We start from the raw sequence: 144179 nt of genomic DNA, 5'->3' as shown, positions 1-144179 counted from the left end.
ATGCCAAGCAACACTACAGTAATGATACCACTGAGAAAATAAATGAACTTGTGGTGATTTATGTCAAAAAGTTCATCCTGGACTTGGTTTTAAGAATGGTGAGTGCTTTACAACAACACCAAATACCGATCCCATGCAACAAACAAACTTCTAGTGAGCTGATAACCAACAAATTTGAGAGTTTGATTCCTGGTAGCTGTAAACAAAATGGTAAAACTTTAGTTTAGGGGCCAGTTATCACTATTAATTAGTTGCTTATTAGCATGCATATTACCTGTAGTAACACACTCTCCTCTAAGTGCACTAGACACTTGTCACACACACTGCTGTGTGTACATAATTCCACATAAGACTCAATAACATGCATATATTTACATGCTCATGCATTACAAATCATCTTGCACTGCTCACCAGCCAGCTGCTTGACTTTCCATTTGCACATGAAAAGTATTTATGTGAAGCATTTGTACAGTTTGTAGTCTCTATTTTATGTATAGGTATATATAGTATATAGAAGGTTATTTGTGTTTAGGTTGATACTGTTTTACTTGTTCTATGTTTATGCTTTATTCTGCATGAACATATATTAGATCCCTTAATCCAGCCCATACCTAAACTTAACAACTACCTTATTAAAGGGATAGTTCACTTTCAAACTAAATTTCGTAAGTACACATTGATGACCTAAGACACGAAACTAACGGTCTGTTTAAGAAAACGAACAGTATTTATATTGTTTTTACCTCTTACCACAACCACGTCCAAGTGATCTGAGGGCGCGCATGCTTCCTGTTGTGTTGTGAATTTTTTTCACAACCATATTTATTTGAACCAGTATACACAGATCAAGAACTGAGTTTTCTCTTCTGTTGAGTCGCAGCGTTTTGCACGTTGTGTTTTGTTTGCCATGTATAACTTGGAGGCGACGTCCAATGCCAGAGGGACCCAATGGCACGCTGTCAATAGAGTGAGTAATTTGTTGTGTTTATTATAATCGCAACGATTAGAGGGTGCATTATAAACCAATTAATTCATTACAATTACTGCATTATATTTCAGACAGTGCAGATTGTTGGTGTATCGTGTGGTAAACAGTAAACAATCAGTAACATACACGCGCGAGAGATCATTTACGGCTCTTTCCGCGCTTGCGCAGAGCACGCACACGTCACATCAGGAAGCACACGTGCCCTCAAATCAGTTGGACGTGATTGTGTATAAGAGGTAAAAATGATATAAATACTGTTCGTTTTCTTACACAAACCGCTCGTTTCGTGTCTTAGGTCATCAATGTGTACTTACGATGGGGAATTGTTTAATTTGGACTCCTCTGTGCATGCTCTTTGAGGTGGAGACCATAGACCTGCATTATATGAGTCACAGACAAGAACGGTTTGACCTAAAAATATAAAAATGGAAACTACTGCAAAAACAGTCTCTCTCTCTCTCTCTCTCTCTCTCTCTCTCTCTCTGAACATGTTAAACAAGATAAATGCTATATGCTTAATGTGTTGATTATTCAAACAAAAAAAGTTGTGATTAATCCATATACATTTTTTTACATTAACTCATCAAAACCAATTGAGCAATTTATTTCAACTTTGCATAAGTTATATGTTGGTTTAATGCAATTGAAATGATTTGTACAACCAAGTTGATTAAACTTAAAGAGCCACACAGATGGGAAATCAAAAATTACCTGTATTACAGTGTATGATGTAGCTGTCCATCAGTGTAAACAATGTGCAAAGTAATTCAAGCAAAAAGTACACGATTTATAAAGTTATTGGCTTCTAAAGTAAGGAGTCGACTCTGAATCGCTGAAACGAGTCGTTATAGATTTCAAATCTTTTGCCCATCTCTATGTACGTCACTAGGAACACTTTGCATAATAATCTCCGCCTACTGTCTTGGGAGAAACGAAGCTCTGACCTAACCCCCCACCCCCACCCCGCCCACAGATGCTCTGGTTGGTGTGAGAGCATCATGTCGAGGAGACGGTGTGTTTTTAATTGTAAAGGCAAGTTTGTTTTATTTTCACTGCCAAAGAATGAAGATCAGAAGAACCAATGGCTAAAATTCAGTTTCACCACAATACCAGAGCAGTACAACAAATCCCTTTTGTTGTGTTCACAACATTTCACTGATGACTGCTTTTCTAATCTCGGTGAGTACAGCGGGATTTTCAAAGGGTTTGGCCATAAAAGAGGGTTCATTACCAACTTTATTTAGAACAACGAGCATCTCCGAATCACAACGCGAAGTATGATTATGAAGTTATGTGTTTGTTTTCTCCCGAGCGTCTTATCAGTATGTGTGCTGTCTGCAGCCTGTCTGCGCTGATCGTCATGTACAAACACGTCATTAAAATGAAGTGTAACTCCGTGAATACTCAACGAAGAGACATGAGAGAGATATTTATAGAAAGCTTGACATGTCTACTTTTAAACTAAACAAGTGCTGCTAACAGATAATCTTGTTATAAAGTAATCCATATGAAAACAACGCGATGTCTGTTTTTCATGTCTCCCTTCATTATATCTAATGTGACCATGCCCCCGCGCTGAACACAGCTTGAATACACCCACACAGAAGAAAAAGTAGCGAGACTTTTCAGGTTTTTTATTTTACTGTTTGCTTCGCGATGAGAGGAATAAGACATAATTCACCCCAAAAAGATGCTAACGCATTGTTTACCGTGAAGTTGTGTGCGGAACAACCAATCAAAACTGACTATGTTAGTTGACCAATCAGAACACAGTATGCTACCGAAAGGTGGGGTTTAAGGAAACTGAATCTTTTGAACAGCTTCACGCGAACCGTTTGGGGATCTCTGAGAATTGAGGTAATTTTAAAATGATATTTTTACAAAATGACAATGTTTTTTTTTAACCTGGGATGGATTTAAACCTAATGTACAGGACTTATAAACAGTGATAGGAATCTTAGAGTTTTCATCTTACTGGCTCTTTAATAATGTAAGGCAGCAAGTGAACTTCAGTTTTTAAGATGAAATAGGTGGACCTTTTTTTCTTCAGTGTAAAGTATTCTTTGTTAGTACTGTTAGCACTTGTTAGAATGAACTAATCAAAGGTTTTTTTTTTTTCAAAGACATTTGAAATAAGAGTAACAAAGATAATAGATAAGAGTTTTTGAAGCACTTACTGTAGCAGCAAGCATACTACATTGTCATGAGCAGAATTATATATTGACTGTCTTCTGTGTAGGAAATAATCTGCACTTATTAAGTTTGGATGGATAGCAATTCTGTGGATGTAATTGGAAGGGAAGTAATGAAGGTGTTTTCTAAACAGGATATTCAGGAGGAATAACAGGAAACTGCATTTGGCTGCTTCATGTGTCAGTCAGACAGTCTCTTCCTGTACCAGTGGGCAGTTTTGACCAACCTAAACTGTGAAGTAAACCAGATTTTATGCTTCATGAAAGGTTGTAACCATGAAGTGTAGCGTGTAATGACTGTTCTTTGTAGTGCATTGATGTGAAATGCATCTGCCAAGATAAAAATACACAGACATTTATCATATTTGTTGTGGGACTAGTGACAAGTTGACTACTGGCCTTACTGAGAGCATCTTGTTAAGGGTCTTATTTAGAATAAAAGTGAATAGCTTTATCATAATTAATAAAAAATAATATTAATGAGATACCAAAGACCTAAAACGTCTGTTCTATTCTGTGGCGCTCGCATTAGAAACTACCAGATGGTAGAGTAATGTGCACTTTTATTTGAAACCTCAGTGATGTCATCAAAGAGTGGCCTAATTTTGAATAACCCATTTAATACGGCTGGGTAAAAAAATGCTATATATCTCGTTTCACAGTTATTTGTGTGAACTGGCTTCCTTGCAACAGTGAGTTTGTAATTAAAACAAAGCCTAATAAAAGAAAGAAGTAAAAAAAAAAAACCTTAAAATTTTGAAGTATACAGAAGTAGGCCTATGAGTTTGTAACATTTGTCTCTGCTATTAAAATTATCTTTACCAAGCAAATACACAAAACTGCATCTTCATCCTAGTTTATTTTTTTACAAATAATAAAAAAATGAATCTGTTGAAGGGCAAGTGCATTTTGTGTATGGATTAATATCGTAAATAATATGAAGAGTCTCTCTGGTTGTTAAAGTGACTGAAATGAAGTGACTGCACAAACACCTGAAGATATCTGCTGGAATTCAGCATGGAAGAAAAGCTGCCACATAAACCTTTTCCAGCAAGGCTGCCAAAGTCATGACCGACTGCAAAAGCTGAATGTATCAATTACAGTAAAATAATCAAGAACAAAATCTTCTTGGCACCTAACTGTGAAACTGACAGATTATACTGAAATGTTAGATGAAGATGAGATGTTTATAAAAATGCTTGAGATGCTTAATATATTAATATTTTTAACAGTATAGCTATATCTAATTAAACTGTGCATTAAGGATGTCAGTGCATAAACATTATTAAATACATACTACATGCTGAATACTTTCATTCCCCTCCTGATGATAATGCAAGATTAATCCAATCATTTCCTGAATGTCAGTGATGTGTTCATGACACTAGAGAAATAGCATGGATTTACAAATTGTGTCTCATAAAATACGATCCTTATGATGTCATAAATCCTATACTTCCTGCTCTTCATGGTGAGGTTGAAGTCATTGAATTTAGCCAGTAAACTCATACCACGTTCGGTTTTTACGTCGCTTGGCATTTTGGCAACCATAAACAGGCTACAGTATATAAACTCTTACTTGTTGGACGAAATTCTGGGGCTGTACAGAAACATCATCAGAATCATATTTGTTTAGTTAACATAGGCTAATAATTTAAATTAGGAAACAGAACTTTTTTTCAAATCTTAAATCAATTAAGATGTAAAGTTTCCCTGATTATTATGAATAATTGTTCTACTTTTCATATAGGCTACAGTGTATTTGATCATGTTGCTTCCCGTAGTGCGTAAGAACACGCTTACTATGCCGTAATAAAAGAAAACAATTACGTTTTTGTGAGCATTTGTGAAGAAAAGAAATTGGAATCTGTATTTCCTTAATTCATATTTTGTTTCGTTTTGTGCCAGAAACAATTCATTAGAATCCTTAAGAAATGTTCTAAATTATCTTAAAATTCGAAATTGGTGTTCTGGACACATTTCTAAATGCATTCCATTTTTAACTAGAACTGAGAGCTGAGTTCAGCCGAGGTTTGATCGTGTTTTATGTGCGGGTTAGAAGGCTACTGTACCTGCACGATAAGCCGTGGCTGAACGGAGAGTGTCGGGAAGTTTCCTCGGCCGTGGATCGGGACACATTCTCCCAGGATGGAGTCCAGACGCTGCACCTGCTCCCAGGACAGAACACAACAGCGCCGGCTCTGCTCCGACTCCCCCGCGGAGGACATGACGAACCCGTCCGCTCGCTGGATGGCAGCTGGGTGCCCCGACTATATATACAATGTCAACTCGGGATCAAATCGTGGATTTTAAAAGCTATTTTAACAGCGCAAGAGAATCCATATAAGTGAACGGACTTCAGTTCCTCAGTCGTGCTACTCGCTCCAGTCCAGCGTTCATTCACTGAGTCTGAGATAAGCCTACAGATACATTTAAACCTGCCATATTTACATACGCTGCTCAATTGGTCAGCTTTATGAATAATTAAAAGCGAAGCACACGTGCACGCCCACCTCGCCTACGTCACAATCCCCGCTTCGCTCATTGGTTGTAGGAGGAGCGTGCGGTTGCGTGGGAGCATGTGTTCGGATTTTGGTAAACACAGGGTTCTCAAAGCTAGTTGAATAATTGAATATGCACTGTTTAGTTTTACATATCTTGAGAACCCAGCTTCTTCAAAAGGAAGTGAAACTGAAGAAAGAAAATATTTGTTCACGTATGCTGGAAATCAGATATCTTTTTTTGTGACGTTGGTGCAGTGCTCTGGGCGGTTTCAAGCAGTCTAAACTGGAAGTTCTCCAGTATAATTTGTATAAGCAAAACAAATATTACAACAGAGTACCGCAGAGCATAATTTTATGAAGGACGCATGTAGTACAGGAAGGCAATTTACAGATCAACACATAGACATCAACTGAACAGAGCAATAACATGAACTCGAGTCCGGACTCGAGACATTTTTCTGTCGTCTCGGACTTGTCTCGGACTCGTTGAATTTGCACTCGGACTTGTCTCGGACTTGGCCATTGGACTCGCCAAGTCTTCTAGTTGGTCTCGACCGAGTCCAGCAAAAAAAATAAAATAAAAAATGTCTCCTTCAAAACAAAACCACATTTGCATGATGTCGCGACTGAAACTGTGTGGAAAACGCTAGGTGCGCCGCTCTCCTTATTTCCAAAGCACTCTGTAATCTGCGCTCGCGCTCCAGTGGCGTCTGCTGTTGCTGGGCAACCATGACCCGCTCTTCATGATGACGCAGAAGTTTCAGCAAAGAATAAATGGAATTCCAACACTTAAAATCACTTGCAGTAGCTCTGCTAATAGATTCATTTAAAAAATGACTATCCTTGTACAACTATGATCATCTGTTTCTCCATCTTGCCTTAGCTTTCAGTATTGTTCCGGGAAAGGATGTGCATGACCAGTGGTGCACTTACTGCGACCTGAAATGTTTAGATGTTTCTAATTTAATTTTCTACCTGTTAGATTGTTTTATTTACGTCTACACCTAGATAGCCTTTTTTTTTAAATCAATAAACGCGTATTAATGTATAGCCTTATGCAACAATTAAATATGTAAATTTTAAAAACTTTATATATGACATTACATATTTACATTTTCATGTAACAGCCAGTATTTGTATCTGTAACAATCACAAAATTTTTCCTATCTGCATTCGGATACAACATCGTAGCCTACAGTTACTTGATAAGACTGTTATGACTTTTTATATATTTTTTCGTAGTTATCACTGAACAAGTATGTCGTGTTAAACTGAATTAATTATTAATTTCTAAAATAATATTTATCATGCAAGCAGAGAGATGTCATGACAAACGTGTCATAGTGATCATTTGAACACGACTGAATCCATTCAATGCACACATTCTCATTACGCAGAACACTTTGAGCGAGTCTTAATGTTAATGAACTTCACTAAACAGATGCGTGTGTGCCGCGCAAACCAGCAAAAGGTAAAGATGCAAACATGTAGGACAAGTAGACAATGGATCCGTATCGAAGCTGATTATTAGCCTACTCTTGAGAGAGAACTGATTTGGTTTTTGAGAGACTGAGACGTGCAGCGCATCTGTTTGATTGGTGAGCGCGCTGTGCTTATTCCATTCATTCGTATCATGGTAGCCTAAGCTTTCAATATTTGCCTTTTAAATATATACAAATAATATAACGTGTAGCTATGATGTATTATTATAGGTAAAATTACTCTTGCAACGCTCTGATTTCTGAGAGATGCACAGAGAGGCGACAACAATGCGGTGTTTGATTTGCGCTCTTTTCACTCATAAAGTTTACATTCATTCACTTCTGGCGCTGATGCCCTGGCTCACCTGTTATCTAGCAAACACCAGACTGTGTCAGCTTCAGCCGAGTATTCAGGCAGAATTATTACTTGTGCGTTATTCGTTTTTTAAGCCATTATCCGTGCCATTCCGAATAAGGTATTCGGCTTCAGGCACAACCCTAATTATTACATTACATAGGCCTATTTTATTTTTACATGCAACATAGATAAGGTCATATAGTAATAGCTCCACGCAATATTGTAATTCTAAAATTCGCGTCGTACTTGCAAACACTTTGTATGCATTATGGTTAATACATGCTGGAGTAGTCGATTGTTTCCGACAGAGCTCGACTAGTCTATGCAAGCCCTAGTACAGTATGACAAAAATTTCGCTGTATTTATGTGCGCATGTCCAGTAGAGCCAAACGTATCCATTCTAGCCTTGCTGCGTGCATTTGTCATATCCCGAGCTTTGCGTGTGTCTGTGCACTGTGCCAAGGCATCTGTCATATACATTTTTGACCACAGATATAATGTCAACAAAAAATAAAGTACATAAAAATTATTTGACCTTACAGTTCCAAACTTTGTTTGTTTATCCAAGTTTAGCTCCCAGGGTCGGACTGGGGGTAAAACCAGTACTCATTAGCAAGGCCCCAAAGGAAGAGAGGGCCCTTGAAAAGTATGAATCTGAAATATATTTTATTTTACCTGGATATTTTCATGGGTGGGGGGCATGGGGGCCCATCAGGACTGCCTATGCATAGGGCTCGGGATCTTGTTTAACGCCCCTGTTAGCTTTAACCCTAATTATACACACTTGAACCTAATCAAGCTCTTACTAGACACACTAATCTTCCAGGTGTTTTAAGGCCAGTTGGAGCTAAACTTTTCAGGACATTGGCCATCCAGGATGTAGTTTGGAGACCCCTGTCCTACAGAGTTGTTACTTTGCACATGCTTTTTGATCATTACAAATAATAATGTAAAATGATTTTCTTAGAATAGGAGATATGCTTTCTCTCGCATCACAAACATTATCAGTAGTTAAGTATGTGGTCTTGAATAGGACCCTTTTTTCACTCATTTGGACTCGGTCTTGGACTTGGACTCGAAACTTTTGGACTTGGATTTGACTTGGACTCGAACCTCTTTGGACTCGGTCTTGACTCGGTCTCGACTAGTCCTGGACTTGGACTTGACTTGGACTCGACAAAGCCGGACTTGACTACAGCTCTAGTATTTTGTTAGGTAACATAAGTGTTCAGTGTGGTGAGATGCAAATTAAATGGTTTTATGGAGAAAAAAAAATTATTTATTATTATAAAATTATATATATATATATATATATATATTATGACTGTATCAAAAGCAAAACTAAACACCAATGAAAGTAATTTCATATTTGATAAGTCTCACAGGAAGTTTAGGCGTTTTATATCCTGATCAAACAGTAAGGCCCTAAACTCTGCAAACATCCTTTATTTTCCCAGGCTTCATATAACAAACAGAGAATGTTCTCAGCTCCAAACGCTGCTTGTATATGACTTTCATCCTGCTTCTATCCCATCATAGAAATGTGATCTATAACTGCTTGGCATTTAAAAGACGTCATCAAGTCGTCCAGCCTGTTAAATGTAAAGTATTCTGTGAATGAGCAGAAACGAAACTCTGGCAGATGATACAGAAGAAAGGCCTTTTAGATTGCTATCATTGTGATGATCTCTGAGTGCTCATGAGGAACAGGTGAAGGAGAAGAACACATACTGGTAAAAAATATATCTATATCTAATATAGATATATAAAAATCATGCAATTTTAACTTTTTTATTATTATTAAATAAAGCACATACAGAGTTATGTTTATGGAAGTAAAAAATACTTGCCATAACCTTAACAATACAGTGCAAATCACTGGATTATAAAAACCAACTGTCTCTTAAAAAACCAAGAACAGTTTTTATTTGATGCTAGACTTTTTATTAGAACTAACTTCACTTTTTCTGGACTGGTGTCACAGTAGTTTTTAGTGTGACACCAGTTCAGAAAAAGTGAAGTTAGTTCTGATAAAAAGTCTAGCATCAATAATCACTTCTGTGTTTTCCTGGTTTACATTATACGTAAAATATAATACAGTGGGTATAGAATATTCTGTACACAAAAGGTGGTTCAACAAAATACTGCCACAAGGTGATCCTTTTTCCAGCTCAGTGATTCAGTTTATTTATTTATTATTATTATAATTATTTTTTGACGTTATATCTTTCACTTGATGTTTTAAGTAACACTGAGTGAAAAGAGCCAAAAAAAAAAAAAAAACTGTGTCTGACTTTATATCAAAATGTGAGTTTTTGAATAGGTTGATTCTTTTCTGTACCCACTGTATTTTTTTTTTTTTTTTTTGAGATTTCAGTGTTCAGATATTTTGCAGTCACTTTATGTTGTCTGTTAAAGGATTAGTTCACCCAAAATTTGTTTATGAAAAAAAAAAATTATCATTTACTCACATCTAAACATTAAACAACACCAATAGAACTCATTAAATATGGTAAACGAAAGCTCAAACATTCTTTCTTGATGCGCAGAAATGACTGACATTTGTTCTCTCTTGTCACACAAAGCAAGGTTGACCATATTTTTTTTCAGAAGCCCAATTAAACTGCTTAATTCATATGGATTACTTTTACCATGTCTTTATGAAATTTTCAAAGACAAAACCACACACTGTTGCATTAAATTCCACTGAATGACAGCTCTGTAAGATGGAAATTGACAGCAGTCTATTTTAGAAGGTACAATATATAAATATAAAGTGTTATACAATAGAAAATGGCACTTATTCACAGCTTACTTATTTACATGATACTTATTTATCATTTAACTCCAAAACATTGATCATTTCCCCCTCTGCACTTCCTTCTTGTGCTCACGTTGTGTGAGTGTCATTTCAGTGATGAGTGGACACATTCAACAAGTTCACAATGACATCAAACACTACACCTGTCAGATCTGTTGATCACTTAACAACGAGAATGCGACCCAGACAGGTTCATGAGGCAGCTGTCTTATTTTTAGACAATACTCTTGGTAGAGAAAACAGGTTTGGTGGGGCAAGTTGGAGCTAAACTCTGCAGGTCACGGCCCTCGAGGAGCAGGACTGGACGCCCCTGGTATAAACTTTATGTAACTCTGCCCCTGCTCAGCACTGTGCTCGTTGTTTGTATTTCCACAACATGAAGATAAGGTCGTACGAATTTATGAATGAACCCCTCATCTTAAAATCTTCCCGGTCTACTGACATTTGTTATGACGTCCACTTTGAACATTACAATGTACATGCTAACTTTATTAAACTCTACAAAAAGTAAATCGACTTCACCAGCTGATTACTCTTCAACAGTGATGTAGATCTACTGCAAAAACATAAGTTAAAATTGACTATTCTAAAGATGGCTGTGCACTTGCCTCTCTCATGCATTAAAGTCTTTAAATGTGAAAAAGGTTTTTCCTTGAAAAATCAAATGCAGACTTCAGATTTGCCAAGATACAGAAAACGTACCTGTTAGGGCAAGACTCCTGAGCCCGGGGTAGAGCTCATGGCTTGGAATCAGGAATAGATTCCTTTAAGGGGATATGACCAAGAGCCTAGCATCATACTAAGTCTTGGCCTGTCACACTGCTTACTCTACATGAGTTTACTGAAGGAACTGTCTCTACAGATCCCTAGTAGCATCACCCTGTTAAAGTAGGTATCTAGAGGATCATAGCTGGAGTAGCCCTTGCCATACAGGATATTTTGAACTTACTACAATGTGGATTTTAGAAAGTGTACAAAGACTACATGTGCACTGTTACATCCATAAATATTCCTGTGAGTGCCTGCTCTCTCTCTCGCTCTTTTCCTCCTTGGCTGTCAATCTCTTAGGCGCCTCCCTAGTCTGCTGATTGGCTCTTGAAGCTGTCCGTCTTCATTAATCAATGTGACACCGACCTATCCAGTGCCAGTTAAGTTTCCACCATCAGATAAAAGGACGTGCAAGGAAGTGAACCGGAGGCCTTTTTGCTTCCTGGGATTTTTGCTGTTATGTTGCTCGTTTCTTAATTTGATTTGTTTCTTTGTTTATGCCAGATTTCAATTAGTTTTTGACATTTTTCTTTTTACCTTACCTCTTTTTGATTTGCTATTTTGTTTGTTTATTTGTCACTTTGTGACTTGGATGGCGTTGCTCTTTGAGCTTTGCTGAGCTTAGGCTCTAAGACGTTTACTCCTTACCCAAGAGGAAGGTGGATAGGAAAGATGTCGTGCGACTTCCATTGTGCAACATTTAGGTAACTCGATCTGTTTAGACACCCTAGGTAAGAGGTGAATGCCACCCCCTGTATGTTTGGTTTTTATTAGTTGAGAATAGGGAAGTTTATGGCGCCTGGCGCTGAAGATTTGTTTTCTTTTCTTTAGTTAGGTTAGAGGTTTAAAATAAGTTAGAAGTGCTTTTGTTTTGTTTCTTTCTTTCTTTTGGCGTCACTAGCGTCCTTTTTCTCTTGGGTTTATTTGTATTCTTTCTGTTTGTTTTCTGAGTTGTAAATATTTGTGTATATATTGGTTGTCTCTTTAATGATTTATATTCTTTTTGGTAGTTATTTGGATTTTCACGTTGTACAATAAATAACATTTGTTGGCAATTAGTGTCTCTGCATTGTCTCTTGCTGCCTCCATCAGTTTTACCACAAAAGTTTTGAATGTTACTCCTTTTACCCCTAGACCATTTTAATAGTTACTTACCATGACTTATTTTAAAGATAGTGTTCTAAGGGGCTCTCGTGGCACTCTGAAAGAGCAGCCTATAGATGGAAATGGTCCATCCCAAGATAATATATCTGAGAAGTCATGAACTCAATATATTTTATAATGCTGGATAGGCTAGCAATAAAATGGATAGCTAAGGGAGCAGCACACCCAGCTCTCAGTTGAGGGGGGGCTCGACCTACAGCATGATCTTTAGAGATCAGAAGGAAAGCGTACTGCAAGTTTAGCCAAAAAAAAAACTCATCAGGGACTCAGTAAGGGACTTTTTCACCTAATGCTGCTGGTTCCAGTTGCTCTGGGAAAAAAGAGAATTTAACTTAGAACTTATATTTCCCGCTCTATTCCTCAGCAAGAGGGGATAACCTGGTGACCGGAAAGCCCCTCAGAGTGACCTAGTTATGGTTTACCAGACAGGGCAGCCTGAAAGCATAAGCCCAACCCGGAAATTTTGCAATGCTTTGCCGGAAGCCTGTGATCTGGCCATGTGATCCTGGAAGCATGAAGCTGGAACCAGGGCTATCATACTGACTGTATACAACATCAATAAATGAGGTATCACTGCAAGTCTGTTTCTGAATCCAACAAGGGGGGACGCTCACCGAGGTCCTACCCTAGAAAAGAAAAGAAACACACGTCCCAGAAAACAGTGCAAAGAAAGCTGGCAGATGGAATACACACAACCATCAGAGTATTAAATACATAGTTTTATCAAATTGGATCATTCTCACCCACCATGGTTCCCAATTTAAGAAGCAACTGAAGAAGCCTCTAGACCAGACCATCAGTAATGTGGTTACTATGAAGCCATAGAACCAACCAAACCATCATAGGTCCATCATACGTAGGTGACTGTAATGCAAGAAGTTCTTACCTAACCTCGGTCAGGTGGAGAGATGGAGGTTTACTGGGGAAGTAGGAAGGGGAAGATAAAGGCAGATGTTAGACCCCGTGAGGGAAATGAGTGGATACTCAAGTATCACTCTGATTCGGACGATAGTGTTGAGGCCTGCAAGTTTATGAAGCATCATCAAAACACCCCAGTGTTTTCAGAACTCTCAGACTGTTTGCACTGTATCATTATTTGGCAGTTTGGGACTGATTCATATGTGACCTCTTCAACTATGATTGAAATCATGCGTTCCTGCATGGGCCCCACACTTGAGCTCAACACGCATGTTGGTGACTCACAAATGCCTAGAAGTGCTGGCCCTATGGAGGAACAATAGCAGCATCAGATGATATAAGGAGGTCATTTGTGACTTAACGAGGCTAGTCTCTGTGCTGTGAGCAGAGCAGAAAACTCACTGGAATTTTTCAAAGAGGTTATTATGTTTCAGGTGGTCCTGAAGATGGGTGGCAACTGATTTCTCAAGTACTTTTGATATGAAGGAGAGATTGGAGATGGGCCTATAGTTGGACAGGACTTCCAGATCAAGAGTGGGTTTTTTGAGCAGTTGTGTAATGATGGCATTTTTTAAGACAGTGAGAACATGACCAGTTTTGAGGGAATGGTTTATAACAGTAGTGATCAGGGGACTTAGGACAGTGATATGATTTTTTACCAGTGCGGTTGGGAGAGGGTCCAGGGGACAGATGGAGGTGCTTTGTGGGTTGATACGATCTTTGAGGTGGGGGGGGGCATGTCCATGGATGCATTGATGTGTTAAAAGGGAAACCTTGTACTCAATCCCGGTGGAGATAGGAAACCAGTGGAGTGAGTGGAGAATGGAGGTAATGTGCTCATGTTTCCGCAGTCTCTTCAGGATCCTAGCTGCAGAGTTTTGGATTTACTGAAGCCTCTGCAGAATCTTTATAGTGATCCCAATGAGAAGTCCATTGCAGTAGTCCAGTCTGGAAGAGACAAAGGCATGAACCAGATTTTCTAAATCTGAGAGGGTGAGAATGGGGCGGAGTTTAGAGATGTTACTGAGGTGGTAGAAAGAGGTCTTGCATAGGTGATTTATATGAGCTTCAAAAGTGAGTTGGGAGTCCATTTTTACACCAAGATTTGTGACTGTTGAGGGGAATGTTGATGCCAGAAGAAGGTTATTCTGGTTATGGATGATGATTTGATCTGGTGAGACGTTCCAACCAGGATGGCTTCGGTTGTGCTCCATCCATATCTTTATCTCCTCCAGACAGTTGCAGAGTTTTGATGGGGATGACTGTGAGGGTGTGGTTTCAGCTGTGCTATGTACATAGAGCTGTATGTCATCGGCATAGCAGTGAAATTAAATTTTGTGGTGGCTGATGATTTGGCCAAGGGGAGTGAGGTAGAGAATGAAGAGGATGGGGCCAAGGACTGACCCCTGGGGAACACAGAAAGTAACTGTGTGTGGATTTGATTTGGATTGGCCCTGGGATATGTATTCTGTCCGCTTTGTGAGGTATGACCTGAACCAACTGAGGGCAATGTCATTTAGTCCAGTAATGAGGTGGTTCCGGTTTAAAAGAATGCCATTGTCGACAGTATCAAATGCAGCAGAAAGGTCCAGGAGGATGAGGAGATAGGGAGAGCCAGCATCAGATGATATAAGAAGGTTGTTTGTGACTCTAACAAGGGCAGTTTCTTTGCTGTGAGCAGAACAGAAACCTGACTGGAATTTTTCAAAGAGGTTATTATGTTTGAGGTGTTCCTGAATATGGGTGGCAACTGCTTTCTCAAGTACTTTTGGTATGAAGGGGAAATTGGAGATGGGCCTATAGTTGGATAGGACTTCCAGATCAAGAGTGGTGCACCTCTTCTGATGAAACCTCAGGAAAGCAGTTTAGGGGTTTGGAGATGGTATATGTTTGGCTGGTAGGACCAGAAAGGTCAGAGCAAATATGTGCAATTTTTGACGTGAAGAAATCACTGCTCTTCTTTAGTGGCAGTAAGTAAATTTTAGACAGAAACTAGGTTCAAAGGAACAAAACTAAACAGAAGGGCAGGGGGGTATTCATAAAGAGCAGGTTATGTGACATAACCAGGTATGTCTGAGGATAAGCGAGCTGCTTATTCAAGTGATTCCAGTGGCTTGTGTTAAATCCTTTCTCTCATCAGCACAGACTTGTGTTCTGTGTGGAGTGTGTGGGATCTAGTGATGAAGTGAACCTCTCAAACGCTTTTACCTTCGACATCAGGTACACAGAGTTAAAGACTCCATGTGTGTCAGAGAAGACAGCTGTCTATACCCTCACCAGTCAGTATACTTAGTAACACTACAAAGTGTTCAACGCCTGTTATGGATTATGTGTAAACGCATGAATAAATCATTTACAAAGCTTTCTGCATCCCCTAATCTAAAGTGTAAACTATTCATCACTTCTAAATCTACTTCTACATATCACTTGCAGATCTTCCTGTTTCATGATCCATCTCATTCCATCACTTTACCCAAGCTTGAACTTATTTTTTTAATATATATAAATAAATTAACACTCTGCCACCATTTAATCAGCACTCAAGTTAATTATTTTTTATTTTGTTTCCCATGCCACAGCTGCTCACCATAACATGAAAATGCACCATGAACGTAGTCCATTATTTTGTGCATTTTATTCAAAATCTTCATAAGACGTACAATACCATCATATGAGAAAAATTTTGTTTTCTGTAATATAATCATTATACATTAATAACAGTACATAGCTGCCATCTCATCTGTTAAAACTTTCAAAATTGGCGCTTCAACACAACGATACTGGTTTGCGGCATAGACATCAAACCTCGCTCCTTATTGGCCATCACTTGCAATTTACGACCACCATGGATTGTTTGCGACATGCCAAATTGTGTTGAGTGAGATGCAGCGCGACGCTTTGAAGGATGGAAATGCAGATCAGGAAAATGTTTGCAGCGATTAAACACTTTAGTTTCATTCTGTAAAACACAAAATTGTTTTGCTGTCAGAACAATGGTAATGTAGCACACGCGTCGTTTTATCTGTTTTTTATACTGCTTTTTGTAAGGTTTTTACTTGTACTTGTAACTGAGAGCTCTCGGACTAAATCTAAAATATCTTAAACTGTGTTCCAAAGATAAACGGAGGTCTTACGGGTTTGAAACAACATGAGGGTAAGTTATTAATTACATCAATTTGCTATCTGGGTGAACTAACCCTTTAATTTGACCGCCAAAGCACCTCCATTCAAGCGGTTCAAATTTGAATCGATCACTTCATTCTGTGACGATGTGTGTTTAGGGAAAACACAAGGAGAGGGTAGATCCAATTGCAAGTATGAATTTTAATAACAAAAAGGGTAATACAAAATAAACAGTCTTGGGAGACAAACAAAACAAAAGAGGAAACCGGATGAAACTGAATATAAAACTCGGAGGAACGAGAAGGCAGGGGTAAGTCTCGGGAGATGAGAACATATCACACAAAGGGTAAGGACTCCATACAAACAACAGAGAAGGACACCTCCTCGTGGTCGAGGCCGGAGATCCCCAGGGCAGAGCGGAAGACCACCACGTCCCCACGGTCGACGCCGGAGTCCCCCAGGGCGGAGCGGAAGACCACGACGTCCCCACGGTGGAAGTCAGAGTCCCCCAGGGCGGAGTGGAAGACCAACACGTCCCCACGGTCGAAGCCGGTGTAGCAGAAATGAGTCAAATCAGACAAATCAAAGAGTCTATCAGAGCTGTGTGCACTGAAACATGAGCTGAATTCCTCAGGAAGTCATAAATCAGTTCTAGTGCCACAGGAATCAAGCAAGATAACCAACCAACCAACTTGTTCACACAACAGCTTTCAACATTAACACCAATAGAACAATTATTAACAATTTTAATTCGAAGAAGAGATTGTCAAATTTATTGTTTGTGATTGAAATGCAACGCTGGACATCACATGTAAACCCAGGAGATCAAGTTAAATACTTGCATTGACTTCCCCCCCCCCCCCCAGCCAGTGAAACCAGACTGAAATTCCTAAGGGGGAAGGGCTTTGAACCTTTGTCTTCACAGAAAAGTCCTTTGCCAGAGAATGGCAAAGAAACCCTTTTTATCCATTATATATGGACCAGAATGAACTAAAAAAAAAGACTTATGAATGAATCATTCCATTGCTTAACTCCATATTCATTTACGTGTAACCCACACATTTGACTATCATGTATAATCACTTATTGTGTATGTCTTTTGATAACTATAGGATACCTAGTCATGTCTAGTATTGAAATAATCGCATTTTCTTGCTTGATATTGTCCTGACAATCATTTATTTGTAAAATATATCATAATCATGTTATAGGAATCATGTCCAAAATTAGACCCTGTGAGGCAAGGACCACATGCTTGGTAAGATAAACAAATGATTTATGATACCCACCCCAAGAACATATCTGATTGGTCAAGGCAACATTTGAGGGGTGGCCAACAGGAAAGTTTAAATACTTTGGACACGATTAAATCTTGCTTTTAGTTCTAGTCTGCCTGCTGCTATTAGCCATGTCGGCTTTTAGTCTGCTTTTAGTTCCAGCCTTGCTCGTGCTATCAGTCATGCCTGCTCTTAGCTTGTAGCTTTGCTACCTAGCTTTAGCTTGTAGCATCTAGCCATTAGGTTAGTCATCATGGTTCTTCGAGCGCGGTTCCAGCGTGCCTGCCTGCTGCTACTTATGCCACAATGAGAAGGAACACAACCTAGTCTCGTCAAACTTTATTTCTTTTCTTTTCCGTTTGAGAGTTTCGTGTTCTGAGTTAAGTTTTGTAACGTCGACCTCGTCTGCGCGTTTGAACTCCGACCAGCCACACAACTCCAGCTTCAGCCAACGCCCAAGCACGGGCTCCCCAAGACGTCACTTCAGCCAACTGAACTTCCAGCCAATCAGCGACACCGGGATACCCCTTTCAACGGGAGTCCCTTTCACAGGAAACTAAGGCAACGTATCCCCAGATATTTGTTGTGCTGGTGTATCTAATATAATTTTAGTCACATTGAGGAACTCAATGCAAGGGCTAATTACGTGATTGATGGTTGTTCATGTCTATGCAATTTAACGTATTGCTGTAAACTTGGGATTCCATATTTCCATTCTCTTAAACTCATCTTTCCCTAACTTTCGATATTCCTGCAACTTGTGTGAATGTGTGTGTGCGTGCGTTTATGTGTTAGATTAGTTTATATGTCTTAGATTTATCTAATAAAGCCTTATTCATATTGAAAAGAGAAGTATCTTGTGTTTTGTGCTTACAAGTTAATGTCTTAAGCTGCCGATCTTGTTACTGTGCTAATTGATAGTGTTTCACTATAGTTTGGATATTAGTATCCAGCGCAGATTTGATGTTAAACGGCTCGTTCACTGAACCGCAGGCGCGTCTCCGTGACCAGCCGTGAAACAGTGATTCTGTTCAAATTCCCTTTAAAATCTTAAATGATTCCCTTTGAGCTAAATTGACCTGTTTCCCTTACATTTATAATGGTGGAGAAAATGCGGGCAGTTTAATCTAAATTGTGAGCATAAACCAAGTTATTTAATCTTTGATTTTGCTAAAGGAATGAAAGCTGAGAAGCTTGCGAGACTGGAGTGTGTGTTTGTGTTTGCGTGACGTAAGCAGCGCGCGCCCTCCCGCTTGAATGAAAGGAGCTAGAGGAGACTTTAACTCGAGTCCGTCTCCCCTTTGTTAACAGCAGTAAGTGAACTTAAAAGTAAACATCTGAGATCGTACAAAAGGGTAGAAATTGAGCGTGTTCCTCATTTGTGTAATGCCTTGTTTTATAGCGGATTTGATTTCACTGCGTGTTCCAGTGTCTCAAACGCTTTCTCAGTCACTGTTTGCTGAACGGAGCTAAACTGTTAGTGTTTCAAAAGGGATATAAATCGGTGAATAAAGAATAGTTTTGAGCGGGTTCCTCAAACTATTTATCAAAGTCCCCGTATTCATATTTCATATAGTTTGATTGCCAGTGCGTGTTCCACTGCCGAATCAAATTTGATATTCGACTCCCCTAAGTTAACGTTAAACATTAGAGAACAATGTTTGCCCATTTGTATCCGTTCACAAAGTGAATGCAATCTCGCGTAACACGGCGTGTGTCCGAGAGTAATTTGAATGGGAGTGTTTTAAAAGCTTGATCAAGTAAATTTTAACTGTGTACCAACAGCGAAGGAAAACTTTTATGTTTGTGTCCAGAAAAACTGGCACGGAGATTCAAATTGCTGAGATTGATATAACTGTGTTCCCTTAACTACAGCAGGAAGCTGCTATATCTGAATTAAGATAAATTTAACTCTATACAAACTGAGAGTTTAAGTGCCACATCGCAAAACCAACTGAAAGGTGGTGTTGTTATTTGTACAGTGTTGAAATGAGCCAAAATTTCATGTAACATGCTTAACTGTATTTGCAACAATGCAACGATTCATGTGCTAATCCACTAGAATGTGTTTTGGTTGCCATAGTGACGACCGTGACCCGGAAGCCTAACGTACTTCCGGAGCAACTCTGAACTGTGCACGCACAGCGCACAAACTCCGCGGCGCTAAGCTAACGAAACCATTGCATTTACATTGAAGTCTATACTAAAGCCACTAGCCTCAAAGATTAGCCGTTAGCATTACCATCCAGTGGTAGAATAATGTGTGTTTGGGCAACGCTGACGTGATTTAACCATTTTAAACATCTTAACTAACACTTGTTAGTCCCTTTCTTTTTATCGCTCTCTTTTCTCACTAGACCACTTATTTTCATTTTACTAGAAAGGGAAATACTGACTCACAATTATTAATTGTCAAATTGAAATTTAATTGAAACATTAAATTTATTTTAATCATTTAAAATTTCCCTCTCAGATCATTTCATATGATCTTTTATTTCTAGTATTCTCTTTTGGGTCTAATTATTTTAGGAATGAATAAGCCTTGAACTTTGGAAGTTAAAGTAAACTTATTCTTCCTAATTTATTTATTACCCATCTGAATATATGCTATTCAGACCTTTACTTATTTGAATGCGTTTTACCCCTCTTCCTGTTTTGGTTATACACTTAACCACTATTGTTTTACGTATTGATTTCCTCTTTTTAATTTCATTTTTGCATAGTTTGCCCATTTATTAATTTTTTTAATTTTCCTATTTCTTACCATTTCTTTTGTGTATCCTAGCCTGGGAACGACAAACCTGAGATCTAAAAGGAGACATTGTTATCCCTCACTACGAGTTCAAATAAATTAGAAAGACAACTCTCTTTCACTTAAAGTTTATTTTGTTTGATAAGTTGTGCAGCAACTAACACAACGCTCTCCTTGTAGTTCAGATAACCGCTACTGAGACTTACCATCTCCGTCCTCTCTCTCCTTTACTTTCCTCTTCTCTTTTTACATTTGTAGGACATGTAAGAACCATCAATTAATTCTAAGTGAAGTAAATACCGTGCCAAAGACGACGAATCATCCTTATGAATTTGATTGTAATCATCCTCTCATTTGTTCTTCCTAACCTCCCTACATTTGGAAACGCAATCCAAGTTTTAGCATCTCATCCAACGTTGAGATCGATTTAATAGAGATACGTGCTGAGCAACTGTCGCCTTCGCTGACTCCCTGGTGAGCCGTCCAACTGAAAGGTGTACGGTGTCAATCGTGTCAGACTAAGAAAAGAGATATCAGAATTATTATTGTATTCTTTTGTCCAAAGCAAGAAATATAATAATATTGTTTATGTTTTTGATAACATTTAATTGGAAAAAATTATTTTCCTCATTTGAAAAACAGAAATTGTGCTTGTCATTTGAATTTGTTTTTCACCTCTGTCTCTCTCTTCCTCTTCCTCATTAGAGTGACAAAGTCTTCGCATCTCTGGTCTACTTAGACACCCTGAGACCAACACAGTCATCACCACATTTCACTAGTGGTTCACAATCACTGATACAACACTTAGTTGTCCCACCACACATAGGCTTTTACTCCACACAGATCTGTGTCAGTCTCTCTTCTCCCCAGCTTGCCAACATGCCGCAGACTGCAGACCCCATTTCCCATGGGGAAGATGTGAACATTTGGCTGAAAGGCATAACAGACAGCCTCACTCCAAAGACATTTGAACTGTTATTATTTTTAATAATAATCCTAATCCTGAGAAGATTCCTGACACAAGATTCAAGCCAGAACAACAACCACGAGGAGCTTGTCAAGATCACGAGCTCACTAAGCTATGCCTTCACCACCCAGCTGAAACTGAGCGACAAGCACTTCACCCACCTTCAAGAGGAGCTGACACGTGCTCAACGTCGCATAGACAAGCTGGAAGTGAAAGTTCAAAATCAACTCAAAGCACCCAGCGAGAGGGAGCAGGATACAACAGAACAAGTTATGAAGCTCCAAGCAGCCCTGGCAGCAGCTCAGCTCGACCAGCAACATGCAACGGCTGCTCAGAAAGACCTGGTAAACAGACTCCAGTATGCCGAACAGCTACTAGAGAAAGCCAAGATAGACATCAGAAACAAGAATTCTGAAAATGGTGCTTTGAAAGACCACCTTGAAAGGTACAGAACTGAAACGGACAATCTGACCCAACAACTAGATGATACCAACGATGAGCTCTACATGGTCAGAAAAGAACTCCAAAATGCTTACAAGCACAAACTAGAGCCAAGAAAAGAGAAACATCTCTTAGCCTCATCACTGCTGAGCAGAGCAGAGTCCCACGTCCAAGAACTGGCATATGACGAAAGGAGCGAAGGGCCACAACCCAAAACCTCACCTGCCTTCGCCACACAACCCTTTTCTGCCAACGAAAGAAAAACTCCCGTCCAAGGCCTTGAAGCTGCACACGGGATGAACATCAAAGACCTCAACAAGCTGTCTAAAAACATCAGCAGGTTCAACCCGAACTCCACAGAGAGCCCCGACATCCAAGCTTATCTGCGAGATATCGAATTTCACCTGGAAGTGAGACCTCATGTGAATGACAGAGACTGGTTATACCTCCTTAGAGCCACGTCCAGTCCCGAGGTACGAAACTTTCTAGATCGACAGCCCAGTCAAACCAAGTCAAACTACCAGCGACTTCGTGAGGTCCTGATTAAAGAGTTTACAGACCCAGAGTCTGAACATGGACTGTTAACTGCCTTGGAAACCAAACAAGGTCGTCAAGAGACTCCACAAGCTTACTACAACCGACTCCGACAATCCTACTTTGGTGCACACAACAACTCTGACCTTGAAGAGGATGTGAACTTCAAAACCCTCTTCCTAAAGAATCTGCACCCTGGAGTCAGTCACCATCTAGGTGTCATGGCCTGTCCGAACTCCATGACCATCCAACAGTTGCGTGACCTAACACAGAAGGCCTATAACAAGCAGAAGTTGGCCTCAAAGAAAGGTAACAAAACCTCCACACTCTTGAACTCTGTCAACAAAGACTCAAGCCTTGCACTGGACGACACCCAGTGGCATCACAACACCAGAGTCTTCCATCAAGAGCACAGAGAACGTGACGCCCATATCCACGACCGCTTTCAGCCCAACTGCTGGAAAAATCCATGGGACCAGCCACGCTTCTCAAGAAACCAAAAGGATAACATCTGGAAACCTAACCAGAGATCCAAAGGTAATCACCTGACTCATCCAAAAGCAACTCGTGTGGGTAAGCGACAACAAAACCCACCTCAGCACCACTCAGACATGCACAGTGCTGAGTATGCACAAGAACATAACCGCTTACCATTAGAAGACACAGAACAAGTCATGGAACAACTAAGAGAGTTCCTTCAAGACAATTTACATGCATATGACCACAAAGTTGAGTCATGCTCGCTGTGACCAGCGACAGAACGGAAGGCCGGTGATCACCTGGTGCACCACATCAGAGATGACAAGCACCTGTTCAACAACAACCCAGAATGAACAAGTCTTTAACGGCCAACTGTTGATGAAAAATCTGAGGTACTAAAGGACATCACCTCAGACACCTAACACAGTCACTAACAAACTGTCAAATGAACTCCAACTCCAAGTTCCAAATTCCCTGTCTGTGCAACAGCAACCACCAGAGCACAGAAGGTCAGAAAGTCTGCTACAGCCAGAAGGCATCACAAGAAGAATGCAACATAGGAGACAAGTTTTGCAACTCAGCTTCACACAGCCATGCCAAACTGCCTCCGACTGTCTGCTAAAGAACTTCCTGCCTTGCTGGACTGACCCCTCATTAGACCATGGACACGCCCTCATCCAAGCCAAGGATGCTGAGAGCCAGTCTTCAGTGACATGCTAGAAAAAGGGGGAGACAACACAGATTTGAACAGATCTGACCACACATGCACTACACCAGTAACACACAACATTACCTACACCCAGAGGTAAACACATCTACTGATAACACAGTCAACAAACATATTCTTCCCACAGGTAGAATATCCAACTTTTAGCATAACCAAGTTACACATACCATCCATGAAGAAACGTGCAGCCATCCTCACAATAGGTAGAACACCTGACACTAAGTTAAGGTTCAAGACACACTAGCTGCACCTGACATCCTAGCTCAATAGTAGTTGTAACACATGCTAGGAAAACCCACAGCAACCTTGTTTTGTTTTGTTCTTCTTTTACCTATCCTTCTCCTTCCCCTCTTTCCTGAGTAGGTGAAACGCCTAGACACCCTGCGAGGGTCGAAGGTCTGATATTAGGATTGACTCGTAACACCTAATATCCGCCAGCCACTCTAAACTGAATGGAAGCCAGAGAGCTCCATGCATGATAGGTCAATTCATTGAATTGAAAATGAAATTACTAGAAAACTAATGGTAAACATGTAAAGTAAGACAACCTAGAAGAACCAAACAAAGTTAACCACAAATTTGATTGATGAATCAAAATAAAAACAATTTCCAAGACGATCTAAACTATCCTCAATGTGCTAAACTACATTGACTAATTGAACTTAACCATGTGTACCTAAATAACCTGATGCCTGCACCAGTACAGTAACTGTCATGGAGGTGTTGTCTTGCTGTTTGCTGTGTTTGTCTGCTTCTTCTGCCTTTGTTTCTCCAGCGATCGACGATGTCTTCACCTAAACACCTCGCCGATCGAAAGGGGGATATATGTAGCAGAAATGAGTCAAATCAGACAAATCAAAGAGTCTATCAGAGCTGTGTGCACTGAAACATGAGCTGAATTCCTCAGGAAGTCATAAATCAGTTCTAGTGCCACAGGAATCAAGCAAGATAACCAACCAACCAACTTGTTCACACAACAGCTTTCAACATTAACACCAATAGAACAATTATTAACAATTTTAATTCGAAGAAGAGATTGTCAAATTTATTGTTCGTGATTGAAATGCAACGCTGGACATCACATGTAAACCCAGGAGATCAAGTTAAATACTTGCATTGACTTCCCCCCCCCCCCCCAGCCAGTGAAACCAGACTGAAATTCCTAAGGGGGAAGGGCTTTGAACCTTTGTCTTCACAGAAAAGTCCTTTGCCAGAGAATGGTAAAGAAACCCTTTTTATCCATTATATATGGACCAGAATGAACTCAAAAAAAAGACTTATGAATGAATCATTCCATTGCTTAACTCCATATTCATTTACGTGTAACCCACACATTTGACTATCATGTATAATCACTTATTGTGTATGTCTTTTGATAACTATAGGATACCTAGTCATGTCTAGTATTGAAATAATCGCATTTTCTTGCTTGATATTGTCCTGACAATCATTTATTTGTAAAATATATCATAATCATGTTATAGGAATCATGTCCAAAATTAGACCCTGTGAGGCAAGGACCACATGCTTGGTAAGATAAACAAATGATTTATGATACCCACCCCAAGAACATATCTGATTGGTCAAGGCAACATTTGAGGGGTGGCCAACAGGAAAATTTAAATACTTTGGACACGATTAAATCTTGCTTTTAGTTCTAGTCTGCCTGCTGCTATTAGCCATGTCGGCTTTTAGTCTGCTTTTAGTTCCAGCCTTGCTCGTGCTATCAGTCATGCCTGCTCTTAGCTTGTAGCTTTGCTACCTAGCTTTAGCTTGTAGCATCTAGCCATTAGGTTAGTCATCATGGTTCTTCGAGCGCGGTTCCAGCGTGCCTGCCTGCTGCTACTTATGCCACAATGAGAAGGCACACAACCTAGTCTCGTCAAACTTTATTTCTTTTCTTTTCCGTTTGAGAGTTTCGTGTTCTGAGTTAAGTTTTGTAACGTCGACCTCGTCTGCGCGTTTGAACTCCGACCAGCCACACAACTCCAGCTTCAGCCAACGCCCAAGCACGGGCTCCCCAAGACGTCACTTCAGCCAACTGAACTTCCAGCCAATCAGCGACACCGGGATACCCCTTTCAACGGGAGTCCCTTTCACAGGAAACTAAGGCAACGTATCCCCAGATATTTGTTGTGCTGGTGTATCTAATATAATTTTAGTCACATTGAGGAACTCAATGCAAGGGCTAATTACGTGATTGATGGTTGTTCATGTCTATGCAATTTAACGTATTGCTGTAAACTTGGGATTCCATATTTCCATTCTCTTAAACTCATCTTTCCCTAACTTTCGATATTCCTGCAACTTGTGTGAATGTGTGTGTGCGTGCGTTTATGTGTTAGATTAGTTTATATGTCTTAGATTTATCTAATAAAGCCTTATTCATATTGAAAAGAGAAGTATCTTGTGTTTTGTGCTTACAAGTTAATGTCTTAAGCTGCCGATCTTGTTACTGTGCTAATTGATAGTGTTTCACTATAGTTTGGATATTAGTATCCAGCGCAGATTTGATGTTAAACGGCTCGTTCACTGAACCGCAGGCGCGTCTCCGTGACCAGCCGTGAAACAGTGATTCTGTTCAAATTCCCTTTAAAATCTTAAATGATTCCCTTTGAGCTAAATTGACCTGTTTCCCTTACACCGGAGTCCCCCAGGGCAGAGCGGAAGACCACCACGTCCCCACGGTTGACGTCAGAGTCCCCCAGGGTGGAGCGGAAGACCACCACATCCTTGTGGTCGGCCCAACGGGAGGACGAAGATCACCGGTGACTTGACTTAGTCCTTGAGAATCCCCGGTGACTAGCCTTGTCTCTGGAAAGTACATGGTACCTTGTCCTGACTCTGGAAGGTCATCAGTGACTAGCCCTGACTCTGGAGGGTCAACGGTGACTAACCCTGACTCTGGAAGGTCGACGGTGACTAACCCTGACTCTGGAAGGTCGACGGTGACTAACCCTGACTCTGGACAGTCCATTACCATCTGACTCAACTCTGGAGGGTCAACCGGAAACTGACTCAACTCTGGAAAGTCGACGGGCACCTGACTCGACCCGAGAAGGTCAACAGGAATCTGACTTGATTCTGGACAGTCCACTGGATTTGCCTTCCTCTGCAGAGGCTCCGGGCTGGCGGCCATCTTGTGCAGTGGTGTTGGCTCCGCAGACGTGACGTGACCAGTCTTGGGAATCTCTAGGATTCTTGACAGCCTGGCGAAATAATCCAGAAATGTCACCGCTGCCATCTTGGGCATAGGTGCGGAGCTGGCGGCCATATTGCACTGTGGCACTGGACTGGTGGCACCTTTGTGCTGTGGCGCTATGCTAGCATCCGTCCTTCCTCCTGGCGCAGGGTTGGCAGCCATATTGTGCTGTGGCGCTGGACTGGTGGCCATCTTGGGCGTAGGCGCTGAGCTGGCGGCCATCCTGCATGGTGGCGCTGGACTGGTGGCCACTTTGTGCTTTGGCGCTGTGCTGGCATCCATCTTGTGTGTTGGCGCTGAGCTGTCGGCCATCCTGCACTGTGGCACTGGACTGGTGGCCACTTTGTGCTTTGGCGCTGTGCTGGCGGCCATCTTGCCTCGTGGTGTTGGGTTTGCGGCCATGCCGCGCAGCGGTGCTGGGTTGGCGGCCATTTTGTGCAGCAGCACAGGACTGGCGGCCATCTTGTACAGCAGCGCTGGTTCGGCCGATTTGTGTCTCCACTCTCCTCTCTGGTCATACTGTGGAAATAGCGGCTCCCAACCGAACCCCGGGTCAATGGGAGCCCACAGTGGAGATCACTGCCGGACCTCTTCTCGACAGCTTGTGTGTCCCCTGGAACACCACTAGGCGAGAGCCCTGAAAAACAATTTTTCTCCTGCTTGCTGGCTGGGGATGAAATGGTAGCAGGCATACTTCTGGATCTTGGGTTGCTGGAGTCCTTCTGTGACGATGTGTGTTTAGAGAAAACACAAGGAGAGGGTAGATCCAATTGAAAGTATGAATTTTAATAACAAAAAGGGTAATACAAAATAAACAGTCTTGGAATACAAAACTCGGAGGAACGAGAAGGCAGGGGTAAGTCTCAGGAGATGAGAACATATCACACAAAGGGTAAGGACTCCATACAAACAACAGAGAAGGACAGCTATTTATAAGGAGGCTAACGACAAAGGATTGGCTGCACCTGTGCGATTAATTGGAGTGCAATTACTGTGAAGACAGGACCAGACTAGAGGAATTAAAGTGCGTATGGTGAAGTGCCTAAGGAGAAGTGAGCTCACTAGGGAACACCCAGGAAAACAGAGACTGACAGCGTGACACATACTAGTTACAGCATGAAATATCTCAACCGTGTAAAGACTTCATTACAGTAGTTTGATTCTACTGACATTATTTTAAAAGTGGCAAATTCAGCATGATGACTGGTCAGCTGCACAAATCCACGTTCATTATCACCATTGATTTGCACAGCTTGTTAGTTAACAACATCTCCCTGTAATAACAGCTGCTCTATGATAAATCACGCACCAGATGGTATTTACTGCTGATTTGATAACCTGCTTTACTGACTAGATGCGCATTATTCATCGGCCGATATATATCGGTGCACCCCTACACTGATCGGTATGGTATTCGCGTCACGGCAGATGCCGTTAGAAGTCCTGGTTGTTATAGAAACAGTCAGCGTACTGATACAAGCGATACAAAACTTGCCACTATGAAGTTTGCTACTTTTGTAAACACAGACATCGTTGACTTTGTCTTAAAGACAGTTCACCCAAAAATTTAATTTTGCTGTTAATTTTTTCATCCTCAGGCCATCCAAGATTTTTTCTTCAGTAAACAATAAAGAAGTTTCATCGGTTTCCTCAGTTCAGTGACTGATGGAGGAACTGGACCCTGAATGAGTTCATTCATCAAAGGATCATAAAAGCCAGTAATTTGGCTCATTTCAAGTCAGAGTGACTTTCAGTCTGTCTGATCACAATAATGTCAGATTGTTTCGTTTCATAAGACCTCAATATATGTATATACTTTTGTCCTCAAATTCAGGCAGCCACTGACACTGACTGACACTGTGTTTTATGAATCATCAAGGATCACTATTTCAGCTAAAAATCTTCTTTGCTGTTTACTAAAGAGAAAAAGTCACCTACATCTTGGATGGATATTTTTGGGTGAACTATCTCTTTAAGAACTGAACCAACTAGCAATGAGCCAAGCAGCAGTGATGCATTTACATTTACATTTACATTTACATTTACATTTAGCAGATGCTTTTATCCAAAGCAAATAACAAATGAGAACAATAGAAGCAGTCAGGCCAACAAGAGAACAACAACAGTATACAAGTGCAATGACAATCTCAGTTAGTCTAGTACAGAACAAATAGCCAGATGAGTCTTTAGATGTTTCTTGAAAATGAGTATAGACTCAGCTGTATGAATTGAGATTGGGAGGTCATTCCACCAGCTGGGCTCAGTCCAGGAAAAGGTCCGTGAGAGTGATTTTGAACTTCTTTGGGATGGCACCACAAGGCGTCGGTCACTTGCAGAGCGCAAACTTCTGTAGGGCACATAAGATTTAACCAGTTAGTTTAGGTATGTTGGTGCCATGCCAGCGGTCGCCTTGTAGGCAAGCATCAATACCTTGAATTTGATGCGAGCTGCTACTGATAGCCAGTGTAACCTGATGAGGAGAGGAGTAACATGAGCTTCTTTTGGCTCATTGAAGACGACCCTCGCTGCTGCATTCTGGATCATTTGCAGAGGCTTGACAGTACATGCAGGAAGGCCCACCAGGAGAGCATTACAATAGTCCAGTCTGGAGAGAACAAGAGATTGGACAAGAAGTTGGGTTGCTTGCTCTGACAGGAAGGGTCTAATCTTCCTAATGTCGTATAAGGCAAATCTGCAGGACTGGGTCATTGTAGTAATGTGGTCTGTGAAGCTTAACTGATGATCCATCACAACTCCTAGGTTTCTGGCTGTCCTCGAAGGAGTTATGGTTGATGAACCCAGCGTTATAGAGAAGTTGTGATGAAGCAATGGGTTAGCTGGAATCACCAGGAGTTCTGTCTTCGTATGGTTCGTAAGGTGATGGTCATTCATCCAGCTATAAATGTCACTCAGACAGGCTTAAATGTGAGCAGCTATGCATCTGAATGACAGATCCTAATGACGCTATGTAGATGGAGAAGAGAAGTGGTCCAAGTACTGAGCCTTGAGGAACCCCAGTAGCCAGATGTTGTGACTTAGAAACATCACCCCTCCAAGACACGCTGAAGGATCTATCTGAGAGGTAGGACTTAACCCACAGGAGCATGGTTATAGAGATGCCCATCTTTCTGATGGTGGACAGGAGAATCTGGCGATTAACAGTGTCAAAAGCAGCAGACAGGTCCAGTAAGATGAGTACGGAGGATTTTGAAGCTGCTCTTGCTAGTTGCAGGGCTTTTGTAACCGAGAGCAGAGCAGTCTCAGTTGAGTGGCCACTTTTGAAGCCAGATTGGTTGCTGTCCAGGAGGTTGTTCTGTTCAAGGAACATAGAAAGCTGGTTGAACACAGCTTGCTCAAGTGTCTTTGCAATGAATGGAAGTAGTGATACTGGTCTGTAGTTTTCAAGAAGCGCTGGATCTAGAGATGGTTTCTTCAGCAGTGGGCTTACCCGATCCTGCTGGAATGATGAAGGAAATGTTCCAGAGTGAAGAGAGGAGTTGATAATGTGAATAAGTAAAGGTATGATTGAAGAAGAGATCGCTTGAAGGAGGTGAGTGGGGATCGGATCAAGTGGACAAGTAGTAGGATGATTGGACAAGAGAAGTTTGGAAACATACATCTCTGAGAGTGGGGAGAAGGAGGATAAAGAGTGTGCGTCGGTCATTGTGAAGTTGTCCTCAGTCTCCTGTGTAGAATTGATCACTGATGGTTCTTGTCTTATTTGTGAAGAAAACTGCAAAGTCGTCCGCTGTAAAAGTCGATGGAGGAGGTGGTGGAGGCAGATTAAGAAGAGAAGAGAAGAGAAAGTTTTGAAGAGTGTCCGAGCTTCACAACAGCTGTTAATTTTGTTGTGGTAGTAGGATGTTTTAGCAGTGAAGACATTTGCAGAGAAGGAAGAGAGGAGTGACTGATACACAGTGAGGTCGGTAGAGTTTCTTGATTTCTGCCATTTCCACTCTGCAGCCCTGAGTTTAGAGCGATGTTCACGGAGAACCTCGGACAGCCAGGGGGCAGATGGGGCGGTGGGTGCTGGTCTAGACAGCAGTAGGCAAAAGTTGTCCAAGCAAGATGTTAAAGTGGAGCAAAGAGTGTCTGTAGCACTGTTCGTGTCCAGAGCTGAAAACTGAGAGAGTGCAGGAAGCGAGGATGAAACCACAGAAGATAGGCGAGATGGAGAGAGTGAGCATAGGTCACTTGGCTTAGCCTTAGTTCTTAAGTTACTGCCTTCTACTTGCAGATATTATTTGCCTTTATGTAGGACCTATAGATTTAGCAATTATTTTATACCAGCTGCCGTTGTTTTTTGTAAATTACAAATAATGATGTATATTAGTAATGGAAGTCATTGTTTTTGTCTGTGTTTTGTGGTGCTTGTTTGTTGTTTGCATATTGTTTGCTGCTGGCTGTGAAACAAATTGCCCTTGGGGGATAATAAAGTTGACATTGACCTTGCGTACAGCACAATTACCGTAATGTTATGATGAAGATTTATGGTGTTTCTTTAAGATGTTATAAATACAGAATATAAACTATAAAGCTTTTATCCTAGGTATAGAAAAACATCCACTTGCGTCAAAAACAGAAGCAGATACTGTATTGAGTTTTAAGGGGAAGTTGCTGCAGGCTACCGCTCCACATCAGGCCCTTTTCCTCTGCTGGACCGTTAACCGCAGCACGGACCCCTGCCTGACACCCTTCAGGAGAACAAAGCCTGCTGCACACTTATAGATGCTATGCTAGAAATCTAGCACAGATGTCAAACAGTTTATGAGAAGGCCAAAATCCTCTTTTATGGCCACATAAATTTATTACGACCCATGTGTTTGAAGTAATGGCGAGAAGTATGTGCGTTGTATTGCCGACATACGCCTGCACTTTGAAGCTGATCTGGGATGATCCTGATATTTTTAAAAGCATATCCGATGACATCAGTGACTTGATTTATGCACCAAAAGTTTGTGTTTCTCCACAGAATGAAGACGCTGATCCGAACTGATATGAGATTCGACTAATGTCTGGAGCTGGTTAGTGGGGTTCACTCGGCCAAGCATCACTATTAAAACTTGAGGATAATATTCATATAATAAAGTTACAGCTAAGTGTACTTAAAGTGCACTATATTACTATTTCTAAACACACTTAGGTACAAATAACTTAATGTTTTATGCTTTAATAATGTGTTTTAAATTTAATATGTTGTTTAATACTCTTTTGTGATGCTCTAAGGAAGTAAACTTATTTTAATGTGTTGACAAACAAAATAAAACACTATTGTTATTGAATATTACATTTAAATGGAAAATATTTTAAATGTACTTAATTGCAGCTTCGTCATTACAAATATTGCAAATACATCTGAATAACAAGTTTCAATATAAATTACATTAGAGTATATTTTAGCTTATCATAAATGCTTGTCAATGCATTCAGACAATAAAAGTAATTATGAAATTGCAAATGGAGATATACTAAAGTCCTATTTAAGTGAGTCAAAAATCACTCTAAAGTTCAGCTAACTGTATTTTTTTTTACTTTGCATTTAATTGTAATTAATTTGCAACTAAGTGTCAAAAATTTTTTTAATTGAAAGTATACTATTTCTGTAATAAGTATTCTCTTTTTAAAAGTATGCTAAAGTGTATATATTTTAGGTGTATTTCTCTCTGCTAAAGGGCTTAGCAGCAACCTAGAATAAATTGTATCTTGTTTGAAATGTAAAAATCTAGCTGCATAGAAATATAGACAAACTATAATAGATATAATTTTAAAGGATACTGAACACACAGAAAACCCCCCCACACACACACACACACATTATATATATATATATATATATATATATATATATATATATATATATATATATATATATATATATACTATATATATATATATATAGTGTGTGTGTGTGTTTATTTATTTATTGTATTTTTTGGAAATTGCACCCAGTAACAATGATGAGCCTTAAACTTAAATAACAACATAAAATACAGGCTGAAACCTTAAGTTAGACAGTTTAATGCCTCTTGGCATTGAGTTTTGTAATTACAATATAAGCACCGGCATAAATCTCATTAATGTGCTGAAATTTAAACGGAGACTGTGGTTTGTCGAGGGTGGTCTCGCCCCTGCAGGGGGACACTTTCACATTAAAGGCCTCTAATCTCTGCTACACTCCTTTGAGTTCCTCATTCATCATCTCTACCTGCCAGCACACATCAAAACGCCATGAGGATGGCAACAACATGCTTTTATTCCTAAATCATAGCAGGGCTGTGGAGGTCATTACTTTCATCTCTCAGAGCGATGCCGCAGTGGCTTGGTTAATGTTGCATGCAGGACTTGTGTTGGGCTGTGTGATACATTGAACAGCCCAGAACGTTTGCATTACAGTTGACATTTGTTCCCATGAATTAATATGTACGAAGTGGATTGTCTCTATAGTTATATATTTACTGTACATAAAGTTTGGACTCTTTTCATTAATCTCTGAACATCACTTCAAAAGAAAAATTCAAATAACAATTTTCTAAATAAGTTTATGGTGCTTCTTCTGTGGGAGCTGGATGTATAGATTACCATATACTTTCAATCTTTGGTAACCATTTCCAGAGCAAAGTGATTGAAGAGACGTGGAAGTAGTGTAGGTATGTTTCCATGCAGTGAAATATCTAGTTTCAAAAAAATACACAATGGTTCAACTGACTAATCTTAATCATGTATTCCAGAGATCCATAGATTTGCATCTCAAAATTTGTTATTAACCCTCATGTTGTGTTCTGGTCATCATGACTGGCAAAGAATTTAGTTCTAGTTTAGTTCTAGATTTTTAGTAATTTAGATATAGATATTTAGTGATACATTTCTTGTTATGCTATATTATTACAAAATATTGGGTTGTTTATTCATTTATTTGTATTTTTTTCCTCCATTAGCACAAAGCAGGGTTTGGATTTGGATACATGTTTAGATATTAGCAATGATTACTGCTCATCTTTATCTGTTTTTGTTTCATTGTTTTTTGTTTGATTTAAAGTGTCAGTTTTAGCTAGGTCATTTTCAACCATAAATTTCTACTCAGTCCCTCTAAAATATAATTTTTTTTTTGATTATTTATATAAACTGTTAAAAAATTCATGTTCACCTCAGAAACAGAGGACAAGGTGTGTGTTTATTGATATATTGTTATAATATCTATATCTGTGCCGTTCTTTGTCATAAATAAATCTACTGTAAAGTTTTCAATGTTTCCTCCAGCAAAAATGTAGCCCTTAACATATTTTAAAACGAAATACTTTATAAAACTATTATGTTTCTATTTTTAATGGAAAATGTAACTTTCAGTATAAAACAGTGATAAGTGAAGATTTGTGTTTTGCTTATTCATTACTCAAATGTTTTACCCAAGGACCACCCAAGAGGAATATGACTGACACGTAAAGCACCCAATCAGATTTTGTTTTGTACCGCTCTCTTCTAACATGAGGGGGTTTGGCATCATGGCATCTTTGTTTCCAGGTGGAACGTTAACGAACGTGAAACGCACGTCTCCCATAAATGTATAATTCAAACAATCTGATGACGACTACAAAACTCGTGAAGGGTTTCCAATTTTTGGAGCTATATGCATCGGACGACTAGTCGACTGTCCATGGGCCTGATGTCTGAGGCTGAGACTACCTCCTGTTGGTCACGCTCTAGACGACTGCATAGTGTGCCCATGCCTTGAAACAGACCTGAGCACAGCTTTTGCATTTCTTTTTGGAGCTGATTGATCATATGCCTCATTGATCTGATATCATGCATGTAATCTTTTGAGTGAATATTGCCAAAATTACCCTCTAAATCACTGAGGTGGATAAGGCCTACAATCAACCCGTTCCAAAAAGAAATAGAAAACCTGTGCAAAATTTAAATGAAATAAACTGACAAAAATAATAATACTCCAAGATTTGGTGAAAATATAACAAAAAAGAAAATTACAGCAGTTTTTAAAAGGCTGTCCATTTGACCAGGAACAATAAATTAGGTAGAAGGATTTTCAGCACAAGAGATAAAAACTATTTAAGATAGAAAACAGTACAACACTACATAGGAAATCAGTATGCATTACAACTAAATATTTTACTGAATGCCAATCTGTGTATACGAAATATGTATTTACTGTGTTTTGGTGCTAACAGCATTAAAGACTTGGTAAATGTTTACACAATTATTCAAGATGAAGCTCTTCCATGCGCCCTTTAATTGAACACAAATATTATGATAATGCAAAAGACAGCAATGCTTCTGTTTTAGTATTAGGAACCATATTGAGCAACAAACAAAAATGTATTGAGACAGAAAGTAATATCTGAAACATAACACTTTGTCAAATGTTTGACAAATCTATGTTTATTTTTTTTTAAATATCCTATTGCGTGATCAGACTCTGGAAACAGTTGCTAACAGTTCACTGACAGATGAAAAGTGATGTTTTGACCAGCGGTTAACCACATTCTTACCACCACCATAACTTGCCACAGTTATAACGACCTTGCTCGCAAAGCTGATTCAGAGGTTTTCCATGCAGATTTGTTGGCGTCCCCCCTCTCTGGGCTTCCCTCGGGGCACAAGGACCTTCTCTGGAGCTTGTGGGAGAGAAGGAGCTTTATGTGCCTCATGGTGAGTCATTTGAGTGTAAAACCTTCCACTGCTGGAGACCACAGTCTGCTGACAGCTCACTTTTCAGTCTGCATTGAACCCACTTTCTCCACACAAGTAGACCGTAAGCTTGAAGGAAAAGTTCTCCCAAAAATGAAGACTGTCATGTTATTCCAAACCTGTCTTAATTTTTTTTCCCCATCTGGGGAGTAACACAGAAATGTTCTGAAGAATGTTTACTGCTCTTTTCCAAACAGACAGTGACCAGAGTTTTCGACATTTAAAAAGGTATTATAAAAATACCACAAAGAAATCTTTGTGCTACTGAATATTTCCTGAATCCTATTGTTCTCTGTATGGAGGTCCTAAAAGGCCATGGTTTATTAATATTTTGCTTTCTTGTTTTCTTGTGATCATGATTTTATCTCATGATCTTCACATAATGTGTAGTTTTTTCATAAAGTAGTTTTTTTGTGATCAGAACTTACATTTCTTCTGATCTCAACATTACATAAGTTGTTTTTGTTTGTTGTTTTTTGTTTGTTTAATGAAATATTGTAATGGATTACTTTTAAAAGTTACTTTCCCCAACACTGGTTGCAGTTCAGTTTGACCCACAGTGGTTTCTTTACAGTTTTGCCATGAAAGACACTAATGATTCAAGTAAAAGCAGAAAACCTCTATTGTAGCTTGGCAGAGACTAAATCAATATATATGTGTGTGTGTGTGTGTGTGTGTGTGTGTGTGAGAGAAATGTAATAATTCCCATGTATTTCTCCTGCTATTTCTGTTGTGTTAGGGGTCAATTAAAAAAAAATTTAATTATCATAATATTATTTCCTTTGTTTTGTTACGTCTGGTTCTCAATCCCTTGTGAGGGTAAAATTGGTTTCTGACACTTTTATTTCAGTTCTACAGTCTACTAATAATTGAGATAAAAATAAAATAAAACATAACATAAAAAACTATCTTTGACAAATTTTTGAACGTAAAGTAATTTCCTTGGATGATTCAGAAGTTGAGTCTTCAAATTTATGTTAAGATCTACGCCCCACTTACAAACCTATCGAAACTTTATTTAGATGAAGCTCAGTTGGATCGATTGAGGTGTTTACTTGAAAGCTTTTCAGTTTGACTAAGGATCAGTCTTAAGTAGAAATTGATTATATGAGTGAATGTAAACATAGCTACTGTCCTCTTTATGTGTGCTCATACTAGCACATGGTTTAAGTCTGGGCCGGTGTTAGTGGGGTGAAAGGTGGTGACAGTTATAGGAGCCCCCACTGCCCAGGGGACCCACCAAATCCAGTAGTTATGCTATATATTCCCCTACTCTTGTATGAATCATTTTAGTATATTCACAGTATATATTACAAGGTCAAAAATGGCATCAGATGTGGTCCTCAATGCCCATATCTTACACTGTATGAATTGAGTAGAGGGCAATAAGGGCTCACATCAATATTTTTATCAGGGGACCCAGAATTCCCTTGCTACAGCCCTGGTTTTAGCCCTCGTTCTTTTCCATCTTCATATTTTCAGTGTGAACTCACACAAGAATGACTGAACAATAGCAGGTGATATAAGAAGCCACATTTCACAGCGACTGAAACTTTAGTTCCCATTGGGCAGTGCACACAACAAAGGAAAACATTCTGGATCACTTCAGTGGATGTTATCGAGTAAGACTATAGACAGAGGATCAAATGAAACCTCTGTCAGAAAGCAGTGACCCAGCAAACCTGCGAAGCCTGAAGAGCAGGCAGGATTTCCCTGGAGAGCATTAACCTCAGACACTCGGTGACGTCACATACATCCTTCAGGAACACACTGATACTAATGAACAGGCCATCAAATAGGTCAGTGGACTACATTAAAGTTTCATTTCTCTTCACCAAATTATCTGAACTTCAAAGAGCTCTGAAGCCAAGACAATCACAGTTATTAAAGTTATTATGATTAGGTTAAATATTTTCCTAGATATACAATTTAGAGATTAATATCAAAGACTATAGAATACCCAAGACATGTCACTCGTATAGTTTTGAATGGGGAAAAATGCAATGCTCAATATGGCCACTCAATTGCAGGAAGCCCCGCCTTCTGAATGAAAGAGCCAATCGCTAATCGGTAAAGTTAGTGCGGTCACTGCAGCTGCCGTTAGAAGTCCCGGTTGCAATAGAAACATTCAGCGCTCTGAGACGTGCTTGACTGCGCATGCACACTGGCTGAGCCTGAGAAATAAGCTTTTTATATAACGCTGTTTGAGCATAAAGAAACAACATTTATGACACGGTTGTTGTCAGATTTTTTGGTGGTTTCAAATTTGAAAATAAATCCAAAATTTAACAAACAGTTTTGTAGAATTTGATGTTTCCCCATTCAAAGAAATCGGAGCTACACTTGGATGCAGGACACTTGGATTTTTTTTACTTTCATTGAATGTAGTGTTGCTGGAAGGTAGAATAAGCTGGTTGGCCAAATAGTCCCTTGAGGGCTAAGACACTTGTTAATTTCCCTGAATTAATGAAATATAAACTGTTATACTTATAACCATTTATACACACACTCCATAAAGCCCCTATTTTACAAATAATGATGCAGTCAGTAGATGGTGTGATGCAATGAGTGGTTTCCACATTTTTCCACCTGTACACTAAATAATCTAACCCTCAAACTTACATAACAACAGCAGTCTATTTATTTAGTGGTCCAAGTTGAAGTCAGTATGTACAGTATATTAATGACAATATGGGACATATATTATGTACTTTAGTGGCGACAGGTGCTGCTCGCTGCTGGTACATGTAATAACAGTTTTCAAAGGCTCGAGTGCACTTACAGTCATGGAAAACTGTGTTCGGCATTTAAAGGCGGTACGCGACGCAACTTTGGAGTACGCGTCATTGGAAACAATGTCCTCAGTAAGAGGCAGGGTGGCGTTTCTGTCATGTGGTTTGTGACATCCTATATGGGAAACGCCGGCACAAGGCTGCTCACAGCGTTTGTGTCGCACCAGAACCGTTTTCGGAACCAAAAACTTGGAAAAATTGCTAACGGTTCCGGTTCTTTTAAAAAAAAAACAGAACTGGTGCTGAATAAGAACCAGCTTTTGGTTCCAGTCCCTAATGACAAGGTCTAAATCCTGACTGGAATTGAATCCATTTGTATCATTAGATATTCGAGTAAACTCAATCCTAATTCTTAGATTTAAAAGTGTAATCATGCATTTTCTGATAAAAACTGCACGCAGTGTATTTCAGAATAGCCCGGGCCACAAAGGATCCATCAGTTCTCTCCTTTATTCCCTGGGAAACAAAGGACGCATTTTGAGACCACGTGTGAAGGAGCCTTCGACATGGGACAGCCCTCATTGCACCACAGTGATGCAGTTGGGCTTTGAATGCAGTCTCTGAAGGACGCAGCATCGTTATTGGGACGCAGCATGTGACAACCTTGATAAATGAAATGATAATTTCCAAAACATTCAATAGTTTGTTGTCAATTATTCTTTACATATCAGATGAAAAGATTGTGCTTCCAAATTTTCATGAACTCATAACAGAACTCTTATCGGATAGAAAACCCAAAATAATGATTATAATACAAATTGTGGGATTATTTTCAGAATGGTAAAATGGTTATGTTCTCTCAGTAGGTCACATTTAATAGGATAAACTGTTTTTCTTTTTTACTAAAAAAAACTTCTAGTATAACACATTCCACCCAACCTCACCTTTCTATTGCTACTGCACAAGACCACCCACAATCCTCACATATACCTGATACTGAACAGGGATGCAGGCAGGAGGTCTTTCATTTAATTGGCTTCTGGGATCCTTGTAATGAATTTGTAGAGGCTTAAAATGGGCGATCTAATTCAAATATCTAAAGAAAAAGAACGTGCCAACTTGAGTTGAAGGGGTTAATTGGTCTGTTTTACTTCTTCGAAGTGTATATGAGGGTGTCTGGGGAGAGGAATATATGATGTCAGAGATGCAGGGATGGACTGACGGATTAAAGATGAAGTCGGAGCAAATTCAGAGTATCTTAAAAAACATGGACTCGATGGTTTGGGTAATTTAGGTAACCCAAGCGTTCCAATAATACGCAGATGCTGAGAAGGACGGTGGTAAGTAGAAGCTGTTTATTAATAGTAGGAAAATGTTCTTGTTTGCATAGACCTTTGATGAGCATGTAAGAATGTGAATAGGAGATAGACAGACAGTTGATTATGGTTGTTAGATTGTAGAAGAATTGGATTCCTGATAAGTAGGTTTGGATAGAGCAGGTATGTATTTTTAGAAGGGAATGATCGTGGGTGATGAAGTTGCAGATGGACGGAATGTCAGTTGAAGGAAAATGAAGATAATGGCTGAATGTGATCTGCCTTTCTTTATAATTTTTACTCTGGCTGTGTTGATATGGAGGGTGCAGTGTCGGTATATGGTTGAATGTTGTCAGGGTAGGTGAGATATTGAAAGGTAGAGATGCTTGAAAAGAAACCAAATCTAGAGTGATGCCTAAAATCTCGGTGGAGGTGCTAGGCCCGGAGGTTTTCTCCACTGAAAGGAGGACGCCGAGTTCGATGAAGACTTTAGTGAGGGTGGAGAACCCTGATCGTGGTGGTGCTGATGGAGGTGTAACTACTAGAAAGTTATAGAAATGTTATCAAGTCAGAGCAGTTGCTCTATGGTACTTTCATATTATAAAAAGAAAAACTAATTGGATACAGAGATGCCATAAAGAAAGTAAGGTACTTACTTAAAATATAGTAGCATCTCAACATGAGAAACAGAGACGTGAGGATTGTGTTTGATGATTTTGGTCAGTCCCGTCACACACCACCACAAGCACAACACAACACAACAGAACGAAAATCACAGGGTGTGCATGAAAGCCCAGAGGAAAAGCTTAATCTCTTTTCCTGCCTCCCTTTCTCGGGTTTACAGTTCTGAGAAGAGACAGCTACACACACACACACACACACACACACACACATGTTCTGGGCAGTCCTACCATCACAGTTTCCATTCACATGCTATCTGGGAACCGGCCACTGAATATTTACAAGGACGGGGAAAAGAGAAATGACATGAAAACCGGAAAGTACTCATTTGGTCTAATTTTAAACAGGGACAGAAGCTGCGAGAAAATGGATGTTGTCTGTGAATTGAGAAACGGGAGACTGTCAGTCACATCATGAGCCCATATGGAGAAATAATCACATGAATATTAGACAGACAAACCATTAAACTTTATCAAGGATGCTTTAACATCTATGCATCACACAGCATTCAGTACCTAAAGAGCTTATAATACAATTCCAGTCAATTGGGATTTACAGAAATATAATAAAATCATGATCTATTGAACATATCAGAATAAATTCAGTGTTAAATAGCGTGCTTCATTTAACATTGCAACATAAAAAGATGATTCATTCAGCTGGAATATGGGGAAATGCGGAAGACTTCAGGTCGCCAAAGTAAATGACATTACATACATTTACAAAAGACAAAAGTCTAGAGATGTTTTTTGTTTTGCTTGCCAAGGTATGTTACTATTGCCTTCCAGATTGGTATTTGACAGTTTGAGATAAGTCAGGTACTTTCAAAGTGATACACACTTACCCGTGTATTCAGCCCAGTTAACTTAAATATACACTTAAATAAAACACGAGGAGATTCTGCGATTTATCCTCATTCTGCATTAGTTGCCAGTCATAAGTAACCGCCACTATGACCAGCAAAATCTACCATTATATTTACTCAATTAATAGATTTCACTGACTTTCTCAGAATCTTCTACTTTACTCAGTGTACTACATTTGGCATGTTAGACAAACCTCCATGCATTTTCCAAAACTGCTTGTGTAGGGCCGAGTGGATGGGGCAGGGTGTCCAGGAGCACCGAGATTGGACCGAAACGACACTTTGGTGTTAGCAATTAAAGGGACAAGGCAGTGTTGTAGTCGAGACCAGCTCATTTGAGTCCGAGTCAAGACCTAAAGAATCTTCAAGAGTATTTAAAATGTTTGGTGGAAACAATAACATTGGTACCATACTCAGTATATAAAATATAACATGGCATGTACACTGTATTTTATTTATTTGATTAAAATGACATACAGTCAAGAATGGAGACCAACACTCAGAATTTGTGCTCTGCATTTAACCCATCTAAAGTGCATCAGTGAGCGCACACACACCCGGAGCAGTGTTCATCATTTATGCTGCGCCGCCCAGGGAGCAGTTGGGGGTTCGATGCCTTGCTCAATGCCACCTCAGTTGTGGTATTGCCTGCCCTAGACTCGAACCCACAACCCTAGGGTTAGGGGTCAAACTCTCTAACCATTAGGCCACATACAGTATCACAGAGTCTTACTGCACACAAACTCTTTGTGGCACTTATGCAAACTGAATAATAGATGACGTAACAGACCTTTTAAAAGTTAATATGTTATGTAATACACTAACATCTCACGTCACAAGAAAATCACCAATCATTGAACATGTCAATCATAGATCAATTTAAAGAAATATTATCATACAGTAATAATCATGAAATACTTTGATTGGGACTCGAGTGGACTTGGGAATAAGTCCAATTCCTAGTATGTTCAAGTCCGAGTCAATAACGAGTCAAAATGCACAGTCCATGACAACATTAAAACATGAAAATACATGAAAATACATGAAAATACTCAACACTGTGATAAGGGTCCCAGCCCATAATAATATGAAGGAATTTGCTGGTTTGATTCCTTACATATTGCAATTACTCCAGTAGTGGGGCTTCATTTGTACTTTTGTGAACTGTTATGCTGTTGCACGTTTTGTAGTTTGGGAGGAACTTTGCTCTGATTGATGATACAGTAGGTGGACAGCAACTATACATAGAAACTTGCAGTCTTTCAGTCTCAGTCTCAGCAGCTGAGATTGGAGACCTCAAATTTTTCATTTTGACAACCCATTTCAAAAGCTTTGCTCATGCTGTGAGATGCTGAAAAAACTGAGATGCAACACACTGGCCGAAGTCCATCATCCATCTGATGATATGCATTCAGAGACTAACAATTACAAAAACAACAACAATGCAGCAAGAACTACAAGCATAGTGAAAATGCACCATATGAGCACATGCCGTTTTTTGGCCATCTATTCGTTTTTCCGACAGTGTGCAGTAAGATCTCTCTTTCCAGCATTTCTCTCAACAAACTCATGAATCAAAGAATCATTGTTTTGCTTTTCTCTGCATTTTTAAACCTTTTCTGGACACGAAAGAGTCTGAATGAGGCATGATTATGTGGTTTTAATCTCTAAATATGATGGAAAACACCAGTTCAGCCCCGTAAGAGTAGTCATATGACTCGTGTGCTGTATTCCAGGTTTTCTGAAGTCGTATAATAGTCCTATACTCACTGATAATCTTTTCTAGTTAACCTAAGAACAACTGAAATTGTGTAATTGAGTCTCTGATAGATGAATGAATCGGTCTGATTTGTGAACCAGATAAACCAGTGTACTGAAATGAAAAACTCACTGATTTGATACCAGATATTTGGCCGTGTTGCACAGAAGAAAGCCAAACAGGTTTGGAACGACATGAGGGTGAGTAAATGAGGACAGAAATACAATTTTGTGGTGAACCTGTACGCTTCCTAAGCTGTATTTTATCAGTGCAGCACTTCTCAAAGGGATTTCTTTTCCCATAGCAAACTCAATAAATGCTTGGCGTTCATACCTCCTGTGTGTCCTGAATTTTTCCCTTTAAGCTTCTGGAGCTAACTCCTAACTCATGCAATGTGCTCATCCTTCACATATTCACACAGGTTCGTTAACTTTTGAGCTAAAACCTTTTTAACTCAAGCTCCGCCTGTCTCTCATATATCTTTAACTTCAAAACCTTCACCTTGAGCTTCTGTTGTTTCACTCATACACCAAGTGTCTTTAAGTGAACTAAAGCTGGACGATTGGGGGACATCTTTGCATTAATATTAGGTTATATGAAGAGCTTGATTTTTGTTTGAGAGAGGATCAGGTTAAAACGTCATGGAACCAAAAATACACAAGCAAAAAGTGCTACTGGTGCAGTGAGGGATGGTGGTGACAGAGTCATGCATTGGGAATCGTCTCTGTGACAGCAAATGGGAAACTAAAGAAGGAAGAATGGATGAAGCCAAGTGCAGAAAAATCCAATAAAAATGTGCAGAATTCCACAGGAGCACGGGGTCCTGGAAGATGATTCATTTTCCAACAGGACAGTGACCCCCGATGCTTTAAAATCATCGCGTTAGTGACCTGGAAGACCCTGTTTAAGTAAAGAGCACTCAAATTGAGCATCTGTGGAATGATTTAATAAAATAAAAATAGAGCTTGAGCAGCTTTGCAGCAATGTTTCCATCTTTTTACACTACTGTTGTTACATTCAGATCATTAGAATTAATGCCTAATTAGAATGAAACCACTTTGTTTCCTGGTGTAGATGTGAAGCGTGTCATGTCTGCACACCTAGTGGCACCAAATGCAATTGCAGAAACCTCAAACATCCTCGAATGTCAGACCTCGTGGTTCTCGCACCTCACATGACCCAACATCTCGCTATTCCAGGTGTGTGTCACCCATGTTCAAAGATTTACATTGTCCCAGTTACTAATCCTTGAAAAACACAGAATTTTACCTTCATTTTCACAATGTCTTCAAAAAAAAAAAAAAAATTGGTTGTAAAAATATAATAATAATAAAATCAACCACTTCTAAGTTGTGTGTCACAGGGATGGTAGTTAGCAACTTCTAATGAGTCACACATGGAGACAGACTGAAGTATTTTAAAACAGAGCATGATTTCCATCATTTACCACAATAAACACAATTTCAAAATCCTAGTTTTGTATTGTTTTCTATGAGTGTGTGAACGCTGCATACTAAGACGGCCGTGACACACACTTTCCCATGGTTCTGTGTCTGACAGGAAGTGCAGTTCACACACTGTCCAGCCCCAGAGAGATCCCAAAACACACCCCAGGTACATGTGGCTCCCCGCTGCAGGCACAAACCCATTCCTTCCTGATGTGTACTTATGACTGGCGAACACACCGCCTCCATTTACTGCTCTCAGACATGCATGTGGTACTCAAAGACACTTTATCTCACATCAAAAGCACACATTGTTTTTGATCGATTTTTTTGGAGCATGCTCAGGCAAGACCAGAGTAACATGAGCTGTGGCGAGGAGCGTAGAGTAAACTGTGTTGAAAAGCTGTGACCCGGAGCTCCGTGGCCCAGACAAAGGTGCCTCTCATGTGCCCCAGACGTGGGATATCCCTCTCATCTCATAGCAGCCAGCCACACGAGCGCATCCCCCCGCCCTGCTGCTCTCTTGATTCCTCTAAAGAGCACATAAACGCTCTTCTGTTATCCCTCATCTGATCTGACAAACAGGAGGAGAATTCACGGCATGTGGAGATCATTGTCAGCAGTGCTGGGTAGATTACTTACAAACTGTAGTCTGTTACTGATTACAAATTAAATGATGAAAACTCAAGTCAGTAATCTAATCTAGATTACTCAATGCATTCAGACTACTTTTGGACCTAACTTGTTTATGTAAAAAAATTAGACACTTGAACAGCCAGATTTGAAATATTTGTTGTTTTCCTGCATGTCTTTGTGACCATTAACTAATATCAGAGAACATGCAAATGTTTTGTTGAATTATTATTGGCTACTTTTAAAAGTAACGCATTACAAAATTGTGTTTCTCCCTAAAAGAGTAACTAATTGTGTTACTTATGCATTTTCCATTTTTATTTTTTGAGATAATTTCACTTCAATCAAATGAAGTGAACAAATTGTGGCTGTCAAATGTACCTAAAGCAGTGGAGCAGCTCAAATCACATAATAATCACATAATATTATCTGCATGCATTAATAAGGACTTGCTGTCTTGACAGCTATTGCTGCTCTCCAGTGGGGGTTGATTTAGTTTTCCTGCATTGCAGTTTCATGTCATAATTGAGAAACAGAGATATAATGATATAATGATATATGATATAATTGAAAATGTGTTTACAATGTTGCATCGCTCGCTGAAGAGGTTCTCATGAAGTGCCTGTGTTCAGAATAGACAGGCTCATCCACTAAATGCTGCTTATTTAAAACTGAATTCAACAAAATTGAACAGTAAAATGAGACTGTTACATCTTCACTTGACATCATTACATGCATAATTCAAAGAGGAAGGAATAAAAACAGTGATTAATACAATTTGGTGTAGAATAATCTTAATTTCAGGCGACAAAGCTCAAATAATGAGCCTGAGGTATTAGAATCACACAGAGCTAATTGCTTTTAGATTATTGTATCAAACTGGAAATAGTCGAGTGCATTGCATTCCGTATTCTGTATGTAGAAGGTCTTTCGTGTTTTCTACACAGAAAATCTGTAAACGGAAGTCCTCCAGCTGGATTTGGTAGAAACTGGCGCCATCTGGCGGTCAGGCACGGATGTGACGTACAAGAATATATGAGTCGAGCTCAGGTTGAGAAAGAGCAGTCCTAAAAGGGATCAAATATTAGAGATTTAAATTTGCCATTTATTTATTTAGAGAGACAGATTACGCAGGTGTTTTAAAATGTTGTTAATGGACTCTACGCCCGAAGAGAAGAGGCCCACAGAGCCAGAAACCTGATGCTTCGAACACGTCACGACACACAAGTGCACTCAACTTGAAGCAGAAATAGTATCAATCTAGTTTTTAAAGACCCTTTCCTGACATCCTGGTGTCAAAGTCAGTTCCTGGAGAGCAGGAGCCCTGCAGAGTTTAGATTCAACCCTAATTAAACAAATCTGATCCGTTTAATCAAGTCCTTCAGGAATATTTGAAAACTACACGTGTGTGTGTGTGTGTGTGTGTGTGTGTAGGAGCAGGACTGGAACTAAACTCTGCGCTTCTGGAAATGAGTTGGACATTTCACTGTGTTATAGGCAGGAAAATATTACACAGCACATCGCTTGTGAAAAAAGTGTGTTTAATTGTACTGAATGTACGCTTGTGCTGTACTTCAAGTCTTAGAAGTGTATTAAAAAAGATATTAAAGATATAAAAGGTATTAATGCACTTCAATGCAAAGAGGGTTCATGTTCTTGACTTTTTCTTAACACACTTAAATACACTTTTAAAAATTGCACTTTGTAACAAATTAATTTTTTAATTTTATATCACATAATCGCTTTTCTTGTTTTAAATAAGTGCACTTATTCTATGTTGACTAATATAAACTAAAGCACATGTAAAATAATTAATTACAATTTCAACTAGTGTGTTATTCAGCATCTGAAGTTAATATACATTTGAATTATTTTTAAATGTCAAATTTTATTTTTGTTTGCCCAATGCAATGCATGCTTTTAATTTCCATGCAGTTACTTCAAATTATATATATATTTTTATGTTTACCTAATAGTAACAATGTACCTGATCCGGAATACAATACAAATTATATAAAAAAAGTTCAATGAATACAATTTAAACAGTAAAGATTTTATTGTGCAAAAACACCAAACACATTTGTTTTGTACTCTTTTTAAAAGTATGCTTAAGTGCACTTCTTTTTCACAGGGGTTAGTATGCAGCAAGCAAGTATTCTGTTCCGATCAGAGATCTAGTACACTTTTAAAACCATAAATCATAAATATCTAAATGGCAAAGTAGTATTTTCTCTCACGTGGGAATAAAATAAATATTCTGGCACCCAGAAGCACAACAGAAAATGCATGTGCTGTGCAAACGGTTCATTGTACACTGAAAATAATGCAAACTCCACAGCTGTCGTTTATGAGGGAGCAGAACGTATGACAAACTCCTGTTAGTTCTTTGTATTTATTTGTGCAAATGTTGCAGAGGTCTTGAGAAACAGAGGATCAGTTTCAGCATTCATAAATACCAGTTTGCATATGAAGTAAAAAACCTGGATAACAACACAACACCCACATTCCCATTCGAACACAAAGTGTCCACGCATACAGTAGCACACGAGTCAAACCATGAAGAACTAAAACATTACAGTATTGCTGCATTGAGAGTAAGTGCATTAAAACCATTTCATTACTAATTACTGATAGACTGCAGTGTGTCAGGAATGCAAGGTGAAGAACAGAGAGAAACACTTTTCAACTAGATCTTCAACGCTGGGAGTGGGAGGCATCGTCTCATCCACATCAGCGAGTACTTGTGCACATTAATACCATGTTCAAACACAATTTTACAAAACCATGCTGAAGTCCTGTGGGAAAATAATGAATCACTGGTGAGAAGATTCTCGTTCAACATGATGGATCAGGGCTGCATGATATTGCTTAAACGGTTGATCACTACCCAAAAAAAAAAGATTATTGTCATTTTCTCTTCTTTACATTTCATCAGAATTATTGGACTTCATTTCAGCACAAATCAAGAGAATGTAAACAGCACAAATGATTGGGTGAAAGAAAACAGACCGGCTGTATTACACTTCAATTTGAGCAAAATCTCTCAAAAGAGATCTCTAAACTCCTATTTACACATGTGCGCTTTTTCTGTAAAGCAGAGAAAGTGTGTGTGCAAATGGATGCCAGGTTGGGAAAATAAGTGTTTCTTTAGATTCATCATTGTTAGCCTTTTTTTTTTTTTTTAAGTGACCAAAGTCATAAAAGTTGCTAAATATAGCAATAAAGTCACTAAGCTGGCAACACGAAGTAAACCGGCTGAGAAGAAAATTGATCAATTCATGAACAAAATAGCCTGGAATGGGGATTTAAACTCCTGATATCTGGCAACCACGAATACCTTTGGAGGCTTGATAACAATGCAAGGTTACGCAAATGACAAAATAATGACAAATTACCAGTGGGCAAATATCACAGACTTGAAAAAAATGCTTTAAAAAAAATCAGATCACAATTAAAACAGGATTCAGCATGCAGCCCTGTGATGATGAAGAATGATTGTGAGCTATTTTCTCCAGGCATGCTCTTGTTTTTTGCATAAAGAAGATTGGTTGTTTGCTTATTGAAGCTTGACCAATGCATTCCCAATGAGACCTAACAGAGGCCAGAGAGATGGATCCCAGAGTTCATGTCCACACCGAGGACCACAGTGTTCTTGCTCCTTTATTGCTGTTCTGATGAAGCTCATTTTGGATCCCACTGTTAAGATTGACAACTGTCTTAAAGGCAATCGCTCCGCAGTTCCCTTTTGAGACCTTTGTGCTCGTCTTTATTGAAACACTTTACAAAGTTTTCAAAGTCACAACTGAAACCCCTTGAATCAATCAATCTGATGAGGACAAATTGAAATAATCCAGGAAACGCATTAATATGCAGGTTGACCGAGTCTGATTGCTCAGCGCAGAGAGCTGAATTTGGGGTCTCTCGCTCTTGAACTGTGGCTGTGATGGGGTCTTGGAGAGGAGTTGGACGTCTTGGGGGTGTGATGAGTGCTTTGCTTTGCCCTGGATCTGTGGTGGGAGTGATGTTTGTGAGGGGTGCTCTTGGGCGGCTCTGGGACAGGAGACGGGACGATCTCTGGAAGAGTCTCCAAGACGGCTGGAGGTTTGGCCTGCGGACAGGAGCTTGTGAGGAGAGGAGATCGAGAGGCCGTTTCCAGCAGACCTTTGGGTCCCTGTGTGCACTGTGGAGGGAGACGGGAAAGATGGATAGAGGGTTACGAGTCGGAAATGACAAGAGACAAAAAAGGAAGCAGATTCAAGATAGAAAGAGTGGAAGTAGAAGTATTTGGAGGTGGTTTAAAAGGTAAAGCTGAGCAGTAAAGCCATAGTCAATCAGATATCAGCGTCACTGATGATTCATGCAGATGATTCTTCTTCTTCTGCTATAGAACTGAATATGAGTCAGATTGAGGCGCTCATATAAATTCTGCTGGAAGAAAATTAACAACAGCAAAATCATGAGACTTACAGAAAAGGAGTCAAATCAGAACAGACTACACAGAATACCATCTTAAAGGGTTAATTCACTGAAAGATAATAAAATCTCTGATTATCTGCTCACCCTCATGTTGTTTAAAACTACTTTTTTCTCCTGTACACTAAATGAGATGTATAGCCGTACTTCAGGCTGCTATAAGTAGATGGACTGCCATATTCCACTAACAAAACATAAAAAACATGGTTCTAGAAAGTGACTCAGTAGAAGTAAACGAAACACAGATACACCAGTGTCTCCTGCTGCACGCATCAAGCACCACACGAGCCGTGCGTGTCCGACTCGAGCAGATGTGATTCATGCATAGGTACACACTGTGCAGAAATGTTCAGTTCAAACTTGGCACCTCCTCATGGGTGAAAGCAAGTCAGAAGCCACGCCCCATGTCTCTGACATCATCAGATTGGGTGGTTTTTAATTTTATTGTGCAGGGCAAAATTAGTTTGGGTGGGTGGACAAAATTTGGCAGGTTTAAAAATGTACATTTTATGGGCAAATAAAAAAAATATATATTAAACAAAACCCAGGTACATGCACAGTGCTCTATATCCAATCACTTTGCTTGATTTTGTGATTAATTCAATCTGGGGATTGAATCCTAGAAATTTTTATTGCCTCTAGATGGCCAAATTCTCACTTTAAAAACAACAACTGATTTTGAATGCCAAATGCCAAATTAACCATTTTTTATATAAGTAAATTATACATATCTCTTTTGTGCTTAAAATCACTGACTCAATCTGGCAACACTGGACATCATATCAGCTGCCAGAACACACACAACTCAACCGACTCAATAGAGATGAATGATGGGGAATATACATGTATATGAATGAACAGGTTCACTGATTGTAATTTGTGACCGCTTATAGCCATCTTCAGGCTAGTTGGCTTTATAAAAAACTTTTTTGTGTTTAAATGAATCATCCCTTTAAGATTTTGGTCCATGGCATGATACTACATCTTAACCAGAAAGACTGAATCAAAGTGAAAACGCATGTATACAGAAACGAAACCTGAAATGGTGGTTAGTGGTCAGACTGGGAGGAAGAGGAGGAGTGCTGATGCTGTAAAACATCAGCCGTCGAGCATCAGCACTATTAGCTCTGCAGCACTCATTCAGGCAGCATGCAGACCGAAAGCACAGAGCCAATGGGATGCCACCTACAGTAAATTAATCAGTGTGCCCCAAAACACCCGCCCGAGTCTTACCCACCTCCCCACAATCCCCTACTTCTGCCCACTGAGCCATCAGCCGGCACAAGACAGGGCGAAATCCAGGCAATCTTTCTCCTAAACACACATGCACACACACATAGAGGACAAGGGTTAATGTGCTAACACCGGTAAGTGTAACCGCACTAATGTGCACTAATGCATCAGAACATGCCAGGAACACACACACACACACACACGACATGAGTAAACAAACTATTCACCCCACATCCTCAAAACAACACGTATGCATGCAGGAAAGGAATTCTCTGGTTTAATTTGAAATATATTTATTTAATATTAAAATGCAATTTCAATATATACAAGCTCAAACATGTTCAAAAAGTACAAAATGCCAGGAATGTGCTACATTTTAAAAAAGGATCAGGGATTGAAACCCATGCACTCATAATACATAAAATCCCAAAGGCAAACGTGCATGTCACATGCAAACAATTTCACAATCACAAGTCAAGGGTGAGTATCCCGACCCTGCTGCCCTGCAGTGAACAGATGCATTGGCATTAACTTTATCTCCCTTTTCTCTGCAAATCAAACTGATATTTTCCATTGTTTCATTTATTTACCATAGCTATTTTATTTTGGATTTCACAAAACATGGACGAGAAGTTAAACACCAGAGAAATGTACACAAACACTGACACGGTTAGCTGAGGTGATGAGACGCACTTTTGTTCTGGTGACAACATCATCATCAGAGTAAAACTAAAAAGATCTGAGGAAACTTCAAGGCACATTCGAGTTGATAAACACCCACAAGATGATACAAACTAAAAAACTAAAAACAAACAAGTTGCTTGTTTGTATGAACCAAACAACCTCAAGTAAACAAACAAACAAACAGCTTGAGTTGTTTTTACATGCTAAGACTCTAATAAAAACAAACAACCCTAATAAATGAATGAAAACAAAACAACACTTGTGAGGTGTTTGTTTAAACTCGAGATGTTTTTCAAGAGCACCACAGTGCATCATAATCTCGCAGGTCTTTGAACCTTTGAATAAAGAGCTTCAAATAAACACCATGGCTTGAAACTACAGCGTCTTTCCTGCTCGCTAACTGTGAATTCGACCTAATGTTACAGGAAATCAGAAGTTTCAATTCTTCTTCTCAGAATAAGAAAATACACAGTTGTGCAACGCAACACGTCGACTACACCCTTTGCTCTGTAAACCATACACACTCCAAACCATAGAGTCCACACACATTTATTCCCCTTTCAAACTCAAGTAAACGGCACAAATCTCATCTCTATATGTGACTCTGACCAATCCGCAACGGCTCTCCTCAAACACCAAACAAATCTGAGACGGCCGCACTTAGCTGCAGCCCAGACCCCAACACTGTCTGACATCTAAATGAAGGGTGGAACCCACGCCGAAATGCACCAGACACCACAGCAAGAGGAACAAATGCTGGATTAGGATCAGACACAGGAAGTCAGGCTGTTGAGTGGCTCTGAATGGAGATGGCAGGTTGCTGAAGGGTTATGACCGGGGCTGGAGGAAGAGGAGGAGGAGGAGGAGGGCCTGAGGTGACTGCTCGTCCTACCATGTTTATGTCGTTTTTAGCAGCAGGGAGCTCGATTTCCACAGGACTGGTCTGGACCGAGTCATCGGAGGGCACAAAGCCTCGCCTGTCAATCAAACTGGACAAAGACACGAGAGGAGGCAAAGGAGTTACAATGGAGGCAGTTTTCACTGGCACACTGGAGACCACAGACACTCATCTACAGGCGTCTCACCTGGGCGGCATGGGGCCACAGAGCACAGAACAGCAGTTTTTGATAATGCTGTTGTAACTGTAAGGATTTCCAACGACCTCATTTCCACTTTTCCCTGACCAGGAGCCTTTAATCTGTAATACAGACACAAAAATACACATACAGCACAATCCGTGAAATATTTAGGCCTAACTAATAATAATAAAACTTATTTATATGCATTTTCCCCATTGAAAAAAATAATTTTATTTGGATTATGCCGTTTTAACTAATATAGTAGTATATTTTTCAGTTATAAACAAATGACAGATTTCTGTAACCGTACTTACAAACTGATTGCGTTTTAAATGCACAAGGATATTTAGCAAATCAATAAATCCAGTTAGTTTCAAATCGCATACATTTTAAATAATGTGGCTTGATTCACAGCTAGCGATATTTTAACCACGTTTATACTTTTTTAGCTGAATAAATGTGATTGATTTTACAATTAACAGATTTGTATGAAAGCCTGTTTCCGCCACTGGAAAAATACATAAAAAGGTAACTGCGACTTTTTCCTCTCACAATTCAGAAAAAAGTCAGAATCACGAGATGTAGACTCAAAATTACAAGAAAAAACATTTACTTTTTTTTTATTCAGTGAAACAGGCTTCATTAATTTTGCAATAATTCTAAGCAATTGGAATTATTTTGAATTAAAAATAATAAATTAATAAATAATTGATTTATAATTTATATAATACATTTAATTTAAATTTAAATATTTTGAAAATAAAATTATACAAATATGTGATTACTTAATGCCATTTTTTAAATGCAGAAAAGTTTGACTGATTTATGACTATAAAATATGTTGCATATTGTTTATTCGTTTGCTTGTTCGTTTTAAACGTTCAACAAACTAATTTAACGAGCTGCAAATAAAATTTGTTTTTGCCTGATACACTAAAAAGAATTAGAGCTAAATTTAAGATTTATGTTTTTGAAAAAAAAAACTTAACTTAACTTAAGTCTTAAATTTACCTCCAAATTGTTTTATATATTAGAGGCAAAAACTACTTTTTCAGAATAAATTGGCCTTCAATCAAAAATACACCTCTGAAGTTATGAAATGAAAACACTCACATCCTCATTGGTAGTAAGATTTGAAGCCACCAGGTAAGTATGGAAGCCTGAGAGGCCCAAAATGGACCAAACTGAAAAGAAGCAGACCACTAACTCAAGAGCAGTGGACAGAAGTCAAGGAAGACTTCAGGGTTTACACAAATAAAGAATATGAACAAGCACTTCTGGAATATTCTGGGTTGAACATAACTTTGATCAACAGCACCATGTTGACTAGTCGCTTGGTTTGGAAAAACAAGCAGAATATTGTACTTACAATAGAAGTGTACCAAAGTAAGTGACACATTTGTGCATGGCATGCAGTGCACCAAATAAATAAATAAATAAAAAGAACGCACACAAGTTGTTCGCTTGTTTTTTTTTGTTGTTGTTTTTTTTTCAGTGTTATGTCTTGCCCCATAGATTTCCATTGTAAGCACATTGAAAGCCCCATTTCATTTGCTTTTATAGACTGAGACACAAGTTGAGTTTATTTAGTGTAACAGATGCTGTTCATTGAGCTTCACTTGTTTCTAACCCAGAACATTCCTCAACGGCAACAACAGACTTTGTTTTCAAGTTAAACATCTGAAATCAAACTTCATCAAATGAAAGGATATCTGGCAGGACTCGCTTGGAGAGCGAAAACAATCCCCTTTCCTCCTTGCGACCCTATAAAAGAGAGCATTAGTCACTAAAAATCACTTGAAGTCCAATAAGAGATGCACATGGCCTCTCACCGACTCATTCGGCATCTGTGTTTGCATTTATAAACACAGCAGAGTGCAAAGAAACCAACTCTTTGATTAAAAAGAGCTGATGTAAACACTACACCACCAGTCAATTATCTGGACACATCTGACTAAATTAAACGGTTTATGCTTAAAACAGGAAATTAGTTGCCAATTTGGAACTATTCAATAATGCTATGTTATATTTTCATTTTTTATGAAAGCATAGTGATGGTAAAGCAACCAAAGAATGTATGTAATGCATTTGTAAAATCAAAGCATTAGAAAGAAATACCTAGACTGTATATGCAAAGAGCTCTGCACTAGAAAGGACACATACTTAGAGCCAGGTGTGTGGTTACACAGCCGAAGATGAAGGCCGTGAGGAAAGACAGCGAGACGATGAAGGTGTAGAAGAAGCGGTAGTTTCGTTTGCCAACACAGTTGCCGACCCAGGGGCAGTGATGATCGAAGCGCTCTGTCAAACACACATATGACAGCGGCTCACGATTTATCACAGCAGGAATTAAAAAGTCTGCTGGCTTAACAACAAGAGAGAACTTCAGAGATCGAACCAAAATACAAACAGGCTTCATAAACCTAACACTACTAATAACACCGCTAAATCTGAGAAAGATCACGTCTTACATGAATTCACAAGCAGAAGAGCCCGAAACTGCACAGAATAAATATATTGGCAGTTAAAATTGAGTGTTATTTGAGTGGTATTTGTCTGTACACAATTGAGAGCAACAGTGAAGTAACTATCTATAGGGCTTGCGGTATTAATCGAATGTGATTGTCATGTGTATCTTGTCAGTAAAGCCGGTTCTGTGATCAGAAGTAAACTATCATCATGTGCTTTCAGATGGAGCAGCATTTACTACACAGAGCCGTGGTTCACTGACAAGCTACGGCCAAAAAACAGCATACGATTATTCAATTGAAGAAATCGTTCTGTGATTATGACGCCTTTTTGCTCAGCTTGTCAGTGAACTGCGGATCTATGTAGTAAATGCTGCTCCATCTGAAAGCACATGAAAATTACACATTTAATAACATGTTTTTACACCAAACTCACTTCATAACGTCAGCTGAGTGTTTGAAATAAATCCTTCTGTGAGATGATGTGGCTTCTTACACAGAATAAGGCACACAACATATTTCATAGTATTATAAGCAATGATAAAGGCTATGTCGATTTGCATTACATTATTATGCTTTATTATAATGGAAATTATAATAAGACAGTCAGATAAAGTATATATTGTTGTGGTCATGTGCTTATTAGTCACGTTGAAATCAAAAGTGATTCTGCGGGCTGTATTGAGAGTTTCAGCGCAAGAGCGCCCTCTGGCCATCGGATGGAGATTTACAGCTGATCACAGAATCGCGCTTCACTGAAAGATACAGCTTCTGCCTAATCACGAGTACGATTTCATTTCGATTTATCATGCATCCCTAGAAACTATTATATTTCTGCATAGAATTTATTTTATTTTTATTTCAAACACAAAGAAAGACCTAATGTGAGCTACAAGGTTGTTAATCGATGGTATGTGCATTTAAGCCATTTATTTGCATCATTTCAACTTCAATTCACTCTTTATAACTGAATTTCCATAGATTACCCATGATTCTGCAGAGATATCTTCTCCCATCAGAGTGAGCATTGTCAATGACGTGAGACAGCCAGTCTCCATATGCTCTCAAACTACTACATATAGGCCTCCAGACTGCGACCAAATAGACGAATTTGGCAACCATTTTACCCACTGGTGCGACAATTATTATAATTTTTTTTAGAGGTTGAACTGGAACGACTGCAAAATTTTAATATAATTATATTTAAAAATTAATGCACAGGCGATTTCGTTAAAGGAGCATTCCAGTCAATCTCTGTTTTTATGAGAAACAAACGGCAAACGAAACAAAGGCGCTACTCGTTTGAACTGCACAGCGTTTAGAGTTGAGCCTGGTTTCTACTTTGAGTCAGGATGAGTACGAATGTGCGCGCGTCAAAAATGACACAAATATTGAGGAATCGATGGATGGTTTTCAAGCTAAGGTAAAGTAAACGAATGCTTCTTAAACCAGGGAAGGTGAACATGTTGGTATTCTTGTGGGGAAAAAACAAACATGCAAGCACGGTCACCAACAGCAAATTTTGTTTTACTTTTCTTCATGTTTTCGTTTTGAAAAGCTTGTTATCTTTGCTGTTTAAAGCTCGCATTACACTACAGAGAGTCTCTTTTATTTGATTTGATTCCTCAGAATTTGAGCAAAAGAGCGACCATTGGGAAGAATGAGTCTGGAGCCCGGTGAATATATATGAATATTGTCCAATACACTCAAAATATAAGATTTCTATATACATAATCAACATTTGATCCATTGTCCATCGGTTATACAAATAATAAATATGAAACATTACTACTGTAATATCATAATGATATAATCATTTTATTTTACATTAAAGTAATGTGGCAGTCTTCATGGCGGTCTTCACAGCATGAAGCCTATTTTGTTGATAAGCTCTTCTCATTACAAGTATAGGAAGATGGCTGGCACGTTTCCTTCCCAAATGCACCTTAAAACAACCCAAAGTCCAGAGCAAATGCAAAGATATGTTTGTGTGGAGCAGCATTTACTGTGTTCCTGGGTTCAATGGGCTACAAAACAACAAAGTGTGATTATTTTAAAGGGTCTGATTCATTTCTTTACACACTGTATACTGAATTAAACCACAGCCTTTGTTAGATTGATAATCCCACTCAGTCATATCACATTAATCGCAGACTCTGATGCACACACACTATTGTTCCAGTTATATCCGAGTGGTGCTCCTGCAGACCAAACAACGTTTATGCACTTAGACTAATGTCTAAGACTGATATGAATTGATAAAGTATAACCGGAGTGCAATGTAAGCAGCTTTAGATAAAAGCATCTGCCAAATGCATAACTGTAACCATGTAACCTTTAGTATGAGCAGTAGTAATATGACTCCTGCATTAGCTATCACCACTAATAATAATCATTAAAAGCGGTCTCAGATTAGTTGCACGTGAGCACTTCGAGCTCATCTCACCCACACAGTTGTCACACAGGCTGCAGTGGGAGGTGCGCGGCGGACGGAAGATCTTGCAGGTGAAGCAGTACTTGAGTTTAACCACCTGCTGATTGATGACCACCTCCTTCGTGCGCGGCGGGGGGCGGTAGGACGAGGACGAGCCCGTCGGGTTGTCTGCCAGAGAGAAAAACACATTTCCAGAGGATCAGATGTCAGGGAGGAATTTCAATAAACATTAAACAAAGCAACTAAACTCTGCTGTTAGGATCTTTTTGATTTTACAAAGCTCTTAAGCTGAACACTGTTTGTTAGAAACGACTCTAACACTTACGGTCTTTTGAAATTAGACACACACACACACACAAGAACAACAAAACTACTGGTGCAAGATAGAACTGCTTGTGTTGTAAGCTTAAAAAAATAAATTTACTGTAATCATTAAAGCAATACATTATTTAAAGGTGCTACTTCCACCACTTAAATTAATAATATGCTACATTAAAAGCATTAAGCAAGAAACTGCATTAAGATTACTCTAAGTTACAATGAGTAAAAGCATCTGTTAAATGAGTGTACAGTCTCATTATGTTTCATACTGACCACACTCATTGCGAAAACTAATTTCTTGAAATATTTTGCTATCATGATGAAGACAGATTTGTTCCAGTTCATCAAACCAACTGGAACCAAATCAAAATTTGATCCTGTTCGTGCAAAACGGTTTTGTATTCGACTGCGCTGATTTTTCCACTGTGCTTGTAATCATGTGGTGCATCTTTTGCAGTCCTGTCAATGGCACATGGTGGTCTAAAAACCTGGCACTCAAATGAAAAGATATTCAAGGTTTTTTTTTTTTTATTGCTACTATTGACACTGCTTTTTTTTTTGACTCACATTTTTGCAATTAAAAACACAAGATGCAGTGTAGTGGGGGGGGGGGTTAAGAAAGTTGCTTCTTTTAATTTGAGAACGCTGCAAAAGATGGTCAAAGATGCCCGTTTAGCAAAAAAAGCAGCAAATGGATGACCGCTTAGAGCCGGTTCACAGACGATGAGTTTTTTGTTTGTTTGTTTGTTTAAAATGGAAGATGCATGGCAGTGAAATATAAAAATGTTATTTAAAATTTTAATTCAGAATTTTAATTGTTTTCGCATGTAAACATATGCGTTGCATCCTTTGCAGTGTCTCACACATGGCATCTAAAAACACTGATTAAAAGATGTTTAAAAGACAACCTTTTAAAAACTCATAATTCCTCTACCCCATGTCTTTGCATTTGAAGACACAAGATGTAAAAAACACATACACGCTTAAGGTCTACAGATAGTTTTAATTTAAAGTTGTTTCTTTTAATTAGAGAACTGCATCTCTGGAAAGCTACAAAAGATGAAGTAAGTGCAATGGTCACTTTTAGTGAAAAAGCAGCAAAGTGGAATACAAAAACATGCTTTGTGTGAACGACCCCTTAGAGTTGGCTTACACACAATGAGTTTTTGCATTTAAAACTGCAAGAGGTGGAAAAAAAGGCAAGGTCTAGAGATCTCTTAAAATCTGAATTTATGTTAACTTAAGCCACGTTTTAAGGACTTGACATGCGAGAGATTGCAAAAAACACACGGGCAACCATCAAAGGCATCCATCTAGTGCACGTTTACACAGAAAAACAACAGAAAGCAGTGCAATGGAATGAAAAAACACACTGTGAACGGCCTCTAATCTGTGATTTTCTGTCTGTGCACTAGAATGTGATTTGATACTGTATTTTTCTACATGCTTGATTCCGATCCAGTCAACTGCATCAACTACACAAAACACAGTGACTGATCCTCAAACGCTCTCAAAAACAAACCTAGCTTAATATGACACTTCGACTTCAATTCTGACTTGAAATGGACTTAAGTTTAGCACAACTGTGCTGACAATGCAATATATTGCGAACAGCAAATTTGCAGGTCCGAAATATCACATCAAAGATGTAAAACACGACAACTTCACACAAACTAAACCTTTATTCCAGAAACAGCTGGCCAGTGAAGGCCAAAAGCAAAACCAAGCAAGACGGCTGCAAATTTGTCTTGAAACAGACATAAGTGCTGTTACAGTAAATGATGCATCATGCACTTCTCCATTTCCCAGTTCCTCACAAACACATCAGTCTGAACCGCTAGAGCAGAGCAGAATTTTATGCTGATTATTTTTTATCATCATCAAAACTAATAACTGCAGACAGTTTCAGCTCTCTGACTGGCAGATTATGTTCCTGTTTGGAGGACATCTGCATGGATGAAAACACTCGGAAACAAAGCTTTCACTGCAGTGAGCTACTACGGAGCAGGTGAAGATCTCACTGGGAGTCCTGGGGGAGTGTGTGTGTGTGTGTGTGTGTGACAGTCATCATGTCAGAGCTGTCTGCAGTAATTAGGACAGAATGTCCTCTAATTAGTCATGGAACTGAAGAGACGACGGCACGTCCAAAGCAGTTCAATGGTTTATCCAGGGCTTTCTCTGTTAGAAGCCCAAATTAAAAAGATTTCCCAAATCAAACCAGTTCAGCCACATCTTCTCAAACAAGGTTATTACTCACATTTCAGCATACGGCACACACTTATCTAAAGGCACTTGCAACAGAGAAACAAATGCGAAATCCATGTACAGGAAATTACAGATCGAGTGGATTCCTGTTGAGATGACTATTTTGCCAGCAGAATAGCACTGCACAAAGGTTAATGTGAATTCAGATTTAAAGATATTGCAGGTTTTGATGTCTTAAAATGCAGTCATATGAGTGAAATGCTAAATCTGCAATAGGACATAAAAACTATTGATCCATTTTACACCATCACAGATACAGCTCAGATAACTAACAATAATACACTTTCAAAAACTACTGCTTTCATTTATTTCAACCATTGGAGTCGCCTCTGGGTCATCACCATACCTGACCACACGTCACTTCACTTTCACTTTCAAATGTTATGTTGTACTACAGTAAGTGACAACTTGGATATTTGAGTAGACTAAACTTAAAATTTTAATGCAGCACGAACACTTTTTTTTTTTTTTTTTTTTTTTTTACACATTGTACTTTAACAACTTAATTTTCACTCATACGATTTTTTTTTTTTTTCCATTTCAGTTTTAAAGTTGTAAATTTGGAATAACGTGATTTTTATTCAGTCTAAATCTATATCTGTATGCATGATTATGGAGGACCTCGTACATTTACCAAAATGTAGCAGCAACACTGCACTGAGCCCTCAATCCCATAATGCAATGCCCTAGACTTGCCCTTACATATCCAGAGTGACGAATGAAGCAGAAGCAACATCAGACGTCTCATTCTTAGCTCATTATATAATCAACTGTCAAAAGAAATTGACCAAACTTAGATTAAAAATGCAAAGTAATCCAATGTATTTCTGTAGATGACAACGCATAGTACGCAGTGTACTTCACACACACTCCTAAAAATAAATGTTCCACATTCACACCAATGCTACAGGAGAATCATTTTTGGTTCCAACAAGAACTTTTCAGTGACAGCTAAAACAATAACATTCTAATAATCTAATTATAAAGAACCTTTTGTGGAATGTAAAGGTTCCATGGATGCTCAAAGTTCTTCATGGAACCACAGATGCCAATAAAGTATCTTTATTTTTAAGAGTGTATGCGAGACGAGACGTGTTATCCCTCACCGATCTGTTTCTCGATGTCTGCGGCCTCCTCTGGTGTGGCCCGAGGCAGAATCCCTGGATCCGTGAAGCTGGTCTGGAGGAGAGAGATGATCACAAACACAAACAGGACCCCTCCGATGGCCGGGATGCAGCTGGTGAGGTGCTTCACCAGGAACGGACAGCTGGAACCACACAATGCTTCAATTAGGAAAACATTGATTGTGGAACACGGAGGCTTTAAAACACTGCGCTGCTCCATTAAACCACTCCATTCCCTGCAGCTCTGCAGATTCTGATGCCTAATGCTAAACAAATGCCCTATAAAGAGAATCCTGATGTCTAAAGCATTGCAGCATTAATGCAATAATACAAAGATTTGAACTATAGAATCAAACTCATTCTGTACGTAATGTGCGGCATCCACAGGGAAAAGCTTTAAAGTGAGGGGCCTGATTAACACCGAAATTAAGTGAGCCACTTTTAAGTAACCATACATCATTAATTAAGTCCCTAAAAGTGGCCTCAGTACAAATAATGTCCTGAGACTCTCTCAATTACTGCATGAATCAGAAGAGGGAGACACATTTTGCTCCGTTGAATATGTCTCAGTATTATTCTTTCTTATGGAATATTTCCAGTAAAAAATGACAATTAAAAACAATTGCAGACAGGTTAACTAGCTCTTAAACACAGAAAGTGAGCTATATTGGGTGACTATACTGCTATGGAAGGGCATGCGGTCACATAAAGGGGGCAAGTTGTCACAATGGAAAGCTACTGTTGATCTTGCGGTTGCAGTTCAATATTATCTTAATTATGTAGTTTATGCTCGACTTAAAAAAAATTAAAATGTCTATTTCCATTTCTGTCTTCTGTGAACACAAAATAAGATTTCTTGAAGAATGTTGTTAACCAAGTGCTGGGTGATCAGACTTCGGTCATTAAGATTATATTGGCTTAAATCAAATCGTGTTTACGTGATAACATATTATTAATAAATTATTAAAATATTCAAAATTCAATAAATGGTTCAACTTATTGCATCTCTCGAATTTTAAAAAGTCAAAAGGTCATCTAAAAGTAATCAGAAAGTACTGACTACTTACAGTTTTGTGATGTCATTTTGTAATCAGTAATCTACCCAGCACTGTTTACAAACAAACAGGTTTGGACAGACAGAAAAATATTTATGTCATTTATGTTTCATAACGACATGAGAATGAAAATAACACCACAATTTGAGTTATATGTCATCTAGTTTGTCCTGATTCAAAGGCATTTTGAAGCCAGTGTGCTAGACGTGTACGAGGGTTACTGAGCTGCACCTGCGCCTCGTTCTCCTCGGCCTAACTGTGGCGTTCCTGTCCTGTTTTCGGACAGCACTTCTCTCTGAGATGCTCTCTAACTAACCCCTCCAGGCTCGTGACCGTACTGTATCACACTTACTCGAATATGAAGAAGAGTCCGCTGGTGATCAGGATGAGTCCCAGTGTGAGCGGCAGCACGCCGCTCTGACGCGCCACGACGATGCGCCCGTCACAGAAGAAGCGGTTCTTCCCGGGAAACACCTCCCAGTTCCTCCGGGCTCGTCGGGGCTTGTGCTCGGGCAGAGGTCGCGGTGGAGGTGTCGGGGTGGGAGTCGCGAGTGCCTGAGGGTCTATTTGCTGATATTCGCGGGTTTTCATCCTTCACAGCGGTGAAATCAAGCCGCTCGGTGTTCGTCAAACGTCAGCTGCTGGGCGGATGGATGTCGCGCGACGGTGTCATTCCACAAGCGCGCGCCAAACACGTCCTGCTTTATTAGCAAACCTGCAATCCAATCGGCGCACGACAAAACGCGGCGGATTTACCAGCATGTGACGTAAGGCGATATGCTGCGGCGACGTCACTAATGCGTGTTCGCTACATGTTTTAATAATAAAGCCTATGCTTGGCTTTGATCGTCGGGTGTAGTTACACAAACGCGCGCTTCTCCCGTTCCGCTTTCACTCGCTGCTGAATGATGGACGCCCGAATGAGCGTCAGTATTTACACGAAGAGCACCATGATTGATGATCTGCCGCACACATTCACAGACACACCGCCTCGCAGATGATGCTTGGCACACAGAGGATGTGACGCTTCAGTCCTCGGATGCTCTTCTCATGACCGCGAGCTGCGGAACGGTCTCGTGCCATTATCTTTGATTTACCGTCAATGGCGTTCAGTGTCTCATTCCGGGAGAACAACATTGGCTGTGGCGTGAAGAAAGCAGTGCCATAAGACACACATCCGTCCATCCGTCTGTCTATCTATCTATCTATCTATCTATCTATCTATCTATCTATCTATCTATCTATCTATCCATTTTTCCATCCGTCTGTCTATCTATCCAAATATCCATCTATCTGTCTTTCTATCCATTTATCCATCCATCTATCTATCCATTTATCTATCCGTCTGTCTATCTATTCATCCGTCTGTGTGAGTTATTCCACGAAACCAGTACAATTTGAGTCCCTCTTACCTTTTTAAGTGTATTTTATCTATTGGGTCACCAAAATCTATTTTAGAAGCTTGTTGTATTAATTGAAGTCTGCTTTAATAAGGTTTAAAAACATTACGTACATTTTATATTTCTATCAGAAATTATCTTGTTTTTTTCTTTCAGTGGACATCACCTTTTTTGTAATTTCCCTCATGACCTTCTATGAAAGTGTAGGCCTACTTAGGATCTGAATAATAAAATGAGAAAAAAAAAATCCATACATTTTGCCACTCTCATAAATATCTATCTGGTCTTTTTTTACTGGTCGTGTATTCCAGCCTCCAATTTATATAACTATAACTTATTAATATTGTGGTTGTCAAGCTAAACGACTCAAAACTGTTACATAAATTAAAGACACAAATATATTGTGAAAAATCTTTTTTTCAACAATATACATGATTGCTTAATATCATGCATGCCATGTGCTCTCCTGTTATTCAATACATTTTGAGCAAAAAAATCTCAACCCTAGAACTTATTTGATCATAACGGTGTTGTGAGGTTGTGATTGGATTGAGATCCTGTTGATGGGACATAATTTGGAAAGGCACACACCGGTCTATATAAGGTCCCACAGTTACAGTGCATGGATACAGAAATAAATTCTGCTGCGTTAAAGATTCAAAGAAGTACAGGTGCTTTGTTAAATTGTGAAACTCGTATTAAATAAATTCAGTGCACACAGACTTAAGTAGTTTAAGTCTTTGGTTCTTTTAAATGTGATGATTTTGGCTCACATTTAACAAAAACCCACCAATTCACTCTCAACAAATTAGAATACTAGATGAAAATCAATAAAAAAGTGAATTGTTGGATTTCTTCTAGTAAGTTGATTTACTGTACTTTACTTTTATTTGCTTTAATTACTGCCTCAATGCGGCGTGGCATGGAGGTGATCAGTTTGTGGCACTGCTGAGGTGGTATAGAAGCCCAGGTTTCTTTCACAGTGGTCTTCAGCTCTTCTGCATTGTTTGGTCTCTGGTTTATCATTTTCCTCTTGACAATAGCCCATAGATTCTCTCTGGGGTTCAGTTCTGGTGAGTTTACTGGCCAGTCAAGCACACCAATACAACTTTTGGTGCTTTTGGCAGGTGCCAAATCCTGTTGGAAAATTAAATTAGCATCTTCAAAAAGCTTGTCAGCAGAAGGAGACATGAAGTGCTCCAAAAATGATTGGTAAACAGGTGCAGTGACTTTGGTTTCCAAAAAACACAATAGACCAACACCAGCAGATGACATTGCACCCCAAATCATCACAGACTGTGGAAACTTAGCACTGGACTTCAAAAAACTTGGGCTATGAGCTTCTTCACTCTTCCTCCAGACTCTAGGGCCTTGGTTTCCAAATGAAATATAAAACCTGCTCTCATCTGAAAAAAAGTACTTTGGACCACTGGGCAACATCCAGTTCTTCTTCTCCTTAGCCCAGGTAAGACACCTCTGACGTTGTCTGTGGTTCAGTAGTCGCTTGACAAGAGGAATACGACAGCTGTAGCCAAATTCCTTTACTCATCTGTGTGTGGTGGCTCTTGATGCCTTGACTCCAGCCTCAGTCCATTTCTGTGAAGTTCACTCAAATTCCTAAATCAATTTTGTCAAGTCAAGTCACGTTTATTTATATAGTGCTTTAAACAAAATACATTGCGTCAAAGAAACTGAACAACATTGATTAGGAAAACAGTGTCTCAATAATGCAAAATGACATTTAAAGGCAGTTCATCACTGAATTCAATGATGGCATCTTTGTTCAGTTAAATAGTGTCTGTGCATTTATTTGCAATCAAGTCAATGATATCGCTGTAAATGAAGTGACCCCAACTAAGCAACCCAGAGGCGACAGCGACCGAAACTCCATCGGTGACAGAATCTGTCTTTCAGGGCAGTAGAGGTCCTATCTAGGTGCTGATCCACCATCTGATCTGGACACAGACTGGATATGGTGGCTACGGTGACCTCAGAATAAGAGAGAAACAGACAAATATTAGCGTAGATGCCATTCTTCTAATGATGTAGCAAGTACATAGGGTGTTATGTGAAGTGGTTCCGGTTTATCTAATTAATGCAGCCTAAAAATCCTCTAACGGATTTGGATATTAAAAGCATATTAGTATGTTATGTGTAAGCCAGGTTAAAGAGATGGGTCTTTAATCTAGATTTAAACTGCAAGAGTGTGTCTGCCTCCCAAACAATGTTAGGTAGGTTATTCCAGAGTTTAGGAAAAGGATCTGCCGCCCGCAGTTGATTTTGATATTCTAGGTATTATCAAATTGCCAGAGATTTGAGAACATAGGGGACGTAGAGGATTATAATGTAACAAGAGCTCATTCAAATACTGAGGTGCTAAACCATTCAGGGCTTTATAAGTAATAAGCAATATTTTTTAAATCTATACAATGTTTGATAGGGAGCCAGTGCAGTGTGGACAGGACCGGGCTAATATGGTCATACTTCATGGTTCTAGTACTCTTGCTGCTGCATTTTGGACTAGCTGTAGTTTGTTTACTAAGTGCGTTTACTAAGTTTTGCTTGACAATCCTCATAAGGCCGCAGTTCTCTCGGTTGGTTGAGCATCTCTTTCTTCCACACTTTTTCCTTCCACTCAACTTTCTGTTAACATGCTTGCATACAGCACTCTGTGAACAGCTCCTTTGGCAATGAATGTTTGTAGCTTACCCTCCTTGTGAAGGGTGTCAATGATTGTCTTGTGCACAATTATCAGATCAGCAGTCTTACTCATGAATATGTAGTCTAGTGAAGAAAACAGAGACCATTTTGAAGGCTCAGGAAACCTTTGCAGGTGTTTTGAGTTGATTAGCTGATTGGCATGTCACCATATTCTAATTTGCTTAGATCGTGAATTGGTGGGTTTTTGTTAAATGTGAGCCAAATTCATCACAATTAAAAGAACCAAAGACTTAAACTACTTCAGTCTATGTGCACTGAATTTAATACACAAGTTCCACAATTTGAGTTGAATTAGTGAAATAAATTAACTTTCCACGACATTCTAATTTATTGAGATGCACCTGTATGTAATCTCTGTTAATCTTAGTGGAAGAGGTTTGAAACAACAAACATTGTTTCCCAAAAGCATTGTAAGCCTAAATTGGTCATTGCTCCCTTGGTTTCAATGGGTGTATGATGTACTTTTGGGAAACGCAACCCAGGACTTTTCCTAGAGCTGATGGCCTCCTGGCCAAACTTAGCAATTGATGGAGAAGGGCTTTGATTAGACTGGTGATCAAGAATCTGATGGTCACTCTAGTTGAACTCTATGATCATATGTAAAGATAGGAAAAACCAACACTCACCATCCAACCTGATGAAGCTTGAGAGGTCCTGCAAAGAAGAATGTGAGAAACTGCCCAAAAAAAGTGTGCCAAGCTTGTAGCATCATACTCAAAAAGACTTGAGGCTACAATTGATGCCAAAGGTGCTCCAACAAAGTACTGAGCACCAGGTTCTGTGAATAGGCTTACTTATGTACATGCAATTCTTTTTTAATAACATAAATAAGATTAAAACCTTCCCCACCCCAAAGTGTAGTGTAAATTTTATTAATATCTGTTGGCAAACTGTAGGCAATTTTTTTATGTTAAAATTGAATGCAACAACTTTGTGCATTGATTATAATAAAACGAGGAAAAGAAAAACATTTGCTACATGTTAACCAAGTAATTAGAAGAGTTTTTCTGCTCGGTCTTTTGGAAATGCCAAGTCATTTGCACCTGATTCAAGCACAGCTTTATTCACTGAACTGATAAAAGAGAATGAAAAGAGTTAATTTTTCTACTTTAGAGCCAATTATTGCGCTCATTCCTGTCCTGTTTATTAAACTAGGTCTATGGACTGGATAAAATGGCAAGGATCATATTTGTAACTGTTATCTGCACATAAACTCTAGATGGTGCTGTGGGATTAAATATCGTAGATTAGTTATTCAGTTTGCTTCTGTAATGGTTTGCTCTGAATTAAGGATATTAATGCCGCCACGTGTCTGCATGTTCATTACGATTCATAAGCGCGTAACAGGCACGCAATATGTTTAAAATACAACTAATGAATTAACAATCAGTGAGGATTTGGTGCTTATACCATAAGTTGATTTATTAATCTTTATTTAGGTTATTTTATGTAAAATATATTGAGATAAACTTATAATAAAATGTATTGCTATTTAAGCACTCATTACAGCAGGAAGCAGTATTTCTGTAAGCATGGAAGTGCACATAATCCCGAAATGCAATGCGCTCGACTTGACCTTTACTAACTTTCCAACATAATGAAGTGTAAGTAATTACAGCTGCGATTTGTAGAGTATGCAATTATTCCATTTCAAACAGCCTAGGTGTTTTCCTTCGGGCTGAACACCATTAATCCTGAAAACTAACTTAGTTACGACTTGCAATTTGGAGGCCATGTAATTTTCCATACTGCAGTAGAGAAACAAATACATGTAGAGTCAGACCCTCACCATGCACCGAAACAGACAGACTAATGCATGCCGATGCCAAATAATCTGTATTTCATACAAATTCATTAACAGCAAGTCTAGCTTTATCAGTTGTGGATCATGCTGATTACTACAGAAATTAACTCAATGGGACATACACAAAGTTTACCACAAGAAATTTGAGTCTTGAATTTGTATTTAACCACTTACATGAACTACAAAGACGTATTTGGTTGTCAAAAACCAGTTGTATTGTACTGTGATGTGTGGATACTACGGTTCTAGATTAACTAACATTAGCTGCGTCACCAACGTAATGCATATAAAGATTTGGTCCTGTCAGGAATTTTATTACATATAAAAATTAGGGTCATGACTTTTCCAAAATTATTGGACATCAACTATGCAAAGATGGCTTTTGAGATTGCATCACAATATCTGAACATGTTCTGTATTACTTACCATTACTTGTTATTTAAGCCTTGTGGCGTTTGCACATTTACGGTTTGCTTCCATTACGAGTGCTTTATTTGCAAGAACATTTGGCCACTTTTTTGTTTTTGAATCGAGGTTACTCAAAATATTTTCTATGGTAATCAACAATGCAAAAAATTGCAGTCCATAGAAGTTGACGTGTATTAAATTCATGGACCTCCAACTGCATGATTATAAATGTTGTTATAAATGAATCAATCACAAGCGTTTTACCAAGATTTAATGTACATTTATTCTTAACACGTGGAACATATAGTATAAAGATTTCATACGGAATAAATGAGATTCATTAAGCCAAAAAAGAGGGGAAAGGGAATTTACAACAAGTTTTATAGCTACATCATCTGAAATACAAATATGAATCCATAGCACTGGAATCGACTAAAGAAACCGCTAGGAAAGAGGGAAACCAAACTTGTTACTGTATCTGTTCTGATGAATGATGATGAAATCAGTTGGAGTAATGGACTTGTCTGGTTTGATATATGCCTCTAGAGCTTTAACGAAAGGAACTGAAATGTTATGTGCATGGGATCGCAAGGGCAGAAGATTGCATCCCTACAGTCAGAGATGTGCGGAGAGGAAGGTGGTAAATAAACACATGGCAATGCGCAATGAGAGATCTGTAGAGTGAAACCTTTAATTCGTCAAATATTAAAAACGGTGAAGAGCGCCATAAGATGAGAGAGAAAGAAAAAGAGCAAAGTGTAATTTACAACATCATTATATACACTGCAGCCTGGACTGCATCTAGAGCTCAAGACCAGTCCTAAGAGGTGATTTCTTTAAGGGTCAAGTCATACAATCGAGGGACAAAGAAGAGGTCGGGGTGTTGTAGGTTCACGTTACTTTGGGGGGAAAGCCATTTTTTCCTCTCTCAACATGAACTAAAATCATCATTTTTAAAAACTACAGGATTTTTTTTGCCGCCAAGCCAGCATCATCTCAGTGTGAAACAGTATTGTTACAGTATGTTTACAGTTTTAAGGTGTACAGTACAGAAAAAAGTTCTACAATCTACTGCACAGGCCTCCCATTTACATGTCTGTCGATAGCCAGTGACCTGGTTCCTTTAGGGCTAAGCATATATAATCCAAGTTACAGCAATTAATACCACACACCAGAGTCTGAGAGTCCGTTTAGCCTCAAGAACCAGATAATGGTGGCCTCCGTGCCCGTCCTCACCCGGAAGGTGAAGACAGGCACAGTTTTCCCCAAACTCACTGTAAACGTGACAGCAACTTTGGTTACAGTTTCGTTGTATTTGTGTGTCTTTATTTTAATTTTTCCTTACAAAAAACAAGTCCATAGGGCAGCGCACTCTTGCAGATGGGGATCTCGATCGGCACATCCGTGTTAGTTTAATTCTTATCCATACGTGTTAAATCCGTCGCGACTTATATCCATCCTTAAGAGCAAAGCAAGGGTAGACAAGGATAGACAGTGGAATCTGAGGTGATTTTGCATAAATAAAAAAAACTAAAAGAACATACAGTCAGTTAGTTTTGCTCTTAAATTTTCTCCACTCACGCAGACACACACACACACATAAAAAAAAAAAAAAACACGAGTGGGGAAAAACATGATCGCCCCCACGGCTGTCATGACTGGCCGATCAGAAAAAGTACGTCACAGATTACATGGGACACCAAAGAGTTCATGAGCGGGGACACTGATATGTCCAGTAGCCGTGACTCATACAGCCTGAACTCCGAGTGGTTCTCTTCCACTTTGGCAAGAGCGTGCAGGGCACGAGCCGCCCGCCGCATCATGTCCACACTAGTGGGCTCGAAGTGCGCACCCTGTAAGTGCATCAACGAGCCCTGACTCTGTTGGAACTGGGTGGCTGCAAGACTGTCTTCCAAGAAGCCAAGAAGGTTTCCAACGCTGCTTTTCTGCACAGCAATAGCCCGGGCCGCGACGCTGTCGCCTTGCGCCAGGTTGGCTAGCAGCACCACCGCCATCTCCCTGCAGACGGGCACTTTGCGGTCGCCAACCATGCGCACGAGGAAGCCGTAGAGCTTCTCCAAACGGCTGAAAGGTGGCGTAGCCAGAATGAGGTCAACATTGTTATCCTGGATACTAAGCTTGCTGAGGGTTTCCAGAACGAGTCTCTGGGGAGACAGTGTCCCATTGAGGCCTAGCGTGGGGAAGGGGTCGATCGCTTCCGCCGAAGGGCACACGGCCCAGTGAAGCAGGCCATCCAGCAGCGGCAGGCAAATACTTTCAGGGTAGATGGACAGGTCGAGTTGGCCTGAGATGTTCGCTAACGTGACCAAGCAGTTTTCCCGCAGAATTTCGAGACAGTCCCACCACCACTCATCTCGCTCACAGCTGACACCTTCGTCTACCTCTTCCTCTTTCTCATAAGTGACCGGGGCCTGCTTGCGTTCAGGATGCCAGTGGTGCAACAGCACCAGCCGCCCAAGCAACAGCAAGAGCCCAGGATGCTTCGACATCTCAAGATCATTGCCGGGAATGAAGGAAAGACTGCGAACAATGTTGGAAACGCAGACGCAGCGGCGGGCGAGAGAGTCCTGCCAATCCGAGAGCGTACAGAGCGGGGTCTCGTCCTTGCTGTGTGGCTCATCCTCCAAGATCTTGATAATGCGACTCTGTTGTGCAAGATCGATGCCAAAGAGAAACATATTCTTCTCTTTGTCGCCGTCCTGGCTGCCTCGGACTGCTTCCTCTGTCAAGGAACCTTGCCGAGCCGAGAGTACGTCATCAATGGTGGCCGTTATACTCGTCGACGTGCTTGCTGTTGTAGTGCTTTTACCTTCGGATGATGGTTGGACTGGGGATGAGAGAGGTTGTACTTGTTGCTGCTCTTCAATTGTCTCAGCATCCTCCGTAACAGTCCCCACTAGACGAGACAACTTCTTACGTGGCTCGACATTCACTGACATCCGTTTCCGATGCTTCAAGAGCTCCATCCTGCTCTCAAAATGGGTTTGTATGTGTTCTGTGGAGTCTCCACCACCTACACTCCAATGGATAAGACCGCTATCAAAGGCTTGTCGCCGACCCAATTTACTAGCGCGCCCAATCACAAATGGGTCTTTTTTCCTCAATATCTTGATGGGAAGCTTGTCAAATTTACTAGCCTGCTTTGGCCTCTCCTGGGAGGCACAGGTGTCCTGCAGTGGGGTGGATGATCTGAGATGATCTTTGCATGAAGTATCCTCACCTTCCCTCTCTTCTACATCATTCTTGTCATTGGGTTTTTGGTCCTGTGTGGACTCATCTTTCTCTTCCTTGACCTGGACCTGTGACATCTGCACAGTGTTGTTCTCTACATCTTCATCGTCATCCTCATCTTCCTCTTCCATCTGCTCTGCCTCTGGCCCCTCCTCATCAGACATCTCTGGGTCAATGGCATCTGGGTCAATTAGCGTACGTTGCCCAGGGTCTCCAACCTCATACTCTTTCAGGATGCCAAAGATCTCAATGAGACACCTTCGGAAATACTCAACAATGAGCTCAAGGAAGCCAGAAAGCTGCAAGTGGAAGAGCAAGAGAAATTAGTCACGCTAGTCAACCAACCTGAACCATCCCTAGTGATTTGGTCTATACATTTTACTCACCTGGTTCAGGTTAAAGTTAGAAATGCTGTTGTCGTCATAAAGAAGAATATTAATGGTATCCAAAGCCCAAGTGCTCTCAGCTAACAAGCCTGATTTAAGGGACATCATGACTCTCCAGGCTTCTGGTGTTCCTGAAACCAAACAAAAGCCAATTTTAAGACCACCCCACAAATGGATTGGCACACAATTATGAATTATTAAGAACACTACCATGAGCCTCTTACCAATATCCTTCATGGTAAGCCGGCGACGCGGTTTCAGAATGGGCTGCGTGGCCTCTGCTGAACCTGGTGGGAATGCCATGTCTCTCCGAATCAGAGGGGGCTGCACTGGCCCCTGGGCAATGTGTGATGCAGGAACTGGAGGACCAGCCTTCTGGATTTTCATCCCTGTGTGCATGTATGGAGACTTACTGGGTGAGGTCCTGTTCTCCATTGGTCTTGGCATGGGTGCAGGGCTAGACACTTGTGGAATGTGGTTCTGGGAGGACTGAAAGTTGGGCTGAAGAGGTCTGGCCATCGGTGGCCCAGAGGCTCCAGGCACATATGGAGGCTGCCGCTGGTTAACATGGCCAGCCCAAGGTCCCTCGTGGTTCATGCGCTGATCTGAAGGCATCATGTCTTCAGAACGATTCATGCCATGGTAGCCTTGACTTTGGGAAGGGACACCAGGAGGCCCCTGGCGATTGTGGTAGTTTGGGTAGTTCATCTCATTACGCCCAGGCCACATGGGACCTTGGGGTCCATCGGGGACTGAAGGGATGGAGCCACTCATGGAGCTACCCATCATCTGTGGTGGTATGGAGGGTTGGGAGTTTGGACCGCCTGCATTAGGTCCACGATCTCGCCCAAAACCAAAAGGAAACTGGCTCTGTGGGCCTGGTGGGCGTCTGTCGGAGCCTGGATAGGCATTATACTGGTTATACATATCTGGTTGGGACTGGGGTCCAACTGGGGCCTGGGGTCCCTGCTGCTGACCACTGAAAGGGTACATGTCCACTTCATGACGCTTTGCAGGAGGACCGTAAACACCATCAACCGGTCTCTTCTGTGTGTAATTCTGTATTTGAGAATTTTTTTTAGATTTTAGGCAGTGCCACACCTATTAACGATATAATCATTTTAAAAACATTGTGTTGCACTGACCGGTTGCTGTTGTGGGTACATTCCTGACTGTTGGTTTGGGTATGGTCCACTAGGGGGAGCACCTTGGCCAGGGTACTGATTACTGTAAGAATCAAGCCTGTAATCCAAAACATACAGCCAGCTTCAGCAAGGCCCAAAAAGCATGGACGCTCAATAGCAAGTAGCAGACAATAAAAATACGCATTCATGAAATTGCAGTCTAAAGTATATTTAATTAAATGCTAACCTCTGCTGCTGTGGGGGCCGGTTGGGTGAGTACATCCCTGCATCTGAAGGCATCATGTTGGGCTGCGGACCCCCACTGACATCTGGGCCCATACTTGCATCTGGTCTGTGAGGGGAAAAAGGCAAATGGCGTTTGAGAAGCGACAACTGAAAACACTACTCCTTGGTTGGGTTGGGGTTAAAAAGCTAAAAACATTGTAAAGTTACAATAACATTCAATATTAACATTCATCAGATTTCTGTATTAGTGGGTTGCTAAAATAAACTCACTGCCTACACCTACCATAAAGGTAAAAACTTCACGTAAATGCTCTCACCTTCTCTCATATCCTGGACCATATGGGTACTGTTGTCTTGGACCCATCTGGATATTTCCCATAGGTCCTGGAGGGCCTCGGTTATATTGTTCACCCATGCCACTGTTTGGGCCTTGACCTGGGCTCATGAACTGCTCACCTGCTGAAAACATAAGCAGAGAGTCACACTGTCACACTTCTTGTGGGTTCTCATATCAAATCAGACACTGGGTTGTACAAAAACTTTTAAAGAGCTGACAATTTGAAAGCTTAAAATGTTAGTCGCAAATTACATACAAACTGAACAGTAATAGATTTGACTAAATATTATGATAGCATTATTAGATACATTCATAGGAGAGATCCTTAAAACTCCACTGTAAGGACATGACCAGAACAGTCACCTTTTCTCATACCACCAAAGGGGTCTTTATTGGGCTCATAAGGCCCCATGCGGCCCATCATGTCTGGTCCACCCATACCAGGCTGATAACCCGAATTAGGGGTAACAGAGTTACGTCTTGAAAAAGCTGGATCCCCGCCGTCAGCAAACGGATCCTGTAAATTCACACTGCTCCTGTGAAAGAAAGATAATGTCAGATACACACTATAAAATCATTCTGAATGTCCTGTCCCGAAACTGAGAGGCACAGCATTGAGATGTACCTAGGACCAGGCATGGGCGGCATCTGAGTGTGGGGTGTTGAGGCAGGTGTAGGGGGCTTCAGGTCTCCCCCTTCGGCCATAGAGCTGCTGGTCGACTGAGGCGTCTGAGGACCCTGTAACGATCCTGACCCAGCTGGGAGAGAAAAAAAAACAGATATGATCGATCAGTCAACAAATCCTGAAGGAGGTTTAGGCAACGTCATATTGTGTGTGGTAAACCCTGTGCTTTAATAAGAACCACAAACCAGAAAACCAAATTCCCTATCCACACAGCTGTAACTTAAACATCAAATACCTCCCGACTGCCTGCAATTGTCGCTTTCGCGGGACTTTCACATAGAGCATGCCAACACACAGCGACACGCTTTCGAGGAAATGTGCTGAGCTCGGCTCATTTGGCAACCTTCCCCTGCATGAAATCATGCTGCTTTTCATGCCGCTTAATCTCATTTGAGGACTTTTCCCCATCGGTGACACAGGGAGAGGTGCTCTGCCAGCTAAGTGCTCAGAGACTATCATCCTTCGGTTTAAAGCTCCATATCCTAGCATGACATGGTCTCCATTACTAGCACTCACCCAGCAGCTAACAAAACACTTTTCCACACATGTAAGTGCTTAGTCATGTGTTGAAGAAGAAGAAGAGACGAGGAAATCGGCTTAAGCCTGACATGCGTCACTGTTTCTGGGTCTAAATGCTGTGTCAGAAGCTAAGTAAGAGATAATGTACATCCAGTCGGTCCAGCCGCTTCGCATTAGGGTCCTGATCACCCTGTCGGGGGTTATTCTGCGATGACATGTAATAAAGCAAAGAACACAAGGCACTAATATATGCTCACAGTTTGCTGTAATACATTTATCTCCACAACAAAATCTCAGGTGGCCAGACAGTGATTCATCTCGAGTGAATCATAAAATATTGGAGCCCGGAGACCAGTGTTGGGGGTAACGCATTACAAGTAACGGTATACCAAAATGTTATTTTTTCCAAGTAACTAGTAAAGTATACCATTACTTTTGTATTACTTTTAAAAGTAATGCAAGTTACTTTGTATTCCCCTGTATGGACTGACGTAAAAAAAAAAAAAAAAACTTTCCATAAAAAGCAACTAACACAATTTGTTACTTTTTAGGTAGTAGCGCAATATTGAGTTACTTTCAAAAGTAAATTTCCCCAACACTGCACAAGACTGTAGTGTACACCATGAGTTTTTTTAAAAGCCCAGCTAATCTGACTTGAATAAATAGTGCTCTTAAATGTCTGTTGAGCGACAAAGGTGCTGCAAGTGATTTCTGAGAAACACTGTTGAAAATTGAAATCAACACAAATACAATACTTGCTAGCTGTATGTTCTGTGTGTGCTGGGGGAAATGTGTTTGTACATAGTTCTGCTGGTGTGAATAGGGAAAAACTGAAGTTGACTGGAGTGATCAACAAGGGGGCGTTTAGATTCATGAGGGGGAAGTGGGGGGAGAGAGAGAGAGCACGCAAATGAGCAAGCGGGAAATTTGTAGATAAACATTAGACAAAGAGATGGTCTAGACATTACCTAAGAGGAAAATGTCTAAGGAAAGACAAAATGGGTTACAAACAGGCACAAGCTAGGACTCGCCTTACAGTTTTCTCCATTGGTTTGGCTCATTTCTGAAACAGAAATTACATTCTCAAAACTCTAAGATCATTTGGCAAAAAAGTCTTACAGTTCGGCACAACACTATGGCCCAATCCCAATTCTACCCCTTAGCCCTTCCCCTTTCCCCTTTCTCGATTCTCTTTTGGTTGGAGGGGTAGGGGTAAGGGGAAGGGCCAAATAGCTCTTCAAAAGAAGATTTTTCGAGACCACACTTCAAATGAATTATTTTGGCAACATGGCTGCTACAGCGAACAAAGAGACACATAAATGTAAGCTTTTTTGGCAAAAAAGAGAGAAATGGAAGTTGCGTGTATTCGCGTCTGTGCGTTTATCTTTTTAGAGTGAGTTTACTTAAATTTCGTGGAGGGGTAGGGGTAGGGGAAGGGGTATAAAATAGACTTTGGATTGGGCCTATAGCTCACTTGCAAAAGCTCATATCCCAAAACTGTTCACTCATGCTTTCTAAACTAAATTCCCTTCCCATATAAAGTGCCACAGAAATGGCAAAGATCCTTCTCAATTGCTTTGGGTCATTCCTTGAAACAGACCAGACATTTTCAACACTCTTGGTGCGTTTGCCAAAATAACGTGGATGGTTCGGCTCAACACCATGGTTCACCTGCAAAAGCTCATACCTCTCCCAAAACAGTTCACTCATGGGTCAAAACTAAACCAAAACTAAACTTTCCTTCTCATTTAAACAGTCAGTGCCCCCAAAATGCTCCGTCCCTTTGGCATTGTGTAAGCACTGCAAGTCAAAATGTTTAGATGTTGTCACTATGGCAGAGGACCTAGCTAAAAGAATACAACTGTGTATAAAACTGAAAAAAAAAAGTTTATGGTAAGAGTAGCCTGCAAGGTTTGACATCACACAATGCACTCATACTGCCAAGGAAATTGTAACCATTATCATTAACACACATAAAGTAACTTTCATACATCAGAGTAAAAAGAAAATGTATACAGTATAATGTACTGTAATATAAACCCATCTTCACTGGTCGATGTCCTCACCCTCCTGACCGTCCTCACGCTGCTGTCTGTCTGGCCACAGATTCTCGTCCACATCACAGCTTATATTTTCCCTTGCGATGCAATGAGGGAATAAACGGCGTGCATGTCGCAACCATCCCCTACAATGATCTCCTGTAATATCCTCACACGCAGCGTCTATTGCATGGAGCAGGTGCTCATACACTCTCCAAGCGGAGAAAAACTCCTAAATGGGATTGAGGAAAGGAGAGTAAGGTGGTAGGAACACCATGACCATCCTTGGATTTGTAGTGAACCAGGCCCTGATGAGCAGGCCGTGGTGGAAATTCACATTGTCCCATACCATGACATATTGTGGTAGGGGAGGCCCTACAAGACCTCGCTCATTTTCAGTGATCAAATCAAAATGAAGGTGGTCCAAGAAGACGAGGAGCTTCTGTATGGGCCAAGACTGGGGATGTGAGTGGCCACACCATTCTACGATCAAATCAGTCATACACTACAGTTACAGACAATTACATAGGAATGTTATATGTTCTCCACAAGTTCAATATACTACTGACCACTACTCCAGGGCTTCCAAACCTGGGAAACATGTACCCTATGCAGAGGTACTACAGGGGGTTTTCGACAGAATGGGGGAGGGGGGAAATTATCAATGACCAACAATCCATTCGTAATGTACACCTTATGTATTACTTACAAAATGAGTTATATAAGTAATTGTATTGTTATTTTACTTACAGTAACTTTACCACAATTCTAATGCATCACTGCACAATGATTGTAATACTACTGTAAACGGTATCATCAATACTGTAGAAAATAAGCATTCTCAGTCATGGATGTTACCTGTCAGGTAACTAAACACACTGTTTGATTGGTCATCTGAGATGTGTGAAACTCCTCCTTCATTAGGCAAGTTCTAGTTTCAGACTGTCAATTACTGTAAAAAAATGTATCAAATGATCCAAGGATTCATATATGGTTTTCATGGTATTATGCCAAGTGGTTTGGAGGTTTGTCCATGTTGTTTTGAGAATGTAATTTCCATTTCAAGAAATAAGTCAAACCAATGGAGAAAAACTGTAATATTAGAAAAGCTTTCCAGCGCTAAATGTTAGAGGGGGAAGGCCTGAAAAACGATACCGAGGTTGCTTTGTTTCTGCTTAACCGTTGGCTTTATCGTTTCACAGAACCAAGAATTGAACCAAGTTATTCTAATATTATCTACATTAACAGAACCGATTGATCCATATGTGTGCGAGGTGTCTGATGGGCGAGCTGTTAGTCAACGCATGTGTTGCACAGCATGTTTGTGAATTTGGGCCAGAGAAATGAAGGTATGGCTGTGTTTCTTTTAGGTAGGGCTGTGTTTGTTTGGGGCGTGGAGTTCAAATATCAAGTGTTAAGCAATCCCTCTAAGCAAACTGCACCTTGGTCAGTTTAACCGCTTGAGTACTCAACAGATAAACAGGCTTAATACTCATCAAATTAAAAACAAGACCCTATTTTGCTATGTTCCTCCTGTTACTTCCAAGTCCTTGAGTGCTTGTGCCCATCCCAGCAACATGATTACTATGAGGCCATGTGCTTTATTTAGGCAGACATGAGGCAACGTGTATGTGTGTAAATGTCAAAGAGCGAAAGGAATGAAGCGAGAGAGAGAGACACAAATGTGTGTGGATGAACTGCATGTTTGCGCGCCAGCTCGAGGACGATTACTACAGGCACGCCTCTGTCGGATGACTCATGCCTCCTTTCATTAACTCGTACAGACTGGGGTCACCGGCAGGTCAGACATATCCGTATCTTCACACATGCTCCTTAACACACACACACACACACACACACAATAACTCAGCCTCCCTCCTCTGGGCAAGGATATCCCTCTAACACAGATAAAGAGAGGGGAGGGTGGGAAAGAAAAAAAGATGAGGAAGAAAATCCCAGCTTGACTTTATATACCGCCACCCCCTTCACTTTTTCCCCATTCATCTTTTTCTGGCTTGGTTCAGCCCTCCAGGGGGTTGCTTCTGAATCCTAAGGCCAGGAAAAAGCCGTCTGCAGCAGGGAAAAAAGCAGTCAGTCTGGAGCACCTGACCCGGTGCCAAGCAGACATGCTCTGCATCACAGGGGATCCCCTTTAACTCGCCCCATTTCTCTCGTAATCTCAGTCTCTCTCTCTCTCTATACTGAACTCACTCTCTGGCTCAGAGTCTTTTACATGGGATGTGTTTTTGGCCAGAAAAACAGCTGGATGGAGCGAAACGAAAGCGTATTTTAACACCCAGGCTCACTGGCATCGTTGTAAATATGCTCGGGGATGCCCATCCAGTAACATCTAAAAAAATAACACCCGAACGATACACTAATGAGTTCAAGTAACCAATTACTAGGGCTGTGCTGGATACGACGGTGAATCGTCACAGGTCTTTGATGATATGGGTATACAGCCGTGTGGGCTCACTCACAATTCTGCCCAAAAACACAGCCATGAATAAAAAATGGTACCAAAAGACCCTCCAACAGCAACTTCTTCCAACAATCCAACAACAGTTTGGTGAAGAACAATGCATTTTCCAGCACGATGGAGCACCGTGCCATAAGGCAAAAGTGAAAACTAAGTGGCTCGGGGACCAGAATGTTGAAATTTTGGGTCCATGGCCTGGAAACTCCCCAGATCCTAATCCCATTGAGAACTTGGTCAATCCTCAAGAGGCGGGTGGACAAACAAAAACCCACTAACTCCAAGAAGTGATTATGAAAGAATGGGTTGCTATCAGTCAGGATTTGGCCCAGAAGTTGATTGAGAGCATGCCCAGTCGAATTGCAGAGGTCCTGAAAAAGAAGAGCCAACACAGCAAATACTGACTCTTTGCATAAATGTCATGCAATTGTCGATAAAAGCCTTTGAAACGTATGAAGTGCTTGTAATTATATTTCAGTACATCACAGAAACAACAAACAAAGATCTAAAAGCAGTTCAGCAGCAAACTTTTTGAAAACTAATATTTATGTAATTCTCAAATCTTTTGGCCACGACTGTACAATAAAAAGTTACAATTTCCCAGCCCTACTCTGAACACAGAAGGGCATGAATAAGCAACCCAGCAGAACAGAGTTGTGGTAGCTAGCAGTACCACAAATCACTAAAAACACACGAGGAATGAGCGTCAAATGCTGGCGTTCAAACATTATCAGCTGTACTAAACCATATCAAAGCAAAACTCCATTAAAACAAGACATGTGCACTATTAAGATTCAAATTTACAATCAGATTAATCTAGCTTTTACAGGTGTGTTATCAGGCCAATGGGAAGGCGTTCGTGTCAAGGCAGTTAACGCCTTTCAAGTCTGATTATGTCAATTTTTTGGACGTTATGAACCCATCCTACATGCATTTGGGAAACTTAAAATTCATCTCAACTTGCAACACTTTTAATCATACATGAAGCATCAAATCCCAAAACTAGTCCGGACATATTTGACGTTTCATACACATCTGAAGGAGGAATGCAGACAAATACAAATGCAATATGGCAGAGTAAACATGTGCAATAAAGATTGAGGAATTACCACTGAAAAAAGACCTTTCTGCGGTCCAATGAAGGATTGGACTCGGTTTCATATAAAAGAGCTGTCTGCACTGACCTGGTGAAGGAGGCTGGACCTTGGCCTGGTTCTTTTTAGGGTCATTGTTGAAGATGTCGGGCGGCGGGTCTTCCCCTCGCTCGATCTTGCACTCGAAGGCGTACAGACACTGGATGTACTGTTTCTTCAGAGAGCTGGCAGCACTACTGGATGTGCCCACATTCAGGTTAGTGGCTATTTCCCTCCACTTCTTATTCTTGTTCACCTGATAACAGCAGACAGACAGAATTAAATGACTGAAGGCTGAGAAGACCTCAAACTCGGCACATACTCTAACAGAAACCAAAGCGAGCATTTAAATTGACCAGAAAGTCAACTAGAAACCATAAATTACCCTATAAAATGCTGTTTACAGACTGGTTTATTAACATCTTTCTGCAGTTGAAACACTATTTGAGTGATTACATGAGACATGATAATTGATAAGTTGTGCGGTTTCTTACAACACACCTTCTGATGTTCATTCATGTTTATTTAGTGCAGTAACTAGTAGTAAAGAGCAAAAGATTATTGATTTATGTGCCGCTTAAACTGAGCTGGCTTTAGCGACCTGTCAAGCCATATAAAAAAATGGTCAAAGCCACATGTCTAATTTGTATATTGTGATAAAATTGACAGAATTTGAAATCAGAGACTTTGTTTCGTATTAAAAGTAGAAATGCACAAAGCTCACAGCGATTACTGGCTTTCTGATAAGCTGCAAATAAGGTTTAGTTAAGGTCACACATTATCTGAACATCCCAGACTAAAAGATTGATTTTGAGATTTAAGAAACTATCTCAGTATCGATTAAAAATGCTAAATCAACATTGCTAATGCAATGTCAGCGTATCCACAAAGCTTACATGTCTACCTGTTGCAGTTTATCCAGGTTGTGTTCATGAAAGAGACACTGACAAAAACAAAATACGACAAAAAAATGATACTAAACATCACTGTTTTGGGCAAAATTAAAACCGTTTAGGTGAAAACCGAAAATTGCCGTTTCAGACGAATATTTTAGTTTGCTGAAATTTGGAAGCATGACTATGCATTTCTAATCTACAATTCAATTAAACTACATAGAAATTAAGTAACCCCCTATGAAAAGCATTTAAATTTTTTCCAAAAATTCATTATATATATATATATATAGTTTATAAATCAAAAAGCATGTCTTGAAATCATAAATCTTATACAATTTTACAGCAGTTTATTAAGTTTTATAATCTACTGCATAAAAGTAATATATTTCTGTTACAATTTCTTCATGTTTAACCAGATGCTTATTGCTCAAATGCTCATGAAGTGACTCTTAGAGCAGCTCTGGAGATGTTGTTCATGTGTTTTTGTCCATATTTAATGAGATGGCAGATGCTGAAAACACTGCGAGCATCACGGATAGGGCTGGGATAAACGATTATTTTTTAAACGATTAATCTAGCGATTATTTTTTCGATGCATCGATTAATCTAACGATTATTTTTTTCAGACCGATTTCGATTATCTCCCCATTAATTGACTAACAATTTATACATGTTAATTTACATATCTGAATGAAAAAAACATGAATTCCTTAACATTGCAATATATGTTTATTGCTCTTAAAATTACAAAATAAAAGACTGACTAAGAATGCATTACTTTGCACTTGTATAGAGATAGCATTCAATAAAACCTTGAAGCCTTGAAAACACATAGCTTACTGAAACAAGCTTAGTGAACACATAGGGCCTAGCTTACTGAAAAAAGTTCTTCTTTCAGATGAAAATAACTACAACTTGATGTCTAGCCTTCAATAAAAAAGGTCACCCAAAATACTTGTTTAGAGCAATTGAAAGAATACAGTAACCAATGTAAACTTGAGGGCTTTAAGCTAATACAGAGTGCTTTTCCAAAAAAACAAAAAATAAATAAATTAACAGTGGGAGCCAGCAGCCGGTCATGGAGAAAAAAAAAATCTCTGAATGCTCCACGTGAAACTGTGGCGTTCCGCTGTTTTTCTATCGTGTCTAATGATTTTGAGCAATATGCACAAGGGAGAGAGAGAGAGCAAGAAGCGCTCGTGTTGTTTGAAGACTGTGAGTGGGCGCAAATAAGGCTTTGACAGCCGCCAAAAAAAAGATCAATGCAGAAAAACCCCTGGATTGGTTATATAACGTTGGACAGAATTTTGATCCGGCCATCGCATATATTCAGCGCACATAAGGTAAACGTTTTGCAAACGTTTTTTAGAGAAATAAAAACAGGACGACGAATCGATGCGCATATTTTGCGCCTACGTATTTTTTGCATGGATGTCATCGATGACCTCGACGCGTTGTCCCAGCCCTAATCACGGAGTAAAGGAAACCGTGCATCTGTGCCATTCATTCACACAGAGACATGCAGGATTCATATTTAAAGTCTTTCTGTGGCTTAATATTCACAGACAAAAGCACATATCGCCATTTGAGTGAACTGACCTACTTTAGATTTATTCATTCACAATTAGTTAAATTCCACATTATACAGCAAATTCCATTTTTATGACTGGATTCTGTCTGTTTTTCTGCATCGTGGGAATCATTAGGTCCTAATAAATGATTTCCTACGAAACGGTCCAATCCACTCAAAAACCATACCGTCATTATAACAAGATAAAGCCTTGTTAATGCCGCTTCATGTCCTATATTAGCCTCTAAACAAAACTTTCTGTGATTTAGAGATACCATATCCCACCTGAGTGAGGCCGCCAATCTCTTTGACCGATGCGTAGAGGCGGAAGAGGTCCAGGGGCTTGCGGCCCACCGCGGGGAGATTGTTCATGCCCATGGCTTTCTCCTCAGCAAACGCAAGGTAACGATCCACCCACATCTTGCGCTCCGGTTCTGGCCCCAGCTCGTACAGACGGGTTATCTTCTCATTAGTGGTGGTCGAGGAATTGGACTTCTGCAGGGACAAACAAAATACATTTAAAATAAAGGAAAATGGTCAAATGCCCCAAAAAATATTAGATTCCTGCTATTTAGTGATGATGTTCCAGGTTCCAGTTCATAAACAGGAAGCACTGGGGGGAAAAAGCACGCACGCTATGTGCAATGTGCATTTCAGCCGAAAAGCATGTTCATTAATGATGAATAAAGCCAGGACTGCAGGGAGCAATTTCAAAAGCCCTGAATGTGTGTTTCTCCTCCTGTACATTGGCCGGCTATCACACCTCTCCATACAGATGATCAGTCCAGAGCCGTTCACACGTGTCCTTCAGCTTAAGAGTGGCACAGCACGGCCTGGACCCATTTAAACATTAATAGCTCTTCACCTTTTTCGATTCGGGCTTAGGCGTCCCATCCACTTTGTTATTCAACTTCTGAGGTTGGTTGAGTTTTTCCATGCCAAACTCTGGACTGGGAGCCATGCCTACGAGACAAATGCAAACACGGTCACTGTGCGCCAAAAGGCATTTGGTTCAATTCAAAGATCAGCAAAAAAAACTTAAATTCAGGAACAAAGCAATCAAGTTCAGTGCTCACCGGCAGAGTTATTGGCCATGTTTCCGGGCATGGGGTACGGTCCCGCTTGGTTCATCATACCCTGCATGCTGTTCATGGGCGGGGCATACGGAGACCCGGCTCCCATCATTCCTTGGTTCATGTTGGGATATCCAGGCGGTCTAGGAGATAAATGAAGCCAACTGAGAACATCTTAAATGGAGTTGATCGTCCACTGCCTTCACACGAACTGTTCTGATCTGATTTTGAACTCTCACACTATGAATAGACTGCATCCAGCTGTGCTTTTCTAAGTGTTTAAGAAAAGATACAACATAAGACTGCCCCATATGAGCCATGGAGAGTGTACTTAATATTTATAATCACGTGATGTCTCCAAATCATTCATTCACGATATTCACTTGACTATTTCCGGCATGTTCGCTTCCAGAAGGCACGAGAGCTAATGAAATTTACACCGTGTTTAGACAATCCAGCTCCAGTGACGTTTTAAACCATTTTTAAATCAACGTCACAATCAGTCCAAGAGGGCCTGGATTCTGCACAGGCTGGTTTCGGGGAGATCAGACACATGTGTGCACTGTACCTGTGTATGGAGTTGGATGAGCCGTGATGCATCCCAGCTGCTGCGGGATCCTGAGGCTTTCTGTTCATCCCGGGCGGCGGACACATTCCTGACGCCACCTGAGGAGGCATGCCCCCCATGTTGGGACCCATGCCAGGGCCGTACGGCCTCGTACCCATCTGCCCCGGACCCATGCGTCCCTGAGGCATCCCTCCATACGAACCCCCTCCACCCTGACCAGCCATAGGGTTCATGGAGCCGCCCATGCCAGGACCACCCGGATAGTTAGCGTTCGGCATGCCTCCATAGCCTGGTGGCCTCGGGTAACCTGTGCAGCAGATGTTGAGGTTAAAGCACACTAGGCTTGTGTTTGTGTTGTGTTCTTTAAAAGCATCAGTGCTGAGTCTAGTCGAAGCTCCTCACCTTGTGGTCCGTACTGGCCACCCTGCGGCCCATAGTTGCCCATGGAGTTGTTTTGTGGAAAGGAACCCATCCCACCATGCATTTGGCCTCCAGATGACTGCCGAGGAGATAAAGTTGACCCGGGTTGAGGAGAGCCGTATGGCATCTGAGGGTTCCTCATGTATACTGTAGAGAGAAGACAGAGATATGCGTCAGTAAACCACCCTCGGGGAGACTTTCATGCTAGATGTTCTGGTGTGGATCCAGGTGAGATTAATTGCCTCAGGTGCACAGCATAGAATCGCACCGAAGTAAATGTGAAGATGGCAGTCTGGGACAGCTTGTGTAGACACCAAATGTGACACATATTTTACAGATTCCATAGAAACTGACGCTCAGAGACCTGCTTTCTTGGCATTCTTAGTCCAGAGTATATCAGGAAGTGTACAGGCAATTAATGGCTGCACATTTAAGGGGGGAAAAATACATTGCTATTTTTGTAGGGGGGATAAAATTCCTAGTTTGATGTGCTTGTTTGCAGGGCAGCACAATTTGGCCAAAAATGTCTGATTTTATATCAATACGGATATAAAGCATTTTTGGGACAAAGCATTTTTAGATAAAATCATCTGCTAAATAACAAATTTTAAAAATAAATAACAAAACTAATTTTAAATGTTGAAACACGCCCCAAATCAAGTAAATAAGTAACACAAATAAAATAAATCTCTTCATTTAAGCAAAACAATGCTTTGTCTGTGCTCCTTTCATTTAAAATTAGAGGCAACCACTGCATTTTAATCATGATCCAAACAAAGATGCTGCATACATGCAACATGAGCTGTTTTTAATTTAAATTAGATCGCATAATTTCGAGATTTTAAGCAAAAACTGAATGGTTTGACATAGGTTTTGTGAAACTACGCATAAAAAATGTCTGCATGAGACGCAGATTCACTCTCTGCCAGCAGGTGGCGCTTTAAGCATTTCCTTGGTTACCGAGGTAAACAAAGCAGCGCTGCTCTTATTAACTTTATTATGCTTCATACAGAGGCAAGATGGAAATAAAAAATACAATCTAAACTTGCTTATCGATTTGTTTAGCATCAACCAATTTGAATATTCATGTATTTTAATCGATTTTCAACCGGCTCACGGTTAATAGTTACATCTCTACTAAATAATCGAAACTTGACTGACTGCATCACTTTCACTTTAAACCATGAATCGTTTTTGATGGAAAATGGCAGGGTGCCATTAGGAAGAATGATTGGCGCATGTGGTGTTACTAAATGCACATTAAATCGACTCAAACTCAAACAATCGGAGACCCTCAAAACACCTGATCATGAGCTGCTCACACATAAATGAACACAGTGCCTCCACTCGGATTAAGTATTTAATAAAATCACACCAAATCCCATTGCGATTTCAGGTTTATTTTGATTAATCGTGCAGCCCGAGTCAAATTAGAAACATTTATAAAATGTCACAAGACTCACCTCTATCCTGACCCATGGAAGAATGTAACAGACCATCGGACTGGACACTCGAGGGCCGAGGGGGCATCTGGTTTCCTAATGGAGGAGCAAAGAATGGGGGATTTATGATAAACGTAATTCTTTAAATAAGACCTGCACTAAGCTATGTTGTAAAGAAACTATATAAATGCGAGTCCCACCAGGCATGGCTCCGGGTGAGAGGGGTCCTGTGCGCGAGGCCGGGCCGCTGGCGGGCGAGCCCACAGGTGAGGGTGACGGGCCGCGGATCCCCGGCAGGTGAGGGGAGGTGTGGGGCGAGAAGGGCGACTGCGCCGGGTTGCTCTGCTCGCCCTGACTGCTGGACACTCCTGATGTACTGACGCCCGGACTCAGAGCACCCTCTGCGCCTGTGGGGAGGTCATCGATGGAGCCCGACAGATCCTGCACAGGACAACCAGACGGTTATTAACGGTGCTCGTTAAGCGTCACGATTACCGCAGTGCTACAGACATGAATGAGGGCTCAAATCATGTGATCTACTGAGGAGAGGCGCACTAGTAGTTCTTAAGGAAGCCCTGAGGGGACATAGTGATGGGGGAAAAACTAATTAGATTTCAATGCTTTTGCATTCCCCTACTGAACTTTGGCGTTCGTGACGGAAATACACATTTTCACAAGGCATTATAATTATATGACTCGAGCGATTAAGGAGAAATGTAAACAGAAGCTGTAACATGTGTGAGAACATGATTTTCAAATCAAACGCATTTGGGCTTGTTTACCACATTTGATGAGCTCTATCTGTGCCAATAAACTTAAAACCTATAAATATTCTACAAAAGACTTGATTTGTGTGTGACACTCTTGGTTTTGTGAACTTTCCAAAAACAACTTCAACTATTTTTAAAGATAATAACCACACACAAGATTGTAAGTAAACAATGACAATTTTCATTTTTGGGTGCACTATCCCTTTAAAGCCAACTGGGTAAACTCACTGGTATAGCGAACCAATTGGCTAGTCAGTTGTTGGACGACTAGTTGACAAAAACAACCTAGCACTGTTGCATCAAGTTTAGCACACGCAAACACAGCTCACAATCTCTCTATGAAATAAATCCAGTTGACTGAGTGACGATCATGAAGCAAACATGATATTTCAAGCCACCATGTGTCTTTGATTATTGATGGTTTTGCCTGAAAACAAGCCTGAGTGAAATGAGCAGCGAGTCCATATGGGCTGTGATGCCGAAATCAATCTGGCAGTCAGTTATAAAGCCTCCCGGTGGAGGAGTGTGTGTGTGTGGGAATATTTACACACTCGACTCGTGTCACGTGGAGCGCATGTGTTCAGTGAAAATTTGCAAGCTCATCTGCCAGTCAGTTCAGAGAGTGAAAGGGAAAAAGAAGTGGGAGTGGAACAAGAAACACACTAACACACACACACATACACTGACATAATAGTTGACACACAGCCAAGTATTCCCTCAGAAATCTCACACTCGCAGACTGGCTGCGGCCCCAAAGTCGGCGGTTTTGCACTTGAAACGGCGCCCGCTGCTATATTTGGGCTGTGACCTGCTGGAGAAACCCCAGAGGGAGAGACAGGAGGAGGACGCCGATTCAGACGGGTTTAACTGACACACACAGTGTCTGTATGACCCAGCTCTGCTCTCCTAACAGGAAACAATCCTCGATGGATATGTGTTTATGTTGGCATGTGTGCATCTAAGAGGAGATTCCGGTGTATGTGACCCATGAGGAAGGTGTTTATCAATGTGTGTGTGTGTGTGTGTATATGACCACAACATGACGCAATGGCTCTTGGGAATGTGATCTTAAAGCATCACTGATCCCAAAGCGAGGACATTAATTAATGAAGAGACTCTAAGGACCGTGTCTGTGCGCACACAAACCCCAGAACAAATCACAAGGACACTTCTGCAATTTAGCTAAGAATTGTTACGATTTAGTTTTGTCTGACGATTAACGGTTAAGTCTGTTCAGACACTTGAGCTTGCGTTGTGTCACAACTCTGCAGCTTCCTCATTAACATCAGAGTTCACATAGGACAAAAAAAATGCAAGGCTTTTTAGAAAGCATCGTGGTGCTATCATCACATTCATGTGCACACAGAAACCAAACCCACAGAACTCTGAAGACTTAAGTAGTTTTTAAATAGTCAACAATTTGTTTCTGGATACTGATCTAGGTGTTTGGACAGTGTTCTGCCATCTGCTGCTTACAGAAAATCTGTAGGAAATACATTTTGAGGGGAAAAGAAAAGTGTAATTACTACATACATCCAGCAGAGGTCAATAGAGATCCATTAATTTCTCTGGAAGTAGCTAAATGCTCCTGGAAATGCGATGTGGAACAAACACGATCACACACACACATCCCTGTGAAATATCCGCCATCTCGGCAGCACATGTGGGATTGTCAGTGGGAGTAAACTTTTCTCGCGCATACCGAACGAGCGGCTATGAAACACTGAGGCTCTTTACGTCGTGTCTTTTGCGCGCTCAAGTGCATTATTTTAAAATGTTAAATATCTTCAACTACAGCCAGCAGCTATCACTCTGCAGCTAATCAGGGCTGACTGTGCATTCACACCAGACGCGACTTGCACGAAGTAAATCTCGCTATTCGCGTGTATGATATTTGTTATTCTGCTTCATTCGCGTGTAAAAGTAACTTCACAACAAACGTGAATTTGCGTCATGGGAGGGGCTACTGCCAGTTGAGTTCACGCAACATTGTGATTTCAACCACCATTTTTATTCAGATAATTTTCTAAATATTACTGTTATGGTGTCATGAAATGTAGTAGACACCTCCTGTATCTGCTGGAAGAGTTGCTAGTGAGGTCAGCAGGGGGTGCTCACCCTGTGGTCTTTGTGGGTCCTAGCGCCCCAGTGTGGTGACGCGGGCACTATACTGTCAACAAGCACCGTCCTTCGGATGAGACGTTAAATGGAGGTCCTGACTCTCTGTGGTCATTACAAATCGCAGGATGTCTTTCGACAAGAGTAGAGGTGTGACCTCGGCATCCTGGCCAAATCTGCCCACTGTCCTCTGGAAATCCATTTAACCTTCGCTGAAACTTCTTCGTCTTCTTCAGGGAGAAAGTGGCTCATGGTTGCGTCGCAAGGGCATACACCACTGCAGTGCTTCTGAGGAGAAAGAGACACGGTCGGCGATTTCACACGTGATGTGAGAACGGCCTCTCAATCGACTGCGGATGGTTTCATCTCCGGAAGATTACAAAAAAAAAAAAGTATGAGGATATTTTGAATAAATTTAGTGAATAAAATTATTTTGATTCAATATCATTCAATAAATTTGAATTGTAACAAGCAAACTTCAACAAGCTTTGTATTGTTACAATGTCAGTAGTACATGTAAACTACATCAGTTTATGCAAATGAGCAATTATTTGTTGGCAAAAGTCTGCCAGATGAAGCTGAATCTTTCTCACTTTTGCTGACTATTATTTTTTGGTGAAGGTAACACTGAAACTCTTCTGCTGAGGCTTCACTCCACGATAATAAGAGGGTGTATCTCAACCCGTTCTGTCCCATCAGAAGTCTGACCCCGTGCCCTCTGGAGGCCTTCAGAGCTTCGGATCACATACACTTATCCAGAACATTACTTTCGTTCGTCCTCTGAAGAAGAAAACTAAACTGGTTGACTGGCAACTGGCAACATTCTGCTGAGCAACAACAAAAAACTCCCAAACACAGATGTTTTTGGTTGGCTTGTGAAACATAACAGTAACTTAGCACAAACCTGCTAAACTACAGCCCCTGAACACACGTTTAACTCACAAGGGTAGCCAAACGATCACCCTAGAATAAGACATTATTTTTAAAATAAAAGAGGGGGAAAAAGCGATTAGCTGGCTTATAATGTCTGTAAATACTGTGAGACTTTTCTGGTATCTTTGTGGCAGCCATTTTATGCTGAAACTAGCAGCAGTGCTAGTCTGTCTGTCAGCTCAAAACAGAGACGACGGGGTCTATTTACAACACTTCAGCTGTTCCAACAACATTTCTGACGCAATTACTTCAGTTAATCTAAAAAAAAAAAAAAAAACACATAACATGTTTTTCATAAAGCAGGACAGTCTGACTTCGGCAGTGTTAATTTCGTTGACTAAATATTTTCGTCATTATTTTCGTCACGAATATATTTTTGCCGACAAAAACGAAACGAAAACTAAAATAGAAGGCACTGATGGAGACTAAAACTATGACTAAATTGATTGACATTATCGTCAACGAATAAAGGACGAGACGAAAATAGACTGTGACGAAAATCAAATCAGCAGACGGGAGAGATGCGAGGAATGAGCAAAAGAACCGGCAAAACAGAACAGACTGCATGAGAGAAGAGAACCAATCAGAGCCTGACTTATTGAGACGTGAAGCGAAGGTTTTCAGTTTTTATGAGCTCCCGGGAAGTCGGCATTCGAAGAGGTGATAGGGACTTTAAGCAACAGCCTCTGGTGGAACGGCAACGCCATTCTGGCGTTGTATTGCGCCTGCGCGAATTTAACTGCTACTTTGTGACGTTCTAATTTAACGGTCTACTACGGGAGAACAGCTGATTTGCCGGAGTCGCTACAACGTGAGAGGTTAGGTAAATAAATGTTATGTTTTTAGACTTATTTACATCATACAATATTAAAAACTCCTCTTCTGACAAAAGATTGTCATTTAACGCCAAAAGCAATCCTTCTCTTGCTTTTTTAAATTATATATTTTTTTGGATCTCAATAAATGAATTAATGCTGCGTTGCGCTGTTCTGTTTTACCGTTGCTTAGTGACTTTTACGTTCTTGGCTACAGCGGTGTGACGGCAAACTTCCGGTCGCTGTAGCCGTTCCATTCGCAGCTGTTGCTTAAAGTCCCTACTGTCTAAAAGAGCGATAAAATGTCCACAGCTCACTTCACGTTTGACGACGAACAAAACAAAACAAAGTGTAAAGCACGCAGAGCGCTCATTCGTGGCAAGAACACAACCAATTTGAAAAGACATTTACAGACGAGCCACCCGGACATTTTCTCAAATGTAATTTCACAACGATGTTCTTTTGTTTATTGAGCTAAGCAAAATTGGAATAGTGCAGTGCGTAGATGTTGTAGCATTAAATATTACGAACTGAAAAGTACTGTAAAATAGCCCCTTCTTCAAATTAGATGCGAGCACAATACTAATACGTAATATCATGATAAATACATTTGCTTAATACTAATGTTTAGTATATTTTATAATGTTCTACTTGTTGACAATATCACAAATATTTCTATATTAGTCATGTGAAACATGAATGTTCACATCCTATCATTATACATACAAATCTAGCAATATTGTAGTATTTAAAACATACAATATTGCTAGACAAATGAATACCTTATACAATCTTGTTACTTTTTTATCCACCCAACTTAATAAATATTTACTTTAAATGTATGCACATATTGTTCAGCTCAGCTGTAAGCTTTAAGGTCCTGGACCTAACGTTATTTTTCTTTTATTGATGGTCAATTGGCAGCTAGTTATTGTTTACATTATCATGACAGTGTTTGCTGCTGCATAAAAGCTTTTGAATCAAAATAAAGACACAGTTGTGTTGAAATAAAGTTTAATTAGTGTTTTATATATTTTGGTTAAGTTTGTTTCCTATACCAGCTGTAAAAAATTGTCTAGTAAATCTGTTATTGATTTTAGTCTTATTTTAGTCGACTAAAATACCAAGCAATTTTAGTCGACTAAAATACCAAGCAATTTTAGTCGACTAAAATACCAAGCAATTTTAGTCGACTAAAATAAGACTAAAATTAAAACAAATCAGATGACTAAAACTTGACTAAAACTAAAAAGAATTATAGTCAAAAGACTAAGACTAAAACTAAATTAAAATTTCGTGTCAAAATTAACACTGGACTTCGGCAGCCATGTTGTTTGACAGAAACCACAGCGAGACTCAATCCCAGAAGCCTGGATTCGCTCACAAGCTCTACTCTGATGTGAGGAGTCTGTCTGTGATGGTCGTGAGGGGGCGAGGGGAAACCCTGCGGTTCAGAAGAGCAGTCACAGACTCTCACGGCTCTCTGAATGAGGAAAACCAGAGCGGGAGGGAGGAAGAGAGGACGGAAAACACACACACACACGAAGTACAGTCACTGCACGTTTACACAGCCACTGATTCTAGCTCTTCACACCCACATCAGAGCAGGATTTAGGGAGGAAGTGTCCCCAGTGTAGAGAGCAGTGGCTGTGCATCGGTCAGCCATGAGAGGGAGCCACAGCCCACCGACTGAGAGAGGAGAGATGAGAGGAGCCATTACTGCACACACACTCCTCTCCTCTGCTCTGGCCGAGCTTCACTCACACTGATGCTACTGCTGCTGATGTTAGGGTCAGGGATGCAATCAGGCTCTGTGCATCCATCTCTGATTGGCATCCACTGATCTTCCGCTCATACTCTAGAAGCAGAGTACCTACCTCTCTGGACTCGTGTTAGTAAGCATCCTTCAACCTAGCAACCGCCCACACCACGCTAGCAACCGCCAAGCAATGGCAACCATCCACAACGATGTGACAGTTTAATGGGCTAGAACCACTAACTGTGGCTGTGTAATAACATTAAACATTTAACAAAATATCACAATACTATTGTAATATTTCACTGTGAAATGCATTTAGTAAAAATTAATCAAAATACTACTACTACTACTACTAATAATAATAATAATAATAATTATTATTATTATTATTATTATTATAATTATAATAACCTCTAAACCAAAAAAAAACTATTCTAGCTGCAAAGACACAAATTGCATTTCTGATAATAATAATAATAATAATAATAATAATAATAATAATAATAATAAATAATTAAAATAAGACAATACTATTGTAATATTCAGTCACAGAATTAGCAGAATAAGAGCCCGACCGATACCGATATTAGGGGGTAAAAAAAAGGCCAATATCGATATATCGGCCGATATTCTTAGTGTATATACTTGTTCAACGGATCACAAATCTCACAGTTAAAATTACATTAAAGTTTTTGAACGACAGAAAAAAAATATATTTAACTTGCTGTCCATTCATTACTTAAAGCGAAGTTATTTGTTTGATACCACAGCAAATACTACTAGATTAACTAAGTAAGTTGATCTTACCGTCATCATCATCTCAGGTGTGCATTATTTCTCTAATAATTTAACGGGCCGCAGTCAATTATTCCGCGTATACTACGATTACCACACCTCAAGACATTGATCAGATGATTTAAAGTGATTTGTCCGGGTTTTGTACTTAAATCACTAGTGTGAGTAGGACTATTTCTTTCGCATCTCATCCAGTGCCTCTTTTGTAAGTACCAAAACATCGTTTTAAAGCGTTGAGGCTTGAGCCATTGATAGCATTCTAATGCAGTTATTAATGAAGTTATTAGAAAAAAAGCGAGAGACAGAGACACAGAGAGAGAAAAAGAAAGGCTTTTGTGAGTTAGGCTAGCTCTGGCGTCCCTCTACAGTCTTCTTAACAGCGCTGTTATTACCATACTAGTGAGAAAATTAATGTGTATCCTTTAAGGTGCTACACTATATAGGCTAACTGATAAAAGCGTCAGGGCAGTGCTGACAACACATTTTTGTTCGAACTGCGTGACCATTTTTACACAGTTAACTATGCGAAGTGATATTGAACTGTAATGCGGTCAAGACAGCTGCCTGGAACTACGTTCGCTGTGCGTTTAACAGAAAATAATTGCACACATCAGAAATTTCATCAGACTCAAGCATTCAATGGCCACATTGTATACGAAAGTTTTAACATGATTAAAGAGACAAGAGAACAGCCAGTAAATATAAGAACAAATACACAAATTACAAGCATAGGTAAATACAACACAATGCATTAAAAATAAAATAAGGTTAGTAGTATTCAAATACAGAAATGTAACAATTAGTGAAAATAACACTGCATAGTGTTTATTGTATAAAATTGAAAATAGATACAATATTAATTAAAAACTCCCGAACCATGGGAGTTATCGACGCGGGGGTGAACTCATTCGAGAGCGGACCTCTAGATGTACACTATAATTTGTTTTCCAGTGGGTTCCTCAAGCTGAAGGGATCCCCTGAATTTGGTGTGATTCTCCATATCGTTATGGAGATATGGCCATTCAAAGTTTAAATGTTTTTCCATTAAAAAAAACAACAACAAAAAACAACAACGTTTCATCTAGGTCCCCAGTAGCAAACAATGGAGCACGCTCTGCTGGACAAACTAAGTAGGTACACCATTTCAAGCATTTTATCTGCATTATGTAAAAAAAAAAATATCAGCGGCATATTCGCTGATACCGATATATCGGTGACAGGCTCATATCGGCTGATGATATTGGCAAAAATACATATCAGTCCGGCTCTAGTTTACGACATAAATCACTTCTGAGTACTGATGCCCAGCCTGGACTGTCTGCACATAGCCACAAAAAAGGCCTGGAATATATAAATACTAACGTGATTGAGACTGTGCTCGAAGGCAAGTGACTGCTCACTTTTTCATTCTTATGCCAAAGTGTATTTCCCCCTAGGCTAACGTATTTCTTCAATTGTTTCCAAAAGGAAAACGGCATTATTCATTACGGTCCTTCAGTTAGCCGTCCAATCACAGTGGAGGAGGGGCAGGACTAATACCAAACCGACCAATAGTCACACCCTGCTTGTACTACGATAATAATGAAGAAGTTAATATTGCTCGTCTCAGAGCAGTGTTGGGGAAAGTTTATTTTAAAAGTAATGCATTAAAATATTACGTTACTACATAAAAACTGCGTTACATTACTTTTGCTTTACTTACTGCATTTGTTAGGAGAAAGATGTTCGCTTAAATGCAATGAAAGTCGCTTTGGATAAAATTGTCTGCTAAATGCATAAATTTAATTTAATTTGTCACCTGGGCTGGGCTTGCTTATTTATTTATTTATTTTTTGTCATCATTTAAGATCAATCACATCTCAAAATTTGATTCAAAGTAGTGCAGCGACTAACGAATATTTTGATAACAGATTGATTATTCCCTTAATCGGGTTAAAAAGCTATTTTTATTTTCTGTATTTAATTTATGTAAACTACTTAAGTATCGTTTTTTGGATAATTAATTAATTAATTAATTAATTAATTATATATATATATAATTATATTATATATATATATATATATATATATATATATATATATATATATATATCGTATTTTCCAGACTATAAGTCACACTTTTTTTCACAGTTTGGCTGGTCCTGCGACTTATAGTCAGGTGCGACTTATCAAAACTAATGAGACATGAACCGAGAGAAATGAACCAAGAGTAAACATTACCGTCTACAGCCGCAAGAGGGGGCTCTATGCTGCTCAGTTCTCCTGTAGTCTACAACGGAGCAGCATAGAGTGCCCTCTCGCGGCTGTAGACAGTAATGTTTTCTCTGGGTTCTTGGGTCTAAATAAATGCGACATAGTCCGGTGCGACTTATATGTTTTTTTCCTCATCATGACATATTTTTGGACTGATGCGACTTATACTGTAGAGAGAGACTGACAATTATGCTGCTATTCATTTCCAATGATTTATGGGACTGCTACAGTTGGCAGTGTTTCTAAAGTAACAGTGACCTCTCTGATTGGTGGATATTTCATCAGTATTATGGGTAATTGAGTTCTTCACTTGGAACTCTGCAATTTAGCATAGTTTTAGCAAATTTTTTCAACAAATTCTTCAGTGAGTTGAAATCACACTGACTACAGGCATTTACTGAAACGTTCATCATCACTTAACTTCAGAGTTCCTGGCGTGTTTTGAAAACTCAATTTATCCATGGGGAAAATGAACGGGATTTCTTTCCGGAAAGCCGACTGTTGCGCTATATGCCACGGCCACTCTCTCTAAGAGTGATTGAATGTCTGTGATTGGATTTAGCAGTAAACCAATCAAAGCTGGAGCTGCCGAGCCACAGTCTGTCGAACACTCACATTTGTCGTCATTTTTTGCTTAATTATAACTACACTACATCAAATGTGTTCAAATTATTGTAACAACTGAGGGTTTCCAAAAGTTAAAATATCCTTTGGTGACGCTCTCAGAGCTGTAAATAAAAGCATTTACTGACATGCATCTAGACGGATCCGACAAAGGCTGGGAGGGGTTCGCTGTGTGACCACATTGGGGGTCTATTGTGTGGGTCACAATGGTAGCGGGAACCACAGATGCTTTGGTGGAGGAGGCAGCCGCCCCGTCTGGGTGGAAACAGAGACGGAGAAGGGAGGAGAGGTGGATACTGGGGGGCTGGGAGCCTGACACAGAAAGAAGAGGAAAAAACCAGCATGTCTGCCTCCTCCTCTTCTCCAGAGCAATGCCCCTCCCACAGCAGAGTCGCAGAGACGAGCGCGCAAAAACTGAGCATAAGAGACCAGAGATTTCAGATCTGAGAAACGTAAGGGGTTTAAATGGGAATCTGGTTACAAGTCTACTTAACCATTCCAACGCTTTAACTATTCTTTACGTACATTCTTGGCCATAGCGTTTACGCAGAATCTGGTAAATTAGCCTTTTCTTTTCATGCTTCTTCAGTTTGAAATTAATTGCAAAATGTACTCCGATTACACCTTTTAAATGATTAGGTGTTCAGATTTCGAAACATTTTCAAGTTGGTCACAAGGATTTGCGGTGGTGACCAACTGAAAGCTGTTTGATTTGTGACTTATGCATGAATGCTACACTATTAACATCGGAGCATGCACCTTTGCAAATTTAGTTCATGTGACCAGGTGCATAGTGAATGGGTGCCTTCAGCATCAGTGCAAATTATTATTAGCATCACAAGTTAAAATAATAAAATATCACCAAAAAAAAGTCTTCAATCAGTAAATGAATAGAAATTGGATTGCATAGGGCACATCTCAATGGTAAATCCATGCAAACCAGTTGAAATCCAATAGCATCACAGAACTGCACCTTACACATGCACATGACAACATGAAAAACATTCATTGTATTCAAAGACTACACTGGAAACACATCCGCCTGCATCACACTGTGGCTATATGCTAGCCGCTTAATCTAAATTACACCACAGATATGAAGAGGTGTAAACAGCACAGCAGAATCTTCCAGTTGATATTTCTACACTGCCACCCCATCCAGTCCGTTTCAGAACCAGTAACATTACCAAACATCAGGAATATAACGCACTAGTGGAATTTTAAAAACACAAATAAGAACGGGTTTTAAACTTTTATCCCCAGCTGCAAACCTACAAAAAAAAATATAAAGAATTCACTAAATAAAAAGACTGGATTGATGCCGTTCAGAAAAGTATGGAAGAGGAACGACTAGGAGAAACAGGAATAATAGGAGAGTGCTGCAGTGAGATACGGCCTTTGTGCTGTCGTCAGCCGAGCAGAAGCACTGAGAGAGAGAGCGAGAGCGAGAGAGAGAGAGAGGGGGGGGGGCTGGAGAGCTCAGAGTGGGTGTGTGTGAACAAGAAAGCAAGAGAGATGACGAAGGAAGGGAAGGAGAGCATGAAAAGACAGAAAAAAACTACAAGTGAAACATATTTAATGTATGAATCCTTGAAACATAAAGCTGCAGCATACTGCAGCTCTTCTTGCATCCTGCTTGATTACACTAACGCAGAGGACGAGGGAACAACTGTGTGTGCAACAGAGAGCGCATGAACGAGAGCAACGGCCCCTGAACCTGAATAAGCCACGCGCACACAGGAAGACCCAGAATAGCAACAGGAAACACGCCCCAGACTCTGAATACTGCAACAGCACAGCCGTGCAAAACAGGACGAGAGCTGCACTGAACCGCTGCCTTCAACAGCATTCAGTTCACACAGAGACGGAAAAACAACCGGTTTACAGTTAAAAAGGGACAGTGTTATTCTAAAAGATTGCAGCAGAAATATACACTCATATTAGATTAGATTTCCTTCTGGAGAAACTGTGAACAGTTTTTGTTAATATGCAAAACGCCCCTACAATGCTAGTGTGTTCTGAGTAACTGCCAGAGCGCTGTAAGAGCCAAGGAGTCAAAAGTTCCCAAATAATAAGGCAGTATCACAATAAATACTGTGGCGATGGTATAAAGTGTCAATCTGAGATTTTAGATCACAGTACATAGTTGACATGCATCTTGTTTTATAGAGTTATTAAGCACAATAAGCTGTCAAAAGAAGAACTATTCATGCAGACACAGCCGACTGTCAATGTCAACAATGAAACATATACACTGGTAAAAAGTGAAAGTCAGAATATTAGATGTGTGCAGTCGGTCTTAAAGTGACAGCAGTCTAATAAACCAGCTGCTAAAAAAACAATCAACTAAAAAAAATTATATATATATTTAATTTTAAGGGGCTTTTGAAATCATTTGAGATTTATTCAGTGAAGAATAACATCGAAGTTAGATGAAAAAACAAACAAACAGCTTTTCTGACTGATATAACACAATGTTAACCATTTGTTAATTCTCTAAAACGCATATTTTAGATTCACAATTCATTTAAAAGCCTCTTTTGTGTAAAAATAGTAAATAGTATCAGGTCCTCTTGTTTTTCAACCTAATAAATGTTTTGGAGCATTAAATAGTTAATAAAGAAACGTCATTCTAATGTTCATTATATTAGCCGCACTTATGCTAACGATTAACTACTCTAATAACAGCATTCATTTCAATCCGACATTTAAATTAAAATATTGAATAATATTCATAACAGAAGCAGTGTTTCCCACAGCCTTCCACTCTATTTTTGGAGACATATTTATGCAAATTAATTTTCTGCCAGCAGGAGGTGCTTTTAAAGCGGAATTTAATTTCTGAGGGGGGAGGGGCATCCACTGAACGCAAGCAGCTTATGCTCTTCTGTGTCAGCCGCGAAACAATGACTCTTTGATCTACCTTTTTTTAAACTTTGATTTGAACAAAAACAGCGCATGAGCGCAAGCTGCTTGCGTTCAGTGGATGTTCTCCAAAATGGCGCTATCGAGATGTGGAGAGACTCTAATTTATGAATAAAGTCGCTATTTTTCTTTTTCTTCACATTCAAAAAGTATTCTTGTAGCTTCATAACATTACGGTTGCATCACTGACTCCGATGATGCTTTTCCTACTTTCCGGGACCTTGACAGTCCAAGTTACTTGACAGTCACAAGCCTCCCGGTTTTCATCCAAAATATCTTAAATTGTGTTCTGAAGATGAATGAAGCTTTTACTGGTTTGGAACGACATGGGGTAAGTGATTAATGATAATTTAATTTTGGGGTGAAGTATCTCTAAGAAATAAAGTCTTTGAGAAGTCAGAATATTATTATTGCGTAAGCACTCTTCTTCATACTTTTAGTAAAATACTATCAGTTTTTCCTCAAGCTACATTTTCTGAGGCATCATTCATGTAGCTAAAACAGGAATGAGCTACAGTTGTTGAAGTCACTAACACGAAGCATGTGCGAGTATAACCGTAATGCTTGCCTTAGCAAACACTATTAATAAATATAAAAGCTGCAAGAATAAAAATAGAAACATAAATACGCCACTCTCTGCAACCAGACAGCACAACAAAGAGAGCGTAAAAAAAAAAAACGCAACAAGGACAAAGCTGTTAGATGGGAAACTAAGTGAAAAGGAACAGGGCAGAAAGGGAGAGGAGAGACGGATGGAAAGAGTCGAGGACATCTGACAGTACTGGAGCACTTGGCACTGGCGCTCGCGGTCTAGAGATTGGACAAAAATGCGGGTGGTCTTGAAATTATGTCAGCCGCTGGGGTTCCTGTGTGAAAATGGTTCAGTCTCTCTCTCTCTCCAATACACTTTTCCTCTCTTCTCTTTCATTTCCTCGTTTCATCCTCAATATCCTGCCTCAATCCATCCCGATGCCCTCTTTCCCAACTAAACATCCATCTCCTTTCAACACAGTGTTACTTACTAAATTTTTGCAGCAACTTACATAATAACTAGTTTAAAATGACTTATTAACTCTTCCCCCACCACTGACAGAATTGTTTCGAATGCTTTCACTGTTAGGGGGCACTATTACACATCTTCTGAAAGAACACTGATTCCCTGGATCAAAACACGTCAAAGAAAACGCGACTGCACGTATAAGCAAAATAACGCGATTTTCAAGAATTAAACAGCATAGTAAAAAAGGCTGTTGACAGAAGCAATGGACTCCATCGAAGTTTTGATTGTTATGAATCTGATTCAGATGTAGTTTTTGACGAATATTAGATATTTTCGTCAAAGGCTTGGTTCTCTTTTTTGACATTTCACGTTCAGATATTCATACAATAAATATTTTGAATTCCATGAAAATTTTTTGAAAAAAAGCTTCGGGGGCTGCCGGGAAATGGGTTAAAGGTATAGTTCTCCCAAAAAAATAAAATGACCCCATGATTTACTCGCCCTCAAGCCATCCTAGATGTATATGACTTTCTTCTTTTAGACGGATTCAATCAAAAATTTAAAATAAAAATGTCCTGACTTTTAGAATGGCTTTATAATGGCAGTGAAAGGGGGAAGAGATTTTGAAGCCCAAAAAAGTGCATCCATCCATCATAAAAAGTGCTCCACACAGCTCCAGGGGGTTAATAAAGGTCTTCTGAATATTTTTACATATCAAAGACAGCACACAATTATTATAGTGTGATGCATCACAATCTATTGAATTGTTACACACAAAATATTCCAGTCCCATTTTCTCTTAGCATCTCTCTTGTTTTCCCAACGGGCCGGGTGCCTCTGAGTCGGAATTACTACTCCATAAAACATTTCCTCTGGGAGAAAGAGGGGGAAAAACGAGCAAGCATGTGACTAACATGTGACCTTCCCCTCCAGGCCCGAGCACACTGACTTAATATACATCTCAGAATAAGAAGCCATCCAAAGATTATGGATGAAAGCTGACTTTAAGTGAGGATTTTGACTGAAGAAAGCGTGTGAGAGAGATATAATAGCAGTGTGGGAAGTGAAGGACTGAGGGTGACGGACCCCTGAAGTCACGGTGGAGTTTAGCAGTACAGAGGGGGGCGGACACTGCTTGGGATAAGCTGCACTTTGAGGAAGGGCCACAAAAGGCCATTAGAAAAGAACTGGAGGAGATTAGAAGTGTTCATGTTCTCTCACGCACAGAGAGGATATATCACTTCCAGAGTGTCCCACAATTGAAATCACAGGCCACTGGAATCTCCCCGAGCCAGATCTGTGTCGCTCGTATACACGGACAGAAACACCATTATCATCAACCAAAGGGAAGAGAGGACTTGATTTGATCCTCGACTGATATGAACCACTCTGCATTGAGATTAATTTGGGAAATTAAAAGAAAAAACATAATTCAAAACTAATTAATCAAGATCACGGCAAAAGATGCCCAGTCTTTCTGCCAATGAAGACACAATCTGGAGAATCGGCTCCAGCTTTCTGTCGTTTTCCATCTTGGCGTGCATCAGCGTACATATGACAGAGACATTATGGTAAACCAGAGCGCGTCTACGGAGGACTACGCCAAATGGGTATTAAGTAAAAACAAATGCAAGCTCATGAAAAGCTGTCTGAAGGTAGCATCTTGCCAACAAAAACCCATAAGTCCAATTAATTTTGTCGTCAATATAATTGCCAATCACAGCCCCTTTAACATGGTGGTTCCTAACCAAGGAGTAAAGGCCCAAAATCATCCAAGGGGGTCACAGGGATAGTTCACCCAATCATAATTTACTCCTCATGTTGCTGCAAACTCTTGGACACAAAAAAATATATTATTTTGAAGACTGTCGGTAACCAAACGAAGACTGTCGGTAACCAAAAATTTGCTGTTAGCCATTGACTTCCATAGCAGGCAAAAAAATACTACTCAAGTCAATGGCTACCAGCAACTGTTTGGTTACCAAGTCTTTTAAAATAACTTTGTGTTCAACAGAAGACAGAAACTCCCACAAGGCTGGAACAACATGAAAGTGATTAAACTATGACACCATTTTTGGTGAACTCTTGGAGGGCCTTCAAGTAAAAAGGGTTGATGACCACTGTTTTAACTTCTACGTACCCAATCAGAGCCAACATCAGTAGCAGACAGCTATAATCAATCATTGCTCTAGCAGTATTGCTCGCTGCATCACCAGGACTGCTTTTATTGTACAAGTGTTTTCAAGTGCTAATCTCAACCTGGACTGATAAATTACTGCTTAAACCATTAACAAGATTTTAGAAAAGTACTAGTAATATCAGTATCCCTGCACATTATACATGCATGTGTGGCCTCACTGATGTCAAACCAAAGAGAAAATTGATTCTTAGGTCGAGCAACTTACATTTAAGATGATTAAAAAAGACTCTTGTTTGTTTTAATAATGTAGAATGATAAAGTAAACAGAAATTAATTCCGACGTCATGTCAAACCACCAATTTAGTTTTACTGATAACATACACAAAGCAAAATACAGGCACTACTGAATCAAACGGTTGGGAATACTGTAAATATCATTCAGAGGAGACATCACATCATAAACAAAAACAAACCGTTCACAGAGAGCTGACAAAGTGTGCGGTTGCTAGACGTGTTCATTCGTTGCGATGAAGCAACGATTATCAGGAAACCAGCTCACCCAGTCAGACTGGTTCCTATCGACTCGCTGAAAACTCTCTGTAGTTGGCAGCTTTAACCCACACCAACGTGCATGAAATCAGTCCTCAAAACCCAACAAATGAAGACTAGCCCTAAAAAACCCAGAAGTCTCATTGGGATATTTCCAGGAGGCGAAAGAACTATGTTTTTGCATCAGGACTTAATCCTAGTAGAAGTTGAAGCAGCAAGGAGTTCCATGTGTAGACCTTTAAACAAAACACCATGTAACAATACAAATAACCCAGTATTGCTTCTCAGCATGCAAGCTTCAAGCAGTTTTTGTTACACAGCTGGATAACACGCTCGCAGGTCAGGTAGTGATTTGGAGGTGTTGTACCTTTGGTGCCGGCCGGGCTACAGTTAGCAGTAGGGGCTAATCTACCGTGAGAGTGGAGCACGTGGGAGATGTTAGTGAAGAAGGGGTCAATCGAGGGCTACATTACTGCCTTTCCCGCAGGCAACCGTGGGGATTCCTGGGATTGAATAAAATCTCTGCCAATCTCAGTCACAGGCTACGCTACGTAAGAGTGAAATATATAAATAAAAAGAGAAATAAGAGGAAATCACATCCTGAGGGCATCCCCTACTGACAGAGACTGAATGATCTCGGTTGACTCCCTCGCTCCTCTTTCCTTCTCCAGCCCTCCAGCTCTCTATTAGACACCTCTCTCTCTCTCTCATTAATTATCACAACTCATTTGGAAATTTCGGAGACACTGTTGCTCTGAATGAGCTATTTGTGTCTGCTAACCTATAAACACACACATGCACACACACATCCTGAATGTTTTTCACCCTGACAGATGATGTGCACACCTTGGAGTTTTCACTGACCTGGTTTCCAAAAGCAACTAATCTCGCATGGCTCAACTATTTTGGCGTCCTCGCTTATCTTGGACTGGAAGTAACCTTGTGACCAACTTGTAGAACGATATAAAGTTTATGCTGGGTAAATCAGGAAAGTCAGTACCACCACAATAACATTCAGGCGCAAAAAACAAAGAGTGATGCAATAGTTTTCACGCAAGGCTCTACAGAAAGTTCTGCAGAGTGTAGCTCAGTGCACACAGAATGCATTTTTCCCTTTCAATGTACTGCTATTCCATTGTTTTTCTATGTACATGCACTAAACAGACATCTATGAGCGATGCGGTCGCATCTCATGTCTTTTGCAGAGCCTCATACTCGACCGCCATGTTTTTAAGATGCTGTGTCAGGTTTCAGGCTTTTACAGTTTTTAGGTCTACCCCCAGAGTTTTTATATGCTGTCTGTAATGGTCAACTACAGATATTCCATTAAGTAAACAACGAGTTACCACTACAAAACTGATTTCCTCATCAGGACAGCTTATCTTTGTTTTGAAAGCTAACACGGCATGAGGTTAGTCTGGTTTGAAACCCTCATGGGACTCACAGGAAGACTGGAGGGTCGTCCCTGCATGGTTTCCTCTGGACCGCCCTTCCCGGACCCCATGGGCTGATTGGAGGAAGGAGCTGAAGACTGAGAGCTGAAGGAGTCTTGAGACAGCTCCTGAGGAATAAAGTCACGACAACTAAATGTAGACGCACTTCTGAAAGGGTAACACGGATGGCGTTGAACTCCAAGTGAAAACCCACCATATTGATTTTGGTTTTTACCTGAGGTGGTGGAGGAAAGCGCTGGAAGGGCGACTGCTGCTGAGACTGCAGTGGAGGGGTTTGGGAGTACGGTGAGGGCTGACCCTGTCCTGAAGCTTGCTGGGATGACTGAGGGGGCGCCGAGACGGGCGGCTGTGATTGTGGCGGGCCCTGCGGCTGTTGTGAGGGTCCCTGCTGCTGAGGAGGCTGTCCTGGAGCCGAAGGTGGTTGAGTGTATCCGGGTTGGGACCCCTGCTGGCCCTGAGACGGACCCTGGGACTGAGGGGGACCCTGGGACTGGGGAAAGGGTGGCTGTCCTGACTGTGATTGCGGAGCCTGGGAGTATGGAGGCTGGCCCTGAGGGGGACCATAAGGGGGCCCACTCTGGCCATGGGGAGGAGCAGGGGGTTGCTGGGAGTAAGGGGGCTGAGAGGCCGCTCCAGTGGAGGGCTGCTGGGGGTATGGAGACTGCTGGGGGCCTCCGTGAGGTGAAGGGCCCTGTTGTCCGTAGTAGCCACCTTGGTTCTGAGCATAACCACCGGGGCCATGCTGTCCAAAGCCAATCTATAAAGAAAACACAGCGGGAACCAAAGAGTGCATCAATTTACAAGCAAACAATCATTTCGCAATGTAGAACTATGAACTAGAGAAATCTGTGAGCATCTGTAATGGTCGGTGCGTGCTATAAACCCTGATCACAAAGCATGCAAACCAGAGCTGGTTATTGGCACTGATTTGCAGATTTGATTCAGAGTCACAAACTATTGATTTCTCATTGATTTAATATGGCATTATCTCAGTCACACCATCGTTTAATGTTACGGTAAAATCGAAACCGCGACAGATCGTTTCATCCGTATTGGGCCGTGAGTTGATTGTATTTTGAAATGTGAAAGTGCGCTAGTAGTCCACCGCGAAGGAGCAGAGCTCAAGTGCACTAAATAACTGGAGACTTGTGGCATACGTCACCAGAGAGAAGTGCGTCATTTCACTGGAAGATTGAGTAATGCACAGATTTTTTTCCTTTTTTTCCCCATTTTCTTTCCAATTACTACAGTATTTTTGCCATTTATGATCATTGCATACTTTGGGTAACATTTGGTATTATATGAAATGCAAACATATGTATGAATATTATTTTAACTGAACATTTGCATATTTGATACATCAGGCTTTTATGGCTCATGTTAATTTAATATAGTAAGAAAAGACCTCATAAATATAATATAAATAGTAATCCGTAAATAAAACCGTGAGAGCTGCAGGGCCAGACTCCCTACAAACACTAAAACCCTTCACTGGCTATTTCAAGCATCCGCTGGAAATGTAGAGTAAGAAGCCCTGTTGCAATGTTTTTATTATTTCTATTAAAAATGGACACAATAGGTCATGATCATTTACATACACATGTGTAGGTAATTTCCCGCTTATTGGTATCAACTAAAATGTGTATTATAATGATGAGAATCAAGTTGGCAAGTGAGCGTCTAAACAGAAGTTAATGTACACTGTGAGATGTGTTCATTCGCACTCGGAAAAACCTCACAATAGCAGCAAAGAGACATATTTGGGGTTTCATGAGACAGAGGTCAGTGTTTTCTACAGAGCTCTTCTCCATCTGAAGGACCGGTGTGCACTGTGCACACGCTTGAATTTCATTACTTTCAGTCAGCATACAAAAAAATGTGACCTTGCTGGAGAGTGTACCGTGTGACACAAAAGCCTGATGGTGACACTTTCCCTCTCAAGGAGAAAGGAAATATAAAAATGGGGAAGAAAAACGCCTCTGACGGGGAGGTTTAATAAAAACAACCTGAAGTGCATGTTCTGTGCCAGTCTACAAATGGATGGCACTCCAGCACATCTGCTTACTCGACACAAGCACAATGTGGCACCCTGCGCAGACAACAGGATGAAGAAAGGCAGGCACTTCAACTGTGAGAGGAAATCCCCATGTGACAAAACCTGAGCCTCGCCGTGACCTCATAACCACCTTCTTTGAAAGCACAGATGAAAAGACCCCATGAGCTCATGCTGCAATGCTCAAGAACGTCTTAAGAGCATCAGAAGCCTTCAAGGTTCGAGCTGAGACTCTGAAAAACAAAAACCTGGCAGAAGAGGAAAAGGTCTGCCCACTATAGACACCAACAGAATGGCTGGGCCTGAATACTACTGTATGGAGCTATAATAGTCTCCATTTCTTTTCTACCATTTTGAATAATGTAGCTTCTGGCCCTTATTGTCCTCCACAGTAGGTCTTTCCCCCCGATATGATGCCAGAATTTTCATTTTTGGTTCAACTCTTTGGTTGAACCTTTAAAATGCTGTCTATATTATTAAAAAGTCAACAACTATGTGTCTGATGTTTTAACACTAACAACAAGTGCTACTGCAGAATGATAGAAAGGGTCTCTTTATTAACAACCCATTGAGAAAACAAACAACATTTTTTATTAAACTAAAAGTGCAAGCCTGTATGTGAAAAATGTCACTTGTAGTCGAGTATTTCTGACAACTGAGCTTTGGCGATCCCAACTGAACATTATTTTTGTCCATGCATCTGCTAATAATTGTTTTTCTGTTTGGCCGATATGTCAGAAAATAAATGCTGATTTTGACGACTTGTTGAACTTTTATTTTTAAAGCTCTGATATCCCCTGTTCTCCTTCTCCATTAGTTTATTTTCTCTGTTTAAAAGTTCTGACGAATAAATCATTACACAGAACTTTTAAACAAAGTTAGTGAGGGCTATACTAATAGTGTTTGCCTTTGTTATTATTAATTATTATTATTTGTTATTATTATTAGACAGGCAAATGCTACATCATCTAGCATGAACGTTCAGTAAATACACATTTCATTTGAACAAGTCTTTGGATATCTAATAATCCTTCAATTTTACCCTGGCAACTTTGGAAAACTCAGCTGTTATTTTTAACTGTTTCTTTTATTTGTGAAAAACACAATAAAAGACCTACAGAATCAGAAATCGCCATCTTAAAAAATAAATAAATATTGTTACAGATTTATCAAGTGTTTTTATATTTGTTAATTTTAAAATGATACATTTAAGTAAATATATAGCAAATGTAAAAATATAGATTTAATTTTTAAAATAGTTTATTCTGCTCATCAAGCCTGCATTTAATTAATTAATTAATCAAAAATACAGAAGAAAAAAAACAGTAGTTTTGTGAAAAAAAAAAAAAAAACCTTTTTATTCCAACAATCCTGAAAAAACTATCACAGGTTCCCAAACAAATATAATGCAGTAAAATGGTTTCCAACATTGATAAGAATAACAAATCAACATATTATACTGAATTCTGAAGGATCATGTGACAATGAAGACTGGAGGAATGATGCTGAAAATACAGCTTTGACAACAGTTAATAAATTACATTAAAAAGTATATTAATATAGAAAATAGTGTTGGGTGAAATGGTAATTTTTCATATCGTCAGCCCGTGAGATCGACGATACACGATATTATCGTGAGTGGGTGGAGCAAGAGAGAGACTCTTTGTTCTTGTCATAGCAGAACTATTTGGTGTTTTAAACCGCAAAGATGCACGAGAGAGAGCCTGTAGAATCACAAATAATCGAAAAAATATACTTTCAGACAAACTGATAAATTAACGTTAAATATAAAAATACTGTATTTAAAACAGCTAGTTCTTATATAGTCGCACGCAACTGTGATATCGCGCGTCCTGTGACAAATCTGCTGCATCTGCGCACAGAAGTTATCAGTCTAAATGTTCTGCAAAATCAGTCAATGGGGAAAATCAATCGTAGATTTCATCAAGTTCAACAGTTTAACCCTAATATTGGACATAAACGAATACGTTATATATAAAGTATTAAAAACAGGTAAGTTAATATATTGGTAGTAAAGTTGAATTGAACTGATGCATCAGTCAAACATCGCTCCTTGATGAGCTTGACGCACCGCCACAAAAACAAGAAGCGTTCTGACATAATTGTGAAATTAAACTCAGTTAGTGAGGGCTTGTTTAAAAAAAAAATAAAAAAATAAAAAAAACATATATAGGCCTTTCAGATACTTGTTAAAGTGCAATGAAATACTTTATATCTGCAGACGATGTACGCGTGCGTGCGTGCATGCGTGAAATGCAGTGCTGAAGTGAAATAGCTGGGCAGTTTGATAGCCGAATTATAATAGGCCGCCCAATAAAAATTATAATAATTATTATTATAATTTAATACATTAATATGAGAATGAGCTTAATATAGTCTAAACTAACAACAGACATCTGCTATCTTCGATATCTCTGACTATCGTCGATACAAGATACTATCGTCTATCGACACAACCCTAATAGAAAACCATTATTTTAACTTTGAATAGTTTAACACTATCACTCTAGTGCATTTTTGTTCATATAAATGCAGACTTGAGCAGAAGAAAAGTACATTAAAAAAAACACACACTGAAAACCACCTTAAGTGGCCATCCAAAAAACAAAAACATGAATGCGCTGGACTGACCTGTTGTCCGTACTGTATTCCGCTCATGCTTCCGGGAGTGCGGCCCTGCATGCCCATAGGATACCTCTGGGGTCCCGCGGGCCCGTAACCCTGTCCTGGGAAAGGAGGACCCTGTTGGGAGCCAGGGGGAGGCCCCTGCTGCTGAGAGTAGGGGTTTCCACCACCATAGTGCTGCCCTCGAATTTTCCCCACCTGGTCCATGGGGCCTGGAGGCTGAAAGAGACAAAGAGAACGACAGTAAGCACTAATAATTCAGCGGCACGGTACAAAATCAGCGAGTGCCACACAAGAGGAGAAATTACTGTGGTATGTTTCACTGAGTCGACTGAACGCCAAGCATTTGAGTCATTCATCCTCTGAAAGCATTCACTTAGGCCTATCTGGTTAAGATGAAGTCAATGGTGATCAATATCAAGAGAGAGATGGAAAACAATCCCAATGCCATATAAGAGCGTATTAATCAGAGCACAGCAAAGCCACACCAGCCCAAATCAAAAACAGATCTGTGTGCTTCAAAAGAGGAAACTGTCAGTGAATGAGTGAGAGAATGAAAGCAGCGCTACTGGAGCTAGATGAACAGTCAACTTCCCTTTGAAAACAGACAAGAGGAAACACGCATGTACGGTGACTGGAGTGTGACCCGAACATCAGCGCTCAGGAGAGAGAGAGAGAGAGAGAGAGAGAGATCAGAATAAAGTCTTTGGGACTGCAAGAAGGAGCGTGGGAATTACACCAAGATGACAGTGACAGAAACTTCGCCGATGAACTGCCCATCGTTTCTCCATTTGTAAAAAAAACAGGCCTCGCTTTCAAGCGTTCTGATTCTGAAGTTGTTTTATGAGACTCAATAAATAGAAAGTTAACGGAAAGAACAAACCACATTGTTCACATTATAAATCAGCAAAACTGTCTACACTGAAAGAGTGGAGCGCATTACTCTTGGTTTCTGCTCTTATTGCTGTTAACAGTGTTTACTGTTTGTTTGAACACATGTCTGCATGATTTTTTACTGTACATTTCACCTTGACAGTCACCACTGATCAGCTACTCCTAAATGTAATGTAGAAAGTTTAGGAATTGAAATGGTCCCAGCAGCTGTAATGAGGCTCTAATGAGGTATGAGGAAGAAACAACATGTGATTTTTAGACCAATGCTTCTAGTGTGGAAAGCTCAGTTGATGAAAGAAATATAGTTCTGTAGCTCACAAATCCAGCACAGAGACAGCTTTAAGAGTTTATTTTTGACACCACACAGGGCCCTATGATTTCCACGATCTGAAAGGAATTTTCTGTTCTATACGGAATTTCCCAATTTATGAATGAATAAAAGTAGGTCAGTAGTCAAATCGAATTGCAATATTGACCAGTGTCTGTAAATATTAAACAAAAAAAAACTATTTTTATATGAAACAGGAGAAAAACTACCGTCACATATACTCACAACAAATCTCTTGACGGCAATCTGGCAAAACAAAAGAGTGGGTTAACTTGAAGAAATTGACAAATATACTACTATTGTACGGTAGAACCTAAGTCATAGTACTAGTACTGCTGCTACTAAAATTAAATGTAAAACTTTATTTTTAAGCAAAAAAAATTATTTCACGTTTTCATTTAAATAGAAAACCTGTTGCATAGCACTTTGCTTGCAAAAAATAAAAATAAAAAATAAAAGTGTTATTTTCATTTGATTAAAACATCAGTTACATTAATGTTAATAATGGGCACTACGTTGTTTTTTTATATATATATATATATATATATATATATATATATATATATATATATAAACTGCTGTTAACTAATAAGTTTTGTGTTTAAAATGGGAAAAAAATGGAATCTAGAAAAATGTAAAAGAAAAAAAATGGAATTTGAATTTTTTTTTTTTTTTTTTTTTTTTTTTTTTTTTTTAAATGGAACGTAGGGAAAAAAATGAAACTGATTTTATAAGGTCCTAAACACAGCAGTGTTCACATGTAGAAGAACGGAAGGTGTTTTATCTCATCTACATGCAGTGATAAAGCCGTCCAGACGAGGTTACAGCTGAGATCAGTGAAGCCTTTGACCGAAAGCGTAATGGAAGATGAAGGAGAGTTATTCTTGAACAAAGACCTGAGCAAACCTCTGACCTCAAGTTGCCATCTCCATTTACAGTCTTGGGATTTTACATGGTTAGAATGAGTAAGATATAATGCTGCTGCATGTCTAGTGAAAACTATTCCTTCATTCATTTTTTTGTCGCTATGAGGAAACGGCCCACAAATCAAGACGGCAGGCCAATGGACGTCTAATTCCTCCTTCTGCTCGAGACTGTGGTAAACATGCAGTTGTCGGCACGTTCCCGCATCCAGTCTGAAAACCGCTGAGGTTGCCTTCACACAGTATTATGTAGATGAATTACCCTCAACTCCTGAAGTGTGGGAATGAGGGTGGGACGAAGAGAACGACAGTTGTGAAGAAATGAAGTGCTTTTAATTCATCCTCGGGCAAGGTCAAAGATAGGCAGCAGCATATCTCGCCGTCTCTCGTGTTTAAACAGACAGACGTACTTTATTGATCCCTGAGGGGAATCCAAGGATTTCCCGCCACAGTCTTACTCGCCGAGGACCCGAGCTTCCCATTTCACTTTTTAATGAATGATACTAGTTAATAACAACAATAACAATGAGCCAGTCGCAGGATTTTCCTGAAAACAAGACCTTGCAGGAACAAGAAATCGATTTGAAACAGCGGCTATTTGACACGGGATGATTAAGAAGAAATACATGCAGGGTGGGAATAGTTCAACGTTCGAATAGAAGACACCAGGCAAAAATCTGATCTAAAATTACAAAAAAAAAAAAAGGAAGAGGAGGTTATTACAATTAGATTAAACAAAACTTTCTTTGGGGATAAAATGCACATGGGATAGTAGTATTTTTTTATTATTATTTTTTTTACTCTGAGACCCAGCGTGCATTTATTTAAATTAAAATGCAGTAAAAACATTAACAATGTTCCTAATTATAATAATTATTCCTGTGATCATTCCTCCAGTCTTCAGTGTCACGTGATCCTCCAGAATTCAGTATACCGGTAATATCCTCAAGAAACATTTTCTATCATCACCAATGAAGAACAAAAGTTGCGTGCTTTGTATTTTTGTTTTTGGAAACCCATGATACTTTTTCTTTCAGTATTCGTTAACCTAATAGAAAATTCACATTTATTTGAAATGTGAATTTATAATTAAAATGTAATTTAAATACATATTTTAATATTTTGCAACATTATCAATGTCATTACATTCAAAAGTTTAGGGTCAGTTTTTTTTTCTTAAAGAATTTATTACTCATATTCAGCAGGGATGGATTAAATTGGTCATAAGTGGCAGCAGTGAATGCAGTTTGTTGTGATTCTGTGTAAACACATTGATTCAAATATTATCATCAAGATCCGTGAATCTCTGGAGTGATTCGACACGGCTGGATTAAATGTTAAGGCTCAGAGAAACTCATGCTCTTTGGCTGCGCTCTCTCAACCCCTCCTCCTCCTCCACCAATCAATCGCTCATCCATCCTTCCTCGCTCACTCCCTCTCCAAAAAAGGAGGGAAAAAAATAAATAACTGCAATTAGCACATGGCTAATCTGCATAGAGGAAAGCCAAGCGCTCTTGGCAGAGGAGGTTACAGCGGGTGGGACGTCTCACTGTCTGCAGGGGAAGCGGGAAGGGTGTGTGTGTGTGTGTGTGTGTGTGTGTGTGTTGGACTGAAGTATGATAGCGCCTGCTCTACTGAGCCAGACAGATGGATTGAGTATGGACGATAAACAACTGCTGCTAATTTAATCCTCCACACGGACAAACGCTCGGACTACTGCTGTGCCAAAACACACACACACACACACACACACACACACTCGTGTGCAGGTTTAGCCAGGAGCGTCAGCACTGAACGTGTACAGACATGCAGTATTTCATGTGCAGAACGTTTGAGGTCAGGCATCACAAACACAAGTCAGTAGCAGTGGTTTCCTCTACAATGGGAGCGCGACCCCAAACGAGATCCGCACTTAGAAAAGTCTCATCTTCCCAACAACCGCAAATACTCTTCATTGGGTGAGTAAAGGACTCGCTTCCTCAATTCTCATTTATATCAACCTCACCGGCTCGAGGAATATCAAAGCTATAAACTGAGGAAACGACCAGCAGTGGCGATGTAGGAAAGAGGAAATCTAGTGACTTCTACAGTCATCGACTCACGTAATGGGACGACTTCAGACACATTCAGCCCTGAAGCTCCTCTAAATGTCCTGATCAACCCCGAGAATGGTGAGAATGGGCCTTAATAAACACTTTATAAATGAAAGTTACTTGACTTCATTTGAATTTTTGTTTGGGGGATGTTGTGCGTGTGCAAAATAAAACGTTAAAATCAGAAGACTCAAACCGATAACTCATTTTATAAAATGCACAGCTCAAACTCAAAACTGAATTGCCAAAATACACCTTTTCTGCAATGACAACATGAGAATTTTGACTCATTATCCGCCAACTTGAATAATAATAAAGTGCAATAAATGGTAACTTATTACAGGGTTCGTACAGATACTGTATAATGAAATTCCAGGACTTTCCAGGACTTTTCAAGCACAATTTTGGGGATTTTCAAGGACTACAATCAGAGGTCTCACTTATCAAACATATACTTTATTTACTTTAAATTCTAAAAAAGGAAAATAGATGAATAAAAATTAAACAAGATGGTACAAATAAGGTACAGCACATTAAATTATTCAATGACTGTGGCAACTCTAAGTATTAGAACATGAAAGTCATGTCATGTTCCCCGGCATTTCTTCGTCTTACTCTTTACCATTTCATAAATGTGCTCAAGGTAAGTGATGTCAGAACGAGCGAGTTAACGTATAAGGCGGGTAGAAGGAGGGGGATGGGCTGAGGCGTTAATTTTGAGTGTTAATTTTGTTTTATAGAAAAAAAATATACACTTCAAAATTGCTTTGTAAATTCATAAATATTGCCTTTAAATAATTCAAGCACTTTTCAATTACCTCGTCATTAATATGACTGTTTTCAAGGGTTTTCCAGGACTTAAATTTCAAAAAGTCAAATTCAAGTACTTCAAGCACTTTAATCACCTTGTACGAACCCTGTTATTAGTGCAACAAACCAGTATGTTTATGGCTATGATAATAAATTAAAATATTATGATAAACAATGCAGGAATAAACAAAGTGATGCGGGAGAATATGGAGACACAGCATGCGTTTCCAGCTGCACTCAGTCCACGTCAATCAAAAGCGGTCCCAACATGCATTCCTTTAGAAAACGAAACCAGAGATGATGGCATATTTCTGGAGAGCACCTTGTTTTTGCCAGTCAGCCAAAAACATCAGGAGAAGGCGGTTAGCATCAGGGCTTTGTGGTGACAGCTGCGAGTCAGAGATGCCGTCAGCAAACCATTACAGGAAGAGACTCTAGAAAGCAATGCTATTACAGGTAGTGGCTCACAGAGACGGATATATATACACTGAATATAAACAAGGATGATTTATTGTCCGATATTTTGGAATATTGGTCTGTACACATAGGCTAGCCAATGCATTGTGCTTAAAGCTTTTAAATGTAGTGGCCAACCGATATATTGGCTGAAATTTGTCATTTTTTTAAAGCAGCAGCATCAGCCAATCATTCTTTTCCTCTTTGGACGGGAAGCTGAAACTTTTATTTTGACAGCACTAATATAATCATCCAAAAATACAGCCATCAGCCATATTTCATTTATTTTTTAAATCCATATCACTCAACCATGAGTTACAGGACTTAAAGGTAGGGTAGGTGATTTCAGAGAGGCTAGCAATAACAAGCTAGCTTTGAAAGCATAGGATCCCACCCTCCCTGCAAATCACTCTCCGAAGCCACGCCTCCTCCAGATCACATGACCACGCTCAGGCGGAGCAGAGGCTGACCAGCGACACCAGGAGAAACTTTGGTGAAGGCTTGAACGCAATGTTGTCAGATTACCTCATGTCTCATTTACCGCTGAGAAAACATTACAGTACAAAGAACATTATATCACAATAACAACGGCTTCCATTCTCACTCAGTCTGCAATATAGTGTAGCAGAACGTGCTGATGAAAATACATAAGCTGACAGGTAGACAGGTCAGCCTATCGTAGCCCTCGGGCCGAGGAACATGACTGGACAAACATTTTACCATTTTAACTTGGTGATTGCCTTCAAGAAGATTTCTATTGTCATATAAGAGAGAATCATAAATTAACAAAACCATAAACAAGGTAGCCCTCACTAGGGGTGTAACGGTACGTGTATTCGTACCGGACCGTTTCGGTACAGGGCCCTCGGTACGATGCACGTGTGTACCGAATGACGGAATGCAATATTTTGTGCGCGGATCGTAAGTACATTTTCGTGTTTCCAAACGAACATATTAAGTGGCGGAAGTCTCCGCGTTCAGCGCAAATCACGCCCTGCAGCTGATTTTAAGGCTGGCGACACACTGGATGCATGGCGCAAGCGTCTCAGCTGCGTGGCGTGTCCATTTTTAATTCGGCTACCATGTTAACAGGTTAGAGCCTGCAGATTGCCTACGTGAGACGCGCATTTCAGACGCGTGCATGCTAGAAATAGAACGGACACCTATTTTCACGCGACACGCAAGTGTGTTGGAAGCGTTTCCAGGCAAAATATAATAGGGAAATATGTATACATGTCATTTTGTACACAAATACATATTAATTCATGACACTTTGATGTTTGAAAGTCTATAGGTTGACATTCAGATATAAATGTAATTTAAACAATAACTTAATAATTATCGATTTTCAAATATTGCACCTCTCAAACATAGTCTATTTTGTCGTCAATACTGTTGACGGTGTCCTTTATCAGTAGGCTTTATATTTATGCTCAACATGAAGTATAGATATTGTTGTGATGAAGACAAGAGACTGGTCTGTCGGTGGTCTCCCGGTCACCTACAGTAGCAGGCACGACACGGTTCTGGTGAAGCAGGCCTATAAGCTGGGATTGGTAATGCTGCACTGTAATCATATTTATTTATTTATATTTTTCATTATATTTTATTATATGATATTGGTTTGAGACTGAGAGTATTTTATTTAGTGGAGAACTTTGCAGCAGTATTTTATTTCTTATTTTTTATATATATATATATATATATATATATATATATATATATATATATATATATTTTTTTTTTTTTATTTTTTTTTTTTTATTTTATTTTTTTTATTCAAAAGTATAAAAAAAAGTGTATAGTAATAAACAACCTGCATTTTAACGTTTGCATTTTTCCCTTACTGTACCGAAAATGAACCGAACCGTGACTTTAAAACCGAGGTACGTACCGAACCGTGATTTTTGCATACCGATACACCCCTAGCCCTCACATAAATAATGTTGGCCTGAAAAAAAAAACAAGGCACATCACCAAACATTTCAAACTCCACACGGACAGATCCTTCATGTTACAATGACAGAACGGACGGCAACACCAACAAAAGGTTGGTTTTAGCGGCTGCGGTGCTTTGCATGATTCTCAGATACCGTTGGATTGCAGGCATGCAAATCTTCAGGCCAGCGTTTATATGAACGGATCGACTCCAACTCCACAAACAACTCAAGATCACCTTCACTTTCTGATTTACACCCTTCAGAGAAGCAATAGTAAGATATAACAACCAGAACCAAAAGATTAGTTAGTGTGATTTCCAACAACGAGACAAAACGTCTGATCGTTCACACTGGAAGCTAGAGTATAATAATAACATTCCCTGACAGGTAAAGCATCTCGAGCGATACACGAGGACGGTTAGACGTATAGCAGTAAGTGTTTTGTATGCGTTTTGATCCAGCAGACGAGCAAACGAGGGTCTGAAGCCACCGTCCCCACCGATTCTTCAGTTGTGCTTTAGTGTGATTTGTGTCTGACTCCAGTAGGCAGTAAAATGTTAATGGCGTTCTCCACACAACACACACATACATGTATCATGTAAATGAAGCCCGCAGACTCCGGGACCATACGTTTGAAGAAGGAAATTACTATGCTAATCTGACACATTTTAAAAGTAAATGTCAAAAGAAAATACATTTCCAAACAGCCCTGTGGAACGGCTTGAATGTGACATTTCCCCAATCACAGAGGAGAAAGGGAACACCTCATCGTCAACCGCATGCTACAGCTAATGATTAGCACTGAATTTCAAACAACTAGCTGGACGTCTGAGACTATTCCTCGTCGTGCGAACATGCAGAACTTCCAACCCTGAGGAAGGGAAGGAGAAAAGAAACATATCAACCAATGAATGAAACCAGAAGAGATGCATGTGAATTTGCATGCACTCAGCACTAGACAGTATACAATAATGGACTGGACAAACCAAATAAAAAAAATAAGATATATATTTATATTGCTTTACAATAAATAAGTTCAAAGTTTTACAAAAGCATTTCAGGTGCTTAAAAAGCATTGAGATTACACATTTAGGCAGAAGCAATGGTGGCAACAAGACATTTTCTGATGCACATTAATAGACACTGTAACAGGACTTTGTTTTTGAAAGATGGGAAAAAAATAATGCATTTGAAAATAGTTAATGCTTTTGAAGATATTTAATATACTCCCATTTGTGTAACTGAAGCACACATATTTATATTTAGATAGAAATAAGTCAGTGTGTCAGCAGAATATTGATGTCAAATGCACTGTCACTTGAAAGGATGTAGTTTCTCACCAGCACAGTCTTCTTTGAGGAGTGTAATATTTTCTCTGGCAGCGCAGTAATTAGTATGCTCACCGTGTGCTGTGCTGTAGCGGAAAGACCAGCGCTTTCAGTCCACAAAGGACCACAAATGCCACATTTTGGATATCTCCTTTAACACAAACTTTGATAATCTGGGGCCAGTTGCACTAGCAGTGCACAAGTTAAATCTACACCTATTTTTGGCACAAATGGCAGTACACTTTTGATATACATATATACACTAAATATTTGAGCGATGCACTATTAAAACATAGTTTAAAGAAATCATGTACAAACTAAATTATGGAGAAATAGTGGAATGAAATAGTAGATCAGATAGTAGCTCATGTTTAATCTGAAAGTCTTCAGTCAATCAAAAACGCCTCATGTTGACATTACACCCAAAAAAGATCATGTGAATAAATGACATTAAAGTTGGGATGGGAATCTATTATTACCTGAAAATTGGATTCATAAGGACTCTTGAGGTCGTGATTCAACTGAAAATCAATTCTGATTTTGAATCAAATTTATATTTTATGCATAGATTTGATTCTAGTTTAATGCTTTGAGCTACTTTTCCAAGTAGACAGCCTTAGGTTTAACATGCCTTAAGAAATGGAATAATCGAATGTAAAAATAAAACACTATACAGTTTTGACTGCATGAAATTCATACAATGTAATTTTATCATTATATTTAGACTTAACATTAACAGGATGAGATTCACTGAATTTCAGCAACTTGAAGGCTGCTACTGCATCATTGAAGGCAAACATCACTATCTAAATATATGACTTTACATCCTAGTAAACAAGTTCTGTCTTAAGAACCAATGATGCAACAAAACTAAGTTACAAAGTCTTAGTTAAGACTCTTTAATGTTCCATTTTAAGAAAGAAGAAAAAAAAAACACCTTGACAAATGGCTTGAACAACTCTACACAGATCATTAAAGGTACCAGTCCAGACTTGGACTCAGAGAAGACACCCAAAACTTGAAGTGTCAGGTTCCTCCAGAACCAGAAGTAGCATTTGCTCAGAAAAACTCAAAATGCATCCCATCAGGGTCGAGTGAACTCAAAGCCAGCTTAATTATTAGGCTTCCCGACTAATCAACTAGTCATTCAGGCAATCCAGTGAACAGTGCATTTTGAAAGCACATACTATTGCTTTATTTACCTCAAAAGAACGGACTTTCCGACCACCAGCACGGTCTGATTTATCTGGAGCACAGGTGAAAAGTGAAGAAAGAGGCATGACTAGAAAGTGCTTTTGCGTGTCTAAAGTGAGAGCAATTTGTGCAGTCTGCTCAACCTAAACGCTCCTGAAGAGATGGACGGATGGCCGGTGGTGCATGCAGCATGAGCTTCTCCCAGCATCCGCTAACATGAGCGCACTCTCACACACACACACACTCACAAGTGCACAGCTGTCACCGGCAGGCAGCAAAGGATCATTCACAAAAACACCTCCCTCCCGGCTCTGTTTCCCTAAGTATCTGTGACACACACACACACACACAGAGAGAGTGAGGCAGCATGTGGAGATTCATTACTCAGCAGTGCACACAGTGTGCTGTGGCAGCAACAGTTCACTCATTACCCTGCAGGCGACTGAGACTGTGCCCTTCACTCGAGGATGCTGGGATAGGATTCTCCCTCTCAAACAGCAACTCACTGCTCTGGGTCTGGGTCAGAAACACTGGTCTCAGATCAGGTCAAAGGGCATCCCAGTAACATTCAAACAGACTGTAAAACAATGGTATCTTTTAAAGAATCTTGGCGTTCCATGCTAATACCACCAATTAATCTATGAAATTCCATAACGAAAGTTCTAGAATTATTTCAATGAATACATTCCAAACTCATGATCAACGATCCACATTAATTAAATCAGTGAGTGAGTTAGTGAATGAATGAATCAATGAATCAGTAAGTGAGTGAGTTAATGAATGAATCAATGAATCAGTAAGTGAGTGAGTTAATGAATGAATCAGTAAGTGAGTGAGTTAATGAATGAATCAATGAATCAGTAAGTGAGTTAGTGAATGAATGAATCAATGAATCAGTAAGTGAGTGAGTTAATGAATGAATCAATGAATCAGTAAGTGAGTGAGTTAATGAATGAATCAATGAATCAGTGAGTGAGTGAGTTAATGAATGAATCAATGAATCAGTAAGTGAGTGAGTTAATGAATGAATCAGTGAGTGAGTGAGTTAATGAATGAATCAATGAATCAGTAAGTGAGTTAGTGAATGAATGAATCAATGAATCAGTAAGTGAGTTAGTGAATGAATGAATCAATGAATCAGTAAGTGAGTGAGTTAATGAATGAATCAATGAATCAGTAAGTGAGTGAGTTAATGAATGAATCAATGAATCAGTGAGTGAGTGAGTTAATGAATGAATCAATGAATCAGTGAGTGAGTGAGTTAATGAATGAATCAATGAATCAGTGAGTTAGTGAGTTAATGAATGAGTGAATGAATGAATGATGAATCAATGAATCAGTGAGGGAGTCAATGAATGAATGAATGATGAATCAATGAATCCGTGAGTGAGTGAGAGAGTGTGAATTAGGGCTGCATAACAAATCAAATTTCTAATTGCGATTACAATAACAGATGCCACAATTACATAATCGTTCAAAGTGGCAATTAATAGTATTATGTTATTCTGCGCACTTAAGATATGTTTTTTCTCTCTCTACATGTTATTTTAAGGGTTTTTCCCATTATTTTAATTTTAGTTTTAGTATAACATTAGAATACCATTCATATTTTAACTATCATTTAAAGAAGAAACCAATCGGACGTGTATTTGACATTTGAGGCTTAATACTAGTTTTTCAGTTCGTGTTTTCAGCTTGTTTATTTTCATATAACAATATTTGTGCAGTTGCTTCAAACAATGTTATAAACATCATTCAAATGTAAATTGTGATAATCCTAAATAATATACCCAATTACAATTTCATGGGAATAGTCGACAATTATGATTTGTCATAATCGTGCAGCCCCTAGAATGAATGAATGATATTGGTGTGTAAGAGTTAAAATTAGTATTACATTTTAGTGAAGAAAGTAATAGAAATATCTTCAAACCACAATTTCAAACAACTTTTTAACAATGGCTTCACTTTGGCACTCATAAGTAACAGTTCTGCCATTTGTACACAAAACAGGCCCGCTTAAAAATTAACATAGATATAGACAAAGCTTGCTGCTTTGAAAATTACACACCATCATCACCTTCAAACCGTCCATTACATCATTCATGCAAATCTGTGGTCTCAAAACCTTCAACGCCACACATTTCTCTTGCTTACGGCTTGACCACAAATGAGAACTTCAAATACACAAATCTTTGCACTATCCTGGATTGAACGGATAAATACAGTCATCTGTACAAACCTATAACCAGATCCACACAGCAGGTCAGATTTCAACACAGTCACCACTTTATACACTTACAGATTTCTGTGCATCAACATCCAGGAGTCACATCTACAACTAAATCACCCGTTATGTGCATCAAAACAAGACAACAGCCGGGTTTCCATTTAAAGTTGTGAACTTAACTTCTGCGCAAAATTGGAACATAAAACATTTGCGAATAATCACTGTTTTCATCCAACGAGTCAAAGAAAACCAAATCGTCACTTCCTGATAAACTGGCACTAATTATCACTAAGAAAAGTAGAAGAAGCCAAGGAACATAGTATTTTTCATATATAATAAATTACTCGCGACGAAACAATAAATGTTGTTATTGCTTTTGGAGGCATCAGACAGTTTTGGGAGGCAATTATACAGAAATACTTTGATGACAGACTTTGGTCAGGCATTTAAAAATGACCAAAACAACATTTCAGATGTTGATCGGTCCGCCAGTTAGTCAGGTTATGGCGTCCCATCGCACAAAGTCACATGACTTTTGATGCGCGTGGAGGAATTAATTAGCAAAATGGGTTTCCATATCCCATTATTCGCATTAACTCTTTTTCGCACAAGTCAAAAACCACTTCAAGCAAGCGTAAAAAAACTTTTTTGAAAACTATGGGATTTTTTATTTTGCGTTTCAATCGTTTCTGATGCGATACTTAAAAAAAATAAAATAAAAATAATGGGAACGTCACTTTAGCCTGCACAAGCACGTATGAACAGAAGTTAACAGAAGACTGAATATTACTGCTGATGATACAGGATGGTATTTAAACAGTAGTGACTCTTGGCTAACGCCTACACTGCTTGTAAACACACACACACAGGCGACTTTCAAGATCACCCGGACCAGTGCTGTGAGACAATGCATATAGTAGTGATCCTCCAACCTAATACATCTAGTGAGTTAAAACCCTAAATTTAAACGCTACAAAAACCTGGATACAGACGACATACAGAAAACATCCCCAAATTATGACATGATTAGTCACTTTTCTTCTTAATACTAATCTCTCATATTAATACGCCGCTATTGTTGACCATTTCAGGCCATGCAAAGTAAGACAATGTGCATAACAGAAAACATAAGTCACGTAAACAAAAAGTTTTGATGCTACATCAAGAGATTCATGAGACAGGTAATCAAGATTCATAATTAAAGAGATAGTTCACCCAAAAAATAATGTCATGATTATTTACACTCCCCAAGACCATGCAAAATGTAGATCTTTTTTTATTCAAACGAAAACAAATAAGGATTTTCTTTAGTGAATCAATCCGCAATTTTGAGAAAAAATCTGTTTCTTTTCACCTACAAACTAAAAATGCTCACCTTGGTCCAGTCTGGTTTAATTCACAACAACGTTGAAAATATTACGCGTGACACATGCAGAAAGAACTGGCATGCTGTTGACAAGTTTGTGTAAAAGTTATCTGTTTTTTGCTATTTTGTACTATTGAAAACAGTCTACGGTGAGCCCCATTCACTCGCACTGAAAAATTAAAAATCCTCAAACATTTGTCTCCAAAACATTAATTTCTCTTCAGCTGAATAAAGAAAGAACTATAGATTAAAGTGTGTAAATAATCAGGAAATTCTTATTTTTTAACTATTCCTTTAAGACCACAAATATTAAGATCTCACAAACAGAAAAATCTCTTTAGTGCAGCAGTTCCACATTAACTGTGTATCAACATAAAGCACACACACACACACAAAAAGTGCATCACTAAAATGTCTACATTACACGCTTTTTCAAAGCAAAGCTGCATTTCAACTAAACAGAATAAGATGTGCAATTAAATTTGCTAAATTAAAAAAATAAGACGCATTGCTACAAACATAACATTGCATGCACTACATTATTTCAATTGCACATTTGAAATAAAACCTTACATTTCCTTAATCATTGTAATGGTTCAAATCAAAACAGACGTGTGCATGTATGCTCCTTTGTTTATGAAATGCAGCATAAACTAAATACACGTGATGTGCAAATTTGCATGGTTTTTATCGCAAAAAAAAAAAAACTCCGTTTAACATAACTGTGTTATTAATCTTCATATTGCACGAATTCAATCATTTAAAGAGCGCCCGTGCACACAGCGAGTGTAAGTGGAGCAGCTCGTCCTCGGCTCTCTGCTGCATTAGATGCAATTATAAATGGCCAGGCGCAGGAGAAGAGGCAGCCAATCAGAAGAGAGCTCGCGTGTCAACCCAAGACCAACTGTCTCCTGCCTTTGACAGAAGGATTTTACCTCCATAATTCAAATCCCAAAGCAAAGCAGCCCGCTGCACTTCCTCGCATCACCCAGTCTGTTTACACGCGCACGAGCGAGCCCCAAACCCGTCAAAACACACCCGAATCACACCGAGGCGTCGCTTTTAACCCCCGCACGGTGACATACTCGGCCTGGAGAGATGTTTTGGAGTTATTTTGGTCACGTTAGACTGGGCGAGGGTGGGAATAAACTATTTTAGAGGCAGCATTACGGAATAAACAGAGCCCGTGACTTCTCATCATTTGTGCTGCGGGTTTCGCCTCGAATGAACGTTACTTCTGTGTTTCCACATGAATACTCGTGCACGAGCTCGGGACACGAGCTCGCACGACCAGCACCGGACACAGCCCGCCACGACCCGTGAAAGATGCTTATATAGACCGTGTAGGATGGAAAAACACAGGCAGCCATTTTAGAGCAGACTGAGAAACAATGGCAGACTCTCTCTCTCTCTCTCTCTCTCCCTGTTTCTCTCTCGCGCGCGCGCGCAGCTCGAGTAAGCAAACTTTACCTGGGTCCTGTTGAGGGCTTGTCCGGTGTTTCCCGGGCTCATGGGAGACGGGTGATGGCTTCTTTGTGGCCAGGCCGGATGAGCCCCGCCGTACTGCCCCGTGTCGCCCGGTCCCTTGGCCGCCGCCTCCGGGCCGCTGAACTCGCCCGTGGGGTAACTCTGGTAGCTCCTCGTGGAGCTCGGGGAGGTCAGGAGCTGGTTCAGGGTCGGGGTGGACGTGGGCTGAGGGGTGCCCATGTTGAACCGCTGGTTGTTGTTGTAGGAAGCGGCGGCAGACATCGGTGTAACGGTAGTTCCTCCCGGCGGCGGCTGCTTGCCCGGCGGTCCCCCGGATGAAGGCGGCTGGCTGTTCCGCGGGGAGTTCACGCCGTAGCCCTGGCCCTGTTGGTACGGAGTCCGGTTCGGGAAGGCGCTGTAGTTGTTGAAGTGGTTCTGGTAGCCGTGCTCGTGTGAATTGGGCGGGTATTGGTCCATCCCCGCCGGCCCGGCCATGCCAGGGCTTTGTTGTCCGCCATGTTGATGAAAAGCGGGCCGGTTGTAGTGCTGGTTGTAGCCGTACGGAGGCGGAGGGAAGGCGGCCGGGTGTTGTGAAGTCATACCGGGGTGGTTACTCCCGTCGGAATCATTCTGGCTGTTGTTATTGTTCACCCTGGACGGGTTCCCGTTACCGTTCTTCATGTCAGGGTCGCCTGCTCCTCCTCCCCCAGCAGCGTTCGCTACATCGGCCCCGTCCTGCAGCTCCCGGTGTCCCGGGGATCCTCCGTCGGTGCTCTCCTGCCTGCTGTCTCCGAGCAGCGGCTCGTCCTGCGGCTCCCGCTCCGGCTTCTTGAGCTCTGCGGGCGGGCTGGTGTTGAGAGGGGCGACCTGAGCGGCCATGATCTCTCTCTCTCTCTGAATATAAACACAGCGCGCTTATAAAGACGTGCCCGTGTCCCGGAGCATTCCTTCCACTTTCAGACCGAGCTCGGTCTTCTCTCCCGAACGCGACTCGAGTGTGAAAAGTTTCCTGGAGAATATAAATAAAGGTCCCGGGAATTATTTTAACCAACACCCGTGTGTGTGTGTGTGTGTGTGTGTAGAGGAGGGGGGGCCTCTTACAGACCGAGAGCGCGAGAGAGAAACCGATCAAACCAGCACGAGGCTCCGCGAGACTCAGCCATCTTACTGAAACGCGCGGTCACGTGTGAAACGCGGCGCGGAGCGCGGATCCGGAGCGGAGCACTTCGACACACTTTGGGTTCCAGTTCGTGGAACGAGCACAGAAACACACACGTGAGCCTCGGCTTTTACTGTGAAATAATCCATGAAATATGGATCATAGTATATTTCCTAATTAAATCTACAGTATTTTGTCAGGATCTCTTAAAAAAAAAAATGCGTTGTTGCAAATGCAATTAAAAAAATCCAAAATACATTTTTCTCAAGAAACGGTGGACATGCAAAGCTCACTTCTACAATGCAAGGGTGATGTGGGGTGGTTTCCAGCAGGACATTATGCAGATGCCAGTGTGGTTGCTATGGGGTTCAAGGTGTGTTGCTAGGTTGCTGTAAGTGTGGTAACTAGGTGAATGGGTGCCGGCTCACCTCCATGTAGTGATGAAACTGTTCTGTAGCTATGCATCAGTCCCTCTTATAGTCTAACCCGGCATTTATTCACCCGTTTATCAGCTGCCAAGTGAAAATATAGATGCGTCCCAGATGTACTGATGCACTATACTGTAGTGTATGGTTTATATGAGGTTATTTTGTCTTTAATAATCTGAGTCTGATAACCCCTCCCACTTCTCTACGTAATTAAAGCTGTGACAGTTGTGTGCATGAAGTGTCCAACACTCCACTCTTCATTTTTCAGTTATTTAAGTGCCCTTTTATTGTTTTAGTGCCCTTTTTCTTTCTGGAATTTTTATTGTGAATACACTGTTTGCACTATTTACACGACAGAATATCATAGAATAGTGCATTAGTACACAATTTGGGACACATCTTATGTCATCAGGGAAAATGTGTCATTTCTGTGCCACTGTAGCGATGTCAAACCGAAATAAAGATCAAAACTAATGACTGTTTTCAAACAGGTTTCATGAACACAGCTCCTGCCAGCCATTGGTCAGACAAGAAGATAATCCCGCCCCAAACTGACGCTATTGGTTAAAACCATGTTGTGCTGTTGGGATACATGATGTTACTTTAATGTTTTATAAACTATTTGTTCATATTTTGAATTATCATTTATTTTTATATTTTTAGTTTTCATTTAAATTTTATTATATTCAGTTTAATTTTTAAATTTCTTTGTCATTTTTATTAGCTTTGTAAATTTTTTATTATATTTAAATATTTATGCAATTTATAATAATATATAATATTTATATTTATTTGAGTTTATTAATTTTATAACTTTCAACTTATTTTATTTTAATTATTTGCCAAGGCAACATTTTTCATCTAAATGTTTATATTTTATATTATTTCAGTTTTATTTCAATTAACAAAAAATACATATTTTCAGTAATTTTGTTGTGCTGTTTTGTCATTTTTATTAGCTTTTGTTTTTTTAATATTGTATTTAGCTTTAATTTATATTTATAAAAAAGGTTTTAAATAAAATAAGTTTTTTTAGTACTATTTTAATACAAATTACACACCTTTTCCTTAGTTAGTTTGCTAAGGTCACATTTCTAACTTAGGTTTTTTAGGCTTGAATTGTTCGCCTAATTATTATATTTGATTTTATTTCAGTTGAAAAAATAATTTGTAAACGTTTTCACCTTAGCTAACAATAACCACCCCACAAGGAATAACAGTGTGTATTTACACTTTTCATGGAAATCATACATTTATCTCCGTATATTAAGTTCAGACACAACAAAGTAGTTGAAGGTAAAACATAAGGTTTTGCTAACACCACTAATAAAAGAAAATAAAACAATAATACAACAAATAACACCTGAACTATTCTCATTCCATCATAGTGCAGAACTATCACATGCACAGCACAGCATTGCTACATAAACACAATATAATCAAGTGTTTAGGCCCAAGTGTGTTCATGCATATTTCAGACAGCAAATGAGAGGGTTTATTGCAGCAGCGTTATGTTTGATCTGTGCAGAGGACAGCATGAAATTACAGCCTGTGTGCTGATGTGTATGTGCGCATGTGTTCAGAGAGCGAGGGAGGGAGGGAGGGAGGGATGGAAAGGGAAAGAGGATGGGGGATGGACCGAGAGCAGGAAGTGAAAATGAAAAAAAGTGAAATGCAGCACAAGCAAGAGAGAAAGAGAGAGAAAAAAAACACTGCGTAGGCCGCAGCAATCAAATCTGGCATGCACACCAAATCCAACCCCAAATTCAACAGCGCAGCGTGTATTTGGTTTGGTAAAGAGATAGAGGAGAGCTTAGAGACAGCTCAAAGTAAATAACCAAATAGAAACAGCCATGCTCTTTCCCCCACACTGCCTCTCTCTCTCTCTCTCTCTGTGGGGGATGGGTGCTGATCGAGTGAACACAGCGCATGCACAGCAAAGTCTTCTCACTACGATGCAGAGCCTGCGCCTGTGGACGGCGCCAGGTATCCTGACCTGAGTCAGTGCTGCTCACAAACTGCTTTTTACTGTTGTACAGTAAAATAGAGTCAAAAAGCATGTGATAACCGTGCATGTGTGTGTGTGTGTGTGTACAGGTTTTTCTATACTGGTGGGGACTTCAATCTGAATACACACCAGCTCATGGGGGCTCTAAATTGAGGACCCGATGGTATAAAGGCTTTAAAAAATACAGAATGAGTTTTTTTTTTTTTGAGACTGTAAACATGCATAAAGTTTCCTGTAAGGGGTAGGCTTAGGTGTAGAGCAATAGAAAATACAGTTTGTACAGTATAAAAACCATTACGCCTTTGGAGGGTCCCTACAATGATAGTGCACATATGTGTGTGTGTGCGTGTTTGTTATTGTGTGTATGCATGTGTTAGTGAGCATGTATGCATACCTGTGCGTGTGTGTGCATGCATGAGTGTGTTAGTCAGTGTGTGTGTGTGTGTGCATGCATGAGTGTGTTAGTCAGTGTGTGTGCATGCGTGTGTGTGTGTGTGCAAGCATGTGTGTGCATGCATGAGTGTGTGTCCATGCGTGTGTGCGTGTGTGTGCATGCATATGTGTGTTAGTGTGTGCATGGGTGTGTGTTTGTGTGTGTGTGTGTCTGTTTGCGTGTGTTAGTGTTTGTGTGTTTGTTTGTGTGTGCGTGTGTGTGTGTGTGCATGCATGCATGTGTGTGTTAGTGAGTGTGTGTGCATGCGTTTGTGTGTGTGTGTGTGTGTGTGTGTGTGCATGCATGCATGAGTGTGTTAGTGAGTGTGTGTGCATGCGTGCGTGTGTGTGTGTGTGTGCATGCATGCATGTGTGTGTTAGTTAGTGAGTGTGTGAATGCGTTTGTTTGTGTGTGTGTGTGTGTGTTAGTGAGTGTGTGTGTGTTTGTGTGTGTGTGCATGCGTGTGTGTGTGTGTGCGTGCGTGAATGCATGTGTGTGTTAGTTAGTGAGTGTTTGAATGCGTTTCTGTGTGTGTGTGTGGAGGAGGGGGGGTCAGCCGTTGACTGTATCAGCAGAACTGTGAGTGTTGCTGGTTGAACGTAGACAGGCAGCAGAGGGGGGTTGGGAACTCTCTCTCTCCAGCATTTTTGCATTTAAAATCTATTTCATGTCTGTTTCGAAGCATTTCTTCAGTAACTCGCACATATTAGTAATACTGTTGGTGCTTAAAGTCAATGTGTAATCAAAATTGTCCTTTTTTGCTTGCTTAACACACGTTAGTCATTTGGTGCATGTTTTTTTCTCAAGTAACAGTTTTTATTCATATTTTTTTATCATATGAGTTTCTCTTTTCCGTCAGATATATAGGAACATTTCTAATCATACTCACATTTATTCTGGCTGCATTCAATAACGACCACCTTTCCCACAATCCAAACAAAGCCCACCCTACACTTTTTCTTGGGGAATATCCCGTTTTACTGGGACGTATGTTAAATTATGAAGGTAAAATGGCTTGCAAAGAGCAGTCACATTTACTTTTTAGTTCCCGCTCATAAACTGACCTTTTGTGGTCATTAAAAATAGCTATTCTTGCAACAAACTTTTCCTTATATGTTTGCATTATCCCTTGTAGAGAAAAAAAAGCACATCTAATATGTAGCATATTTAAAATCTTAAGCATGTATTTATATATTAAAAAAACTGTAATTTCAAATTATTACTAATTCAATTAAAAACTGTTAAAGAGAGTACACTTTCATGTTTCTTTACACACTTTAGTGCACTTTATAATACTGTCAAAATATACATTTAACTTTCATTTTAAATCAGAAGTCATGTTTTAAAGTAGACACATCTTAAATACATGAATATATACTTTTAATTGTAGTGTTATTCAGTATTACATCTAAAGTGTATTAGATGCATTATACATTATAAAGTATATTTAAATATACTAAATTGCAACTTCATCTTTACAAACGTCAAATTTATTTAAATACATGACAAGTTTCAACAGAAATGGCATTAAAATATATTTTAGTTCACATTTTAGCGCTTGTCAGTACTTTCAGCATACTTTAACCATATTTCAAAGATAAATATGTATAATTAAGATATATTGAATTACTACTTAAGTGGTTGAAAAACACTCTTGCATTGCATTTAATATAAATCTATAAGTATATTAAATATATTCTTGTAAAGTATACTATCTCCGTAATAAGTGCTCTTTGATGAAATGTATGCTATGCTTCTTTTTCTCAAGGGACGCTAGGCTAAAATCTATGTTATTTGTCAGTAAACGAAAGGAAAGCCACGTTTTAGCAGCTCTTAAGCAGATAGGCGGCTGTAATGGGAAGATTTAGGTTGATTGCTAGGAATCCAGCACAGAGACCTTTAGATCCAGGGCTCATTGAACGTCATTGACTTCAGGGGATTTGGCTTTCAGACCGAAGGACCAGGTTGTGTAGCAACTCAAATGCTTGGCCAGCAGCTCTCCCCCAAACACTTGAGAAGAATGAATCAGAGATCTTTCCTCCTACATGCCGCTCACATTCACTCTCTTAGTCACAGTCGTCCAAGGATAAATGCAGCGTCTATATAAGCTGATTTCTGCTGTGAAACCCTTCTGATGAACTCAGAGTCGGAGAGCAGCAGGCCTCTGGCCGTGACAGCGCTGTGATCTACGACTGTTTACTCTGTCCCCTCCACCAGCCACCCATGAGTCTGAGCCTGATGCATCACCTGTGGTCAGCGCCTCCACGCGCCTGGAGCCCGGCCAAAAATAGACTGGATTCACAAGATTTAAACAACCTTACCTAAATATGAAGCACAAACACAAGTGGAGGCGATTCATTACAACAAGCTGTTGATGAGCGGTGAGCAGCCACTGATTAGTGTTATTAAGAGAAGCTCTGAGGAGTTTGACCTTTAGGTTATTTGTGAGCCGACAAGATAATAACATCTGAGATTCATTAAACGGTGGCCGAAGCGTTTGGAAAGTTATTTAAAAATGGCATTACATGATGATTGAAAAAGGAAGTGGCTCAAATGCTGAATGAAATCTGAATGAAAATGCAACTAGATGCCTCTTTGGAGCGATAAAATAAATTATACATGAAAATGTTAAATGAGTCGTTGAGTAAATAGGTGAAAATAAATGCATATTATAAAGTATTTTTTGACCTTGCATGCATATCAAACCAAAATTTCAGTACCCATAATAGGGGCACTTTAAAATAATATATTTAACTGTGGAATTTTATGTTTGTTTTTTGTTTGTTTGTTTTGGATACTGTATTCCATTTTAAATGCAATTAAATTAAAATAAAATTTATATTAAATGCAGCTGACTGAACTTTTAGAGCGCTTTTGACCCACTAAGCACTCCATAATTACTACTTATGTTGTCTTTGAAATATTAAAGTACACTGCCAGTCCTCAAATATGCAAACTATCTTTAAATATGTACGTAAATACAGTTTACATGTATTCACTTCTAAAGTATTACTTACTGACAGACCCTATTTTTGCTTTATTTTGGAATTGAACACAATATGCATATAGTTTTATCATATAAAACAACTTTTTGTAGAAAAGAGAATCCTTAAAACGTATCTGTGTCCCTAATTTTGTACAGTTTTAAACATCAAAATGCTTTGAACAATGTATTTATTGTTCCATCATTTCTAACCGAACACATCATTTTTGTCAAATGTTTGCTTGAAAAGTGTGCTTGCGCTGTCTTTCATGAAAATAAACGACATCATGTGTTGTCTACTGCAATGACACAAGATTCATTCATTTTTGAGCATGATGTAGACAGTCTTTAGCATCACTGATATAATGCTGACAGTCTAAAGGAAGGGAAGCAGAGATAACCAACAGTAATCAGTGTAAAACACCAGTCACTTTTCCAAGGACCAAATCTTAACCAAATCAGGCTTTTTTTCTTATAAGAGGCTGAAAACGGCTTGTTGCTGAAACGTTATAAACCACATTGTGTTTATAGGGCTCTGAGGTGAAAGCCACATGTTTTGATCCTAAACCAAAGCCATCTGAGGCTCTAGCTTTGTCTTCGTAGTGTTACTCAACCGCACAGCTTTGCATGCTTTCTACATTCATAGTTTTCCTCGAACTGTACACTGTTAAAGTTCACCGAGAGGGTTTTCAACCACACTTGGGTTTTTCTGAAATGAAAAAAAAAAGGTTTTAACTGCAAGAAAAGATAAAGCCAATGTACCGTAAATTAATAATCATTTATAGCCCAGTCAAAAGACAGTAAAACCGTCATGCGTGAGAAAAAGTCCTCATGGCAGGTACATTTCCCCCCATTTCTTGGTAAATCCAGTCTGGGAACGGAGCCATTGGATTGTCAAGACAACTCAATAATCCAGAAGGGAGTTTTCTAACAAGACTAGAGTCAGGTTTGGGATAGAAACACACAAACTGAGTTCACAATATTGCTCATGCACTTTCAGCAACACATCCCATGTGTGAACACTAACAGGGACTGCAGGGGCTACATCGGTCATGTGAACACAGTCCGTCCAGTGTGTTGTTGGGTCGCTGTGAAACACATTGTCTGGAGTGTGCAGAGGAAGGAAGTGGCACTTTGAGCAGCGCAATTGAATTTGAGCTCAGTCGCAGGCAAGCAGATAACCAAACTAACCAGGCTCACACACACACACACACACACAGAAAATTAGGTTTGCATCCTGAATATTGAATCCAAACACTCCAGTGATAAAAATAATGGAAACTCAAGTTCATTGGACGTTATTGGTGATATCATTGTGTAGTACAACGGTTTTAGCATTTGGCTGTAATTTACATAACTGACATGGCAGCTGCACACTCATCTAAACTCAGTCTTATTAGTCTAGTACAGACTATTTATGAACGTTACAGTGATGTACTAAAGACGGACATACATGATGTAGTATATGCAGTTTTATCAGGCTGTTTTAGAAAGTATTGTCGTGTACATGGTGTCTGTGAAGCTTAAGTTAAAGCACTTAGTCCGGACAGGAAGGAGAATAATGGAGCGGAGAGAACCGTACAAGCGTCCGTTTTTATATGAGCACTTTATACTTAGCCAGGTGAAGAAAAAACTGAGTGATCATCTCACGATTTGTACTTACTGTATGAACGACTTCCTTCTGGGAGAGATATAGAGTCCCGCGTTATAAATTGAAAGAGGTATAATTCATTTGTGCCTGAATAAATGCAATGTTTATTGACAGTTCAAGGAGTTCACACCAGGCTTCCCCTAGAGGACATTAAAGTTCGCTTTGTCTTTGGATTAAGAGTTTGATGACACTTTTTGGACATCATTTTAAACATTGGATCAAGATTGCAGGCTTTAGCAGATGTTAGCAAATCAGGCACACTTTGAGACATTGAAGGTGAAGACGTTTGGGAGGCAGGAGACTTAAAGTGAGAGTTCACAACATTTCTGTCATCATTTACTCATCCTCGTGTTGTTCTAAACACTTTCAAATGAATAAAAGCCTAAATTAAATCTGTTCATCATATAAACAACCGATTGTGTGTGAGTAAATAATGTCCAAACATAAATTTTTGGACGAACTGTCGCAATCGTTTCCATTCAATCTCCTTTTCATTTCATTTCTGTTTACAAGAAGTATTTGAGATACTGAAAAGATCTTGTTTTCTCCCTACAAAGCAGGTACTTTCAGCCGCAGTAAAGTAGCCTTTATAACTAAATGCTAAGTGGCCATTTAATCCCTTTTAGCAGAGAAGTGTGGCCCCAGCTCATCATATCGGCACAAATCCGTTTCAAAACGTGACATTAGATCACAAACATCAGGTTAAGAGCGCCACTCGCTTCTTTTATATCCCATGAAATCAAAACTGAGTTTTGTGGCAGTATTGGGGGAAACCCATTGCACGTTTAGGTTTAAGTTCATGTTCTAGTTCCTTTCATGTTTCTTTGTCAAGCCAAGTATGATCAAGTCAAGTCTGTACACTTATATCAATAAACTGCACTTGGGTTTCATCACAAGTCCCCTACAGTGGACTCTAATGAATGTGATCATGGCGGCCATCTTGGCTGGTGTCATGTGAACGTGTGCCAAAAAATATAACTTTTTATATTAAAAACAAACAAGCAAGAGTAACCCAGTATTGTAATGGATTACTTTTAAAAGTAACTCAAAAGCCATCAGCCCACATTATTTAAACTAATGGGATTGATGTTCTTTCATAGTGGTGCAGTGCGTATCAAAGTTTGCAATGGTGTGAATTACCTTGTGACGTTCGGTTTGGTTCATGGCTTAAAACACCTTTATTACTTAATTAATTTGTTTGTTTGCAATCCCTATAGGATTTAAAGGCCACTGAAAACATGCTAGGTCACTGTTTCACTCTATAGCAAGTATTAAAACATTGGTTTTTGGTGTGTCTTAAAAGTTTATTGGCTTTATCTAAAAAATACCAATCCGTATGTCTGATTTAACATGACATACAACAATGGAAAGAAAATGGCATCCGTCAAACCATTTCATGTGCTCTTTAAGTGTTGAAATGTCCTTTCACAGAGAGCAAAATAACAGCTATGAAATATCAATCTTTTCCGCATGTGCTCTGCTCCATGTGATTCTGCTCTTTTCCCAGAGGAGAGAGAAATAACAGCAATCACTTTTATGTCCCAATTGTTTCTCTTATAGACAATGAGAATGAGATAACAAGATCAAACTGAAGACTTAACCTGCTGCTTCACATATTTTTTTCCAGTAATTTCACACACATTTCCTGTAGAGCTTCAGAAGAGATCTCAATTTTGTCTCAAACTGTGCTCACACTTGCCAAGACACCAAAGTCAATTAATGCAGACATTTCTAAATATTTATTAACTAATTCTTCCAAGAACCAGAGACCAAAAACAAGCTTGCACTTCAATGAGTCTTATTGCATCTGAAAGAGAAACACAAAAATCCTTCTCAACAATCCACAGCTCTTACAATAAAAATTAAAAGTATTACATTTACATCATATCCGTCTCTCATTTATATCATATAGACATCAAAAATGTTCGCATGGCATGGCCTGAGCGAAACAAGCTGGTTTGTCAGATAATATCTGCTGTGCAACTCCAGTGAGACCTTAATGATTCGATCCCTTGGATGGACACTTGTAATCTTCAGGCCAAGGAAGTGTCTATTGAGTTTCACAGATGCTTCAGATGACCAGTAAGAGATCAGGCCCTGGAAAGGATGCTACAGATGGGTTGAGCGAGTTCATTCCTGGAGCCGCTCGAATCAGTCTGAGAAGACAGATGAACCCAGCGAAGAGCAGCGACCCCCAGAGAAAGACTTTGTTTTCCAGGGTGGAAAAACTTCTAGAGTAGGGTGACACGAATGCTCGTCCAAGTGCATGTGTTTATGTGTTGTTGTGGTAATAAGAAACCTCAGTACTCAGTACTCACTTCAAATGTCTGTGCTATTAAACCGAGTGTGTCAATGATCAGCTAGTCTCGAGTAGCCAGGCCTTCAGACTGAAGGTCTTGAATATATGGCAGCTTTCATTGGCCAAGTCCCGCCCATGAGGCCGTTTGACTGACATGTCAAACAACCAATCACAGTTCGTTTTGTTCATGGTCAGGTTTCGAGGCATGGAAATGGCGCCACAATAACAGACCGGTGTGTAAAACTCTCAAACGTATTTCAAAGATTCTATGCCGCAAACTTAAAATATTTCATATACTCTAGGAAATCCAGCGTTTAGTTGATCCTGATAAGCGCTCGTCGTCACAGTTGTAAACGCAGTGGCTTTCTTCTTTCGTTAAGGGGTTTGGTGCCACAGTATCTTTGTTTCCAGGCAAAACGTTTTCGTGGAAATCCTGAAAAATTCAACCCATCCTTTAACACTCCTGAAGCATTTCCACTTTTGTGTCCCATATGCATCAGACGTTCAGCTAACGGTCCGTCTGAGGCTCAGACTAATGTTCAGCTAGCGAGCTGTAAACATGTTTACTGTTTAACTGACTCTAACTAACTCTGCTCAGCAAGACCCTGTTGAAAGTGCTGCAGCGTGACAAGAGTTGACCTAAATGAGAAACTGACTGCAGAAGAAGACGGTTTTTGCAAAAAAAAATGTGTTTCATTTATATTATATTTCCTGCAAGTACAGATTTTTGCAAAACAAACTTTTAAGATTTGAAATAAGTGTACATGCAATTCAATTTAGCACAGGTTTAGCACAAAGGTTAGCTTCAAGTGTTTGCATTAGCATGCTCTGATGTGGAGTATGTTACTGCAGTTTCTGCCTCCTTTTTACTATAATATCACTCATTGTCCCTCAAGAGGCTAGAAGTGCCTTTGTGCTCCTGGGCTCATGTAGGGTTCTGCTTCAGACTTTATCTTGTTTGCCGTGTAAGCAGCGCTGTGTACCCAGTGCCCAAAATTCAAATACAGGGAATATATTAAAACTGCGTAGTTTGATCTGCGAGAGGAAGGGGGAGGGAAGCAGCGCGGGATGGAGACAGAGCAACCAAGAAAAAACACAGAAAACTGCTTCTACTACACATCCGAATTCAGTCCTTACCACGAATATTTGGGATAAATTAGTGATCCGTACAGGTTGACTGTGTGGTCCACCTCCGGGACAGCTGCGATATCTCCGTGTGGAGCCGCACACTTTAGGCGTGACCCTAAAGTCACAGACCCTAACCTCTCAAACACCACCCACCAGTCAACTGTGAAAACAAGACGTGCTGCTGCCTCGCAGGGGGCCTGAGTGCTCCTTGAGGGGTTTGAGGTTTGGGGGCTTTTGTCCCGGGGCAAGGCTGGAGGAGGTGAGGGCTGGCGGGTGTAGGTGCATGGACAGGATTAGGGCGACATTCAAATCCTGATGAAAGCACTGTGCTGTGATTGCACTTGTGCAGCCAAAACCTTCATAATGCTCGAACGGTCCTTTAAAGAAAGACGCTCAAGCTCAGTTATTCTGACCTAAACTTTCTCTTGAGATAAAGAAGTGCACTTCAGCATACTTTAAAAAAAATAGCACTTATTACAGAGGTGTTATCAATTCAAAGAGTGAACTTAATGCAATTTATTTTGGTCAATGAAATACATGAAAATATGTTGTAGTTTCAAATGATATTAAATCTGAACTTTACAGTGAATGTTGGTCCCATTTAAATATATTTATATTTACACATTTAAAATAATGACGTTGCAGTTTAGTATGAAATTTAACTGGAGTATTGAATAACACACTGCAGTTTCTTTAGTAGCCTATGTTGGTCAGCACATCTAAATAAGTGTGCTTCTTTAAAACATGATAAAACAAAGACAACTTTATTATAACACTTTATTGCAAAGTGACTTTTTATAAGTCATGAAAGAGAAGTCTATAAGTAGCCTATTATTTCATTACTATTCTGCTGAAGTACACTACAAGTGCACAGTTAATACAATTAAGCACACATATTTATACACACAAGGGCCTTTCTTCACATATTTTCCCACATGAAATCTGACGGCAGATTTTCTCAGAACTGAAACACATGACATTCATAGTGGTCTGTAAGTCCCCTTCCTTTGTGCTTCAGTTTATCAGTCAGCATGAAAGAAATAGTTTACAATATTCCATATTTATGCATAATCGTGATCTTATCTTATGCAATTCAGCAGTCAACATTCTTCTGAATAAAATATTAATTCTAAATAAATAATAATAATATTTTATCAAATGTAATAACTTGCTCTGCATATAAAGTGTCTGCTCTTTTTGTACAAAGCAACTGTTTGGTTACTGACATTCTTCAAAAATAAAATAAAAATAAAATAAAATAAAATAAAATAGTCCATGTCAATGGCTACCAGCAACTATTTGGTTACAAGTATTCTTAAAAAATGTAAAAATTAAACATAATAAAATAAAAACAATGTACGTCAATGGATAAAATCAACTGTTTGGTTACTAACATTCTTAAAAGAAATTAAAATAATAATAATAATTTCAAAAACATATATGGAAGTTAATGGTTACCAGCAACTGTTTGGTTATAAGTATTCTCAAAAATGAATGAATAAATAAATAAATAAATAAAAACGATGTATGTCAATGGCTAAAATCAACTGTTTGGTTACTAACATTCTTCAAAAAAAATATACAAATTAATAAAAACTATGGAAGTCAATGACTACCAGCAACATTCTTTAAAATATTTTCTTATAAAAAAAAGAGAGAGAAATGAATACAGGTTTGGAACAACAGTGTGAGTAAATGATGACGGATTTGTCATATTTGGGTGAACTATCCCTTTAAATCCATTCAGTTGGAATTTCCCACATTTCCTCCCAAATCTCACAGAAAAATCCTGCTGGTTTCATGTGGGCCAGTTTCTGGAGTATTAGCACCAGATGGTTTTGACCTTTGACATGTGTAATTGGGAATATCTGGGATCCCCGAGCTTTGGACAACACCGGCGCTCATTTGGAAAGGATGCTGGGATTGCCTCTGAACTAATCAGGCATTAGCTCAACACTGGCACCCGAGCCTTGGACACGGCGTCTGGGAAAGGGCAGGATGCCCGCTGTGGAGTTGCTTGGCAAGTGCCACTGCCTGTCATGTTTGGCCCTTTACGAAAACAGCAACAGGACTCGATGATGCCGGTGTTCAGATGCTGCTATTGTTTCAAGCGGGTCACTGCACAGGAGCGCAGAGGTGCAAACAAACAAATAAAACTCTTGCTGTCAGGACATGGGAGTAATATTCATGAGCATCTTCACAGGCTCTGAAGCCCAAAAAAATAAACATGAAAACGCTGCGTTTTGATATCTTTTCTTTTTGATAGCAGCCACAAACAGAAGAAAAGCTGCAACAATAAAGACAAGTGCTTTAGAAACAATGTTACGCTGCACAAACGCACTGTTTTGTCTGGCAGCACAGGGACATTTTTAGATGAGAGAATATGGGAAGCTTCTCCTTCAGTCTATTTAATTTGAGCTATAAAAACAGCTGAGCTTAAAGAGAAGTCAACGGATTTGAGTGAATACAGAAACACAACACAGATCAAAGATTTCACCATCCCAAACTCAACTTCATCATTAGCTTCATATTCATATTAGCATCATATTAGCACTTCATATTAGCTGGTCGCCAGAGTCTTCTTGTTAATCACCAGACCATTGCTAGAGTGTTGTAAGTGGTTGAGTGTTGGTAGTTGCCAGTGTCCTCTAGTTAATTACCAAGCTGATGCTAGGGAGTAACTGTGTAATTCATTATCAGAAAACTCTGATCTGGGTTTAGATCTGGTGTTTTAAATATATGCACACACAGACAGATAAAAGCGAACGGCTGTATTTGCCTGTATAAGGCAATGAAGCACTTGCTCTGCAAGGAGAGCAAAAGAGAGAGACCGAGAGGCCCAGCAGCCCAGAAAAAACACCAGAGGCCGGTTATGCAGAAACACAGATTTAATGTAAGGCTTGGCTCCCTGTTATGGTCGACAGAGAGAGGGAAAAGCTGGCCTGGATCTGACGGGGAGGAAGAAAACAGCTTGGTGTGCTCGTGTGTGCTCTGGATTGACAGTCCTGCAGGGGAGATGGGAAACCTGCTCACAAATGGGTCACATTTTAAAAGTGCTGGACTGCGTTTGAGAAGGCCTTTAGGATTCGCTGTTGTCCACAGTGCCATCCTGCAACAAATTAACAAACCACACCCGGGGGAAATCAGGGCAACTTGCTGTAAATCGACAATGCCCACTCCCTTCCACTCCCTTATTTATAGTTTCAAGCACAATAAGCTTGTTATTAAAGAAGAAGCTCGCATGCATCTCTGAATTAGATGCATGAAGAAAGGTTGCCATCTGCCGTGGCGATAAACATCAAACTGTGAAAATGTGACGCAAACGCTTCAATTGTATCTTCATTTTCAATAAAGATGCATTAGCTGGGAGTCAAGATCGATGTACAGCCTAAAGTCTGCTCTGAAAAATTGGGTTTGGGAACGTCTGGATGCATTTTTATTGTCCACTAGAAAGCAAATAAGAAAAGGAACGCTGTAACAGAATAACACGCCAGTTGCAATGTTGCAAATTCAGAGCAAAGCTGACAGGCGCGAATGCTGTCCAGGAAGAAACGAGGAGTAAAGCGTGAGATTTCTTAGTGAGAAACTCTATGTATTGAAATGTTTTATTATACAGGCATCCTGTTCACCTCAAACTCTGACCTTCACTCTAGTATCAAAACCTGAGAAAATAGCCATAGGTGTAAAGCACAAAACCTACGTGACGACACACTCGTGCTTTTAATTATGTCACTGCATTTATTCACACAACATAAGTGTTTAATGCCATTCTGTACTATAACAGTCTTAAACAAGAAACAAATGCATCCTACAACCTAATCCCTACCTGTGAATTCAACTTTTTATAATCAAATTAAACCAGTTAAATTATTCAAATTAAATCTGTGTGGTGTGATCAGAACCGAAGTGAACCAAACTGCCTCCAACAGCCATGCATTCATATTACAGACAGAAAACACTGGCTGACCATAAACGAAATGGGACGTCTTTGTCAAAATGAGCAGCTTGATATATTCTGGTGTACATTATTACATGAGCTTCACAAAATAATACCACTGAACTGTTGGCATTCATATTTCATGACTACATTTGTGAGAAACACCAAAGCATTGCATTGTTTGGCACTTCATTCACGGTTGTGTGTTTGGGAGTGACTGTACACATTTAAGGAATTTGTCTGTATTTACTTTGGGATGATACTAAAATGTTAAATAAAAATGATCTTAAGCAACACAACACAATATTTTATCAACTTAGCTATGTTCAATCCACCTAGGCTTCTAAAATATAAGTTAATTTAACCATTTTGTGTTTGGACTACATGACTCATTAAAATCATTAGCAAGGTTTTTCAGTAAAGAGAAAAAATTTAGTGTTTAATGTTTATGTTGGAGATGTATAATCATTTCTATTCGGTTTCTGAGTTTTGTGGTTGTAGATGACAACAATGATGTGCAGTGATCAGAAGCAATCTTTATTCGAGTCAGTTTTGTTTGGAAGGGAATTTTCAACAGCAAAATGTATACAAACTGTTGCATTAATGAATTTATTTGAGCATGCGGAAATCAATGGTAACCAAAATGGTTTGGTTACCAACATTCTTCAAAATATCTTTTTGAAAATTTGAGCAAATGATGAAAGAAAGGAATTTTTGGTTGATTTGTCATTTTTTAATCTATTAAGAAGGTTGAAGAAAACATTTGTGTAAATGAATATGTTTTAGTCCCGTTGAATGAACCTACACTTTAATTGAGTGGAAGAGTTTTCCTTAATTAAATTAATTGAGCGAACTATATTTTGCGTGCACATTCAGCTGTAATGTGTATGCCATCAAAAACTCAATGCTGCAATAAAACAAACCCAAAAAAAAAGATCCAAATCAGATCATCGCCTTGCTACAGCGTATATTGTACCGCATTGTTGTCAAAAACAATCAAAAGATGCTCATGGTGTGCTTCTGCTCCTTTTATGCCGTTTGAGACGTTCAGACACCACGACAAGCGAGACATCACAAACAAATCCCAGTGTGAGAGTGAGCGCTAAAAGAGCTCCCAATTTCCTCCACGGCCCTCAGATCTGCGCCGCTGTGAAGCAGGTAGAAAGCCCTTCGTGGCGTCTTCTCACCCACTGCTTAATCTCACCCGCAATCATGCTCAGTGACAGGCACACAAAGCCAGACACGAGCACAACAAGGCCTGTCTATTATGTAACCAGCGACAGCTGGGCGAGCAGAGGAGGGGCGACTCTGTGACACCCAGACGTGACAATCAGGAAGAGGGCAAGGACGGAGAACGTGGGGGGTGCTGAGGATGAAACAGCATGGATGTGGCTGACGCTAATGCAGGAGGAATCGAAACACGTCCAGCGCGAGGGATAAGGATGTTGACCTTTTGCTCAGCTGACAAAAGAGTCCAGGCCTTGAAAGTTCAGATATAGGACAGCGAGAGCGAGAGGTTAGACGGAAGCTTGTTTGTTTACATCAGTTTTGATTCGTCCTCTTTTAAGAGCTTTTTTTTTTTAATGCTACACTGAATATAAATAAATAGGTGTAGGATTTACATTGAAATAATTCACAAATTATTAATTTCACAAATAACTGCAAACTTACACATCAAGTTAACAGTGAAATTCTGAAGACTCAAAGAGTATGTTTTTGTGAAACATTAAATAATATTTGCTTTGCAACAAAAATAATGAAAGTTATTAGGCAAAATTAGCTTAATTGTCCTGAAACATTTTTTAAAATGTACTTAATTTTCTTGTGCTATAAATATAGCTTTTATTTTTATAAAGAAAAGGAAAATATACAAGTGAATTGTGGGCAATTTAAAAATAATGCAAATTGAAGAGTAATTGTACTAAAATGTATACTTCATTATCTTAACTATAAATATAACTCTTATTTTTGTATAAAAAAGGGAAAATGTATAACAATACACTGTCAAACAATAGGGCACAATGAACTGTATTAATAATTTTTTTTGTATTTGTACTTTACAGATGTTTAACCTGTATAAAAAAAAAAAAAAAAAAGTCTAAATATCTAGAAGCATCACATAAAGGAAACGGTCTTTTCTTAATTGTTCAGTATAAAGTAAATGTCTCCACAGTGTTCAGAGGCGCCCCAATGTTTGATTGAGTTCCCGTCTCGTTCCTCATGACGAGGCGTTTCTGAGGAGCCCGTCTGTGCCAGAGAGCCATGTTACTGGCACACGCTCCTGGAGCCAGAATAGCAGGAGCTAATCGACAGGAAGCAGAAAGATTTGGCCGGGATTCCCAAATACTTGAGTCAAATGACAGAAATGAATGAGGAGCCCTTGTCTAGTGTGCTGGGATGCCAAAACCTGACAGGGCTTCCTCACAGGTCTTTACACCAGCGCAGGACTATTAGCACGAAGAAGAGATGCATAGAACATTAGAATTACTTTCATGATAAACATACCATTAATGTGACATCCAAACCTTCTAAAAAACAATTCGTTTATACATTCACCTAATGTTCTTACCCTAAAATAAAATAAAACCAACCACATGTGTCTCATATTAGACTCCTTCAGTAGCCCAGGGGTGTCAGACCAGAGCCCTGCAGAGTTTAGATTCAACCCTAATTAAACACACCTGATCAGACTAATCAAGTCCTTCAGGCTTCATTGAAAACTACATGGTGTGTGTGTGTGTGTGTGTGTGTGTGTGTGTGTGTGTGTTGGAGCAGGGCTGGAACTAAACTCTGCAGGGCTTGGACCCTCCAGGAATTGAGTTTGACACACGTATAGTAGCCCAAACTGCATTGAAATCTACTGTTGTTTACTCGTGGTTTCGTCTCTCGCTTGATAACGGCACATTCTCGCTCCAGTCCGGGTTTTCGGTGTGATCCTCGCTTCAATTTACTGTGTGCGCTTTCAGGGCCGCAGCACGCGCTGACGATCTCCGGGATTCCTCCGCGACTCACTCGCGTGTGTGTATGTGTGACAGCGACGGGCTTTAATGCGGTAAAACTACTCGACGTCCTGTCGCTACATTTGACAGTACCCTTCCGTAAAATAGTACGGGGCTTATTTTTTTATGGACCGCTGAGTACTTTTAAAACATTCGACAGAGGGACGATTTTAATTAACTTGGGCACTATTTCGCTCCTCTGGCCTCGTCTCTTCCACATACAATGCATTCCAGTGTTGCTCCGCGCGTGATGTGGCCGGGTCTGCCTGCTGTTCCTGTAAACTCCCGCCTTTACTGAAGCACAGAGAAATATTGAGAGAGGCTGACTCTGTGCACAATATTACACTGCTGTGTTTATATGAGAGCGGCTACTGTTACAAAAAACGTCAAAATTAATAATGTGAACAAGAATAAACACATTTATTGAACATGGTATGGTATTGAGCAATTGTATTGTTCGATGTCCCTTGAAGTGCACTGAACACATATGTGAGATCACAACTACAGTGTTATTTTATAGACTAAACATGAAGTAGTCTGCCTGTCTTATTTACTCGCCCTCATGCCGATATGCTGTCAGTCCTATGGAAGACAAAAACAGAAATCCAAGTTATTTAACAGACGGAATTAACTCTTCTTAGATATCACCTCTATTCTGAATATTCAGATCAATGAATATACTTCGAAAAGTAATTTAGCTAATAACAAAGCTTTTATGTGTTTGGCTGTTACGGCAATGGTGTTTTGGAGGCCTGAAAACACCAAAATCTGAAAACAGGTTCAAGTTTTTGTATTTGCGACGTCATGCGACTGCGTACAGAAATA

The 144179-nt window shown here is 39.8% G+C and overlaps 3 protein-coding genes across 7 annotated transcripts in view; all 3 read right to left on the bottom strand.

Moving 5' to 3' along the window:
* LOC113068317 (terminal nucleotidyltransferase 5A-like) overlaps positions 1-5578 on the bottom strand; it is an 11068-nt gene extending 5490 nt beyond the window's left edge. Inside the window, exon 1 of the mRNA XM_026241024.1 lies at positions 5253-5578. Coding sequence (XP_026096809.1) covers positions 5253-5408 — 156 coding nt within the window. The 5' untranslated portion in view covers positions 5409-5578. The remainder of the gene's footprint in view (positions 1-5252) is intronic.
* A 41631-nt stretch (positions 5579-47209) lies between these two features.
* Positions 47210-63151, bottom strand: zdhhc18b (zinc finger DHHC-type palmitoyltransferase 18b). 3 transcript variants are annotated; one of them, XM_026241023.1, is made up of 10 exons: positions 62320-63151; positions 60895-61055; positions 57215-57370; positions 54464-54601; positions 54013-54064; positions 53414-53516; positions 52307-52419; positions 52114-52210; positions 50538-50618; positions 48884-49011 (listed from the first exon to the last, which is right to left on the bottom strand). In XM_026241023.1, the coding sequence occupies exons 1-9, from the start codon at positions 62556-62558 to the stop codon at positions 50577-50579; spliced, it is 1101 nt and encodes a 366-aa protein (XP_026096808.1). In that variant the 5' UTR covers positions 62559-63151; the 3' UTR covers positions 48884-49011; positions 50538-50576. The 3 variants fall into 3 exon arrangements, with proteins under 3 accessions (XP_026096806.1, XP_026096808.1, XP_026096807.1); XM_026241022.1 differs by having other exon boundaries at positions 48891-49011; positions 50542-50618; XM_026241021.1 differs by lacking the exon at positions 50538-50618 and having other exon boundaries at positions 47210-49011.
* Positions 63152-68554: 5403 nt separating this feature from the next.
* Positions 68555-125583, bottom strand: LOC113068315 (AT-rich interactive domain-containing protein 1A-like). 3 transcript variants are annotated; one of them, XM_026241018.1, is made up of 20 exons: positions 124333-125208; positions 109307-109519; positions 104816-105358; positions 104592-104708; positions 86667-86907; positions 86488-86562; positions 85007-85171; positions 84605-84911; positions 84040-84179; positions 83829-83926; positions 83249-83458; positions 80549-80753; positions 74271-74403; positions 74009-74181; positions 73626-73767; positions 73310-73414; positions 73084-73180; positions 72163-72997; positions 71939-72069; positions 68555-71851 (listed from the first exon to the last, which is right to left on the bottom strand). In XM_026241018.1, exons 1-20 carry the CDS (start codon positions 125206-125208, stop codon positions 69953-69955), a joined length of 6705 nt encoding a protein of 2234 aa, XP_026096803.1. In that variant the 3' UTR covers positions 68555-69952. The 3 variants fall into 3 exon arrangements, with proteins under 3 accessions (XP_026096803.1, XP_026096804.1, XP_026096805.1); XM_026241019.1 differs by having other exon boundaries at positions 69953-71851; positions 73626-73764; XM_026241020.1 differs by lacking the exons at positions 104592-104708; positions 104816-105358 and having other exon boundaries at positions 69953-71851; positions 124333-125583.
* Positions 125584-144179: the final 18596 nt, after the last annotated feature.

Source organism: Carassius auratus, linkage group LG44F (assembly GCF_003368295.1).
Source record: "Carassius auratus strain Wakin linkage group LG44F, ASM336829v1, whole genome shotgun sequence".
Classification (NCBI taxonomy): domain Eukaryota; kingdom Metazoa; phylum Chordata; class Actinopteri; order Cypriniformes; family Cyprinidae; genus Carassius; species Carassius auratus.
The sequence above is the reverse complement of the archived record's forward strand: the minus strand, read 5'-3'. Positions and strand labels throughout refer to the sequence as shown.

Bases quoted from the DNA above. Each gene is read 5' to 3' on its own strand.
- zdhhc18b (XM_026241021.1), bottom strand. From the start codon at position 62,558: ATGAAAACCCGCGAATATCAGCAAATAGACCCTCAGGCACTCGCGACT. The intron at 53,517-54,012 runs ATATCCTTTCAT...ACTTCTGTCCAC, and splicing joins CTCCAAGCGAGTCCTGCCAG to TGCTCTTGAGTTAGTGGTCT. The intron at 49,012-52,113 runs GTAGGACGAGCA...CTCCCTCCACAG, and splicing joins CTAAAAACGACATAAACATG to TGCACACAGGGACCCAAAGG.
- LOC113068315 (XM_026241018.1), bottom strand. From the start codon at position 125,208: ATGGCCGCTCAGGTCGCCCCTCTCAACACCAGCCCGCCCGCAGAGCTC. The intron at 84,912-85,006 runs GTGAGGAGCTTC...TCTGCTGCACAG, and splicing joins TGGCCAGTACGGACCACAAG to GTTACCCGAGGCCACCAGGC. The intron at 73,415-73,625 runs GTGAGAGCATTT...TTCCCCTCACAG, and splicing joins GGTCCAGGATATGAGAGAAG to ACCAGATGCAAGTATGGGCC.